The 121,896-nt window shown below is 39.5% G+C and overlaps 5 protein-coding genes across 5 annotated transcripts; 2 read left to right on the forward strand and 3 right to left on the reverse strand.

Moving 5' to 3' along the window:
• Positions 1-63,427: 63,427 nt before the first annotated feature.
• Positions 63,428-66,274, reverse strand: chst3a (carbohydrate (chondroitin 6) sulfotransferase 3a). Its single transcript, XM_073482566.1, has 3 exons — positions 66,180-66,274; positions 64,887-65,438; positions 63,428-64,124 (listed from the first exon to the last, which is right to left on the reverse strand). Exons 1-3 carry the CDS (start codon positions 66,257-66,259, stop codon positions 63,428-63,430), a joined length of 1,329 nt encoding a protein of 442 aa, XP_073338667.1. The 5' UTR covers positions 66,260-66,274.
• A 10,144-nt stretch (positions 66,275-76,418) lies between these two features.
• On the forward strand, positions 76,419-90,237 carry cdhr1a (cadherin-related family member 1a). Its single transcript, XM_073482548.1, has 17 exons — positions 76,419-76,497; positions 77,230-77,325; positions 77,844-77,989; positions 78,121-78,171; positions 78,291-78,380; positions 78,538-78,624; positions 79,242-79,358; positions 80,060-80,203; positions 80,897-80,975; positions 81,067-81,167; positions 81,515-81,718; positions 82,451-82,603; positions 82,718-82,882; positions 84,085-84,152; positions 87,188-87,416; positions 87,515-87,772; positions 89,686-90,237. The coding sequence occupies exons 1-17, from the start codon at positions 76,419-76,421 to the stop codon at positions 90,235-90,237; spliced, it is 2,619 nt and encodes an 872-aa protein (XP_073338649.1).
• A 5,916-nt stretch (positions 90,238-96,153) lies between these two features.
• On the reverse strand, positions 96,154-100,089 carry lrit2 (leucine-rich repeat, immunoglobulin-like and transmembrane domains 2). The gene is made up of 3 exons (XM_073482626.1): positions 99,980-100,089; positions 98,077-98,870; positions 96,154-96,968 (listed from the first exon to the last, which is right to left on the reverse strand). The coding sequence occupies exons 1-3, from the start codon at positions 100,087-100,089 to the stop codon at positions 96,154-96,156; spliced, it is 1,719 nt and encodes a 572-aa protein (XP_073338727.1).
• A 3,091-nt stretch (positions 100,090-103,180) lies between these two features.
• lrit1a (leucine-rich repeat, immunoglobulin-like and transmembrane domains 1a) lies at positions 103,181-107,262 on the reverse strand. Its single transcript, XM_073482318.1, has 4 exons — positions 107,141-107,262; positions 106,177-106,637; positions 104,535-104,840; positions 103,181-104,247 (listed from the first exon to the last, which is right to left on the reverse strand). Exons 1-4 carry the CDS (start codon positions 107,260-107,262, stop codon positions 103,181-103,183), a joined length of 1,956 nt encoding a protein of 651 aa, XP_073338419.1.
• A 5,913-nt stretch (positions 107,263-113,175) lies between these two features.
• On the forward strand, positions 113,176-117,658 carry rgra (retinal G protein coupled receptor a). The gene is made up of 7 exons (XM_073482111.1): positions 113,176-113,570; positions 113,904-114,060; positions 114,452-114,573; positions 115,120-115,273; positions 115,378-115,495; positions 117,045-117,158; positions 117,494-117,658. The coding sequence occupies exons 1-7, from the start codon at positions 113,492-113,494 to the stop codon at positions 117,635-117,637; spliced, it is 888 nt and encodes a 295-aa protein (XP_073338212.1). The 5' UTR covers positions 113,176-113,491; the 3' UTR covers positions 117,638-117,658.
• Positions 117,659-121,896: the final 4,238 nt, after the last annotated feature.

A 121,896-nucleotide genomic window follows, 5' to 3' on the forward strand; every position in this document is an offset into this window, starting at 1 on the left:
GACAATGTAGCCCGTGTTGTTTTATTTTAATGAACAATGCTCTCCCCGCAGACGGATAATGTGATTACCCGTTGCTCCTCCTCGGCAGTTGGGCTTGTCTCAGTTTGCTGAAGTTATCGTGTCCTCCCTGTCACTCCGCTCTGTTTGCATGGCTGTCACATCGGCCACCCTTAATGGAGAAATTAATTACCACTGGTGTCATCTCTCATGACACAGGAGTCAATTTGATCATGTTAACCAAATGAAAGGACCACTTGATATACCCGTCCTTTGTAATCACGCTTTGATGGAGAGGATTAAAATGCATTTAGGCTATTTAACAGTATTCATTAGACACAACTGCCATTATGTGATGTGAACTATTAATTGATTAAGGAGGTCACATTCTCACTCTTTAACCTTGATAAAAGTACTGAGATTGAGATGTCACACACACCAAATAAAGATATGAGAGATGATTTACATTAAGATGTTAATGAACAAAATCTTGAGAAAATTAATAATAAAAAGCTTTGATCTGTGTTGTTTGAGCAGAAACATTACACACTGACCTCAAAGCATGGAAGCAAAGTGTTGTAGAAAGAAGAAACTGAGCAGATTTACTCAAAAACTGTATTTATTTAAGATTTCAATGTATTTTATTTGAGTATATCCATGTTATATCATACTTCTTTGCCACTACACCACTACGCCATTTATTCTAGAAATATAGTAACTAGTTTGTTTATGAATTAATATTTTACAATTAAAAAATCATTTACAGTAAGCTTATGAAAGACAACACATTGTTAAATTTGACCATTTGGCTTGTGACCACTTACGAAACATTGTGTCTGGTTGGAGTCTCTTGTCATGTTTCAGATGTCTGTGCCTTGTTAGCTATGAGAGACATTTCCCCTCTAAATGTTTTCATTTAAATAACAGTTTAATGCCGAAAGCAATCTTGGAACCCATCGGCTATCATCTGACAACAGGGCTTTAGGTGTAGCCACGGATATACGGACAACAGATATCCAGGAGAAGACTTCTCTGTAAGCGTAATTTTTCTGCTGATCTTTATAACAAATATCTGCATATGAATGCAGCTAAAAAAAAAAAGCTAAATTATCGTTAGCGATAATAGCCAGTGGGTTCCAAGAATGCATATCAGCCACTGCTTTTTGCCTATTTTGCACTTCACATGGACTGTTCACCTGCTACTACTCGGCCTACAATTCGTCGTGAAACGATCTATACCCATCACATGACCAAACTCTGGTTGATGACAGTTTAGCTTCGTGTGTGCAGTTATCTCCATATAAATGCAGAACTGTGTTGTACAGTTCTACTTAAGGAAAGGATCTGAGTACTTCTTCCACCACTTTGCAGTGCTAATGTATCTTCTTAACCTACCATTGACTTGCTTAAATGGGAAACCCCTGCCTGCCTCTTGAAAACACACACACACATACACACACACACACTAGACCTGTCAAAGGACTCCTTTGTTCGTTTCATCATTCATTTCTTTTCTACCAAAGTTCACTCCTAAGCCTACCCTGGACTCCCCTTTCTTGAGCCATCTGAATGTTGCTTTGTCACTCACTGCAGATTCCTCATAGAGCTCAGGCGAAGCTTAACTAATCACTCATAAATGTTGCTGAGTGGACGGCCACCGCACACAGCAAAACAAATCTCGCCATGAACACCCTAATTGGCCCCAAGGTCAGAGGCGAGTCAGAGTTTCAAGAGCAAAAATACAACACTGTTATTGAAGAAAAATGTATCTGTTTCTTTTATTTTTTTCTTGCTTCCAAACAAACCCAGAGGCCCATGCGAGCATGTGCATGTACACATAAACCAGCCTGCAGTGCGTGCACGCTTCTTAACACTTCCCACTCTTCACTCTTGAACTCTCCACCACTGTGCGGGTTTGTGAATTGTTAAAGAGTAACAAAGCTGTTTTGTGCCCGGCAGATAAAAGACCTGTGTACCAGCGAGGTCGGCCACTCCATAAATATGTTGGCTCTTCTTATTACAAGCTGTGTCCATGACAAAGGACAAACAGCTGGGGAAAGAAATGCTACATGGCAGGAATGGACAAGGGCCATTTTCAGCCTGGCTGGTCAGACACCAGCCCCTGAGCTGTCCCCGCGAAGGCTGTTTACTTGACCCACAGGAGAGAGAGAGGGGGAAAGTTGACACAGTAAGCCTCTAGCTCTCCGCCCTCCATCTCATACACACAATCTCTCTCTCCCTCTCTCTCTCTCTCTCTCTCTCTGATGACAGAGATTAAGCCTTGGAACAATATCCCCAATGCTGAGGAAGGGTCATCAATTACCCTATGATACTCTTCATTACCTTCCACCTGTTTCATCCACCACCTCCCCTCGATGCGCTGCCTGGCTGTACGATCATGAGGGGAAGTTTAGAACAACATGCAGATGTGTATTTACATACCTCCTTAGCAGTCAAGCTCAAAAAATAATTTCCCTTAACATATTGACTTTATGTATTACAATCACACATACAATTTCCATCTAATTCTATAACATAAGTTCTGTGTAAAGTATATAATTTAATAATTTAAAGTAGTAATGCAGTCTTTCAAATATTATACATAGAAATAAACCGTATGCAATGCATTACTGTTATGTATAATACTTGAAAGATTGTAGTAACTTCATTTAAGCTGACTAACTTATTTAATGTATTCACATAGACTCAACATGATAGAAATACTTTGCATTAAGCGCTATACTTTACGTACAACTTATGTAATAGAATGAGATGGAAATTGTATGCGTGAAATACATAAAGTCAGTGTTTTAGAGAATTATTTTTTTGAGTGCAGCTGTACCACTCCTGAGGTGTACGAGGTTTCATTGTGTGTGTTTAAAGATCTAAATGAGTTCCCACTCTGCAATCACACGTAAATTCACATGCTTCATTTTTTTTTCAGATTGTTTTCAGAATTATCACCTGGAATCATGGCATTGTTACAGCTTTGGGATCAAATGTATTTAAAAAACATAATGTGAAGTTAATGTAATGTAATGAGTTATTTAGGTAAAAAAAAAAGCCACCTTTAGATTTGGACTTGTGCTGGGATGGGTTGCATTCACAAAATCGTTTAATTGCATGAATACAGTTCCCATATTTGTCTGTGTTTGTTTGAGATATGAAAGCAATCACAGTTTACTGTGAAAGAATGATGGAGAGATGACAATCACAGAAACTAAAGGCTGGAAAACATAATTATTTTTGATTAATTGTCATTTTACACTGCCAATCACGTCTTATTCTTTTCCCTAAATGTATTTCATCTTCTGCTGTGAATTCCACGTTCAGGTTTTTCTCTGAATTAGATTATTTCTGATATGTGGATCAGTCAGTGCAAGAATCTGTTTATGTCTGATAAAGAAGATTGGTTTTCAGAAAGAGAACAAATAAATTGGCGGTGTGTGAGGTGCATTCAGAAAATAGCAATTCAAAGCAGCTTTTATCGGAATACTCTTGAAACAGCTATCTTTAGACCCATGAATGAAAATAAACAGTGTAAGGCAAGCACACATTCATACATGAGCATTCTTCTTCGAGCCATCTCAGATAACTCTTTTTTTTTTTTTACAACTATGTTAATTAATGCTGATGCAAATGTCATATTTGGCCAGTTCATTAACCCACTGCTATTCATCTCCCAGACTTTGATTGAGGAAATCTGGAGGATGAGCTTGAGTGAAAGTTATATTTTTTTCTCCTTGGTATCCTTTTAAAGTTCGTACTTATCCTTATGGGATTTTTAATTAAGCCAAACTACCAACAGACGTCCACGACATAAAAACCATCCACCAAAGAGATGCATCTTTGGTTTTAATAGTGTAGTTTCAAGTGGCTACTAATTAAAAATCATGATCATGACGGTGTCTTTTTTGGGCAAAACTATTGATTTCTGCTCAGGCACCTTGACTGATTCCTGTATGAGGGAGGACCCCTGCTGGAGGTGTCATTTGTCAGAGAGTGAGGGGTGTTTTTCCTTCCATTATATATTCATGTAAAGTGCAGGATTTCTTATCTGGGCTGACCCTCTGTGCTTGCTGTGTGTCAGCCTGTGTGTGATGGTGGGGATTTGTTTGTTCAGTTGATTTTGGCTGCTGTGCTTCTCATTTTGTTTCAGATGATGTTCATCAGAGCGGTGCTCTTTTGGGAATTGGGCTTCCGCTTCTCCTCCTCTGAGATAATTAATATTTAAAAGATGTTTGCTAACTTTAAAATTCTTACAAATGTTGATTAACTGTTCAGTTAGTGCTGCTGAATCACTGGAGCTTCATCTCACGATCAAATAAACTTAATTTGTGGAGAAAAGTCTCTTTTTACAAACACATAAAGAGAACTACATGCAATACATAGAGTACACAACATGTTTATTTTGATTAATGCATCAACCTTCAGTTCATAAATTGGTATAATATTTGTATTTTAACGCACACATGGATTATTTAATTACTTTGCATGAACTCTAATGGCTGCTCATACTGTCTCCATCTCTGTTTCAGAAGGCCTCATGTAAAATGAATGTATGAAGGAAACCTAATTCCTAAGGGAGGGAGATTTGTCTAAGTGTATTTAAGAAGCAATGCTTGTAATTTATGAGCTTATATTTTTTTGTAATTAAATACCACCTGAATATTTAACACCACAGTGTGGCTCTGCAGCGAAATGGGCACAATGCCGTTTGGACTATCAAGTAACTATTGTCTCACAAAATGAGATATTAACTGAATTGAAAACCATCCCCTGTCGCATTTGATAATTTATTTGCATAATTAGGTCTTAATTTTAATTCACTATGCAAATATATGCCCCTTTTTAAATTGCATTTAAATGTGAACTGGATCCAATGTCAGGCCTAATGTGAATGTATTTAATTTTATTATCTAGAAAGCATGAGAAATAGTTCAGGGCTAAATAGGAAAAAGAAGCAGCACTGATGATTTAACAACATTTGAAATAAAATACTCAAACATCTCAGACAAAAACAAATGTTTTCTCCTGCAATAATGTTGTTTTCACAGTGTCCCACAAGAACTTTGTGCTGAATTATACAGTATCTGTTTCTATTTGGATGTCCCGTCCTTTCTAGGGAGTGTTATCTCTTGTTTCACTTTTTCAAAAAGGAGTTGTGCTTAGGAGGCATGCATTGCCATCTATTATTCTGTGAATCAAATGGGGGCAGAGACAGGGCAGCTGAGAGAGAGTGAGCCTCCGGTCCAGTCCAATGGTGGCCTTTGTGGACTGAGGGAATACAAACTCCAAGACAGGACAAAGTCAGAGGAAATTGACCTGCTTGATCCTTTCCCTAAGAGGGAGGCGGCACTCGTCCTTTCATCTTTTCCCAAGGGCCCAGATCTTTGGGCTACACTTAACAAACAAAATACTGTCTGGACCCTAACTCAGGGTGGTGGTTGTCTTTGGAGCTGGGAGATGCTGATACCCAGGGTGGCAGTGGGCTGGTAAGGAGGAGGAGGTGGGGTAACCTGAGACAGACAGGCCTCTGGGGCAGGGAAGTAGCCAAAAGGGACAAATTAGCTTTAGACAATAGGGGACCTTTTCCACCAGGGGGATAATTAAACGTTTCTTCATCAAAGCTGAGACAGTTTGCAAGCTGCTCGTTTTGTAATTCTATCATGTTCGCCCCTGAGATATGCTTTCTGTATTTTGTCCACCCCCACCACTCAAACCTCTCTCTCAATACATCGCCACTGCCATAATTTAGATTCTGTTTGATTACTCTGTCGGGGGTGTTAATTATAGAGTTAGCAGTGGTCTAATTGAGCTCAGTGGAAACAGAGGGTCTATTGGACGGGCAACATGTCTGCTCCTTCTTAGCATACTGCACAAAGACCTTTGTTTTTCATTCTTGCTCAATGTGAGAACCATTCAACAACACATTGTGAGTCTTTCACAACTGCTGTAGGGCATCATTTTAAGGTAACAGGTCAGTCTGTCATCAGTGATGAACCAATGAAGATAAAGTAGGGTAAAGGAGCTGCTTTTCCATGAGTTAACTGGAAGATAATATTAAATAAACAGAATAGAATACCAACATTTATACTTAAGAGCACTTTCATTAGATGAAAACGTACTTTTCTGTGTGCATGCTTGTGCTGTGTAATGGGGGTGATGCATAATGTGCATGCCTCTGAATGTGCGTATGGGTAAAAGACATTGTGTGCCGGGTCTTTTTCCTTGGCCACTGAGCTGTGGACCACAGGGTTTGTTGTGTGCCTTGGATCACACGGAGGAAGCTGAATGATGTTGCCCCAGCTCTGTGAAGGAAGGCCATGCTTGGCTGGCTCCAGAACAGCCTTAACAGGATATCACAGAAGAAACTGTGGCTTTTGTCCAGCTCTCCTTTAAAAAAAAGCTGTGTCAAAGGGACTTGGGAGGGTGTTTCTTTTTCAACAGATGCTAGAACAGTGTGTAGTGGCTCTCTGGAAGCCCATATCTACAATGGCGCCTATCTAACCCTGTGACATCATCAAAGAGCGTGCTGTGTGGGGCTGCCGGGCTGCAGTGTAGGATTCGTGCCATTACAACACCAGCAACATGTCTCGTAAGGCACCAGTGAACAACGCTGAGCGCTGAGTGCTTTTACCCCTGCTGGAGCGTTTTCTAACACACTGCTGCAACAAGGTAAACCAGGAGGGTTCACATTTTGATTCCAGAAAGACCGTAGATGTTTTTGTGGCGGTTTTAGCTTAGCATCAACACCTCTGAGTAAAAATAAACTACAATAGTTTGTATTTGAATTGGTGAGCAATTTCTTCTTTGATATAATCTGTTGTGTCGCAGAGAAGAGAGAGATTATCCAAATATTTGTTCACTTCTGTTGTGCAGCTTTTATTTACTCAGCATGCACACACACACACACACACACACACACACACACACACACACACCCCAACATCTGTATCTCAGTACAGTATGCTAACAATATGCCTGTATGCACATAGGGAGCATTACAGAAACAGTCAGAGTGTTTGTCAGGCTACAGCCATGCTGTGAGCAGCCCATCTCTGTGAAAGCCTTAGCCTCGGGGCTATAGACAGACCCCTGGGACCAGCCGGCACTCAAGGGCCTATTTGTTCAACAGAATGTGTTATTCTATCACAGCAAGCCTGTCACAGCAGCAATCATTCAAATACCCATTCATTTCTGGAATTCTGAATCCTGCAGGCCTCCGAGGACCATCAAGAGCCCGTTTATTTGTTTAGTTTTGGAGTGGGCTTGTCTCTTTGATTCATAGACACTGGACTCAATTTCGCTCAGGAAGATATTCCTTTGTTCTTAAGTAAGATTTTTAAGACCTCAACAGGCACAGCAGCTACAGGAGCCTGTTTTTGTGCAAAGAATAGACATAAAAGTGATGTGAATACATTTTCTGCCTTATCTTTAGCTTAGATAGCTAACCCAGGCATTCTCACTGGAGCCACAAAATAGATATGTTTCATCATAATGACATATATTCTAATTAAACCTCTATAAAAAGAGCAAATGCTGGTAGACTGCCTCAGTAATGCTGCTACACAAATGCAGGTATCAAATACAGGTGCTCTTTGGATCTATGAACATATCATGAAACCAGAAATAGAGAGAGGTTCAACTTGTACTTTGCCTTGTGATCACCTGGTGATCTCAGGACATTTCTGGCCATGTTTGTGGTGACCAAAACCAGATGTGTTAAGTCAAACCATGATGTTTTCCTAACCCTAGCCAAGTCGCTTTTGTACCTAAACCTAACCAGAGCATAAGCACAGCGTTGTGATGAGAGAGAAATAGAAAATTGAACTTAACAAACATAAAATTGCAACATTAAGAAATGTAAAGCTTTTACTTACCTGTGGTTTTGCAGAAACGTACTTATCTAACGTTTATTTTGGCGATTGGGTAGTTAAAATTACAATTCTAAAAGTATTTGAGAAAACTGTTGGAACAGGTGGAAAACATTGTGGTTGGTCAAATTAAGAATATGTTTACAGCACATTATGTGATTTTAGGTACATATACATTGTGATAGAGTTCTCCACGCCGTACCCTGCCCAATACATACTGAAATAGGCTTTGACCTTGTGCAACTCTGAATGGGATGAGCAGTATATGCATGAACTGATCACACAAATAATTGTGGAATAACAGATCTTTTCCACGACCCCACTGCATTTACAGTTATGCAAAAAAGACAAAAACAAGCAAATTTTCAGACGAAGTATTGCAAAAGTGAGCTGTTTAGTTAAGTAAGGAACAGGGTTGATCTTTGTTGATCTTTTTTGGTTGCAAAAATCTTCTCGTGCCTCCTGTTAGTTGCTGCAGTCATTTCAAATCCACCTCCATCCCTGCTCATGAATGTTTTTCTAATTGAAAGTGATATCTTAGAGCGAGTCGTTGGTCAGAGCCTGTGAAGAGTGGTGGTACAATAGACCTGTCAGGGTTGATGGATCTCCAACACAGCTGGGATATGGGTCCCCAGACCGAAGCCAATAAGAGCAGAGCTGTCCGTCCACGACTCACACAAACATACATAAAAACACACACAAACGTGCACTAACACACAACCGCACACACACACACACAAGCCTGATCAATAGCATATTCTTCTGGGGCAGAGGAGGTGTGCTGAAATACATAAGTGGGATTATAGAGTGAGGGATATTGGAGAGAAGTGAAGGGGGCTGTGAAGATAGTTTCTCATAATCAGTATTTTGTGTTGGACTGCTGGACTTTTCTTTTTTTTTTTTTTTTTACTTTGAGGATAATCAATGAGAGAGTCCATTTGGGCTCGGCTGGCTGATGATAGCCAGTCATTACAGATTAGCCAGAGTGAGTAATGGGAGCCCCACAGGGCAACGTAATGCAATTCAATAACTGCACTTGTGGGAGGGTGTGTGGTTTGTGGTGATGGTGATTATGTTTTTGGGTCGGGGAGAAACATGCTCACCTGGCCAGAATCCATTCAACAAAATCCCACTTTTAAACAGCAATGTTTCTTTTCATTTTTGATCTGTGAGATAATAGAGAGGATTAAAACGTGCATCGATAATGTTCCTTTTTATTCCATAACTTCATAAACTAATCCCATGACCTGCTGCAGCGAATATTTCACTCTAATCTCTGGCTTACTTTACTGTTGTAGTACTTGAAAAACAAAACAAGGCACCCCTCTGATGCCAATTAATTAGGAGGGTATGAATATTTCAGTGCTCTATGATACAATGGTGGCTGCACCGAGATAGAATTCACAACAGCTCCTAATGGAATATTAATCATGTGGTGACGTTATGTGCTTCTTTTTCTCAGCTTTCAGTGAAGGTGTACATGTGGAAGGGTTCACACACTGGTCATAGGCCCTGGTAGACAGTTAATAGGCTTTTTTCTGTCAGCGGCTGAAACTGAGAACCTTTAGTTAAATTAGAGGTTGCTGTATTTAAGGTTAATTCAGGTTATTCATCCAAAAACACTCATCCATGATTAAAACCTGGATGTGTAAACAGATAGGAAACAGAGCTGTCACGTGTGAATTTTGACTTTACAAATTTGAAAATATAGCTCCTTAACGTGAACCGGTTTAGATGTTGATATTGATGAGTCACAGAGGTAATGGAACATGGTTGACATATCTGCTGTTTAATAAACTGGCAAGGTTTTGAGTTACATTTCCCAAAAAATAACACAATATAGCTCAAATTACCAAAAAAAAAGAAAAAAAAATTAGGCCAACTGATTAAAGCAACATAATGTAGAAATTGGCATTTTGTGTGATTTGCCGCCCCCCACAGTTTCTGAGTCCAACACCATCATAAATACCAATCCCAGGTCTGTAACAATTTATCAGACATAATGCAGGTGCTGACTACAAACTAAACTCATTACGTCATTACAATGTTATGTATTGAAAACTTGGAGTAAACTTGTGTGTAACACTGTGATCCTACCCTCTCACTGAAGTTACATAGTGCAGAAACAAGTGATGGGGGATCAAAATGATTTGAAGCTGTTATTTCAATATAAAAATGTTACATAATGTTGCTTTTAAATTATCATCAGTCAGGTTACTGTCATCACACATTTCCCAAGAATGCTACAAAGCTTAATATATTACTGAACCCCCTACAACAGTTATTTTTGGATGTTATGTTACATCCTGTGATGCTGCAGTAACTTCATGTTTACACAGGTGATTGCTTTTCTTGACTGCTCCTTGAGATGTTTCCTCGCAACCAATCTACACAACACTTAAGTCTTTATTTGTTAGGACATTTCTTTAATTGTAATGGTGCAATCTGAATTTGAAATGATAGCTGTAGTTACTCAGAACATAAGAAGGACTTAACACACAAACTCATTAGATTTAGATAGATATGAATAGCTGAAGCACCACAGTTCTGGTTCTGACAGCTATGAGGAACTGTTTGAAAGTTATTGAGATAGGGAGGGTGAATCTAACCTAGCTTATTTCATCAAACATGCATGGTCCTCCATTAATTAATGTAAAGGAAGTGACCTTTCAGAATCCAATTGTGTATTTTTGCTGATCCCTCACAAAAAGTCTCACACCCTCCCTTTAGCAATGCAATAACATTACATAGACTTTTACCCTTTGATGATTTTTGTAAAGTGCCTAATGTTAAAGCAGTCATTATGAAAATAACATGAGCAACATATGGCCTTAACACGAGCATGATCCCTTTTATTTCTATTTTTTTATTCATTTCACAAAGGAACAATCCTCACCGGTCTTATCAGATTTTTCTGCTGCAAGAGGCAAAAGAGAGTCCCTGTGTTTTAATATGAGAGTCCTTCTGATGACATACCATTCAAGAACAGAAGTGTTCACAATGTTATAATGAAAGTGAGAGTCGTTTCCAGCCATTAAAAATCCATGCTATGACAAGCAGGTCGTAAATGTGCAGTATTTACCTCAGTTTCACAACACTTTAAAAAACAGTCCCTCGCGTAGTACTTAATTTTCTTAATACTGACTAAGATTTGCATGAAGGTGTTCACAGATACCACAGGGGAAATATTTGGGACACAAAAAGCATTTCTGTGCCAACAAAACATTTCAAAGCTGTTGTTTTACATTTATTCATTTAATTATTCTTCATTTTCATGCCAAACCCATAATTATTTTCACATTAACACCTGCTGCATCTCCCGTGTGTTTCTGTGTGTATGTTTGTTCTGTCTGTTTAATCTTCATCATTAGGTGGGTTAGCCTGGGCTGCGCACTGGTGTTTATTACACCAGAAAGTCAGCTTCATATACTATGTGCTGCAAACTGTGCAGCAGCATAAGGACAAACCTGGAGTTATGATATGAAAGAGATGCAGATTTAGTTTTTCTCCTTCCTTCTCTCTGGCAAGGATCACACTGGCAGAGCTCATGTTATTCATGGACAGACTCATTTCCTGCAGCAGCAGCAGCATGGTTCGATAGTGAAGCTGTAAAACAGTTTCAGCTAGCCATAAACACATTTGATGAAAACAAATTAGGAGCGAGAAATATAACTGACGGAAAACATAACAGCCGGCAATGGAATCACATTAGAGGGGACGCTGGCTGCCGCTGCAAATAAATGTACATTTAATAAATGGATAAATACAACACATAAAGCCCTATGTTGCCAAAACTCATTCATCATTTAAATGTCTCCCTCTTTTTCCATTAAATCCCATATTAAAACACCTTGCGAATAAATGTGAGACTTTAACAACTTGACAGTTCACCACCGCAGTAACCTGTTGACACCCAGGTCCTGAAACATCGCTCGAGGGGAACTTAACGCCTTTCAGATGAAATCACTAATGGCAATAATCTTTTGACAACATGAGATGAAAGTCTCTCTGATTTGTTGCTGTGACGCAGTACTATTCTTGTTAATGAATTTTTAATATCCTTAATGACAGGAGAGGAACGATGTAATTAAAAGAGCAAGTTGGGAAAAACGCTGACTCCAACTCTTTATGGGGACCGTTTTAATGTTAGTTTAATTGGAACTAACACATTATCTTAATGAACAGATTGCCTTCAAGGAGACCATTTCCCCTCCCCTATAGCGAGCTCAAACTAGCCACTATGCATATAAAGACATTTCTTTTGCAGGCTATGACACATTGCAGAGAAGTATTTTGAAGAAAAGCTACACTAAACTTTCTTTTCTTTTTCTTCTTCTTCTTTTTTTTATTTCTTTTTTATTTTGGCATAATTTATTTTTGTAAAATTCCAAAAACCACTCTGTCATGAGGCAGGAACGAAAGGTTGGAGGTGGAGCGGTTGAGGGGTTGGGTGCAGGCCCAGTCGCTGCAGAGGCTTTGTGGCATGAAATACATGCATAAAGCCAAACGTGACCAACAAGCGGACAAATTGACCACTCCACAACCTTGACACCGTTGACACCTGGACACCTATCAGCGCTCTGTCTGTCTGTATTTTTTTTTTTTTTTTTTATACAGTGAAGACATGGGGAGGCAGGATTGGTGTGAGGGTGTTTTTACGCCGGGAGCTCTGGGCAGTTGAGTTTAATTTGGGATTTACAAGTGACATTGTGCCCCCATGGCTGTCTTCTTACTGGGGCCAGGTTTATGGAGTGAGACAGTGGGGTCTTTTCCTTGTGATTAGCAGGCCTGCGAGCAGCCATGCACAAAGTATTATAGCCCACAGCATTATGTATCAGAGTTTACAGACCCCCCTCTTCATCTCTGCAGACCCCCTTCATCAACCACACGATCAAACCCCCACCTTCACTCACACCTTCGGAAGGTCAAGCCTCTCAAACAAGTCAATAACTAATGAAGATGTGCAATGTCGCTACTAGACATGAAAAAAATGAAATTTTGGGAGAAAATATAACTGCACAAAAATGGGACACACACACACAAAAAAAAAAAACAGATTAATATTATTAAATGATTTGGGGTTTCCAACTAAGGGGGGAAAGCGGTGTATGAACTGTGAACAGCCACATGACGACCCGGAGGCTTATCTCACGGAGGCTGTTTGGCTTAAGCCATGGCATTAATACACTGATAGCCTACGGAATAGCCAAGCATAAAATGAATGTGAAAGGATGAAGAAACAACAAGAAAAGGGAGGAAGAAAGAGGATGAAAGTGGTTAGGCCTCCAGCTTAACAGACCAGAAATATAGAACTACCAGAAGTATTACAGGGAGGCCCTTATTGATATGAGTGTTATTTCTGAGACATGCTTTTGTCGCCGCTTTACAAACAAAACCCAGAAAGACTAATAGAAATAACTTTTTTGGGGGGGAAAGTTCTCCAGGGGCCACAACATCTAGAAATGTATACATATTAAAAGACAATGAACTTGGACACATTTATCAACAAGACAGAATAATAAGGTGCTCATAGACTGATAATTGAATTTGAACAAACATAAAGATCCGGTAAAAACAGAAGGAAGTGAAGAAAACAAATCCCCCCGTACAGCCTGTGTAACCTAGCCCAGCGCTGAGGCTTTTATCCCTTTATTTTATTGATTAAAAAAATCCCAGAGGCACTAAAACGTACAGTCAATGATTAATGTCCCTCTCAGAAAAAGAAATTATATGGAATAAATTAAACTACTGCAGCAGCAAATTGAAAAATAAGAATGTAAATGAGCTTTGAATACTTAATATCATAGAGAAAAATAGGCAATGAGGCCCAAAAATGATGAGGGATTAGCACAGAAACATGACATTAGCTCTAATGGCAAAGAGTAGATTTTCTCTACTGTCAGAATTTAGCTGTCGCATCTGATTTTCTGCCAGGTAAATGAAAAATGGGAGACAGCGTGTGGCAATCGAAGGCTCTAACCTCGTTCATGAGGTGATAAAATACAGACTCAGAGTTGCATATCAGTAGTCCAAGTCTGAAATAAGAGAACAGAAAAGTAATATTTAGAAGTGCAATTATAGGGGCTAAGTAGCACTTATCCGTTGTATGATTGATTTTACTGTGTTTGAGACAGGCATAGCTTTTGTTTGCAGGAGTACCAGAGAAATAATGACAGACCACATAGACAAAATGGAAGAGATATATAGATATTGACCTGTTGTAGCCTAATGCTTTCTCTCCCAGTGCTGTACGGGAACAAACAAGCTCTCAGACAGTACTTAAAATGCAGTTTTCGGCTGCTATCCTGCCTCCCACATTACTCCTCCGGTTATCCTGCAGGAGAGAGGAAAGGTGTGAACTGCATCAAGCGAGGCTCTCTCAGTTGGAACCTTTAATTATAACTTCACAGTATCAGTTACAGCAACCTTGCGCAGATGCTAAAACCCTCAGAGGCTTGGCTACTCTACCTTACTTAATCTGAGCGGGAGGCAGTGAGACAGTGCTGTACCATCAGCCAATTCAATCAGAAGCCAGGACGGCACCCCATTCTGCATCGGGGGTCCAATCACGGCACCAAACAGTTCAAGTCACATGACCCAGCTACTTAGCATCCTTCATCAACACCTGTTTTCTTTTTTTCTTTTTTTTTTTTGTGCACGCAATATTGTTATTTGCCTCTTCCTCTCTGCCTCTCGCAGCCTCTCTCCTTCCAGAGGATATGGCGGGGTCTGTGCGTGCAGAGCTAAAGACGCTATAAAAATTGCTGAGGTATAAAATCGAAAGTGCTCAAGCTGTCTGCGACTGGAATTGTTGGCTGGCTCAGGCCTGTTGGAGGTGGTGAAGGATCCCCGGCCAAGACCCGCTAATGTTGTAAATCAGAGAAAGTTTGGGCTTGTTTGTTTACATATTACAGGCTTTACAGTGGGCCTACGACAGTACACAAGGAGCTGTGCTTGGCCCAGGCTATTGTATGGGTCATAAAACTAAAGAATATAATGGCTGTGTGCAGCTTGAACCAGCCACTCCTGCACTTGTTCACTGCTAATACTATTTTGTTCAGATGAGGGAAAACTTGTGTTACAAGAGCAAACATTTGGAGAAGAACAACAAGGATATATCTCAGCTTATTGTGTGTGAAAAGATCTTTTACAACCATTTTGTTCAGATGCAAATGGTTGGAATGAAAAACAATGTGCACACTCACAAAGCTGAATATTTCCATCCTCAGATGCATGTATTGTCCTTTTTACTCCACCACATTTACTTGACAACCTTAGTTACTAGTTACTTTGCAGATTGGATTTAATAAAACAAAACATAATTAACAAATTATTATGTGTTATTATAAATTTAGTTGAAATGTTATTGACCCCTGAGCGGAAATTCAAAAGCTATCCAGCTGATTCGGACGATTATACACTAATGAAAACATTATGAAAATGATTTTTTTGGGTGTAGTATTCCAACTTTACTCAAGTAAATTGTTTAAAATACCCAACAGTAATTCTGCCAATACATTAACCCACCAGTACTAATAACACATCTATATATTATAAAAAAATAATACAAAGCTCACAGGGAACGTGTTTTTAACTGTATAATGTGTATCTTTATTTCTTATACTTAAAGTCAAGTTTGTGATAATACTTATTTTCATGAACTTGGGTAAGATGTAGGACCCATAAATACTGCACATTGTTTCATTCATTCATATTGTTTATGTATCAGAGAGAGTGATGGAATTTAACTCAGAATATTTACTCAAGTGCTGTCCTCCAATATAATTTCGAGCTACTTGTACTTAATTTCCATTTTCTGCTATTTCTGCTCCACTACAGGCAACAATTGTACTTTTGACTTCAGTCACAAGTTACTCTCCAGATTGAGGTTAATGATATAAATTATAATCAACAAACAATGATCTTATATTATAGATTAAAATAAGATTATTGATCCCAGGGAGGATATTCACAAGCCACCCAGCAACATATAAAGCAAATTAGCTCCACATTCACTACCTGCAGCATTAAAGTGATGAACAACTTAATGCATCAATAATCATAATCTAATTAATATAATATTTAGTTTTGAAATATGCCATTCTGCATTCTGAGTACTTTTCCTTTTGGTACTTTACATATATTTTGATACTCTTTAACTTTTGTAGTTTAACTTAAGTAAAAATGTAAATGAATGACTTTTACCTGTAACAGAGTATTTCTACATTGTGGTATTACTACTTTTATTTATCAGACTAATAATGTGATAGATAAAGAAAACAAAAATATGAATAGCATTGGGTAAACAAAGGTGTTTCACTGAAACATATAAAGTTTTTATATGATTATTTTTATTTTTTTAATGCCATTTTCCTGGTTGATCTTTATTCTTTAATACTATCAAATATAATTTTAGACAAAATGTTTTTTTTTTTAGTTCTGGCTCCATACAAAGGCTCAAGAATGGTTGCTGAATAATCAAAACCACTCTGGAGTACAGTATATTAAAAAATAAAAAAACTGCATTTTTTTAAAGTCAGATCTCGAAGAACATCTCTCCAAAACCTACAGGGTGAGGGCAAATATAAAAAGTTTTGTGTTTGTGTACATGTGTGTGTATAATCCCTAGTTGGTTCGCTGATATATACTGTAGCACCCTGGTATACAGTACTATTTTAAAAACATCCACTCAGGTGTTACCGTGTCTTTCCAGGTGCACTGTGAGCCAAAACACTTATCCTTAAGAGAGATCAAGCTTGCACGCTATCTTATCAGCACTTACAGTGGCACACGTACAGTAGAAGTACACTCAGTTACTCATGCAGACACTGCTTACAGCAGATCAAACGCAGGTCAGAGACTCCAACATACACTTGCTTATAATCCACACAGGTGCCTCCTCTCTGTACGTATGTGTGTGTGTGTGTGTGACAGAGAAAGAGAGAGAGAGAGAAAGGGGAAAGGGAAGGAGAGAGCTCAAGGATCTCTCGGTGTGTGTCGACAGCAGTGGTCTGGTTGTTTTGTGACAGTCATAGGCCGAGCGCAGGAAATGCACCACGATGCGGCCAGTCACAGTTGAATTTCTTCTGTGATAAGGATAGATTTTTTTTTTCCCTGAGAGGCCTGACAGTCCATCCATACAGTACCATAATGCATCTGCTGAGGTCTGATCAGTAAAGCAAAATACACCAGAAAATGTAGTGTATATCCTCAACGTCCACCTGGAGGAGAACTGTCTCTAATTATGTTTTTTTTTTTTTTTTTCATGTGCGTTTTATATCTTTTATTTCTTCTGGTCGGATTTAAAAGAGGACATGTGTCAAGCCTGACCTCTTACACATGCACTCACAAAGTCATACACACATAGACATATGCACACAAAAGGGGAGGGGAAAAAATGAAGGATGGAGGAAGGTGACAGGTAAACAAATTCAGTGTCATATTCTCCTGCTGTCTTCACTGTGCCACTTGGCATTTTAATGGAAGGGAATCTGATGTAACATATAGTGGTAACTACAACAGCAGCCTCGTACCAGAGGGGAAAACTTAACTCCTCAGACCTATGCATTAAACATATTGTAGAATAGAGTGTAACATTTATCACTGTCATTCCTAGAGAGTTTGTGTAAATTTAAATGCGCTCAAGCGTGCTGATTCCCCCCCCTCCGCAATGTATGCGTACAATGCCACCCCAAAGCCCATTTTCCTGAAATCCTTCTCATTGTTCTGCACGACCATACCACCAAACAGCTATTCATCTTTGGGGAATATGCTGTACAGAAATGTCTTTGTATGTGGGGCCTTTTTCTGTCACTGTGTTTCATATAGCAGAATCTGTCCAGCTATTTTTCATGGTTTAATACAAAAAAACCTTAAATGAAAGAAAATATATCCAACAAGATTGCATATTTATTTCACTGTGAAGCAGATTTGTAGCCTGATTTCAGCAAGATATGTATAAATGATTGCCTAAGAATGGGTTTCTGGCAACGGCACTATTTTAGAGGTTACGTGTAGCATTTCTCCTTTTTATAAAAATAAATTACATTGCTTTAATCTATTACTGCTTTTTGGGCTCCACTCTGACCTACAGAAGAGTATCAACCACAGAAAGACAATTAAATAAGACTTTGTGGATTATTCATGACAAGTACTTTTCCAGGATTGTGAGCCGGAGTAAAATGGAACAATAATGCCTTTAAGTGTGGAATATATCGGGACAGTAGTGCATGGCAATACCAGCTGACACATTAAACATTAAAATAAATTACCTAACCTTTACAACTTGCAGTGCCAATAACAGGAAAAATGACAGATCATGGGTTATTATTCACTGAAAGATCCTATACATAATAATGATGTCATCAATAATGGGCACCATATCATGGCTCCTGCAGCTTTTAAAAAACATTTAAGGGAATTACTTTATTTTAAACCATCAGTCCAAGTCCAGGCCTCAACCATTCAACTGGAAAAAAGGAAGGACAGTCTTTAAAAGACTGCAAGAGAGACCAAAGGAGAGAAACACAGAGCGAGAGAATGAAGGGTGCTGAGAAAGGAAGAAAGAAAGAAAAATGTGCCACATTACATTTCTGTTACCAAACGGCGCCCATGAGTCAATTTGCCAAATAATGCAAGCAGAACTTGACTGAAGAGGCACATCAGTACGATTAACGTGTACTATTGTCAGTGACCAGCAGACAAATAACAGAATTATCCTGGAAGGGTTTACAGTCAGTGGTGGTCCTTCATTTCTGGCTTGTCTGTTCTGCCAGTAGAAGTCATTTTGATTGAAGCAGGACACTAAGCCTGTAAATGTGTACATATACATGTTTTGATGCGTGTTGCCTTCCTTTTCTTTGCACACAAAGACCACATAGCTCAACAGACTTGACCTGAGCCCTGTATAGTACTGGATGCATACTACACACAAATGAAGATAATTTGCACACATTAAATTCTTTGCATAAGAAATAATTTGTTCTCTGGTATCTGTGCTTGTGTGTGGAAGCATGCATCTGTGTGGTGCTGAACGTTTGACTGCACCTTCACAAATCTTTGTTATGTTGTGTTTGTGTGCACATCTGTGATGGTATTCAACATTTTTACATAGACTCTTATGTCTAGTGAACACTTGACTGCAATGGTCTCTACAAGTTTGGATTTAGAATGAACAAATTAAAGCAAGACAGTATTAAGTATCCTTTGAGCGTGTACACAATATTGTATCAGAAAGGATTATGTTTCTGTGGAGTTTATCGGCCCCCCGTAAGTTATTTAAAGCAGCTACAAGGCACTTTCATTTTGTGTTGATATAGGCGGTCCCTGTGGATGAAAGCGGTATGAGCACCACCGCCTCCTTTAATAAAGATCTTGGTCTGGCTAGCATGTGCATTTGTTTTGAAAGTATGTGAACGAAAGGGACCAAAATATGCTCAACAATATTTTTCATTTTGAAGCACAGCTGTTTGTAGGATTCAATGAGGTAATGTACCTATTTGTTGAAATGTAAGATAAATAACTATGATACGACAGTGGAGAAACAAAGTCAACTTTGTTTTAGTGCCATACCAGAACACCAGACTACAGAACAGCTTCTTTCCTCAAGTTGTGAGACCTCTCAATTCATCCTCACCACTCCGCCATAATAATACTTTTACTTTTATAATTTTATGATTCATCAGACAGACAGAATAAGTCAGAATCTGACCTGGTGACAGGCATCAAGAATAACCATAACAATTACAGACAAATAGCCAGTCTTCAATCTTTTTATGTTGGTCATATAGAAGCATCAGTATTAAATTGAGACTGTTTTATATTCAGTGAAAAACTCAATACACAAACAATACCAGCAGTTTTAATTACAATACAATACTAGTATATATAAAGAAAACGATAGGCTTTTGTTAGAATAGGAAAAAGGAAAAATAAAGGTGTAAGCATACAAAATATGACACTTTTTTTTCGTTCTTTATTAACAGCCTGCACACAGTGCTTGTAGAGATACCAACACATCTGTAATAATGTTCATATCGGTGGAGCCTTTGGTTGTAGATCCATTTTTTTTGTAGCTTCGGGACACTATTGAATCTATAACTAATGGACATTGTATTTTACAGTTTACATCTTTTTTGAAAACCTCCATACACATGATACATGATAACTGAATATGACAAAATACTAATAAGAACATGTGTTTAGATAATGTCTTTTAGTTTAGACTACTTTCGTGATAAACACACTTATGTCCTATGTTTGTTTGTTTGCAAATGCTAAATCAGAACCTGCCGCTGCCAGAAAAACAGTTGTTAGCTGTATATGAGTACTGTGATTCAGGGCTCATCAAATCCTTCAGTCTATCCAGATAATGTCACATCTCTTGTGTGAGGCTCACATATTTGTCCCTCTTCACTGTTTAGAGAAACCGTGTCTTGTATTGTATAAATGTGACAAGCCAGACTGTGTTCTTTACTTTCCGATGATGCCTCCTGATTGATGCCTTCTGCTCACACTGATCATACATTATAGAACACATTACAGCATATTGTGCATTTCAGTAAGGGTCATTTTCAGAAAGCCGTTTACTCTGCCTCTGCAGAAAATCTTAAATAAATTTAATTGTCTGCATCCACCATCAGAAATGACTTTATGCGTTTTGCTTCATAATTAAGAGCTTTCACATCCATAAACTTAAATCACTGTGCACAGCTGTTGAGGTGTAATTAAAGCATTAAATATGTGAACGATCAACTCCCACTAAACAAGATGACACCAACACCCCCGGCACAGAACTTAGAGGTGAACTGCAAGCTGGCTGGGCTTTTTTCTAAATCTAGGACCTGGAGTGATTCTCGCTTTCTTCTGTTTTTCAACGCTCAGATGTCATTCCCATAAATCTCACTGGTTCGCCACGGCATTAGTAGCTGAACTGATGCTAACACCATTAGCTGATGATTTAATGATGCTGTAGATGAGGACAGTCATCCTCTTTCTATCATTCTCTCTTTTTTTCATCCCCGCCTGCTGGCTGAGGATACAGGGAATCTGTGTGTTTTTGAGGATGAGGGTGGTGGCGCTCGTATCTCATCCACCTCCATTACGCCAAGGTCACTCCGTTGCTTTTCTTAATGTGATCAGGGAAAGTGTCACTTTTGCAGTTCTGTGGCAGTAAATAAGAACTGGCTCTAATTTGAATGTAGTGTACCAGAGGCCCTTTATGGGTTGTTAATTTAGTGTTTAAATACATTTAACAGTTGAGAGAGAGTACTGATTAGGCCGGCTCTCCGTGTGAAGGCTATTTTTCTCTCCACCATTTCCACTGACTTGCTGTAGCTTATTATTGTTATGATGTGACAGATGAACGCCGTGCTTATTTTGAATTAAGAGGAGCTTCAAAGGCAAAGAGAGCAATAAAATGTGTCATTTTTCTTAAATTATTTCTCCTTTATTTCTCCTTTGTATTCCTGATTTATTTATTTCTGTTTCATATAAAAGGATAGCTGTGACAAAAATGCACAAGTTAACGTTTAAAAAAGACACATATATATACAAAAAAGGTAGGTTTTAAAGTGACTTGTACATGCAGCATAGAAAAATGCTAATTTAACAGAACATTAAAACGAAAAAAAAAAAGGAAATTACTTTTTTAACATAATGAGGAAGCGTTTTAATGAACATATCCGCCAAGCTGCAAAACATTTATGCAGAAGGTATCTGCCAAACATTCTCTGGCGATGTATTTAATATTCACGTGCAGCACCTAAAGCATAAAGATTTTTCATGATTATGTTTAGCCACTCAAAGCACTTGATTAAAGATAGTTAAGGAAAGATTGTGGACTCACAAAACACATTTACTTTTTTAAAGCCACCCTCCAGTCAAAAATGTGATTTTCTACTACTTGATATAGTTGAATGTTTGAGCTCTGCTGTGTAGAATGATGTATGTGCAGAGTTTGACAGTAGAAGGCTGTTTTCACATTCATTGCTATAAATTTTCTCTGCGTTCAGTGAGTGTCTGATTTTAAGAGGCGGGCCTACAAGCATGACTTGTGACATCACAAATAGTTTGGGAGCCATTCCTGGTCCAATATTCTCCAGTGCGCATACACTAAGAATGGACTGTACATTACACATGTCTTGTGTCCAGCAGTTTTGAAATGAAAATTATTGCATATTCGTATTTTCTGGAGATTTTAATAAGGGCGAAGGAATAGGTGCCTTTTGAAGCATTTTAATTTTGTAATTATACTTTTTCCTGCAACAATCACATCAGACAGAAATTTTGATGTATGACTTCATTCATGTGTGAAGGGATCTTTATTTTTAAACACCTTGCTACTGACTATTATTCAGTTTCCCTGAAAACTTCTTCAGAAAAACTAGTGGTATTTAAAGATAGTTTAAAAGTAGGTTTCCATGCACACTCCTTTGTTCAAATTTAGCATGAATGACTCATTTTTACAGATTTAATTTTATATATATATATATACTTTTTTTATCTACATGCCTGGGACCTTGTACATAAAAATGTTCTCATATTTGTGCTCTAATTTAGTTTAAGATAATTTCAGACATTGTGCTTATGTGTGATTCATAAATGCTGCTGAGCATAAAAAAACATGCTTAAGCAGGTTCTAATAATCCTATTTAATCTGTGATCTATATATCTCAAATTAACTTAAATGAACAGCACCTGCCTTGTGATTTGCCCTTATAATACTCACAAAGATGTGGGATTAGACAGGAATAGCCATGGACCAAAAGAGGAGATCAATCTTTTTGGAAGACAAGATCAAACTTCAAATACAATGTACAATCCACAAGGAAACTGACATGTGGCTCCACTGCTGAGCTAAGCCCAAAGGGCAGCCTCTGCTGCACGTTGCTTACTCTGAGCCCAGCAGCTACAACTGATGAAGTCCTTGAGTTTTCATTGTCTTATATTATTTTTCTGTAACTCGCCACTTTAGCCCACTTCCTCCACCAGCTGAGAGCGCGCGGCGGCCATGAAAGCCAATAAGGCCCAACCAGCCACCTCCACACTACAGATTTCTCCTGACACCTAATGCCAGTTATGAAATTGGAGGATAAGTTAATGTGTCACAGTAGCATTGATTTTTCATTTGCTTCTCACTGCCCCCAGTCCCAGAGCCGGCCCGGGCCTTTCCTTCATGCTTCAGGATGGATTACTGTGGTCCCTGTTGAAACAGAGCATCGTGGGGTGACAAGAGAGCCGATGCAGGTGTTCATGAGAGGTGCCACACCTGATTACAGGTGACACCATACCACCGTCATCTGCTGTGCCAGGAGAGCTCCAATATCAAGATCAACTCAGTGTTAATGGAATGTGTTGTGATTTTAAAGCTTTCCTCAATATTGCTTCTGTGTATTTTTTTCTGTAAAAATAAAAAGAGAATATAATTTATTTTCTTTATCTGATCTATAAATTGCAAGAAATTTGAATTCAGTTCTAATGACGTATAGGGGGCAATAAGGAGGCCTCTACAGCAGGGATAAAATGAGTGGTACAAGAAATCTGTGGCTGGTCCCTATGAAAGGAAAAATGCGCTCACGTAACAACAACACGGTGCTCAATGAGCTATGTCCTCAGTTCCATATGAGATTGGTTAATACAAAAGCTTGCTGGTGAAAAACATTGTCCTGCTCCCAGTGACAAAGACAAAGTGCCTGTGTTTGGCGTACGCGAGTCAAAGGGACAGGTGACGACAGGGAGGGAGACCAGGGAGGGAATTTGAATTTCACATCTAGGAGGAGGCAGCATGTCATTAAAAACCCTAATTTCAGTGTCAGGTAGACTTACAGGTGATCCATCATCTTGTCAGAAGAATTTTATTTTATTTTTCAAAGGAGTTTAAAGCAGGCTTTCCAGACTTTTTACTTCAGTTCCAATTAGATTTAAACACAATTAACAGAAAAGTCTTGTCCCGTGTGTATGGTCGAGAGATACCTGCCCACTCAAGCAGATCTGAGGGAAAACAATTTATATTACAACTGAATACCAAACATTCTGAATAAATAATAAAGGAACTAAACTCCCTCTACAGTCCATGTATTATCCAGCACAATGAAACTATATCATAATTAACAGATAATAACTACTTTGAAGTTAATATTCCAGTGTCGCACACATAGCTGCTGCACCGCTCTTCATATACCACCAGCAAACTGCATATCAGCACCCATGAATGCCATTTATTGGTACATTTCTAAATGTTAACGCCTGTCAGCTCCAATCTCTCCAAAGGAGGCGCTCGGGAAATAAAATGCATCGGAGGGGACCTGAGAGGAGGACACACGTTAACCCAGATAGGCTGTGACAAAACACCATTACCTTCTCCTGTTCACACAGCGACGTACAGGACAGCTAGTAGTCCCCTGTCCCTGGGAGGAATCCATCTAAATGAGACACACACACACACACACACACACACACACACACACAGGCACAGGCACACACACACACACTTTGAACAAAGACTTCAAACTTTTTCTGTTTCTATAATGAATGAGAATGACAATAATTCTGCAAATTAAACAAACTGGTACATTGAACTACAGTCAATTTTTCTTATTCTTAAGCTTGTATTGAACTTCTATTTTGCTATACTTTTGGAAGTAAAAGTACAAAAGTATTAGCATCAAAATGTACTTAAAGTACCAAAAGTGAAAAAATACTCCAGACAGTTTCAGTAATGTAAATTATGATTCTAATTATTGATGCATTATTGTGTGCATCACTTTTGTTGGTTAATTTGGGGCTAATTTTAATTCTTTTTATATCAATGGGTAGCTTGTGATTTTTTTCCCCAGGGATCAGTAAAGTCTTGTCTTATCTTAACCTGTACTAATAGATTATCATTTATTTGTTAAATATATTTTAATAAATCTAAAATTGCAAAGTAACTTCAAACTTAAGTTATTAAATAAATGTAATGCTGCAAAAAGTGCAATATTTGCCTCTGAATTGTAGTGAAATAGAAGTATAAAGTAACAGGGATGAAAAAGTGAATCAAAAAAGCCTAAAAATTGAACACAATGAGCAAATGTGTCTCCATTGCATTCTGTGTTGTATGCAGTAATCAATACAACAATGTCAAAATACTCCATTACAAGTAAGTTCTCTATTTAAAATCCTACCCAAGCAAAGAACATTATCACAAAATTCACCCAAAACAGAGAACCGCCCAACTCCAGTTAGGTGAGGTGCATTCTGGTCATTGCAGGTTTTCTAACTTTAAAGCAAAATGGAACAGCCCTTTTTCCTTGTTTTCTCCGGTCACAGACAACCCAGTTTCATGAAAAGAACATCATTCCAGTGACATGTCTTACATTCATACTCACAAAAGTTTCAAAGTGAGAGTACTTATTATTACAGAATTTCCCCTGTGAGTATTATTATCATACATTTAAGAGGTATTGATAAGTTGGCACTGAATGAAGTAGAGCTCATTTGAAATAATTAATTTGCTACTTGATGGTTTAATAATTAATTTGATAAAATAACTGTGTTTTTTCTTTGTAAATTATTAGTGTGAAGAGTAACTAAAGCTGTTAAATAAGTATTAAATTAAACTTAGGATGCAGTTATTTTTCACCATTGAGTTTAATGGTTAATGGTTAATTTTAAAGTTTATCATATGTTTATAAAAGTGAATAGAGCTACTGATTAATACTGTTGAGTAATTCTGCTCTGAAATGCTGGCGGAGATAATGCTGAATAGAGAGATGTAGTCGGTGGAAATACTTAAAGTGAACTATCTCCAACTGCACATAAATTTAAATGCTTTCCACCCCTGTGTAGAATATGAATAAAGAGCTAACTATCTGACTGCTTTCTTTAATAAAAGGAAATGCATTCTGTAAAAGACAGATCCTTTACACCCTCCAGTGTGTAGGTACTGACAGACCTCAGATGGATGTGACACCAGCAGTCCAACCACAGTGTGCTCCTGCTGGATGTCGTAACATGGATATATAACCACTGTCGTCCTTACATCAGGCTGCCTAAATGGACAAAAATGCCAGGGCAGCAAAAAATGGTGAACAAAACCCAGGGCTTCATTAGCAGAACCTTCCCAGAATGCTTTGCGATGACAAATGATTGACTCGGAACAATATCTAAGGCGATCAGGATAAAGTACCAGCCATTTCAAGGCTCAGCAAAATTCAAATTCTAATTAGACCTTGCACCACATTCCAAATAAAAATGGGTCCCTAGGTGGTTTACCCTATCAGGTGTCTCTCCCAGACCACTGAAACAAAACGAATAAAGAAAATGATTAAAGCGATAACAAAGGCATAAAATTCAAATTATAGCAGCATCACATCTGGGATCTGTATGTCACCACACCAGCGTTTCTGCTCTCCCTCTCTTTTTCTCTGACTCTCACTCACACTCACACCCACACACACAGTCACACACACTCACACACATACACACAGCATTCCTTTCTTTCTGCATGAGGGCAATCAAAGAACAGAGAAAGAGAGAGAGAGTGAGTGAGATGGAGAGAGAGAGAGAGAGAGAGAGAGAGAGAGAGTGACAAAGCAGGGAAATTAAAAGGTAGAGAGCGAGAACGCAAATAGGCTCTCAGCTTTAAGGTTATTAATGACTCCTCAAAAATGTGCGACTTTTCCAATCTCTCTGAGAAGCGCTTGAAGGAGCCTGCAGATGAAGCTGACCTTCACAATGTTCTTTGGTCTTTAGTTAAGAAATTCACTCACCATTATGGCATCATTAGGGAAACAAGGATAAAATTACTCCATGGTTAATGACCTATAGGATCCCCACCAAAATTTGTTTCAGATCTAATAAAACTGAGCTTAACACACTCGAATGAATTATGAGGACTGCTACGCGGGGTATTAAAATGTGGGGAAATAGATTTTCTGAAGCTAGGAGGACTGGACTTTTCAAATCAGATAGTAGAATGGAATTTTCTGGGCAATAAATTCTACCATGTCTCAATTTCATTTTTTTTTTTTTTTTTTTTTTACCTCACAGAATTTTCAGGCTATGATGGAATCTGTGAGTGGGATGGCCTCTAAAAATTCATTGCCAATTGCCGTCTCCTCCTCTATCCCCTTAAGGTAGATAGATTGATGGATGAATGGCTAAATGGGCAAATAAGTGGAGGAAAGTATAACCGAACGAAAACTCAATGTATGATGGAAATAAATGATTAGATACACACAGAGACTTAAAACATCCCAGAAGGCACACCAAAGAGGACATGATAAAGAAGTGCCTTTAGAAAGTGTATCTAAATCTGCATTGATGCTGATTATTTATGTGTTTACATTTTCTCCAGCTTGCCGCTAAATTTAGCACACAGAAAGCTCATTAGCATAAGAGGACACACGAAAACTTAATGACGAGGACAATGTAAAGCAGCAGGAGACTGCGCCTCACATGCATCAGAGTGTACACTGATACACCTATGAAACTTAACATGTAATATGATGAAAACTATCATGAGATGTAAAAAAGAAACGAAGCCATTTTAAAAGCAGCATTGGTTTAGCACGGTTTGCTTGCAGCCCCAGAGAAGGGGTTTGTGAGCTAATGGCATTTGCTCTCTTTAAACTTTAATCTTTCCTATTAATTCCCTGCAACTGGAGAATGTGCGAGAGTTAATGTTCCATGAACGTGTTTCTCACTCTGCAATCTCTTCAAGCTAATTACCTTCAGGTGCTAAATGGGGGGAAATTGCAATCCATTTGGAGGGGAGAAATTTCACCTCCCCTTTGCCTATGTAACACTGTGGGTGCAGTTAAAAAGAAAGAAAATCAAACATAAGAAGCCAGGTCTAGAGTACATTTAATCAAAAAATGGACACTCTGTGCAGAGCTCTGATTGGCTCTCACTTTCCAAGGTAGCTCTGGGAGAGTAAATTGCTTCCTGTAGTTTCCCGCCTCACTGCTTATTTTGCAGGTCACCTGGAGGTCAGCAGGTGCAGTAGTGGACAAAACGGCGAACAGATGTTTGATTGACGTGGATCACGCAGATTGGCAATCAAAGTTTTTCGATGTGAACGGAGAGGCTCACCGAATGGCCATTTTGAAGGGTGAGCACCAAGGAGATGGAGAAGAAGGCGAAAATACAAATTAAAAGCAGATTAAGTCAACGTGACAGATTCACGGTTGCTTGTACGGAACATTAAATCTCGGGGAGTGACACGGTATTCATCAATGACAGAATCAAGTTGCGAGTATACGAATGGCTCCCGAGTCAATCGCTAATCAGTAACGCAGGATGGACAGGCTCATTGCAGACAAATAGCTTTGATAAGTTTTACCTTTTAAGGGCCGGCCTGTGGAGGAGGGTTATGTGAAGAGGAAGTGGAGGGAGATAGGGTCAGGGCGAGTGAGCAATGGGGGGTTCTCCTACTCTCCTCAGAGGAGTCTGGAGCGTGGAGGGTCACTTTGTCCCCTGTTTGATCTTTGTCTTCACATGACACGGCAGGAAATTAAAGATGAAAGGAGGTTCTGACTACTGTCTAATAAACACAGAGACAGAATGCCCTCATTTGTTGGCACATATCCGGTCTAAATATGTTCAGATCCGTGGGTGATCCGCACATAGACCTGGATTAACTGAGCCCTTTTGTACACAGACAGTGTCCCCAAAGGAAAAGGCTCACCGCGCTGTGCTCTCTTATCGATACAACTTTATTTATTCTTGAATCCATTAAAAGTTACAAATTAAAAGCCACAATGTGAATATTTATTGTTTTTCTAACTCATTGCCAATGTCTTCTCATGATAATTTACGGCAAATGGTCTTTTCCACCGTCATTAGATACAGTGGCTGTGTTTAATTCATCACTGAGGGGGGAAAAAAAGTCAGATTCAAATACATTTAATTCCAATACTTAAAACAAAAGGGAGGTGGTGTCATACATACAAACACACATTTTTTTTCCTGCGCCATATTTCTTGTGTGTAATAATAAATGAATTAGTAGTGGGGAGTACTACAAACAGTCCATATCTTAGACAAACACTCGTAGTGACGGCGCTGAGCTCCCACTGTGTTGAGGAATCTCCTACCAGCAGCACTCCCTCCCATTTATCTCCGTGGCTGAAAGCAGGAAAAAGAGCGCAGGCTGGGAGGCTGAGAAAACATCAAAAGAAGAGCATCCCATATGAAGTGCAGCTCTGTTTTTCTAGCGCCTTATGAAAAACACCTCCACGCTGGTAACTAAAACCCAAGGAGCAAGATAGCTTACTCGATTGCACTCTGTGTGGCCTTTCGCTCGATCGTTTCATGCAGATCGCTTGAAGGCATAAGTAAACCTTGAACGGCTGCTGATGTTTTCTTCTGTTTTTATTTTTTCTCTTTCATTTTCCCCCCCCTATCTTTCCTAAAATGCCAAGGCTATTTGGTTAAATCATTAGAGGTGTTATGGTCGTAGAATGGCTCAGGCGAGTAGCATCCCTGTGTAGTACTGAAAGGTTATTTTCTTCATGAACACTTGAGGGTCCACTGATCCCTTGTAAGTGTCTGTTGGAAAATGCATTGACATTTTGCGTGAATGGAAAAACCCTCCTCAATAGACTCTCTTTCATTGCTCTTCAGGTTTCAGGTCATTATACCCGCAATAGGGGACCACTCAACCTAGTTTGGTATTACCTCTGAGAAAACCCTTACACTACTTCACTTACTACATTCACAAATTTGGTTTGGAAGTGAGAAGATATAAACCTTTGACCTGAAGAGAGATTTTGAACATGTGAAGGTGTTTGTCTGGTATAAGTGTCATTGATTATTTTTTTATAGCTTCAGATCATGAAGGATAATGTCTGATCATGCATCACTGTAATTTTTTTAGCTCACATGAAGGCGTCGATTACGTTTTGTAACACATTTGACAGTGGCTGTAAGGTAACTTTGTGGAAATGTTGCAAACCTTGAATATCATAAAGCATAAAAAACATTTTCTACAGCCTCAATGATCATAGATGACTTGCTGCTACTTCAGGACAAACTTTGAGGCTAGCCTTAAACAGACATCTGTGTAGAAAAACATGTTTTGTATTCACATGTGAATAAATGGTGTATGTATACATATATCTGAGTACATGTGGGAGAGGACAAAGTAAAAAGAAAAGCATATAAGCAAAGTAAAGTAATGATACCATAATGTTTAAATACATCATTACAAATAAAAGTCCTGCGGTTAAACCTTAACTTAAGAAAAAGTACAGAAAAATTGGTAACAAAGTGAAGTTAAAGAATGACACTTAAAGTATGTTAACACTTTATAATAGCCATCATTAATAAATATAAAGTTAATTCAACTTTAGTTAATAGTTATTTGACTGTTAACAAACAAACTTTATAAACAATCTATTAAGCAATTCTTAAGTAAAACATCAATTAACATCAGTTCAAACTTTACATTGGTCATCCAGATAATGTTTAAAGATGAACTACACAATATTTATTACTTTACAATAAACAGTTGCTTAACAAATGCTTTGTAAAGCATTTTATTGTTTGTTAGTCGTCAAATAAACAGAAAATGCTTCAAATGAGGTCCACCTCAACCAGCTGTAACATTAAAATGCTGGTTACATGTTAATGTGTCGTTATTAATCATGTAATAATATAATATGACAGTACAACATACTTAAAGGTGTCATTCAGTACAATTTTGATCACACTTTCTAATAACCATCATCTACAAAGGGTTAATTTATAGTTAATTTAACTTTAGTTTGTAGTTATCTGACTATTAGCAAACAATTAAATGCCTCATTTCAACTCCTTTAATTACAGCAGTGATAGTTAATCTATAGCATTATACAGTATGATATTTTATAACTCCATCATATGTTTTGTATGTAAAATCTTAAAGCTGAAAAGTAACCAGTCACTATAGGTCAGATACAGTAAATGCAGCGGAGTAAGAACTACACTATTTCTCTCTAAAGTTGGAATCAAAATTGAAAATTGAAAAGTAAAACAGCAACAAGGTGCAACAAAAGGTACCTTTCTTTGTTTCGTTATGTTATATATTTTGTTATTGTGATCTTGAAATGAATTATATTCCTGATATTTTTGGAGAAAAAGAACAATATCACCTCCACAGGGGTATTTTATACTTCAAGGTTATTTCATTACAGTATAGTTTACAGATGTTGTTGTGTTTATGCCATGTATAAGCTTAAAAAAAGGTTAAAGGCAAAGTCTCTCTAATCAAGTAGGATTCAGATATAGTCATGGGCACCAATCTCCACAGACAAGTCCATTCAATGCAAATGCTGCACCTGCCATGAGTTGTGAAAGCTTTTGCAATTCCAGTGAAAACAGGGTTCACATCATTTGGAAAGGTAGACTTGCCATTTCACGCACCAGTATCCCAGCAATCCGTAAAGACCAGGAGACATTCCTCGACAGGATTAGAATTTTACGATCACCAGGAAAACGACTTCACCCCCAAAAAGTCACCCTCTCCCTATCTGCTCTTCCTACTTTGTCCCCCCAAATTTGATGTTAACTGCCTGTATATTCACTCTAATATAATGTTTTTTTCTCTGTATCCTCCAGCATAAATTGTGTTATATTTTCAATTTCAATTTATTTTTGATATGATTAGTCATATCAATAATAATACAATTTATCTTAGAGCAAATCCTTAATAAATAACTGCTAATTAAATAGAATAAACTATAATTCAGCCCACCAGCACAGAAGAGAGCTACAATACTGAGATGGTCAGAGACTGTATGGATAGTAGTTGGCCAGGCTTCCTAGTCCAGTCAGGCTGAGTCGGTTCACACTGATAACGTAGGTAATGGTGTTTCTGGAAGAGTGAGGCCAGATGAAATACACCACACGGACAGATACCACAGGCATACTGGCCCCTTCTGTTGGAAAATTTCATTTTTTCCGGCAGGAAGCCATGAATGCTGAGGTTGAATCCAAATCCGGTTTTCCGCACTTTATCAGCGTGTGGCCCACCAAGTGGTGAGATGGCGGGGGGGGGGAGTGGAGGGCTGAAGGGGGTGGCGGGTGTGTGTGTGGGGGGGTGATCCACTCAGCCGAGACCCTCCACTTTAATCCAATTTACAGCCTCCCCCAGCAAAAGATAATTACAACCCTTAAACCAGCTAGGAGAGGGGTAGAAAGAAAAGGCCTCACTCACCCAAACTGTGCCTCTGGCCCCTGAAGTCTCCACCTAGAGAAAGAGAGGAGGGGAGGGGGCTCTGTTAGCAGGACTCAAGCAAAGGCATTGTGACAAACTAAGAGTGTGTGTAGCTAATGAGGCAAAGTGATTTTTTTTTCCTGCAAATGGATGCCCGCTGGGCACCGGCAGAATGCACCCCAGGACTTCTTTGCTTGCTGATGTTCAGCACAGATGTAGGGGAGGTGTATTTTAGGTTGGTATTTACTCCACGAATCAAAGTATGTTTGTAGAGCTCTGTGGTCATCATTCTGTGTTTTTAACTCTATGTCAAATAATCCTAAAATGGTTATTTGTCAGGAATTTAACACCGTATTTGAGGAATACATTTACTGTGTATTCCTGCAAAAAGGTATTAAAATCATATATTTTCTTTAAAACAAAAATAAAAATATCGGATGTCGTGAAATCAAAGCTTAAGTTTTTGCCATTTCTTTCCCGGAACTGCGTCTTTGTCAGAGGTCTTTGAAGTGCCAACGAAGGAATGGGGTTAACTTTTTTGCAAAAGAATGTGAAGAAATAATAATGAAGGGGCTCACAGGGGAGCGGAAACGCTGGCCAGTCCTAATTAATAGAAGAAGAGACACTCCCAAAGTCTCCCATTCACAAGCTCACAATGGAGTTCTCCACCAAGCAGAACCTGGAATGGAATATAGGAGGAGTGAATGGAGACAGGGTAAGAAAAAAAAGAGAGAGAGAGAGACTCCAGCCCTCTTTCTCTTTGCACCCGTCTCTCTTATTGTATTTCTATTTTATAGCATTAGCCCGAAGCCTGCGGTCCCATAGTCCACGTTCCATTCAGTGGCACTGTGTTCAGAGAATCCCACTGGTCAGTTTTGTAAATATGGGTCCTGGCAGTGGGTTTGAAAGGATGGCACATTTCCAGAACATATCCAATGGTGGCCTCTCTCCCTCGCACCATCTCTCTCCCTTTCAGGTGCATTAACAGTGGCTGGAGTCAAGAGCATTGGTAGGAAGGGGGGGGTGGTGTGTGTGTGTGTGTGTGTGTGTGTGTGTGAGGGGGGGGGGCTTATTTTGCCACAAGTCGAGTCAAGAGGGGAGGGGTTTGTGAGGGGCAACAGGAGAAGTGTGGACCCACCTGCCACTGATTATCCTCCCAGTTAGAGGGTTTAGTCTTGACCCCTGAACTTCAGAGCTGCCCCACACCACTAATCTGTTAATTAACCGAGAAATACCCTGGAAAAACTTTGAACAGCCATTGTGTGTGCGTGTGCATGTGTGCACGTAAGTGTGTAAAGGGAAGAGACAACAAGAGCAACAGAGAGAGAGCGAGAGTGTATGGAGGGAACACACTGTGGCATGTAATTATAGCTGGCACATTCTCCCGCTGCTGCGTTGCTGGATAAGTAGGACACTGCAGCCGCAGTTTTACACGGTCAGCACTCGTCTTTGTGGATACAACCCTCTAACAGAGGAGGCCATCATATCAGCAGCTTCATTACTATCACTACTTTTGACCCGAAATGCACTGAAGACCCCAGAGGAAGGCTTTATGATGGTTTATTCTTTATTTTGTTTGTAGTAGAACCTTGTTTTTCTTTCAGTGTAGTATAGAACCAATCACAATTTTTGTTTACCATAACTTCCATGTAGAAACCCCCACATCACGCATTAGTTCACAAACAATTAAATTATATTTTTTCATCAGGTTATTTCAAAGTGTTTACGTCTCATTCATCTAAAATGCATGCTTTCACATCCCATTTAATGACAACACTAGCGTTAGGTTGGAGATCTGATTTACCTGTTGGGCCACAGACTAAAGAAAATGGCAGCTTGAGTTTGCCCGAAACTAGCAGTTGGTCTGAGATGTCGCTGTCAGGTAGATATCAAAGTACACAGTACATGAAAGCACAGTAGGTTTGACCACCGCGTTTAATGATATATTTTATCTCAACGTTAAAGTTATGGCTAGTGTAACTATGTCAACAAGTCATCCAAAGTACACGACTAAATACAATGTTGGACAAAGACCAGCATTACATATAAGCATTTTCCAATCTGATGCCACCATCAACAGCACATCAGTCTTGATTTTCTGAACTCTCACTGCTATTGTTTGGGTGTGGTTGTGTTTAGGCACAACTTGGTTAGGGTAAGGTAGAGATCATGGTTTGGGTTAAAATAATTTTCTTACTTCATGAAGGTTAGGAGACCTTCATTGTTAAGGTTGGGCACAGGAAATAAACAGCGGTCTCTTGTCCATCATTTTGTTGACTCGTAACATCATTTTTGGCTTTAGAATAACTTCACCTGACTTCCTCCTTTGCTCCCAACACAATTATTACAACCAACTTTTTCACATTTTTTTTCAGAGGGTTAGGGTTACTCAGTCCCAGTCTCGCTATGTAGTATAGTGTATGTTGTATAGTACGTACAGTGTACTTAAGTGCAAACCATTTATTGACACTTTTTCTTACACCGTGAATTAGTAATGGAAAATTGTAAACATTGTACAACATCATTTGACAATACTGTCCTTAATAATTGGTGAGCCAATAATGCAACTTTTAATTCCACTTTATTAACTAGGAGCCATTATGTTGCAACAAACAATAACTATAGACCAGTGGTGCCCAACATGTGGATCAAGATAACCTTAGGGGTCACGAGATAGATCTGAGGGGTCGCTCGATAAAAACTTGCTCTTTGTGAACTTTGATTTTCTAAGTGGTACTTATAAGTGGATATTGATTTGCTTTAAACAGTTACAGTTGACAGGTTGGGAACTTTCATCTGCATTATTCTAAAAAACTTGAGTTGTTCTTTGTGATGTCTTTGTGGGCAGCAAAATGCATGTGCATGACACCATGAATAACATAACTGACTAGCTATAAATTATTTAAAAAAACAAAAAAATTATTTTTTTACATACATAGGCCTGTCATCTTCATAAAAGGCCGGCCTTATTTAAGCTAATTTCTGATACATTGTTCTCCATCATAATGACCCCCTAACACTAACATAATGAACTATATTTTTCTTGGTTGATGAGACACACCTGGTAGTCCTGCTGTAAACAAACAAAAATCTCTGAGGTTGCTCTGACTGGCGAGGCAGCTGATAAGTGGGGCAACAAAGTCAATTAGTTCTGTGTTTATTAGTATGTGACAGGTGCTGGGTCATGCAGATTAACTCACAACCCTTGGAGGGATGGGACAACAATAATGGTGAAACATGTCCGTCCGACCAGAAAGTAAAGGTAGCAAAAGGAGCATAGCAAAGCCTGCTCAATTAATTATGTGGATTAATGAAGTTCTGCTTGATTAAATGTTGATGCCATTAAAAACGCCTATTTTTTCTCCCCAATGTGACATAATGGACCACTCTTACATAAATAATGGAATCCTTCATGGTTACGGAAACCAACACATTATATGTCACAAACCACTCCTCCTCATGAACCCTTAATCGATTAATTAAGGCTATTGCCCTTGATTATCCAATCAGAGGTTTCATTCAGGTTCGACCTCTAACCCTCAACCTTCTCTGACTGGAAGGATATTGATTGAGGGGAATGGTTTATTTTCAGCTACCACAACAACCTTACCTTTACAAAGAGTTGCTGACAAAGTGTCCTTTGATTGACCCCAGAGAGCTGTTGTAGCTATTGTTTTTGTACACTTCAGGTTGAATGACCGGCTCAGACATCAGGCAGCAACCATTTAGACAACTAGTACATTAAATAATTGTCAAAATGAAGTGAGGGATCAATAACACTCGCCGTTCTCTGAAAGCCACTGATGCAAAAAGTGACTGATCCTGTAATTCAGACACAATAATACCCAGTTTATTTTTACTTTCAGGATAACAAATTCATTATTTCCACTATTTTACAGTATGTGTGTGCATTTTGATTGATTTTAACAGAACTGTTTTGTTGCATTGTTTCGTGTTTATGCTACTTTTTTTCTCATAATGGAAGATCTTTCTCCATTTGTGACAAATTAAGCATGTAATGTTTGCAAATACAATTACAACATAACTGATGTTTATACAAATAAAGCAATGCATCAACAAAATGCACCAATCGATGGTTCACGTCATGCTGACCTGAAGCTGCTCACCGGCCACTGGAGCAAAGCGATGCAGGCATAATGAGCTATAGTGTGGTCAAACTGTGGTCGGCCTAGGGATGTCCTCTTCACAGCAACACTTTGACCTGATTAATAATCAGCCCTGGTCGGATCTTTACTGTTCTTTTCAGTGAGTTTCGTCTCACAGGATTGTTCAGAAAAATCTACGTAAGTCAGTGATTTTAAGTGGAAATGGATCAAAATGTGTACACTAAAATAATCAAAATCAAAATTAGAAGCAAATCAAATGTGAAAAAAAACTCCAGCATTTACATTGTACTTAAGCCTGTTTCTATGTGGTCATAAAGTGCTTTTTTATACTTTTCCTTTCCTATCTTTGTCATCACCATGGGGCCCAACTGTAAACAGCATTAAGGCTTTGTTAATGTTTAAACGACCTAAGTCATGACACAAACTCAGCTAGAATTTGCCCTCCAAATTGCGTGTTTATGATTAACCAGAGGTCACGTTTCTCTTTGCTTTTTAAGATTAAATTCAACAGGGTGACTAAAATTTGTGTTCTGTTGCACCCTCCCAATTCATGTGAACAGCTCTGCCCCCTGGCAGAATTCGAAACACCGCCGATGTGTCAACATATCAAATAACCGTTGTGAAATGCCATGGCTGCATTCATTCCTTGTTTTGGTGCTTGCTGAACAAGGCTGCGTGGGATTGCTCTCCCTCACCCTGTGGTCTGTCCTCTAGGGTGCGAGGAATCTGAGTCACTCACTGCACATCAGGCTTTCCCCCCGGGGGCCCTGGCACTGGCAGAGGCAGGTTAACAAACTGTAAAGGCTTCAACTGAGCAGCACACAAACTGTTTTCTCTCCACAAAGGGATTGGCTCCAACAAATGTCATAAGCCTATAATGAGATAGCTGATCTCGGTAGTAAAGAAGAAAAGAAAGGAAAAATGCTTCCCCTCTCCAGTCAGTGGCTATTAGAGTCAGTGAGAATAAAAAGGGGAAGCTTCCCCATTTCCTTAGAAGCCCTCGGAGGCTGGCCAACATGACAATGCTGGTCAATTAATTGGTGAAAAAGTGAAAATCCAATTAATGTGTATCAAGCTGGCAGTTTTGCATGATGATGGCTCATTAGGAGACCAAGCTGAGGGTGGAGGAGTAGATGGGTGGAGGGGCTTAAACCCCACTCATTAAAGCTCTGTCTTTCTCAGTGGGGTTTTAGGGACTGGCTTATTTATGCAACAGGTTCTAAACAAAACCTCAATGTAACGCTCATTTAGTAGATTTGAAACTGATGAATTCCTAAATGGCGTGGGTGGGGACTCTTTGGTTCTCTGGCAAAACTTACTTGCACACATGCTGTATTTATTAACATACTACCATATGGGTGCAAATGAATATATTTTAGGTTTTCACTAAGAAATAAGTGGCTAAAAGACAGACACTGAGTTTTGAATGGATTCTTGTATATTACACTCACAGTTTTTAATACTGTGTTATAAAAAACACAAGCTACAATACGTTCAACTCATGTTTAGACCTAAATACTGGCTGTTAAATCCTTAATGTAGTAAATAATCAAAAAAGAAAAACAAGGACAGCACTCCCATTTGACTATTTAATATTGCCACATGGACGTTTCGGACAAGCCACCCTCCTTCAGTGTGTATCCTAGCAATTTCACAGTCAATATACACAGGTGAGTCAATAAGCACAACAAGTGCATCCCACCGGGGGGAACCACAGCCTTTACACGCTTCCCTGAAATAATATTAAGGACAATATTAAAGGTGCAATATGTAAGAATTTTAGTTTCAAACATTTAAAAATAAACTGAAATGATTAACAAAATGTGAAGAAATCTATGTAGAAATATATAGAGGATGTCTATGTATTGTGTTGCAGACACATCTATTGAAGTTAGCATCCTAACCAGCTAGCCTTTGGCCACTTTGCACCTTAAGGGCTGATAGTCCGATAGTAAACAACACCAATACTCCCCCCGCAGTCCGAGCTCCCAGTCCAGCTAATATGCCAGCTAGCTGCACGGTTAACTGAGCTTACCAGCTAACGGCAGCTACATTAGCCGTTACTGTTGCTCTGGTGATGTGCTGGTTGTTTGCACGATGAATTTAACAGGTGGCCAATTCTTACATATTGCACCTTTAAATCATGAAATGTCATCCAGGGTTCAAAATTTTTCATTTATTTTTTTATTTTGTGGTTTAAACTGAATTAAAAGGCCTGACAAGACGAACTAGCTTCAGCTACACACACATTATTCACGAATTATATTGCATTACTTCCTTTAAATACTGTTTATCAGTATTGTCCCTATTAAATAAACTAATAAATAAATACATATTTCAGCATCCACTTAATGCTAGCCACCTTCACTTCACTTCACACATCTGAATTAGGAGTTCAAATAAGTGTTGCTTGAAGCTGGTGAATATATTTCTGTGCTGGAAAATGCACCAATCATGCGTCAATGTTAGTTGAGAAAATCAACTCAAGCTGAAAAGCTCCACTCTGTCAGCTGGAATACTGAATGGAATAAACAATATAAGTAATGCACATCAAAACACATAATTGTTTCATTATGTTACACTAACACACAAGATATGCTATCAAAACGGTTAAAAAAAGAGGGGTAATGGCCCTATCAGTGCATTACAAAATGAGATGATGGTGCTCTCTCGGCCACTTCTGAACCTCACTACATACTGACAAAAATAACGAATGTGCTCCCATACTGTTGCAGCCAGCCTGTGTTTGTCTAGCCTCTGCCTCTATGTGTAAGATTAATACTCTTGCCACACTCTCATAGAATAATGTCACTTTAATCTTGTTTGGGGCGAAATTCGAAGTGGAGTGTGTCTACTTGTTTCCTGAGATTACTTCATCTTTCTTTCGGCAGCGGTGTGTGACTCTGCCGCCTGCTGTCCCCTGGCATTGGATGTCCCATTACCCTTCACACGCCGCAACTTTCTGCTGTTTGCACAACACTGGCCACAGGACCCAACAGGAGGCCAGTATACTATTGATGTTTTTAGTTTTTCTTTACCAGTGCCGAACACATTCCGGTGGTGTTGAGCCTACTATAGAGGACAATCGCCAGTGGCAGAGCCATTGTGAATGTTTCAGATGCTTTAAGATGTTTCAGTCAACAAAAGATATCACTGTATCAAGTGTTTCTCCTGCCGCACACAGAACTTCATATCTGTTTTTTGTGCCAAACGTCGAGTACCCGGTGTTCTTTTTAGCTTCCATTGTGTTTCATGTATTGTATGAGCCCTGTTTTGGGTGTGATATGTTTTAATATACTCTTTTATGAACATGCAACCAACCATGCAAAAGGTAGACAAAGTATTTTCTGTTTTAGAAACAACAAATTATTTCTTGCGTTCTCCTGTTTTAAAAGCTGCTAGCTTAATTACTTTTAATTTAGGCAAAATCTACACATTATTTAACTGCAATTGTGCAGATATAAATAATACACTTCTGCGACATCTCAAATTGTGCTTAGAATTTTTGTACTCTCCTTCAATAATTTACAATAAGCGTTTCCACACTTGTGCCTTTCCACTGTGTTGACCCCAGCATTTCTGAATGAATGAGCTGCAGTGCGTCAGCTATAAATCTCTAATGAGGCTTGATGTAAACACCACAATACAAACCACATAAATTCCTTGTGCAACATTTGCACGCGCATGTACACTCAAAACACACAAACACAACCTCTGGTCCAATAGCTATGATTCAAAATGTGTTTATTCTTTCTTGTTTATTGTCTTTTTTTCTCTGTGTGTTCTGGTCGCTCTTTAAAACCTGTGAATAATTAATTTGACTAGACTAATGCACTGCAGGTCTAAATTTATCACAATAATTGTATGCTTATTATTCTTGTTAGTGAATGTGAATCACAGTTTATGTCTGCAAATGACCAGTCTGCTATTTCCCTGCCTTCTTTATGTCTAAGGTAGACAAACGCACTTTGTATGGAAAGCTTTGTGCTGTTTGGAGAAGCAGTGTGTTTTTCCCCTCACTTCCTAATAATCTATTCTGTTCAGCCAGCTGCATACATTGACAAATGTTTCCAGCATTAGGTATTTACCCGGTGAAAGGTAATAGATGCAAGGGTTTAAAAATGCCTGCTGCAAGAAACAGCAAGCACACTGGTAAAAAAAAAAAAAAAATCACAATAGGAAACATTTGTCTCTTCTTCGCAACACGGAAACTGTCTATTTGCTAAAGCCAGTTTCTGTATAAAAGATTTTTTTAGATAAGGAAAGCAAGGAGGGACATTTCATATTTCTTTCTTACCTTTTTCGCTATATTTTCCAATTATTCTTCACCATTTATGAGGGGGTAACTCTCCCTGTTTGACCTAAAAGTAAAACTGGACAATTATTTTTTCATACTGTGTCCCATCAGTGGAGAGCACTGCAAACAGTTGGTGAGGAGGCAGTTCAGTTTGTGTGGCTTCACTCTGATCACAAGTTCTCCAAAGATTCACTGAAATTGTGTTTAATACAGGTTAATTCACTGCCACTCTTACCGTCAAACACACCCACATGAAATCTATTGATTCTTCATCTGATCTGTCGATTGTCTTTAGTTAGTTTGTTGTATTTTTTTTTTTTACATCTCTTTCTTTCATGATTTATGTGGGTGCAGCTTGTTCTTGGAGGCTAATGAAAGTTGTGACGGTGCATTAATGAGGCTGCTTATTGCAACTGAACTCCACTTCCTCCATTTACCTCACTCACTTTGTTCTCCCAGTCCACGTTTCCTCTCCCACTCCTGCGTGTACTCTGAATCATGCTGGTAACATTACGCACCCACTCCTTTGACTCTCTTATCTCACTGTTCTCTGAAATACTTTCCCTATTTACTGGCTCTTATTGAAGCCAAATTCTTTAATGTGAAACGATGACGCTGATAGGATTAGCAACATCAGAATATGATGTCAGGCAAGGTGATGAAAGCAACATTTTGTCAGTTTGAGAAACAAAAGATCAGATTTCTGTTATCTTATTATTCACCGGATGTACAGCACGAGCAGTAACAATGTATTTCTGGCTAAGACAAAATGGGATCTGCCTTTGAAGAAACTCCCTATATAAAACAAATACAAAAAGTTCATTTTCATATCTTTATCTTGAATGTATAAATGAAAGTAAAAAATTACTTTTTGTGGCAATACTGCAGATAATGTTTGGATCAAAATTGTGTATTGGTCCTTTCCAAGCCAGAAAAAAAACCCACAGAATTTATAAAATCAAAATCTCAAAAGCAGCTATTTGTATCAATTCTATTATAATATAGTATATAAAAGAAAATAATAATTAAATAAGATAGTCAGAATAAATGTAAATATCTGAAAAGGAATAATGTCTCAGTTTACTCCACATCCACTGCTGGAAAGGGGATTTAAAAGAACAAAACACCATTCCAAACAGGGTTAAGAATCAAAGAATCTGTTGGTGTTGTACGCTCGTACTCAGCCTGCTGGGATTAATGGATAACTCCAGTGAGAGACGCCTCTGTTCTTAGGCAAGACAAAATGACCACAGGCAGCCAAAGAATTTGGCGGTCAGTAACTGTGGCTGTTTCCCATACATATATTATTATAGCAATAGCAGCGGTGGTGATTGAATTTCTGACCTTTTGTTGAAATGGGAAAGAAAGGGGGAGGGGGTGCATTTCAATTTTTGTTGTGTCATTCATGTCTTAAAATAACTACAGGGATGAAAGATCATGGCTTGATTCAATTACAGTGCTGTGTAAAGGCTAAAGATTACTGTATTCAACATGGAACCTCACTTGTACATGTTTGGGATAAATATAGGTGCTGGTTGAAATAGGTTAACACTCTCAGACTTGCTCTTTGAAGCCTGTGTTACAGTACACAGGAACACAGGAACAAAAATTAAACAACCACAATAAAAATCTAACACATGACTCAATCAACAAAATAAAAGCACAGTGTTACAATAGATTTCGGTTAACAGAGCGATAACTCCGGTTTCAGTTTAAGTACATTCTCAAGATGACAAACCTGATACTGGACTCTTCATGCCACACAGTCCATCCAACACTCGAGAAACTAGAAACTTGAAAAGTTTTTGGTGGTACAACCTGGTCGGCTCTGCCAATCAAAAGCAAAGTTTGCATTAAAAACTGCTGACAGCTGTGGGAGAGAGTTCCCACTTTCATCTCGCGCTGTCTGGCCCTCCAGCTAACCTCACCGTCACCCTCTCCCTTCGCAGACCTGCTCTCTTTATTAATCTCTGTCGCATCCCCCAGCCTCGACCCAGAGAACTGCCCCAGCCACGTTTTTCACTTATCACTAAACTTTTGGCTCATTTCATTTTTTCTTCTTCTTCTTTCTTTTTTTTTTTTTTTATCAAAGAACACTTCACTTGATAGCCTTGAACTGAGGACCCTCCACTCCAGCCCACCCAGCAGCTCTGTCTCACCATATCAACCTGTTTGCTGAAAGAAGGAAAACAAGCTCACCGAACGGAGTGTGTGTATGTGTGTGTGACGGAGAGAAAGAGGATTTGCCTTTCCTTTAAAACTTACCTTTTTTTGTTCTTCCTGTAAAACTCAAATCTAAAAAAGGTAAAATATTACAGTCGAGGCATACTTTGATTTTTAGTTGGTGTGTCTGTTGAACTTTGCTCCTTTTGTCCCCGCTGCTGTCTTCTCGGTGGTGGAGACGAGAGGGTCCCACTTGACAGTCATTGCTCAAAGATGACCTGCCTCTGGTAAATGCAGGCCTCTGCTGCCCCTTAGGGGTGGAAGTGAAAAAGAGAATTTAGAGGTCCCTTCACCAATGGAAGGAAGATTTTATTCTATGATAAACATCCATTTTTACAGTTAAATTGCGTTGAATATTCAGTAGTTTTCATTTTGTCACAATGATGGATTGTTTTCGACTTGGAGTGAAAGTTGTTGTGTTGGTCTTGAGTTTTCCTCCCGGCTCACAGCCTGGTGTTTGGTGTGTGCGTGGCAGATCTAATCCCATTAGTGCTGCTGATCCAGGGCCTCAGGATCTGTTGTGTCTCTATCAAACCTGCTTTATGCTTTGTCTGCTGAACCCCAGTCTGTTTGCTTAGCAGCAGATGTAAACAATCTTGTTTAGATACAGCCAAAGCAAAATCTCCTCCAGCTTGTTACATGCCTCTTTTCACAGTTCAGTTTGGATTGTAGTCAACACTGGGCTGAACAACCGGGTTTTTTATGTATATATATGTGACTCCTGAGAAAATATTTAATTGGTATTGTTGCAGTTTTTAGTTTTAGTTGGATTATGCACAGCCAATACTGCCCCCTGGGCATCAGAAAAAGATTTTATCATTCCCCCTTTAACACGTAAAAACAAAGCATTACCATCATTTGATCTGTGCTAATGCTTACCTTCAAATTAAACGTTAATAGCATTGCAATTGTACAATTAATAACCTCCTGTTAATAAAAGAAATCAGGGGTGTAATGAACAAAATTATACAGTTCGAGTTTATAGTACAATAATCACCTTTTTAAAAAATAAATCATAATTAACATGAAAGATATTGTCACACTAACGTCTTTCCTGTTAATTTCATAATTACAAAGTTTGGAAATGTAATCCTAAAACTTTTAATAAAGTACCTGAAAATTTCTCAGCAGTGCAAATGCAGTGCCAATTTACAAATGATTCACAAAATGAGTTACAGTTTGGTGCCAAATTTAAAATGAGATGAATATTTATAAAAGGGGAATTACTGAGGATCATTTAGAGGTGGAACAGGAAATACTCCAGTCGAGACAAGGTGTGAACCTGCGCAGGACCTTGTCAGGTTAAGAGCTTGAGCGGACTTACAACACTTTAGATACTGTTAGCATTTGAGACAGAAACTGACAATAGTGTGATATCATTTATAGCATACTCAATCAATTTGTTTAATACAGCTGACAAACTCTTTGATAGGGGTGGTCTCACTGTGAGAGGTAATGTATGACTAACCTTGACTGGTTGCTGCTATAGTTGCCGTTTGCCGAGCGTACAATAGGTTCTAGAGTTGACTGACCCCATAGTCCTACATGTAGCTTATTTTGGTAACAGCTAACCTAGAGGGCAATGGAGCTGCCTTCCAGATCTGAACTCAAGCTGAGCATTGTCACTGCATTTCTGCACTGTAACTGTCCAGAATGAAAAAAGATAACATGACATCATTCTGGTCTGGATTTATTTAAAATGAATGAATGAAGTCGTGGAGACAGAGTTTGAATAGTTGTTCTCCCTATGAATACGTAAAACTGGTCAGTATCCCTGAAGGCCTAAGGATTGGTGCTGTTCTTTGTTTTGTTTTGTTTTGTTTTGGTTTTTTTTTGTTGTTTTCCTTTTATTACCTTCCTGGAGGTTTTGCTGCATAATATCTATTTTCAAAAAAAGGTGTCTTCTTGGAGGTGTTGTGTATGAAAGGAAAGGAATGAAGGGATGCACTCTAAATGCCCCAGCAGTGGAAGAAGTACTGGGTCTTGTAAAAGTAACAATACCACAGTGTAGAAATACTTTGTAAAAGTCCTGCATTCAATACTGTACTTATGAAAAATACAAAAGTATTAGCATCCAAATATACCTATAGTTAAAAAAGTAAACATACTCATTATGCAGAGTGGCCCATTTCAGAATTATGTATATTAAATTGTTGATTTAAAATTATTGATGTATTAATACGTGCACCACTTCAATGTTGCAGCTGGAAATATATATTTTTATGAAATATATTTTTTACTATATAAACTGCTGGGAAGCTTGTGAATGTCACCCAGGAGATCATCTTATCTTATCAGTAATATTACATCATAATTTATTTGTTGATTATTGTTTGTATTATTCATCTGAATCTGCAAGACAACTTAAAGGTTCACTATGTAGTTTTTGTAAAAGAAATTTGAACTCAGACATATTTATTTTTTCCATGACTGAACAAACAAGCTGTTCTCAGAGGACAATAAGGTCCCAGAACACTGTTTGAAGCTAGAAAGGTGGCAATCAGTCAATGAAGATCTTTCTCGTCTGATTAAAATTTCTCCCCTAAAACTACATAGTGCACCTTTAAGTAATCAAATAAATGTAGTGGAATAAAAAGTACGCTCTTTGCCACTGAAATGTGGTCAAGTAGAAGCTGCAAGTAGCAAAAAATGGAAATAACCAAGTTAAGTACAACCTCGAAAATGTAAAAGTGCAGCACTTGAGTAAAAAAAAGTACTTAGTTACTTTCACTCTCTGCTATCCCCATCCGTTTCCTGGTACTTATAAATCTCGTTGCAGTACCTAGGAGCGTGAGGTCTAGGAGGGTCTGGGAACGGTCCACTTTCCTCTCCTGTCTATGCATGACGACACTTTTTCTATTCAGTCTTATCTGGGATGACCTCAAATGTCTATGCAGCCAAATGAGACAAAGTCCTGAAGTTCTCCTCGTTTGAAGCCGTGGTACAGTTATCTCCTGAGGAAAAGGTGTCCCATCCAATTAGGATGAGGGGTGGGCAACAGGAGGAGTGGGAGTTCAGGTATCCGAAGGAATAATTTATGAGAAAGGTTAAAAGACATTAACCTCCAATTATGTGCTTTGGATACAGCGGTGTGAGTGACATCATGCTTTTAAAAGAAGCCTGAACAAGTTTCTCTTCAGGGTGTTCTATCTTTCACTCTAACAAAGTTGTTTTTATGAATCATTATATTAACAAAGTAAATGTATGACTTCTATGGAAATAACAATAAAATGTATAATCACCACATTATTACGTTAAAGATAATTTATCAAGCACCTTATTTATAGTTTCTTATCTCAGAATCTTAACTTCCCAGCTTGAGTTACAGGACAACATGGCAGTTTTCCTCTCCTCAGGAAGAGATGGGAACCAAATGGAAGGCCAATAGGAAGTGCATGCAGTGTCATTATATCCGAAGGTGTTAAGTTCCTTTTTGTGAGTATTAGTACATGCACTTAACCTTCAATCCCCAGTCATAGCCCCTTTGGGCTTGTTACCAAAGAAATATGTCTCCTCTTTTCTCTCCTCGGTGAGGTTCCCCTGAAACTTGTCAACGAGACAATGTGGAAGGAAGTAAGAGATAAAGTTGCCGGGCTCTCTTTCTGTGCTGTGTTTATTTGCTGTGTCAAGGATTGAGAGATTACACTGTTTCTACGCAGTAAGGGAGGAATCTGGTCAAGCATTTCCTCGGGCTAAAACCATCACTTGAAGAGGCAAAGGAGGATTACTGACACCTGCATTAAGGACGAAAATCCTGACTTGGGCCCATTTGCTGTGAGCTGGGAGTCATCATCAATCATTTGTGTGGAGAGGCTGTAGGAGCTTTATTTTGGGCTGGGGATACTCGAAACCAGGGCTGTACAGTATTAAAAAGCTTTTCTCTTTTTTAAGTGTACACTTGTTGTAGACTCCCATCTGTTATCTCAACAATGAAGTCTTTATGGGACTATAAGCTTTGGCTCTCTCTGGACCTTTGCATACATTTAGCATTAAACATTTTTTTTCGCGAAGGGTTTAAAATCTAAACTTTAATGTAACGATTAATTCACAATAGATACGTTCATAAAGGCAAATTAATCAACTTATTAACTAGCTCCCATTCTCTTTCAAATGTGTTAATAAAGCAGATTTTTCTTCAAATTTATAAACTGGTCTTAAGTTTGCGAACAGATATTTGCTACATGAATGCATTTACAGCACAATATTTTAAATATCATGTACCACATGTTTGCATATATTTGATTGATGTGTAAAAATGACAAATTGAAAAATTGAGAAATTGTTAAATTCCGAAAATACAGCCAGTGTATTGTTGCCCTTACTGTGATCTGACGTGGCTAACTTTTTATAGAAGGGTTTAAGACCCAGTTTCTTGACACTAGTAAGATTTCTTATGTTTCTCCCCTAACATAAAGATATAATATGTAACATGTCTTCATCAAAATGTCTAAAAACGACTCAATCTTTGTTATATATTCAGTTGAGTCGTGTTCTGACATTATCCCAAATGTTTCCAACAATGTTCAAACCAAGAGAAAACTGTAATTATATTCAAGGTAATGGTGCATTTCCTCCAACATTACGCGAATACAACTTTAAAACATTACCTCATCCAGGAGCATTTCTCCCTGAGTCACTTGGACAGATTTTCATCAGCAATGGCCGTTGTTTAACAATTAAGCCAACAACACCCATGATCCCACAGTAATTATAGCTTTTGTTTTGATTGAGAGACCCCTAGTGGCAGAAAATAAATACTGTGAGTTGATTTTTTTTTTTTTAACATAGTGGATATAAATTTATGATGAATCTCAAGGCTCTGCACAAAAAGCCATCAAGTTAACACTACAGAGACCTCATTCAGTGGTATAACCTCCTAACTTTTTAGTATTTTTGCGTGTCTTGGTGATGCTTGTTGAGCGTACATAGCGATCAGTGGTCTGTCTCCCCCACCATTAAAAGAGTCCATTACACTGTGTTCAGATAACAACTAGGACGACCAACAGAAGTGACTGCATGATACAGAACAGATCTTTAGATCGTTAGCGTGACTGATTTAGTAACTCACTACCAAGTAACATCAGAGAGAGCAGCAGCTCCTCTGATTCTAAATCAACCCAGTCATGTACCCATCACACATAAATGCAAACACTTAGTCTCATGACCTCTGGTTGTTATTGTTGTAGTGTTTTAATGTTTTGAAATCTTGTTTCCTGTTTTGCATTCTGTAATGTTTATTTTCTTAAAGAGACATGTCTCCTACCCAGGGACTACAGATACAATTAGCAAATAGCTAACTCTGGGAAAGCTAAGAAGCTGTGCACTGTCCCTGAAGTATGGTCTTTGTATTTCTGTTTTTATCTGTGTGACTTTACTTGATTTAATTGTCACTGAATTGTTGATTTTTGGATGTTTATCACCCTGGGCAGTATACACTGTACCCACACCTGCCATACAGAGCTGGTCAGCCTGTTGGTGTGCATATTCAAATATGGTTATGGTTTTCATTTTTCAAATATTCTGACACGACGATCCAAGTAGGATCGAGACTATTATATTTAATTAATACACGTATTCTTATTAGTTATCACCTGTCCTTTTCATTCAATCTGTAGACACTCACTCACAGCCAGTGTGGATGGTAACACTAACCCTCATGCTGTCAACAGTGTGATTGATCACCAGCAGATAAACATCAGATCGGCAAGAGAACAGGACAGACATTGATCCCCAGAGGAAGAGAGGACTTGTCACACACCAGCATACACAAACCTCGGTGAAACATCTGTCAAAATACCACAACGACAGAGAACTGTACCTCTGTGACTAACATGGGAACCCACAGACAGCTGTCAGCTGGGTTTGGATGCCGGTTGATGGCCAGAGAGTACAGTTCTTTTCTATTGCTCATAACTAAAGAGTGAGAAGTTTAAATAGTACACAAGCTAACCCATGGAAAGTTTACTGAACAGTGAAATTCACCTTAAAAAGTAAAGAATTAGACAAACAGACAATTAGTTATCATTTATTTCCTGCAGGATGGTGAACTCCTCCTGCCCTGAGGCACACCAAACAACACAAGAGGGTGAAATATTCCCTGTCGTTCTCTTTGGCTGCCATAAAGAATCCCCTGTGGCAGTTCTGTCACAAACAGAGCAGAAAACAAAGTAAAAAATGTGTGTGTGTTTTCACAAAAATGTCAATCCCAGCCAGTCACATGGAGCTCTCTCACCTGGCTGCGCCCTGAATATGTTTTTCCTGTCATTAGCTACAGACCTCATGCGATGCCGTACTTAAGAACAGAAGAAAGAGAGGCAAAGAAAATGAATGAGAAGTGAATGGTCAGTCTGACAAAAGGAGGCCAGCCTTGCGTCGACAGGAAGAAAAGCATTAGCGCCCTTTATTCGCATGGCGGCGGATTTCCGTGTGCTACACTGTCAGTGTATTTTCCCCTTAATTAAAACAGTCACAAGTTTCATTGAGCGGTGAATCAAAGGGTGGCTACACCATAAAGCAGACTCAACTCTGTAACCCTGAGTGTGTGTGTGCATGTGTGCTTGTGTGTGTGTGTGTAGAGTTTGGGAATCAAGTACACACAGGGATGTAGGGGATTTAAGCTGTGCCCATTCCCATGGTCAGTCACTCAGAATTGGTCATTACTGTCCTGCCTGGAGATGAAAACACAGCGATTAAGAATTACTTGGAGAAAAACATGACCATTTCTAAAGCCTGTGTCCTCAAAGACAGGAACAAGTTTAGATTCCTTTGTCGGTTTTTATTTGCAGTTTGTAACTTAAATATCATTCGTTAAAAGATAAGTTCACCCAAAGATGAAAATCCAGTCATTGTTTAATCACTCTGATGCCAGTGAAATGCTGGATGAAGTTTAGTGTGCAAAACAAATCTTGAGCTTCACAGCAAAACAGTGTTGCAGCTTTAGTTCAATCGACTTAAGTAGATAGTGACAACTGAAAATAAACATAAAATGCTCCATACAACTAGCCCAAGTCTCTGAAAGCCACAAGATCCAAAATTGATAGGAAAAGATACTATTTACACCCGTTTTAAGCAGCGTTTTTGCGAAGCAAAAAGTGTAAGTGCGCACCCTGTCTGAAGTCAGTGCACAAGTCTGACCACACATCAAGGGTGTAAATTATTATTATTATTTTTTTTTTTTTTATCAATTCAGGATCTAGGGACTTCCAGAGACTTGGATGACACCAGAGCCATTTTCTGGAGTTTTTTTTCTGTTTTTATTCCTGTTGTAAAACAAGTCAGTTGTTTAAGAGAATGCTGCAATTCTGGTTTGCTTTGACACTTCAGAAATGTTTTGTGGACTGCAAAACTTCACCTTACATTCCATCTGAATAGGGACGAAAAGATAATGACTAAAATTTCTTTTTTGGGTGAACCTTTAAAGTCGCCAGTAAATGCTGCAAAGGAAAGTAAGCTTCAATAAATAACATTCTCATTATCCAAACACAGTAACTTCGCCAAACAGGGCATCTACCTCGAGCAGATCCCACTGTATTATTTTACTGAAACAAGTTGTCATGTTAACTAACCCCTCAGTAAACCAAAGAAAGCTTCTCCAATGACAAACCTCCTGGTCTCTCAGCAGTACAACACAGCCAGACAATTAGCGGGCTCAACTGAGAGAAGGGAAAATGCTTGCTCCACTTTGGTCAGTGTATGGGATCCCCTCTCCGCTGCTTTGTCGTACTTGGTCTTTGGATCAGGAGAGCACCCGATCCCTAACGGCCTAATGACCCAACACTTTCCACACCATTTCATTTCCTTGACGGCGGAGGGGCAAACCTGCACCTACGTTCATCCCCTCATCAATTATAAATCATCTAATGTTTGGATAATTAAAAATGCAACATTATTTTCTCACTCCCACCTCGAGACAAGCCCGGTGGGTTTTGTTGGAGCAGGGTGGGATTCCCCTCTCGTGTTCTCTCCAAAGAGAATGGACAGCATGAATTATGCAGGGGGGGGATACATAATGGTAGAAATCGCTAATCATAGCTTATGCCACTTGAGAAGGTTGGACCAGCAGATTGATTGACAGTGGGGTGCAGAGGAGACAACATGGTATAAGGTAACACTGGTGTATATAGAGGCTTTTGTGGGGGCTCGCTGTGGGCTGACCTTGACGGGGTACACCCATCACTCAGGACAGAGAAGAGCATTGGCATTATGGGAGGAAAGCGAGACGTCATGCTTTTGATATTTTCTCTTATTTGATTACAAATGGAGGCTCATAAATAATAATCCTTGATATAACCATTTCCAAAATCATGTCAAGATAAAGCTGCAATAGCTGGATGAAAGCCACCATTTTGGAGGTAGCGTTATAAATTTTAAATGACGGTGGTGGCAGCGGCGATGGGCTTCTATTGTCTGACAAAAGCTGACATTCCCACAGTGAGTTTTAATCCCCATCTCTGGCACTTCAGATAGACCTTTCCTATGGGGTTCAACGTGTGGAAGACATCGAGCTGCACACTGTTACCTTTTGTTTCACGTCAGTCTAACATAACCTGGCTGCCGCTGTGAAGTTCACTGGGAGATTAGGGAGTGAATAGGTGGGCTTAGTATTACTTAGTGGATGGCATAATATCATATGATATCAGTTTCTGCTGAGGATGCTGCTGCTATCAGTTTTGCAATATCAGTTACAGTTCTTAGCAGTCTTTTACATGTTGGATTACAACATTAATTGTCTCCCCACTGTTGACGGAATACAGATTAAAAAGAGATAACTCATGCTAATCCAAAATTTGGTACAAATTAATCATATGTTGACGCAGAAAAGAAACCTGTACTTGATTAAATTACATTTATTGCATTCATGATACAGCAATGAATTTCAGATGTTTTTAATCAATTCAGGATGTGTGTTAAAATAAACTATATGTGCAGTTATTATTACCTATGATAGCATTAAAGGGGATCTGTTGGGCCTTAGCACAGGTATGCACTCTACTGAGTGCCATTCTAGTATTATGGTGTGTTTTTTGTTTTAATTGAAGTTTTATATTGATTTGCACTCTATTTGAACATACTTCTATACTGAATACACATTTCTATCACACCCATACAGTTTAGGATTTTGATGTTTCTGTCTTGATGCTTTTATGGGTTTGTCTAAAGTTTGCCGAGGTTTTGAACCCTGCGCTGCAAAAAGAATGTACATTAAAAATACATGAAATTAACACTGAATTTGAGGAGAAATTGGCCTAATACTAGGGAAAGTATCTGTTCATGTAGCAAGATAATTGTATCTACCAAGGAATCTTGAAGTATGTTGTTCAGTCTAGAAATAAGTAGGGTCTGATAAGTGTTCAAAGGTTTGACATCAGTGGAAAAAGCTGTTTTTTACATCAACTTACTTGAGATCAGACTTGCTACAGCACAGTAATAAGTGAAATACACTGAATATTGCTAATAATTCTTTATTTGTTTTGGATGTATTCTTAACTGAAGCATTCTGAAAGAAATGCAAGCCAAGGAACAAGAAAAAAATCACCAATTTAAGCAGACAATTATTTAATATCAGTGAAGTATGACTGGTATTTAGGTTCACTCTATCTAATACAGCTTGTTTGACCAGTAATTTACTATATTTCCTGTGTAATAGATAATTTAATAAACATATTCATGAGCAATTTAAGACTATATCAATTCAAAGATTCAAAGTTAGAAACTAGTAAATAACTTTTAAAACAAGAAAATAAATCTCATATTTCCAAATGCAAGATTCAAAATTTTGGCAAGCACATTTCTTATTCATGTGTGAGTGTAATTTATAATCCAATTATTGTTGACTATTGTGATTAGTTTTGATTAAGACGAAGAAAGGAGAAAGAGAGGATGTTTTTGCAACACCACAGAACCACAAAGTCACTCAAAATATGTGGAACACAAAAATATTTTCAGCATTTATTAGGTTGCAGCTGAAATATAGAATAAAAGGACAACAACAACATTTCCAGGAGATTTACTCTGAAAATGGAGACCCATACACAATCTGCTGCGTAATGGCACCTGCATATAAAAGCGGTGAGTAAACACAAAAATGGGGCTAGTTGGTAGTGAGCGTTTGTGCCGTTTGTTGTCACTCCACTCTCTGTCACAATGATGGAGTGTCTGTCTGACAGCTGCTGTGATTTCCCTGACCCCCCATTGTATTCAAACAACACAGGCTCCTCACACAGGAAGAGCAGAGGGAACAATGGTACAGGTGAGTCTGCAAGAATTTTCCCTCAAGGGCTGCTGCCCACCTGACAGATAAGAAGTTTGTGTATGTGTGAGCATGTGTGTGTGTCTTCTCAAAAACACCAGATTTTCACATTTATATGGAGCTTTTAATGTTCGTGTATAAACAGTCAGTTTCTCCACTAGAGGGTGTCCACTTCTCGGGTCAGAATCAACTTATAGAGAGGGGAAAACTCATCTTGTAATGTCTCTAAAGTTGTGCTTCTCCTCCTCATAATAAAACATAAGATATTAAACATTAAGATGTCTTTAAACCCTCTTTGTCTTATTTCATCCCATAATTCCTACTTGTCTTTATCTGTAGTGCAGGTGTTACGCTGTACGATGATCCCCATGAGGGATTGCTCTATGCCGTCCAAGATTAGTAAGTAAGGGGACATGTGTGTTAAGTCCAGCCCTGCCTGCCTGTCATTATTTGCGGATTAGTGCTGGCCTGCACCCTCTTTGATGTGGACATCTTTCACACTTCCGTCCCATTGAGCTCTAGAGACGCATTGGAGGGAACAGAGAGACAAACAATGGCTTGAAGAGGAACAGGCATAAGCAGGAGTCATTTTCTGCTTTGTCTCGAGCTGCAAGAAAACTTCCTGTAATGAGGAAGATAAAACGTCACAACAATTACCACTGCACACGTGAGCGATCACCTGAGAGAGGCCCCACACACATGCAAATATCCATATGCCCACATGCATATAAAGCATACATATATGCATTTCTGCATGCCCATATGCACATGCACACACATACTGTACAGAGTCATGTGTTATCTGTACACACACACACACACACAGAGAGAGAGAGAGAGAGAAGCATACAGATAACAAATGTGTAACCCTTGATGATAATGTGGGGTCTACTGCCCTCTGCAGGACACACAGGAAACAAATGCAGCATGTCACAGTGTGGCACAACGGTTTTGTTCTTCAGTACTGCTCTGCATGTCTGTAGATGTTTCCCTGCTCCAACACACCTGATTCAGATGATCAGCTCGTCATCAAGCTCTGCTGAAGCGACCCATTCATTTGAATCAGGTGAAATGAAGTAGGGAAACATCTAAAACATGCAGCAGGGGGCCCCGAGGACCAGGAGTGATGAAAACTAGGGGTGTGAAAACATTATTTGTTCATTTGCTGGTCAATTTTTTTGGGGCTATTTTGCTTTCTGAGCATGTCTTCTTTTAGACTAGTGGAAAGAAAATGTCCAAAATACATTTTAGGTGTTTGCTTTAGTAAAGATTTCTGTTCTGGACATGTATACACATAAGCACATGATTTAGTATAGCCTCATTTGAATATTTGAACATAAAATACCAGAAAAAAAAATGTCTTAATGTAAGTAATCAGCTAGTACATAATACATATCATTAAAGCCAAGTTGTCCTCGTTCTCTGAGCCAGAAATCTCCACATCAGGAGCACATACATACACCAAACTTCTCCTGCTTCGCCTCTTGTCTTTATTTTGAAGGTTTTTACACACATTTTTGGCAGCTGTGGCTCAGGAGGTAGAGCAGTTGTCCACGAATCAGAGGGTCGCTGGTTAAATTCCTGGCCCCTGCAGCCTATATGTTGAAGTGCCTTGAATCCCAACTGCTCCTGGTGGCTCTTCCACTAGTGTGCGAGTGTGCGTATGAATGGTTATTGCTCCTGATGAGCAGGTGGTGCCTTACATGGTAGCCTCTGTCACCAGTGTGTGTGTGTGTGTGTGTGTGTGTGTGTGTGTGTGTGTGTGTGTGTGTGTGTGTGTGTGTGTGTGTGTGAATGGGTGAATGCTGACTTCTGTTATAAAGCACTTTGAGTGGTTGATTAGACTAGAAAAGCCCATTTACCATTTGTTCATATATCAATCATAGCCTGATTTATAGAACATTTTATTCCTAAGAACATGGTGACAGTATTTTCTTATTTATGAAGTAATGAGAAGATATATCCAAAATTCCCTCCATAAAAACCTTTGACTCTAATATGTCAACACAATGAAACAAGACATTTCAACCAATGTTCAATAATGCATTATTTGTATATTTAAACATAAAATTTCAGACCACTTGTAATACAAAACATAATTCTCTTAATGTAAGTAGTCAACTGGGGAAGTTACATGGTGATATTAGTTAAACTGGTTAATGATTTCACCTCTAGTGTCCCCTTTATGTTAAAGTAGACATATTATGCTCATTTTTAGGTTTACTACTAGAATAGATTTACATGTTTTAATGCTCAAAAAGTACATCAGTTTTCTCATTTTGTCGCTCTGTTTTAGCTCCTGTGCCTTTAAGGCCCTCCTCCTGAATAACAAGTCTGCTCTGATTGGTCAGCTCGCACACACCTGAGCCAGCAACACTAACAACAACAGAGCAGCTTTATTAAATACATTTTTATGTGCCAAAGTAGCTACTAGGCAAACATTATGCAAATGTATGACATGTGACATAGTGTGATGTCACAAGGTCACAGAATTCAAGGCGGGACTACTGACGAGGCGTTTCAGGAGCAGTGTTTTCTGTGGGAGAGAAGAGCTTCTGTTGGTGCAGACTTTAACCTTTATTACTTTCAAGACCATTTAAATGCACAAGAACCTAAATGACACCAAAGTAAGGGAAAAAAATGAAAAAGCTTAACAGGTCTCCTTTAACATTAACATAAAATGAACATTATTTATCCTGAACACTGGAGGTAGCCACTGTGTATGTTTTAATACATCAGACAAAGTTTAGGGTTTTAGTTTGAAACCATGATGTTTTAAAGAGCTGATTCATTCTTTGGGTGTTCCACAGGGCAGCCTATCTGTGCATGGCCAGCGTGTGGCTGAGTGGAGCCACCTTACAGAGGCGAACACAAGGCTTCTTTCAGGCAGCAGCTCCAAAAGGCATATGAGGGCGCTCAGTGTTCCACCCCAACCACAGGATTTATTTACCTTGCAGTGAGGGGCAGCCAGTAAGAGGAGATGGAGTGTGCTTAGAGAAAGGTAGGGGTCCAGAGTGTGTGTGTTTGTGTGGGTATATGTTTGCTTGAGGGGTGGAGGGCTGGACTGGAGTGGCACAGTGATTGTGTGACACTGGATAGCTTTAAGATAGAAAGTGGATGTCGTGATCCCAAAAGAAAAACATCACAAAGCAGAGGCACACACCCAAAAACTACACAAAAACATTTCCAATCAAGAAATCTTTGTTTATCTTTCCGAAAGCAGTAATTAGCACCTCTAGGAAGAGGACTGAGGTGGGACAGGGGATGTTTAAGAGAGGAGGAACATGGATGAGAGCCAGAAAAGGACGATAAGGGCGGAGGGAGGTGGGTTTCCTGTTTCCTTAGCTAACTCCCTTCACTTTCCTCACACAGCACAAGTAGAGTCATTCAATCTGCGTGTGCATACAAGGACACTGTGTGCATCTGTTGGTACTGTAGTTAATGGTATGACAGTTTAAACCAGTTTCACCCTTGGAGCAAGTGGTGCCAAATTTTACCTTAAACTTTCAGGCCATGTTACGACACACATACAGCACAAATCAAAATGTTTGGTGTGTTTGTAAAGACCATGAGATACAATCATCAGGAAAAACGAATTGCAGTGTTCATGAGAAATTTAGGATCAGATACGAGCTCATGAGTCACAATAAGCCAAAAATGAATCAGAAATATTGTGGTGTAAACTCCAGATGTCTTTCATTATCATAGCTGCATGTCAACCACAAGGTTACAGTTTTGATGAACAGGAAACAATTCCTTAGATTTGTTGGGGGTTTTTTCCAGACAGATGATGTTTGAAGCCATCACATCTGTCTGTGCGATTGCATTGAGCAGATCACCACATCTATAATTGCCATCTGGTACTGGAGCAGATAAGCATTATGAAGATTCAACTAGAGGAGCTAAGTCAGAGCTGAGGAGTTTAACTTGAAGAGTATGACTCAGTGTTTAAGACAGTGTTTAACGTATATTTCCATATTTTCCAGCTAAGATAATAGAAGAAATACTTTTCTGTCCTTGTCAGTGAAAATTTTAAAGTTATCTTGATTTATTTTAGGTCTCCACACAACCAATAATCAGTGGATTTGAGTAGCCCTGTTGTCTATACTTGGATAGCATTTTTATATATGTTCATGTTTTTATTTTTCCTATGTGAAATTATGTGCTGCTTTACTTTAATGTATTCATCCATGTGTTTCCACTTAACTCTGTGAAATTTACCCGATTACAAAAAATTTACTTTAAATTGACTTTACTTACGATAGACTCCCTAATCAACAGATGCATGTGTGTTATGTGTGTTCTGCTCTTCCTCCTCTGACACCCTCATATGCTTTTTCTTTCAGTAATACACAAACATAAGAAACACAATTCATTATCCAGAATGGGTAAAGTTTATCCATGGTTGGTTAACTGGTTGGTTTATCTTGCCACCAAATGTGGCATAACCTGTGTTCCTCCACATCTGCCCTGCATCAGCCTCATTAGCCCTGCCCTGTTCCCTGCTAATCAGCTCCTTCTCTGCTCTCGTTTCCTCTACTGATTCCCCTGACCTGTTTTTCTTCGCCTCTCTCCACCTGCACCTCATCCCCTCTGTGGTTTAGATTGTATGTCAGTCCAGTCATTAGTTAAATCTTTTTGTGGTTTCACTTTGTTTTCCGTGGCTTCTCGTCTATTCAGTGTTGTATTTCTTTTTAGTGTTTTCCTTGAACTTTCCTTTACTTGTCTTTTGTTTTTTGGATTTTAGGTTTTAGTCTTTGAATTTTAGCTGTCATCACTAAAACTTGCTTTTTTTGTTGTTCAAGCTGCCTTAACACACAGACGAGCTGAGAAAACGTTTGCTAGCTCAAAACATTCACAAAGCCATAAACAGTTTTGAATCCTGTACTGTGTTCATAAGCTTTCTGTGTTCTTCTATATTGGTGCAGTTACCTAGTGCGATGCATGACCTCCATCCTGTGTTGGTATTTGTGAAACTGCTGCGTGTATGTAGTTACTGTGTCTCTCACTTTAATTTGCACTCTGTTCTTGCTTTCAGAAACTGTTGTTGCACCCACACAGTTGCAATCTGCAGAAATGTGTGTCACATCAACCCTTGGTCCAGTGTATGCTCTGCTCTACAACACCGCTAGTGGTTTAAAACAACTCTTTAAGGAAACTTGAGCCAGGGCCAGACCTGGCTTATCCCTAAGACTTTTCCTCTGTTGTGGGATGGTAACATCTGCTATGTTGCTGTGGGAGTATTGAGCATCAGGGAAACAAACTGTGGTAGAGTCAGCTTGACCAACAGCTGTGGACTCTAAAGTGCTTTCCCTCAGCTGGGGCGTGAAACAGACAGAAAGAATGCAGACTTGAATGGGCTCCCTGTTTCGGTCTTTTTTTCTCCGGTTATTCCCACTCAGCCTTTTGGGGATCCCTGGCAACAGCAAGCATGTGGATGTAGAGCTGGACTGAGAGAATGCTACTGAGTACACAATACAGCATTAATCCTAATGTTATCCATGTCCTCCTTAGCTTCTGTGCATCCCAGTGTTTAAAAAAAACACATTGATAAGAAAGCAGAAATATTTGTTGTGGAATCTGTTTTTTGTTTTTTTTTTTGTGTGTTTTTTTTGTATTTTTTTTTTACTGAAAAGTAAATGTAGAGGTCAAGAACCACAAATAAATGATTACACTTGGTTGTGAAAGTCATCACTGTTCAGTTTTAAGATTATAAAAGGCTCCCTGATATGTTCAACTTTAAAGATAAATTATACCATACCATAAACACAGCGACTGTGGTTGCGGCAGAGACACTTTTCTTCTGCAACTCTTCCGCTTCCTCCGCAAGACAGTTGATGAGACTGCTGGAAAACCTTGGATGAATTAGCATTACATAAAGTATTTATTCACACTGTAACATGAGTTTGTTTGACAGTAGCACCGTTTACACACATAACAAGATACTGGCTTCATAGCCTCAAAGCACCATTGAACAACAAAATAATCATTTTAATTATTTCCTCATTTACATCGGTGTGACACATCTCCAGTTCCTTAAAGGTAGACTATGCAGGATTTGCTTAAAAACAAAGTATGGACTAGAAGTGTGTGGCTGTGTCTGTACTCAGAGACCCTGCCCTCTGCTTGTAATGTCTTATTTTCTTCTTGTTTTGCTGAATTTGATTGTTTCAGGGCGTCAGCTGGCCTGAGAACCAGACACATCTGCAAGCTCATGATTCATCTGCTCTGGCAGATCCATCTGGCGAGCCTCCCACCCACACAGATTTCACTAGTTTCCAGGTTTGTGACAGGCCAGTCACAACTGTTTATCTAATATGTTGCAGAGGATCATCAACTGCCCAAATTTGAAAATCACACATCACACGTTTGGATGCTCTCAATTTGAATGAAAGCCACACCTTGCATGTGTCAATCAGCGCTATGTCACAATGTTGATAACGCCCGTGGAAACTGAAAATTAAGGGGGCTATGAGGGGCTCCAGACTAATACACATCTGTGGCTTAGTCTGGTCATGCCAGAGGTGTCAGTTATTCTGGAATCAACTTTGGATTGGTGGCTCACCAACCCAAAGCGTTGTTATTTGATGACCTGGGAATGAGACTCTGTAAGTAGAGAAAGTGTTGCACATTCTGGACCCACAAGCATTGTTCTTTATAATTTGATAACGTTTTCGCCCTCAGGCCTTACTTAAAATACAGCACTGATATGTTATATAGGCCACAGCCTTGTAAAACATGTGAAAGTAATCAGACAACCATCCTCCAAATCCTGCATAGTGTGCCTTTAAGAATAATCTACACTTTGGCCTTTGTTTATCCCTGCAAGAATAATCAAATGTGAAAGAAGAGAAAGGAACGTTTTAATAGTTATCACTGACAGCAGGTTGTTAAAAACAGTCTTTAGGGTTCTCAAGACAACAATCTTAAAAACCCTAAAGTAAGCTTCTTCACAGAGAACAGCAGCTGCTGACAGCTTAAACTTCTCTCAGTTACATGGTGATAAGTTTCACAACATGACAAAGTATCCAAATTTCCAAAGAAATTACTCAAGCCACTCCCGCAGCAAGTTCTCAACTGTCTATATCTGCATGCTGAATTTGTGGCTAAATACAGTACTCTCCACAGAGACATCTGACCTGAATGTGGCCTATTATTTTGAGAGCTCAATTTCTTGAATCCTATAAATGACACAGAAGCACTTAGCAAAATGAACATACTGAGTATGTACAGTGGAGACTTTCCTCAGAGCAGCAGGTTTGTACTCAAGTCAAATCTAAATCATAAAAATCCTAAAGACCTGATCATGACAAGCAAGCAAAATATTATTAAATTGTATTTGAGGGAAAATCAAGCCTTGCATAGCCACACCAATTAAATGTTTAATTATTAGGTTATTATATTGCTTTTAAAATACTTGGTTCCACCTATGCCTAAAAACACTATTAACACAGTTCAAAGATCAGGACATTTTAAAGGTCCTATAATTGAGAAATGTTGATTTAGTCTCATTCCCAGCCCAAAGTGTCAATTTTTGACGAGTTGGGAGTGAGACTGAAAATACATTTTTCTTATCTCTTACAAATATGTTCATTAATAGTCCGCATTCAGAGACCTGAAAGACTTGCAGCTAAACTGCGATTAGCAGATCAAGAGCTGTGACTAAACTTTTCCTCAAGGAACTGAAACTTGAAATGAGACTTGACCTGGACTTGCAAGCAGCTCTGCTACTGATGTTTTTCCCACGATGAAAATGTTTAACCCAAGTTGACAATAGCATGAAGTCTCTATGAAGGTTGAAGCACCAACTTTTTACAGTCAAACACACAGTTTATCTTTATGACGGATGAATAACTGCAAAACTATTGCTCTGAAATGATAATTGTCAACTGCTACACCCATACTTTCAGTCTGGTATTTCACAGTATTCCTTAAATACTTCACTAGTGAGTTAGGGCGAATCAAGGCCTCCCAGCTGTAATGTAGTCATATTTAAACACTGAGCTAGTATAAGCTCACTTCTATATGTACCCCTAATGCATATCCCTTTACTTCAGCAGCACGGCAGTCTCAGCTGTGCCCCCGCCAAGCTGAACACAATGCTGCCATTGAACTGGAGTCACAGTGGATACCTTTATATACCATTTAGACTGACAGTTAATGCAACAGCACCTGGGGTTCACTTAAAGAGACAGTTGCATACGTACATCTTATACGTTAGTCGTCACCAAAACCAACAACAAATTAAAATTTCACGACTAATAGCTTTAAAGAATGAGTATTTCCACAGGTCTTAGCATGACAAATGTATGATCATAAATGCATGTTTGATTCTTTGTCGTAAATGAATGTTTAATGTGCGCTGGTATGGTTGCTCGCTGTCCTTCATACTTTGCATACTTATGTTGGCAGACTCCGACGTCTGGAGGTTCAGATAATAAAAGCCTTGACGAGATTCCAGACACCCTCAGTAACAATGAGCGACATTGACAAAGACTGACACACTCATTGTCTGTTGCACTGAGATCTGTATGATGTACATAAGACAGACTGTATAAAGCTGATTGAGTGCAATGTCCCTTGAAGCTTTTGGTGAAGTGCTGTACCAAGACCTTTTCTGACGACTGATATATCCTAAAGCTGGGGTTGGTAAGATTGTAGAAACCAGCAAAAGCAAGCTACATTTTGACAGTGTCCAACCGCAAAAGCCTCAAAGCCACTCCTCCAACACACATGATCACACACTGCCTGACTATATAGACACTGACTGCCCCGTAGCTCTCCGTAGCGAGCTGGTAGATGTGTATGAATGGCTAGTTTGCTACTTTCCACAAGCTCTCTTAGCTTTATTAGTCTAATAAACACATAAACAACTCTGTTAAATGCCAAAGTCACATAAAGGCAAGCAAAATAGCCATCACAAGCCCAGATATAGCTCAGTCCAAAATGCTACGTAGCTCTGCAGTTAGCTGCTCTTAACTGTAGATGTATCCTACTGAGTTAGCTGCTGAACGACAAGCTCGGGGACTGTCGTAGCTAACTGTATCTAACTACCTCGTGTCTCATCCACGTCAGAAAATATTATCAGAATGAATGAACAACCAATATCACTATTGTTAGTACTCACCGCTGTCAAGCTAGCATGCTAGCACTGGGAAACTTAGCCAGCACATTCTCTGTCATTCTTGTGTAACTAGCTCACTTAGCATTAGCTAGCATTATTTGATTTATTGACCACCGTCAGGATATTTTCTTGTAAATACAACAAAAAATGCTTCTGAAATAACTTGCCAGCCTTAATTTTTAACTCATATATTTTAGTAAGAACAAGAGAGGCTCATCAAGTTTATTCTTTTATTCATAAAAAGTCAAGACTGACATGAAGTAGTAGTTTTTCTACATCACTGCTGATTTCATTTCTTTGAATTGGAATTGATTAAATCAGCTCCTTGCAGAAGAATTTCGTTTGTGTGTTCATGAAAACATTGAAATCATCAACTCTGACTTTCACGTTGAGATTTAAAGGGGCATAGCGACAGGAGCTGAGAAGCCTTTGTAAAACGACACCCAAACTGCTAGTTTGCTTAAGGTCGAGGTGGCAGCGCTGGGAAATACGTTACTACAGTTACAGGTACTGACAACACTTGTATGTTGAAGACACATGTAGGCATCTACAGTAAGATATAATTTTTCTATAGCATTACACAACTCATTTCATATAAGTATTTCATATCCATTTTCATTAACCTCTGCTTTTATGGTATACTGTAGCGATTCCTGAATTACATTACAATAGAATTGCTTTAAATGGCATTTGGTTAAATACATCAAAGATCAGTCTGTATTTTCACTTTCGGGAAGAAGCGAACACAGCACACGAAGACACCACAAAATGCAATCCTACATTCACTTTACCTGAGCTGGATACGTAAAGTCCCATAAAAGCATATCAGGTCTAATCTGAATCTGTTGTCTGTTCTAGTGCAGATCTAACAAAAGAACAAACCAGGTTGAACTAGGCAAAATTAAGCACCGCGTCAATACCGCATGAACAGAAACATCCTCTCTTTCAGACACACAAACACAAACAAAACACACATCACTTTCACTTTCCCTTAAGTTTATCCCTGAAAATCTTAAGATGATCAACTATCAATAAAATCTTACATAATAGTCTCTTACAAGTCAGGCTTGACATTTATGCTTTAAGCTTAGTACATGCCAGGCTTTTCAGTAAACACAGTATGCAAATAAATACTTCTATTTATCAAGTGGCTCTTCATTGGTACAATGAGGCACATCATTGGTGAGTATGAATATTATTGTATGGCCCAGATCTTACTGTCACCAGTAAAACATGTTATGTGTCTTGTGGCACCTTTGCTTACTAGTTTTGGTCTGTGCAATTGTGGCTTCTCCTGGTTCCGATCCATCGTGTGCAGGGTTTTGCAGATTCACAGCTACATTTCTGAACTCTCAATCAATGAAATAGTCTCTCCTCAAGCAAACTGATGGACTTGTTCATCAGTGTCTTTTCATCATCCACGAATTTGTACCCAAACAGCTTCATGGTGGGTCCACACACTCTCTGCACTACCTGAGCCAGTGTGAAGGGAATACTAAATCTCCATTTCTCTGCCTGCTCTGATGAGTTCTTCTGGGTGGAGTAAATCCCACTGGCTTCCTGTGTGGTCTGGGTGTTCCTCAAAATCCACTCTCTAGCTTGGGGACTAAAAGGTATCCCTGTGAACCTGTACATCTCCTCCGCCTTCTGCATGGGGTAGCGGGCAATATCCTCGTAACGCACCAACATGTAGCGTTTCCTCAGCCAGCGAGGTCGGCTCAGTCCCACCTCTGCAGACATCCTAATGTGGTCACAGTTTCCTTTGAGCCTCTTCACCTCCTCATCATCCTCAGGCACCTGGCCATCCTGTGCCCAGGCCTTCCATGTCTGGTACTTGGAAGAGAAAGCCACCATGCGGGATGCTAAGATGGCCCTTGGGTCTCGGACTAGCTGGATCACTCTCACATCAAGACGAGGATCCTCCACTAAAGGCTGCAATGTTTCCAGCTGGCGCACACGGACAGTCTTAATGGCATGGTGTTGCTTGGAAAGGCAGGATTCAGATGCAAGGGTCAAGTTCAGTGGCCCACAGCGACGAGTCTTACAGTGATACCTAAGACAAGAGAGGTATAATTATGGTAAATATCTTTCAAAGAATTGAAAACATTTCTCATTTCTCATTTGGGGCCCCTTGGGTTCCTGAAGTAAATGACTTGCTCTTTTTCTGCAGACAGGAGTCACGGGTATTTATCAGCTACAGCACTAATTGGCAGTGATAGAATCATGACACCCAGGGGGACACGCTACTTTTTGCCCCTTCTCCAGTGCAACGCTATGTCACACATTGAAGAACTGGAGGTTGAGCCATAATAATTTTCCATCCATCTCCATTCAAGCAGCGCTCGGACATCGTTCAGTCAACTTTGAGTTTGAAAAAACAGAAAGGCAAGCTCACCTACAAGCAATGGGAAAGGAGTCAATCACCTAGTTTTAGCTGTTTTACCAACATTTAAAAAACCTGTATATACGCGCTAACTACCAACGTTGTCTCAAGCTCCGGGTTATTATAAGCCGCCATTCTATTGCATTGTACCATTCAGCGTGATTTGACTAGTTTGGTAGTTTTGCTCATCTGGGTTTGGCATGATAATGTTGTGACATCATTTTCAATGCGGCACAAACACACGGGAACAATGGAAGGTATACAGTTAGGAATACTCACCGTACCAAATGGAGGCAAAACAAATGCTGTCAGAAGCAGCAGCCCCTCTCTCTTTGCAACTGCGTCATAGTTAATGTTTAGTTCCATCTTAAATGTTCAACCAACATTGTAAGCTTGATCAGTGAAAGTGAGTATCAAGAGAATTTACAATACCTCTCAAAGACATCTTTGATAACAGGAGTGCAGACAGGTTCTTCACAGAGCGATAAACTAGACTCTCTGCGGAAAAGAGCCGGGGTGACGTGGTCCTGAGGTGGGGGAGAGATGAACTTCTCAAGAGGAGAGAAATCGCACAGGAAGAGTCCCTGGACTACCTCCCGGTAGATTCCTGCCAACACTGTCCCATTGTTTGCCTCTCCGGCCATGGTCAGCATGCGCTCGACGTGCCACAAAGGCTCAAACAGGTAAAACATGTTATCGCCGTGCTGGTTGAAAAATTCCCCCACAAAGGAGGAACCTGTTCGTGTGGTGGCCAAGAGTAATATGTGCTTACGGCCACCGCTCAAGCTGTACGTGCCTAAATCATCTAATTCGTCCTCCTCTTGCTCCTCAGAGAGACTTGAGTAATTCCCCGGTGTACCGGTGAGTTGAGAGAGCAGCATTTTAAGCACCATCAGGGAGCCATTTTGTGTCGTGATGCCATAATCCAGTGGAGTCTGCGGGGTCTGCTGTGGAGTCTGCCTCTGGATCAGCTTATCAGAGACCCTGATGAGACACAGAGACTCACATCAGTTAACAACAGATGAAAGAGTGTCAGTATCTAAGATAGTTTATATTTTGAATTAGCTTACATGGTTTAATAAAGTCCCTGTAAGTTTGACAACAGATCCAGAGGATCACAGCTTTGGTCTTAATTACTGTTTGACATGGTGTAAAACGAGGTTTGCTTTCTTTCTGAGAGTTCAATGAGAAGTTCAATACCACTGTCATGTCTGTGGGTTGTAGTCAAAGCTACAGCCAGCAGTTGGTTAGCATAGCTTAGCATAAATACTGGAAACAGGTGGAAGAACACAGCCTTGTTCTGTCCAAAGAAAATAAAATCCACTGCTCACCTCTAAGAAATAGTCTGGATGGCACAAAACCACAATTTATATTGTTAACATTTTGGTTCTGTATGGATTAACATTCTGGATTCTTCCTCCCATTTCCATTGTTTATGCTAAGCTAACTAAGTCTTGGCAAGACAATGATTAAGTGCATTTACCAAAATCGCATCGCTTAATACGGCCATTAGGAAACACTTCCACTCGATCTCTTTCTTAACATTTGCTTGTGCAATGTAGAAACTGAAACAGAGTGCTGCTTCTGAAATCGTCTGTCTTGTCAATTTAAAAAAGATATTGATGAGTCTTCCCCCCCTAATGTACATTCATTAAAAAGCCAAGACAAAAGCTAAGATGGAAAGTGAGCGTGGATGATACAAAGAGATGAAATGTGTTCTCTTACCTTGATATGATGTTGCTTTCCTTCTCGATGATGACCAGGGCCACGATACAGATGAAGACAATTGCATATTTGGTCTTCATTCTTGAGTCCTGGCTTTGTAGTTGGACATCTAGGGTCGAGCGTTGGTCATAGCTTGTCATGCAGAGGCTAAAGCTTCATTCTGCAATAAGAAAGGTACATTAGTAAAGAAAAAAAAACAGCGTATACAAAATAGATGTTATTCCTGGTTTATAACAACACTAAGAGAACACTAAAACTGCTTAAAGTAAGCTTTGACTTTTTCACATTGTCAGGAGGCACGTTTGCCTTTCTGTTCTTCATTTTTTTCCCTTGTGTGTCACATTTATCATCACAAATGCATCGGAAAAGCAGGGAACCGTAGAAAGTAGCAGATCAGACTTCATCCAGAAGACATTAAACCTGTTTTAAAAAGTTAAAAAAGTTGTTTTTTCCAGAGCTGATGACGGAAGTTGATAAGAAGTGAGACATCTCGTCTTTTCTTATCTCTGTTGGAAGTTGCACATGCGCAGAGGGAAAAAAAAGTTAAGGTGTTCACCCAGGTGTGTGTTTTCATCACAGCCGATCATAGCAGATACCTGTGACTATTGTGGAGCCAAATGACGCACACTAAAGACAAAAGCCAGATGTTTGTGGGTGTTAGTGGGTTTTTTTGTCTAGCGTGAAAGGGGTTTAAGAGGCCTTTAAAAATGTATGTCCAACACTACCATGAAATTACACAACAGAAATGTCTTGTACTGTATTGTGTTTATGACAAAAAGCATCATAAAAACAATGGGAGAGAGACACTTAAGAGTAAATTAAACTCCCATCTTGCCTTTGAGAAACGAAACCTAAGTTTAGTCAGTGTTTATAGATATCAACACAATCTGCAGCTGTGCACCTCACAGTCACATTTGATCTGAAACCTGAGAAATGTTGAGCAGTTTGTGCAACACCCAAGTTTTGGAAACTTGTTTTCCTCAGAACCGAAGAAAAAAGACAGTAGGGCAGGGGTCGTGGGTGCGGGTGAGGAAGAAGATGCATGAGAGAGAGCGAGAGGGGGTTAATGTAAACAGGAGAGACATTCAAAGCCTGAAACACCGTGGAACACTTCCACATGGCACTGAGTCAGAGGACACTCAACGCCCCCTTCTCTTCAGCATCAAACTCTTGCAGAACTAAAAAAGTGAGTTTGTGTTGAAAGTTTCAGCACCTTAGGTTCACAGACTCAAGCCTCGACATGCCAACAGTCACGTGATCAGGGCAAGTCAGACAGTTTGATAGTATCAGAACCAAATCTTGTGTCATTAGCTGTTGTAATATCCTGCCATCCTTTGGGAGTATTGTGTTACCCTGCCATGTTTTAAGGCTATTCAAGCAGTGAGTTAGGAAGACAACCCACATTTATGTAGCAATACAGGCACACAATGTTCCCCTGAAAGACTTTTTGAACAACTCAACCATTTTGACATTGGATTTCATTTGAAATTCTTAATTACAATTTCTTAATTTAGAATAAATTGCCTATGGACGTTTTTTTATGTTACCGAGCAGCCCCCCCCCCCCCCCCCCCCCCCCTCAACGACACAAACACACACACATGCCATTTGGACCTGTCAAGTGAGTGAATAATTTCTACAAAGCATATCATTAAGGGGAAAAAGACACAGTTTCCAAGCCGTTGTGGAGTGATTGTGTGCTCTGTAAGTAAATATCACCCAATTATCTGAGCTTAATATGCCATAGCCGTCAAACTGTCAGGCTGAGGCGCTTGAGCTGAGCACTTTTACATATTCAAGAGTCACTGGAGCGTTTGGCAAATCTGACTATCTGCTCAAGCAGAAACACACATCACTCTGTTTATCATCTCACTACAAATTACATTAATGGCTGCCTTCAAAAGCCTTGAGCAGCATCTCCGTGAGATGCTGAGAGCTAAATTCCCACTGAAAGCTTTGCTGCTCATCCAGGGGTGTAAACAATTAACTCTTATAGGCAAATATTGAAAAGCATTATGATTTGTGTAGGTGCTGTCTGCCATTCCCATGTGATTGATTGATTTCAGTTTGGACATACTAGGTGCCATTTGGAAATAAAGAAAACTACCCCCTCTGTGTGTGTGTGTGTGTGTGTGTGTGTGTGTGTGTGTGTGTGTGTGTGGTTCCCTTTTTATACTCTAGTAGTCATTTAAGGGGGGAGGGGGCTTTCAATTCAGTAGCGTTTCCAACATTCCCTCCACCTCCAGAATGAATACACACTGATGAATACTTCTGCATACTATTAATCTCTGATGCTCTGAGATGATGCTTTCAAATACTCCGAATTAAATCGGGAAAACGGTTATCTGAGCGGCTCGCATCTATAACAGATAGACTTATTGATTACTACACGGCGCACACAGCCTCCATATTTGCACAATCATCTTTTATACCTGCATCACATGAGAAGACACGTATGCATCAATCATCGGCTGACATAGTGGAAACAGTGGTGGACTATCATCAATCATCATGTTTAAGGTTTTACGCGCATGGCAGCGGGATGTTTACAAGCTGCCGGTGGATCCACACGGTTCTTGTTTTTTTACCCCAGCTTTGAGTCATTTCCTGCCAGAATACATGAGATGCGGAGATGTTACGAACCTTTAGCTGGTCTCTCTCTCTGCAATCGAGCAGCAAAAAAACAAAAAGAAGCGTCCCCCGGTCTTGTGAGAAACAGCATCGTCCCCTCGTAGCATCTTGCTGCCGCTGCTGCATTGTCTCGGACAAGGACACACTGCTTCATTGTACCCTCGGACGCGGGCTCGTCTCCTCTGCCAGATGAATGAGAGGCAGCGCGGAGGGACGGACGTCGAGCTCGAACATGAAGGAGAGCACAACGGAAAAGCGAGATTTCTTTTCTTTTTTTTTATTTGATTAAATTGGCTATTAAGTAAAAAATGTAAATAAAAAAAAGAAGAAGAAATGAAAGCTGTGTCACAGAAGTAGTCTCAGCATCATAGAAAAGCGCACCAACTTCCCTGAAAGTGACTTTTTTTCGTTCAAACTTCAGAACTTTGTCTCCAACTTTCCCCCATGTGTCTGAGCACACTGCGGAGCGAGCTGAGTGACTGCAGACACGCATCGCGTCACCGCTCGCTCCTGCGTGGGACATCCTGTGCTGGCGAGGTCACGTGATCCCCAAATAGGCTACCCTGCAATTTAGTATAAGGACCCCCCTTGTTTAAGGAAGTGCCTCCAGAGCCTATAGAGTCCATGCCACTGTGGAGACTCAGCCTTGGTTTAGAGAAAGACAATTGAATTGCATGTTGTGAATGCAGATGGGTGTTGATTTACTGTCATAAAGATAAGATAGTGTTTATTTATCCCATGAAGGGAAAGTAGGCTGAAGCACAAGCAGTCACATAATCTGCTTCGGATAGCCCTAAAACATCTTCATTTCCATTCATTTGCATAAAGACTTCTTTAAAGTGATAGTTTTGTTGGTGAGACACAAACAGAACACAAAGAGTTGATATATTAAGATAATTATGGCACTAATAAGACAACAAACAACACTCTCAGTTTTTTAGTTATTTGTAACTGTCATAGGCCACTTTAAAGGTCCTATTTGTAAGAAAGGTTGAGTTTTGAGTCTCATTCTCATCAAATACTAACGCTTTGGGATTGTAAAACGGGTCGGCCACCATCCCAATGTGTCAGACTTTGACAGGTTGGGAAAAAGACTCAAAAATCAACTTTTCTAAAAAAAAACTGGGACCTTTAATTGATTATCTGTCCGCAGTACAATATAACCAAATGCACAAATTATTCTTGCTTTGGGTGTCACAGTGAGCTTTAACACACTGTCATCCCTGGAAAATCAGACTTTACAGATGGGACTATCAAACTGCTGATGGACTGTAAAGACACTGTATTTCAAACAAGGCTAAGGAAGAACATTTAAAAATTTTATTTAAAATATACCCTGATGACTGTCTTATCACTGATTTTACAGATGGTGTTATATCTTGTACCCTTTGTAGACATAGTAAAGAATCAGTGTCACCTTGACTGTGAAATAACCCCCAAATTCTGGAGGGACCTTGAGTCTCATTTTAACCTTTAACATATTGTTTGTTACTATGTGATAATCAAGAAGACGGCAATCTTGCATATAGAATGATGACATCACATTCAAAATTTTTAATTCACAAAGACATTTTCTAAATGTCTTCCTAGGTTTTCACCTTTGCTTACATTTGATCTATATGTGCTGCCACCTGAATCCTTTGTATATTGTTGTCAATAAGGACAAAAAGAAGAAAAAACCCAACAAAATAGAGGGGACTGCCTTTCTGCACCAGAGAGTCATTTTAAAGACATTTCTACAGGTCTCACTGCTGTGGTTAGAGGAGGTTAACAACTTCTACTGCAGGTCAAGCAGCAGCCATTTTCTGTCATCACCCCATTATATCGTTCATTATCAGAATCTGACAGACAGCTTTGACCTGCTGCACACAAACACAAACACCCGCTATACCAAAAATGTGCACTTTGTTTCTGCATCACTCTTGTGCTGATGTTGAAGAACCTAGACTTTTGAGCTGAAAGCACACATGCAAATAGTGAATGGAATGGACACTACATTAGACATGTGCAGATACTGTACAATCCCCTAAGAGTTGATATAGTTGTCTTGTTGTGGAGAACTTCTGTGAGTAATTAATACAGTGTAAAGATAACAGCTGATCTGCACTGTGCACAAATCTATAATAATAAATACATTGATAAATACTTCCAAACCTACTGCGCTCATGTAAATGCACAGTAAAATCAATGGGAGTACTTTTTATACTTTGATGGTCCACCACCAGTTTTTCACCACTTGGGGGCAGCAGTGTAAAAGAGTGTAGAGTACAGAGCAGCTTATCAAAGAGTCCAGGAGCACAGGCTTAGTTTGAGAATCAGCGGGCAACATGATGAACATCAGTATCATGTCAAAGTCACCTACACAAATATTTGATTCACCATATTTTTTACCAACTGCACTTCTATTGTTCTGTTTGTTGATGTGCATTTGATTGAAATACATTATGGAGCATACAAAGTGAATTTTGTTCATTGAGAGCCTCTACTATAGTACTGAAGAGTCTTGGTTTGCTTTTAACTAAAGGGTTCTATATTAATCTTTTTTTGGGGGGGGTGGTATATCTCAGTTTGTACGTTGTGAACTAGAAAACCAATTCTTCCATTTGATTTCATACGTTTAATACTTTTCTTTATTTGGATGTATTTGTATTACTGTTGCAGGCATGAAGTTATCATTTCCTTATCATGCAGTTCTGATGACAACCTGCTAAGGCCACAAGGTTTTGCTGAAATCATATCAAGACCCATAATGCATGACTGACATGTTGATAAATGATCTGATCACCACGGCAGATTGCTGTTAGTGGTCATCTCAGCCCAGACGACTCCTGCAGAAGTAGTGTGTCATATATTTTAGGGTTTTGCATGATTCATGAGTCCGTGCATTACTATGTTAGCACTCTGTGAGGTTTATGAAATGAAAAGGCTGTTAACCTACAGTATACCCTGCATGGAGAGATTAAAGGAGTGACCTAGTTTTAGAGTGGACCTGGACTAAAAGCAAACCTCTGCCCTTGGCAAACCACACTAGAGATTATTAATAATAATCCAAAATGGTAAAGCTGAATTGGGTATCTTGACAACAGGTGCTCTACAGACAGAGTGATCCCGTATGACACAAGTACTGTCGACTACAAATTGTTCAAAGTTTCCCTTTCTATTTTTGATCCGGTGAATCTCATTTTTCCAAGTGAACACCAGGATTTCTTTTGTAAAGTATTTTTAAAAAACAGGAGGGATTTACTGAGGAAGTATTTTACTCTGAAAACTGTTCTTTATTTGTCAACGAATGCAGATTAAGTATATGACTGATTTAATGATTCTTTTGATGTATATGATGGGTATATTTTTTGTATACTCAGGATTCATGTAATCCAAAATGTTCTTGACGTCTTAGAGATAAACTGTGATTTGGCCCTCTACATGCTCAGCTGACATTTTTATGGACCCTCACGTTTCAGAGACATGAACCGGACCGGAGCCAAACTAATTCTACTTGCAGCTTTCTCTGTCGACATCTCTTCTTGGTGAATGGCCAAAAACGTGCTCGAAACTTCAAGCACATAATGTGATCATTCACAGCAAGCTCCAATGTTGGTGAGGAAAACATTTCTAATATTATAACTCTACATCATTTAAAGATAAAATATATACTTCAAGTATTATTCAGTTCTGATAAATAACTGAGCACATAGGGTACAGAATTGTGTTTTGTTTTTACTTTAAATCACACTATTATTTTATATTTTTATAATGCACTAGCCCATATTTATTGAAGCCCTTTTAATTTTAACTATCCACTTGAGTACCTGTGTAAATATGTGTTATTTGTGTTTTTGTTAGGTGTTATGTGCTGCTTTGTTTATATGTTGTGTAGCAGTGGCAGACGAAGGTTGTGTAATGTTTAATGTATAATTAAGGCAATGGCAGTCAAACTGGCAGTTTTTACTCCATGGCTAAGCAAGTCTGAGATGTCCTCGAAGTGTGTTCCAGATATCTACAGTTTTTACAGCAGGTTCACCAAGTCTGGATTTAATTCTAGGAACAATCGGCAGATGGCTGCCAGCTGACCTGAGAGGTTGAGCTGGTTGATATTGTACCAGACTTTCCTTGATGTGTTTCGACCCAGAGAAAGAAGACCTCTGATCTTTATTTATGATTGTCTCGTGATGTAACAAAGAAGAAAACATATTAGTACCCATCATATTTCATCCTCTGCTGCTCTTGATTCCTTGAATTTTATTTGTTTTCATGTGGATGCTAAACCCTTTAAGGGTGATATCCTTTTAAAGTAGGACCGTGACTGAAGTGGCCCATCTGGTCAAGGCACAGCATGAATTGAGACATTGCGTCTCATTGCATCGTGTCAGTGGCTGATTCATACTGATACAAACATTTCAGGATACACTGAGCCTGTTTAGACAGCAGGTTTGGCCTTGTCTATTGATGACAGTAATCCAAATCAAATGATGCACATGCAAGCTGAAGTGATAAGCATCTCCCTGAAATTTCCCCATGGACAGCCTTAATGGCTCTGTCCCCAACAGGAACAAAGAGGTCAGCGTGTGTCGCTGTGATTGAAGGCACGAGATTAGAAACTAAGAAGATGACTACAGATGAGCAGTGAGCTTTTATCTGTATGAGTTTTTCATACAGTTATCACTGCGTAGACACTTGCACTTTTAAGCTTCAGTGACAGGTTTTCACTGCGATGTATGTCTGAAGGTTTAAACATTTTAACAAAGGTCAGGTTCACTATGACAGATGATGACAGATGATCTGTTTGTGAACTCACGCAACGTTGCACACAACATGTGCACCAGTCAACCGTGCGGCTGCTTGTAGCTACATTATGTGTGCTAATTGTGCTTTACATTTCTGTCTGATGGAGCCTTTGTGACCACAGACAGGCTCTGTGCATTACAAGATGAGGGGAGATTAGAGCACAGTGGGTTAATCTTTAGGCCTGCCATCTGCCAGGACTATGAGAATTAAAGCTGAAGCCACGGCCTTGAACATACAGAAGTGACCTGACAGGTGATGTTTTCTGTGTTGGCATCATGTGAAAGTTGTGCATATTCTACTTGAAAGGGTGTAAATATCAATGATATGTCTTGGAATAAATTGCACATCAGGTTTCCAATCTGAAAGAACTCTCTGCACATGCAGGGAGTTCGCCAGAGGTCACTGAGTTTACTTTGATGTTCCTGAAAATGAACGTTTTAACGTAATTTTCATTCTGTATGAGCGTGTTGCTCGTGTTGCTCTTTTTCACCGCCTGTGACTGTGTTGCAACGCACAGTTGAAAGCAAAGTTCGTGCACCAAGCAGCCACTGAGCCCATTCTAAATACTGTACATTTACCCGTACCACCCAGATTATACAGCAGATTTAATTTCAGTATGAGAATGGACTGTAAAAGGTTTATTGTGTGAGTGTGTGTGTATTGTATGTAAATCCTCTTGCATGCAACATGTTTTAATGGTGTGCAAGTGTTTTGTTTGTGTACGTGACATATTGGTTTTTCAGTAGAAATGGCTAAATATAACATCTGTAATGATTTTATTTTACACTACTTCTATCCCGCATTGATTCTTGGTCCCAAAGATGTAATAAAAGAATGGGTTTCCTTGATTGCGGGTCATACAGAAGAAGATAGTTCAAACAGGGTAAGTATTTTGATTTAATAAGTCTATGTTTAAAGAATAAGTTAAAAGGATTCACTCATTATCTAGTTAACCTCATGCTGATGGAAAGTCAGGTGAAGTTTTGTAGTCCATAAAACATTTTCTTCATACTCCTTACAGCTCATCCACCTTAATCCAGTTGTCTGGAAGCCCAGAGATACCAAATTGATTTGAAAAGATGTTATTTACATCCTTGATGCACGGTTAAGCTTGTGCACCCACTTTAAGCAGGGTGTATGCTAACGCTTTTAGCTACACTGAGGAGTTCTGCTTACAAAAGGGTATACATATTGGATTTTCAAATGAATTTGGAACCTTGGGGATTCCAGAGACTTGGATTTACACGATGATGTATGGAGACATTTTATGAGATTTTTTTCCCAAGTCTCCAGCTACTTTCAGTTGCTTAGGAAGTGTTGTAACCAGAAATGTGTTGTGGACTACAAAACTTCCATCGGCATGGGAGTGAGTAGATTATGACTGAATTTTTATTTTTGGGTCAACTTTTCCTTAGGAAGAAAAAAAAGAGGATCATTGATCATCTTGGTCATTTAAATTCACCCACTGTTTCTTTGGATTAACGAAAAAGATTTTTAGTCGTTAACTAACTCATAAACATTAAGACATATTATCGACGGGGGTCAGTGTGTATAAAAAGATGTTCCCAGTAAAATGGAGGACCACTGAGTTTATATTATACAATGTTTAAAGTTTACCTCCGGGTGACAAATAAGATTATCAAACAAGAGGAGATTAGCCAGCTGCAGTGCCCAAAATACCATTCAAATAGTTAATCAGTGGGGTTTTGAATCAAAGAGACTCTACACACTGTTGACATAGTGAACATGGAAACAAAGAAACAAACATGCAATCAAACAAAACACAAAACTTGTATGTAAAATCCAGTCCACACATTCACTTCATGACCGCCACCATAACATCCACACAGGAGCTGTAATCTCATCAGATCATTCCCTGCCGTCATCAACTGCACATCATCCTCTGTTTCATGGTTATCCTATTAATTGACTAAATAGTGGAGTTTTTCTATTTTCCTAAAACAACAGATGGTTGTGGAGTGCACAGCAGATGGCACTGTATACAATACGGGTAAAACGCTGACCAGTATGATGGTATAGATTCTGCATCATTTTAATCCCTCGACTTCATCCACAACAGAGTCGGTCACAGGACTTTATATAAAATAGTTTAGTGAAAGGGCAGATCACAGACGTTATGCTGAATACAGAATTATCATCCATAAAAGAGCAACACACTGTTTGTTATAGTGTAAACTGTATGTTAAAACAACTGATTTAGCATTTATTAAGATTTTCAATGAAATGACAGCATTTATTGCAAATACAGTAGTTGTATCAGATTATAGAATAGCATTGAGACACTGACAAGTATAAGTTGCAGGAAAAAATTATTAATTGACGATCATAATAATGTCTTTACGGAAAAGAGATACTTTTATATTGCACCTTTCTACAAACTCTCTAGATGTATTATTTTTTAAATATGATTTGTCTACACAAAAATGTTAGCAATATGACCTTAAAGCTTGCTTAAAATCAGACACAAGCATTTTTTCTACAAAGACAAAACCAGAAAATAGCATATTTATTAATTTATTAGTTGTAATAATGAAAGTCTTTCTACAACAAAATCCAAATTATGTAAAAAAAAAAGTGTAATGTATACCCATCCATCATCTGCAAAGTTGCGGTATATCTTTGTTTTGAGCCATCCTCTGTGGATTCTGTTGGACTGAGACGGCCCAGGAGTGACTCTTAAGATGTGTCATTGGATTAGCATGTGAGCACCTGCCTTTTGCCTCCTGCAGTCGCCCACAAACACCTTGAGAGCTGCTTCTCATGTACAGGACTCTCGACGAAGCCGTGTTCATGGTGCGGTTTCATGACTTCATTCTTTAGGATGAAGAATGTAAAGATTTCACATCTGCTGCTCCTTTTGGTGTTCGTTCACGCCTGCTTTGGTAAGTTTCACACTGCTTACAGTGTTGCTGTGATCAGATTATGAATGCTGTTCTGATACATTTGAGAGCCTCTGGGTTGATTGTAAATTTCTTTCAGTTTATAATTGAAGTCTATTCTGTTTTCAAATCATTCTCTTGCCTGATTTGTTGCTCTTAAAGGTGCATGTCAGTTTATACTCTCTATGTGATTATTTTATTGATATTGATTTGTTTGATGTATGGATTTGGTTTCAAAGGTAATGTGACATTAAAAGACAGGTAACCTATGAATTAAAACGGCATTGTTTCAACCACCAGAGATCTCTGGTCTATGTATAGAAAGGTATCTTAAGAGGTTGACGTAACTCACTTGTAATCCCAGTCAAAGTTTCAGAGGGGGCGTACATGCTGCATAGGCAACCTGGTTTCTGTCACTCTTTGATAAACAACAACCATTGTGACCATGAGTGACAATTACAAAATAATGCTAAATACTAAAACATAGTATAACAGTAGCAAAAGATTCTTGCAAACTGGCTCATGTAATCTAATGGACCAAACAGCAACATCTATCTTAAGTTTGCTATTATTAGCAACCATTAGCCGCCATAAAACGACCCGTTATTCAAGACCAATTAAGACTGTTGCATCAAAACTCCTGAGAGTAATTCAACTTTCAGTTTGTAAGAGAATATTTTTGTTGTTTCCTCATCACAAAGCTTTTAATGGTGTTTTCCACATCCCTGTCCTCAGCACAAGCAGATTTTGCACCCTATTTCTACGACAATGGACCCTACAGCCACAATGGGAACCTGGCACTGTTCAGCCTCTCAGAGGACACGGCTGTCGGTGAGATCAACCTCTGACATACAGGACATTTAGTGTGGACGGCTAATAGGCCACTGCACCAACCAATCAACAAAATGGCATGTTTTTGTTGCCAATATATCTGAGAGTCCAGGATGTTAAATAGTCTTTGATAGATGAACAGATGCTGTGTGGCATGTTTGTACTCACACTAACATGCTCATCTGTCTGAGCCACCTGTTGAGGTGAGGGACAGTTTGCTGGCTGTGAATGTGAAGCAGCTGTCCCTCTACACCTTCCATCAGTCAGGGTACTTATTGTGCAGCTGCATACTATGTCAGCGCCTTGTTTGTTCAACAGCAGTTTTGCCCAAACAATCGATAAACTACCCTCATTGATTTGTGGTTAGAGGCGGCACATTTTGCATTCAGAACCAGCTTATCAAATGTTCTCGGTACCAGGAACACACATACACATTTTTTTGTGTAAAATCATCAAAATATGTCTGAACCTGTTAACAGCTGAGGTTAATATAAGTAAATTATGACTTCTTCTTTTAGGTACACAGATCTACAGTCTCAATGGCACAGACCCTGAAGGCCAGGAGGTGAGGTACGGCCTGTCTTTTGATCCAGGCTCCAAAGAATACTTCAGGGTCGACCCCGTTTCCGGGAACATCACACTGGTAGAACAGCTGGACAGAGAGGTAAACTCAACGTAGGCGTCAGAGGGCATTAGGGCAGACAGAAAAAGTTCAATCTGACTTTAAACTTTACCATATAATTTTTTTTTAATCATGTATGTCTTCATATTTACATGTTTTCCATCTCTGCTCAGAAACAAGACTCTATTGATGTCCTTGTCAGCATCACAGATGGGCGAAGCAAGGTCAGCATCTAGCTCAATGTATGATTGTGCCTTTTATTGTCATCCCTTATAATGAATGAAACTAAAACAAACTTGAACATGTTTCATGTGTTTTCTTGTCTTCATCCTCTTCTTTTCAGGTTGTGGAAAGAGTCACAATATTTGTAATGGATGCAAACGATGAAAAACCGGATTTCCAAAACATGCCGGCAATCATTGATGTACTGGAAGTAAGTTAAGCAAAAAGTATATGTCAATCTCTCTACGTTAAAATGAAATATTACTGTAAAATTATCTTATTAACTTATTAATTGATAAGTTAACGTGTGTTGCATCATTTATTTTTAAGCCCTGTATGTTGTAACCTGACTCATTTTCACATTTTAGACAACAGAGTCTGGCAGCAGCATCTACAAAATCGAAGCGGTGGACAGGGACACAGGCTCAGGTGGCTCAGTCACCTACTACCTCCAGGTATCACTGCCCAATCAAATCCAACACAGGTCCAACTTCTGCCATAAATCAATACTGTATGAAAAAATAAGCACAGAGAAAACCTTCCTCAGGGTTTATCAGCATGTAACGTAAATGATGTAGAAAACGAGGTAATATCAGTGAGATTCTCTGGTGCTGTGTATATCTGTGCCTGAATATGCTGCAGTCATTATGAGAATAAGGATTAAATCACAATCACATTTGTGTCAGGTAGTGGAGGCTTAGAGGGCTGCTTTGGCTGCGGGTAGCAGCGACTGTTAGTTTGCACTTTGGACTATTAGGACCAAAGAACAGCTGGCCTGGAGTGACAGTGATGAGTGAGGCACATCTGGACACAGCAGCTTTCACCTGCTTGCGCTGTCCTTGAGCATATAGGCTCTTTACATCCAGATGGACTGTGTACAAGATGTGGCCTAATTCAAGTAACTACTTAGTGTTTTAATGCAGCTATCTGACCCCTTTTTCATGATATCTCACGTGAGTGGTTGTAAATGGAGTTTAGGAGTTTCAGCGACAAGCTTTTTTACTCGTGTGACCTGAAATGTGTCTCTGTGTGTGCTTTTAAAATCCTGCTTCTGTCCTGTTCTCTATTACAGAATCCTCAGCCCGCTCTGTTTGCCATCGACAGACACAGCGGTGTCCTTCGTATCAAATCTGGGGAAATGTTGGACTATGAGAAGACAAAGACACATTTTGTCACTGTCGTTGCAAAGGTAAAGGGTGTATCAAAACTCATGAAAGGCTTCCGTCATGCAATAGTGTACTTTCATTTTTAATATAAAGGTATCTTGTGGAGTTTTCGGTGGTGGTGCGTGAAGATTTGTAATTTGCAATTATTTATATGAAATATGGATGGAGCTGCTGGGTCTGAAATGCCTTTAACCAGCATTCTTTCTAATGACCAGCAGTGGGCGATTCCAGTGGTTGCCAAGAGAACTTTGATCGTAAGCTTATGAGAAAAAGACGCTACTTCTCTCTTGATCTATTACCTCAGTAAACAGTTTCCTAATGAGTTTATGGCCTCATTTGCAAGTTCCAAGTCTTCTACAATTCAGCACGATGTTTATTTTGTAAATGATGGTCCCATTTAGAGTAAAATAGATGATAAAGCTGGGTATGCTCTGGAGCGTCTCTACCACGGTGTGTCCTCGGGTTCTCAGTCAGATCTTAACAGGATATTCTTTAAAAAGTGGGCGACAGCTTGTAGTTCAAAACTGAGATATAAGTCACATGTCATGTCTCCACCAGTTCTTTGCCTTTTAATCAAAATAAAATTACATTTCAACTTTAAAATGTATTAATATAGCTTTGTAAACCAGCATATATAACTATATATAGCAAAATTAGAATAATCTTGTTTGGAGATTATTTTTTTTGAATGTAAATCCAAACTGTACATGACTTTTTGTTTCAGGATGGTGGTGGTAATTTTAATGGCAAGGAGCAGTTCATGTCATCATCGGCTACCCTGACGATCAACGTGATCGACGCACAGGACACTCCGCCATCTTTCATTGGGACGCCATATTTTGGCTACATTTATGAAATCTCAGTGCCGGTGAGTAAGAAAACATCCTTCACTGACATTCTGCTTAACTGTCTGCACACATCTCTAAACCTTTTGCAAAGTTCTTATAATGTACGTCACATGTTCAATTTACAAGGCGAAGCAAGACATGGCAACGTAATATAGTGAATGCAATTTATTTCTACATTCAGAGTATAAAGAGGAACCAACAAAAGAGCCCAAAACCCAAGTCAGCATTATCTCATCACACAGCTTTAATTGCTGGCATTTTACATTAATGCCAATGCTGCCTTCTCACAGCAGGCGGAAGCCACATTATCTCCTCTGTTACAAAATGTCACTGCAGTATCACATCAGAGGAGAGAGATTACAGGTCTGACTTTCATCCAAAGGAAATAATTAGGACACTGACATTTCAATGTATCTTTGAAGACTCAGTGAACATCAGGTGCTGAAGACATTTCCTTTTTTATGTTTTTTTGACCAGTTGTGCATCTGATGACTCATCTTCTGCTTCCTTTTTGTCTATACCATCAGTTTTTGAGTTATGTAATGTTAAGAGTGACATATAAGAGTTGTTTACTGGAGAAATATATAAATACAGTATATTTTACAGCTGTATAGAAGCTCATTCATATATCCAGCTTACTTAACCACAGTTTATTCATTCTTGTTTCACTGTTGATTTAAAAGCAAAACCCTTCTTATGATCTTTTCCCATAGGGATCTGAAATATTCACTGTTTTAGCCAAAGATGGTGATGTGGGAAACCCTAATCCAATCCGTTATTCCTTTGAAGAAGGTAAGCATTTCACTCAACAGAGATTAAAATAAAAAGATTTTTTACATGCTTTTGCATGCTTTGTCAACATGCTCATCTGTTGTCTCGCCAGGTGACAATGGTGTTTTTCACATCAATAAGACAAGCGGTTGTATCACCCTGCTGACTCTCCCCATTTATCTGAAGAGAGAAATCTTTAACATTAAAGTCAAGGTAAGTTGTGGTTCATTCATCAATTCAGTTTGACTGTAAATAACACCAGACTTACATTCTCTTTAGCATCAAACAAGCAGAGCCTGAAAGCCTCTGTAAGCTACTTTCAAATAACTTGGAAGTAGAGAGAAGACCTTTTTATTGTTGTTTTTACTTTTTTGCTTGTATCCATCTGTATGAAAGATTGTACAGTAAATTGCATTTTAAATTTGAATTGTTGCAATAAATTCATTAATTGAATGAACAATGGTGCAAAAAATCTGCACAGAAAACAAGATACAATTTAGATGAGATAACCTAGCAATTACCTGAATTGGACCTGCAAAACTCTTACCCGTTGTGTCCAGGCATCAGAAGTCAGTCCTGAAGGCAGACTCCTGGACTACGGGGTGGCTATGGTGGTGATCCGAGTGGTGGACCTGAACAATAATCCACCTACTTTCTACGGAGAAAAAGGCCCACAGAACATGTTTGAGTTGACCATGTTTGAGCATCCACCGGAGGGAGAGATACTCCGGGGGCTGAAAATCACTGTCAATGACTCCGATCAGGTGTGAGGACCAACATTATCTTCTATATTGACTTTGATTTGTGTGAAACAATCAGATAGTTGCTGATTTCGGTGATGTTTTACTGAACATGTATCGTCTTATCATCACCATTAAAATGTGCCTCAGCTAGGAGAGAGGAACAGCGACTGTTATTATGTCATAACACTCATTACACTGTTATCTAACAAGAAACGTATTTAATCAACGTTCACTGTGCCACAACATTGAGTTCACTCTGCCTCTCTGTCCACGAAATGACTCTAAGCCTGCTATTATCACAGACAATCCTTTTAAAATCATAAAAGAAAATTGAAAGCGAGCCAACACAAATTAAAAGGTACTCCCTAACTATGTCATTTGTCAGCTTATGCAAGTATGTTAGCAGCTTCTTGTATGAGCCTCATCCAAATGATGTTTGCCAAATGTATTCTCTGATAATACTGTTACAACATCAGGGCGAGCTCTCTCTGTGTCCACTGGTATTATATTTCACCAAGAATATTACAGCTGCTACTGATATCCTATTGATTTCTCATACATTACTGTGATAATGAAAACATACAAAGCTTTTATATTGATTGAAAGGACTATATACTGCATGGATTATACTGTATGTTTGTTAGTGACAAATGCAGATTACTATAAATAGGTTCATGCATAGATAACGTAACAACTGTCCTTTTCACTGATGAGACATCCTGAATAATATAATGATGTTTTGTGTTCCTGCAGGGTGCGAATGCTAAATTCAACCTGAGACTGATCGGACCAGGGAGGATGCTGCGGGTCGTCCCTCAGACTGTTCTCAATGAGGCCCAAGTCACAATCTTAGTAGAAGACTCCGCTGCCATGGACTATGAGAAAAACCATTTTCTCACATACAAGGTGCACAGCAGCAGATTGAAATGGGGTTAAAGAGCACACATGCACACATTTCTCAACAAATCGCACCTGCTTCTGTTGCATTGATTTATTTCCAATGTTTCTTCCACACTTTAGCTTCTTGCAGTTGAGATTGACACACCCGAGAGATTCAGCGCCACCGCAGACATTGTCATTCATCTGCTGGACACCAATGACAACGCTCCCAAGTTCTCCTCTGATTATTACATCGCCAGAATTCCAGAAAACTCACCTGGTGGCTCCAATGTGGTTTCAGTCACGGTGAGCAAGCCTTCATCCCATCTAAAAATACATGCCATCACCAGTGTATGTTATGAGCCAAAGACGAATGCTGATTTGAACAAAATGCCCAAGAGGGCCATTAATTCCCTAAATGTAGACTTTTTGGTTGGTTGGTTGGGGGTTGGGATAATATGTGAAAACATGTAGATAAAAGCTAGGCGAGGTAAGCTGCCAGATGGCTATCACTTTCATTTTGTTGTGTAACAGCAAATTCCCAGATTTTTTTTTTTTCCTAATGCTTAGTAGCACATGCAGCTGCAGCACAAAAATATGTGCAGAAACATCACGAACACTTATAAGGACATGATAGATAGATGGGCTTAAGAAAATATTGTAATATTTTTAGGTTCAACACGATATATATGTCCTCAAAAGTACTTTATACATGTTAGGACTGGGTGACAGAATAATAGAATGATAGATAGATAGATAGATAGATAGATAGATAGATAGATAGATAGATAGATAGATAGATAGATAGATAGATAGATAGATAGATGGATAGATGGATGGATGGATGGATGGATGGATGGATGGATGGATGGATGGATGTCCTTCACCCTTGTCAGTTCATATCAGTGCCCTGCAGAGGCTCAAAGCAACAGGGAGGCTCACTAATAAATCCTGCCCTTGCGTGAACACCACAGAGGCTCATTTCCTTGATCCCAGGCAATTTCAATCAGATAAAAGAACAGCCAACAAGTGACCTTGGACTCACGGAGACAGCGAACAGGCATCCCTGCAGCGACAGACAGACAGATTAGCTGACGCCAATGATGATGATGATGATGTTCCTATGACATCAAAAAAAAATCAGTCTTTTTATAGCTGACCTCTGTAACATCATGTTCCAATCCCGCGCAGATTCATTCAGTTTGCTGATCCACGGCGGCAGACAGTTCTCTTTACTCTCATTCAGTTTAATACAAACACATCTAATATCAATATTTGGAGGTTTATCAGAAGTATGAGGTAGAAAGTTAAGAGAGGCCCGGCTTGAACCCAAAATAATGCCAGGAAATGGGGGGATATGCCTTAGCTGACTGAGCCACACATTTGACTAAAATTCCCAAAGAGGAGCTGCAGATTATCCTGACTCCTGTCAAAGTCATGTTGAACTGACCTAATTTATGCAAGTCCTACAAACAAACTCAGAACATAGTTGATCTGTTTGTTTACAGGCTACAGACCCAGACTCAGGACCTTGGGGTGAAGTGAAGTACTCCATCTATGGATCAGGGGCTGACTTGTGAGTATACGAATGTAACTTAAAGTATTATTTTTTTTAGTTTATTCCTTTCCTTCAGTGTTTATAGGTTCTTGTGCATGTAAAAGCTCTTGAAAGTTAAAAAGGTCAAAGTCTGCACCAACAGAAGCTCCTCTCTCCCACAGACAACACTGCTCCTGAAACACCTCGTCAGTAGTCCCACCTTTAAATTCCTCTCATCCTCATAACAATGTAATTCTGTCTAGATATTTAGATGTAATATTTCAACCACAGTGCTAATAAACATCACACATTTAATGACTGACATTTACCTATAAGTGCTTCAGCTGTCGTGCTGTCAAAATAAGAGTAAGAATAAGTAAAAATCTAAATCTGTCTAAGATTTAGATTTTCTGCCCAAGAAGAAGAAATCTATTGTAGATTCCAACCAAACGAGTTGGCAAGGTTCAAGTTTATTGTCATGTAATAAAGTTAATGTCTATGTAATGGAATTTATGCCCTGGTTTTCTCAGCCTCTAAAACTATATGAATGAAGATTAATGAAAGATGATTAAATAAGAAATCAGAAATCCCACAAAGTAATAAATCACTGCGAGTTACATAAGGTGCCCAGTGTTTATTATTCTGTCTGGGTAAGTGTCTTTGAGGCAGCTGGTCTGAGCTCCAATGTCCTGTAAGCGTTTTCCAGGGGGAAGGAGTGAGAGCAGACCATGTGCTGGGAGGCTGGTGTCCTTCAAACCCTGTTTTCAATGTGCCAGACTACCTCTCTGTCCCCTCCCCTGACTCTTTTCACTGGTCTCTGTGTAGTGACAATGTGCGGGGAGGAAATTAGGTGGTGATGTTCCAGCAAATGAAAGTGAAAACACACAAACGCTTATACAACATTATTAGCAGTTAATACCCTGAGTATTTGTCAGCAGTAGAAAAACACGCTTTATGAAGAAAAAAATCTAAGGCGCACTAACCTCAAGGAAATAGTTTAATTAAAAGACAGATGTTGGATCTGAGCCTCAATGTAGCATTTTAATTGTAGACCAACATAAACTGCAAAAAACATCTGCCTGAAAGGTGCGCAGGAATATGACAGCAGACTGTTTTTCATATTTGAACTTGGTTGGTTTTATTGCACCTAAGCACTGTAGTCCCTCAGAGGATTTACTGGTATTTTCTCTGAAGTCGATTTTTATTAGATTTCCAGTAGAAGTCTAACCTCTGAGAAAACAGCTCACTGTTCTCTCTTGTTGATTATAACACAGTGCACCAGCAGATTGCCGTTCACATCACTAGAGACAGAGTCCAAAAGATCACCTACATTTTAGGTAAAATGGGTGAAATCTCAACACTGAGATTGCAATTGTTTGAAATTTTTTTTTGTTTTCTCAATCACATTTTTATCTGAACGCCTTAGAGGACCAAAAGACCTGGATTTGAAAACATTCAGAACAGTAAAGCAAAGGAAACCAAAGACAGATGTATGTCAGTAAGGACATTTTGAGTCTGTTCCCAATAGACCATCTGCTTTGCAGTGTAGGTAGAAACTATATTTGGAGCTTTCAGTGGAGATTTTGCGCTCGGTAGCGATGAATTAAAGGAGATATGTGATGTCATATGACAATCCAGGATTTCCAAAATAAGCAGACGAGAGAGATTTGGAACACTTTATCTTAGTGCAGACTTGTTTGGTTAAACCCATTTGGAAACTGTGTCACCTCAGATTACTCTGAAATTCCTCTTTGAACTTGACATTTGTACTGAAGCAGTACATTTCTTGGTTTTGCATCTACAAAAATCTCATATCTCTGACCTTATAGCTTTGAACAGTATCTTGCAGAATACTTCAGCATACACAGGATCATGCAGTCCTGATCTTTGTCTGCTCGCCCTCTGTCTTTGTTAATCCTCTAATGGGATTGGAGGAGAAAATAGAACGCTCTTTACTTCTGGCTACCTGCACGGTGACAGAGTCACTGTAGAGTCACGGAAACTAAACAAGTCAGTCAGTGAAACAGTCTAATTCCACTCTTGCTCTTTCTGTTTACAGTTCAGTCTGTCATGAGTAAAGTTGATTGGAAGATGACAGTAAAGTGATACTTTAAAAGAACAGTTCAACATTTTGGGAAGAACATGTATTTGCTTTCTTTTTAATTGTTAGATGAGACGATCAGCACTCTCGTGTCTGTGTGTTTGGTAAGGCGCTGGAGCCAAGAAGTGATTAGCCTAGCTTAGCATTGTTTGTTTACAGAATTCTAAAAATATTTTTGTGGTTTAAGGAGGAATTAAGTTCTGTGACTATTTTTAATCAAAAAACACCAGCCCGGTATGTTATCTGTGAAGCGTTTGCACATGCTGCAGGCAACCTCACCCTCTGACAAGACCCTGGGAGGTCATGTTGTTTACGAGCACATAACTTTCTGTGAAACCACAAATTGTTGTTTTTACATTGCTGTTTTATGTACAAGGTAAACAAACAAAAAAGAAACAAGTCAGTGAGTTTAAGATGTAATGGTCGGTGAAGTTTGAAAATAGCCAAGCATCTCTTTCTCTCCATCCAGTTTTTATGCTAAGCTAAGCTAACCCAAATGCCTCCTGTATTCGCCAGAATAAATGTTGGCAATGTATATTACTGCAAACATGGATATGTGCAAACTTAATATTTCTTTATGCTCAGTTTTCTACTGACAAGGCTGTGCTAAAGGTCTGGTTAGGTTTAGGCACAAACACCACTTGGCTAGGGTTAGGAAAAGATCATGTTTCTACTTACACAGTTCTGTCACAACAAACACAGCTGGAAAAGCATCCCAACATCTTGTTAAAAACACCAGGTTTTGAGCTGGAAAATGTCCTGACATCTCATTAAAAAGTTTAAACAAACTAGTGAATGAAAGAGAACATCTAGACGAGTGTGATGTGCGACCCATTCCTCCACAATAGCAGTCTTGAGCAAAATGCTCACATCAGAAAATAGACAACATACATTCACGAGACTGTTTGGGAAAACAAATATCAGTATCGCATTCTCCTGAATTAAATGTCCTAAATCACGTCATCATTTACAGGTTCCTGATCCAGCCTGCATCCGGGATCATCTACACCCAGCCGTGGGCGAGCCTGGATGCAGAGGTGAGATCCAAGTATAACTTCTATGTGAAAGCAGAGGACACAGAGGGGAAGTACAGCCTGGCTGAAGTCTTTGTGACTGTGCTCGACCTGAATGACCATCCACCTGCTTTTAATGACAACTTCCTTGAGACGACCATGGTGATTGGAGCACCAGTGAAAATAGAGGTATTCTATTGTGTTATTTACTGTGTCATGAACAGTAAAACTCAAGATCAACGTCAGTATCATTGCATTTTAAATTAAATCTATCTACGTCCACACAGGCTGTAGACGATGATGCAGAAATACCCAACAATGTCATCGAGTATGCCATCATGAAAGCTGATCCAGACAACAACATCTTTGACATCAATGCTGACACGGGGGAGATCATGCTCAAGTCCTACATCAAGTCCATGGCCATCATTCAGAACATCACCAAGCAGAGAGACTGCACCTGGTCGCTGGTGGTGCAGGCCCGCGACCGAGGCCAACCGTCCTTCAGCACCACGGCAGTCGTCAAGATCGACGTCACTGAAGCTGTAAGTATCAACAGAGTAGATGAGTAGTCAATTAAACCTATACGATACCATATGATGACTTCTACTGTTTTTTCCTGAAGTAATACACTTCAAATACAAAAACAAAAAATGGAATGTTAAATCAGGGTTTATTTGTTAGTGACAAGAATACATTCATCATTTCATGCTAATGCTTCTCAGATGTCACTTTACTTGTAGCTACAGGTTACGAGAACCATATAGAAAAAATTATTGTAGCAGTTCTGCTTCTTTATCCAACAAATCCTGGTGAAATTTATTTGCACCACATAATTTCAATTCATCTGTATTTTAAAAATAGATAGAAATTTATATTTTTTAGTTACAATGTAGTTCTCAGACAAAATAAATCCCCAAAATATAATGTAAAAACATTTTCACGGCACTATAGCAGAGAACATAAAGAACGGATTTGACTGCTCATGCCCTCTATAATCCCAGTAATGAAGATAAGATACAATTATCAACAATTTGTAATGCAAGAGGAGTGGAACTATATTTTTTAGTTAAAATAAAGTGTTAATAGTAAATGTTCTACTTATCTGCATTCCATACTATTACTTTACATCTAGTCTCTATCTCTATTTAGTGCAGCTAAAGTGTAGCTTTTCAGCAAATTAACACATATCACTTGTTTGCTTAAAGGTGCAATATGGAGGAATTGACCGGCTCTTGAATTCTCCAAACAAACAAATAGCAGGCACTGGGCAGCATATCACCGGAACAACCGCTAACTGCTAATTGAAGCTGCAGTTAGCTAGTTAGCTCAGTTAGCTGTGCAGCTAGCGGTCCAGACTGGGGGCTTTGAGAGATATTATGAGAAAGGCCGGGCAGGGGCTAGCTGGTTAGCATGCTAACTTCAGTAGATACCTCTGCAACGCAATACATCGACATCTTTGTCATAACGTCAAAACTCTTATTTCTGCACGGTCTGTTAATAATTTTCGTAATTTTTTTTATGTTTTAAACTAAAACTAACATATTGCACCTTTAAGTAGCAATTACAAATTTGTAATAATAAAACAAATCTCACACGAATGCAATTGTCATGTTTCCAGGTCAAATCCAGATTTGTCTCATACTTCCTGGGCCTAAGGAAACGTCCTGGGGCCGTGTTTGGGATTTGTTTGACCATTGTCACCTTCGCCATTTCACTGACAGTCTTCATTTCAACTCTTATATACTGGAACTCTGTGAAAAAGTCCCGAATACAATCTCAGGGCAAGATCAGAAAGATTAGAGGGAGGCCTGTGCCATAAATGAAGCTTGCCTTGAGATCATCAGCACAGCACAACTGTTGTTTTGACTCTGTGGTAATGAAAATTTCAGACATTCATTTTTTTAAAGGAGTTTGTGGTAGAACAAGGCTGCGTCTGTAAAAGAGTACAGGAGCACAATATAAACTGTCCCTGCAACATTTCCCCATATTTTTTCCCATGTTTTGACTTAGTACTCACATTATAACACCACAACCCTAGAAAACAAATTAGTTCTGTATTTTCATTTTCACATCAATTCATATATTCTCAGATGCTGGATGGTCTCAGCTATGGCTTCCCCAGTCAACCTCTCTGATCTTGTCTTGACAGAACAAAAAAGTAGAACAATGAAAAGTATAATCATCATTTTAGTGGGTTTCATTTGCAAGACATCCACCAGGAAACAGAAACATATTCAGTTTTCATACAAACAGTATTATGGCAGTACATTTGCAGTAATTTTTTTCTGGATTTTAGAGAGTTTTGTTTTTTGCACTTCACATCATTTTTTGGCCAAATCATGAATACATGCAGTAATACAGTACATACACACAACAATTTTTATAAGTTAATCTTTGTGTGACAGACTATGACATCAGTCCCATGGATGTGAACTCTCCCTGTGCTCTTTTACAGACCCAACTCAATGGGGGGCCTTTGGGATCATTTTTGATGCACAATAGAAACAAGCCTTTGCAAATCCTAGGCATGCTTGCTGGTGTGATTGTTTTCATGGTTATAGTCACGGTCATCATCTCCACTGCAACATTCATGCGCAACAAAAAGTCCAACCGGATCCTGCCCAACCGCCGTGTGAGGAGGAGGAAACAGCAACCCTGGAACCTCAAAAACCCCTTCAAGAAACCAGAAAACCCCGGAGAGAAGTTCAGAGTTGAGGAGGAGGAGCGGGAGCCGGAGGTCGTCGTGGAGAACATCAACTATAACAATAATGTCAGCAATGTTGTGAGACAATGGCCCCCACCTCCGCCGCCCTTCGCCCCGTGTCTGCCCCCTCCACCACCACCCTACATCCCAGGGGAGAGGCACTGGGCGGTGCCCACCGTCTCGGCAACGGTGGCAGTAAAACCTAAAAAGAAGCCAGTGGTAACCAGACAGGACACTGTGAACAAAGCGCTGGTCTCAGAGCTCAAGATGAGACTGGAGCAGAAGAGGATGAAACATCACTAGTGCTGGACAGGTAGCACTTTATACTAGGGTGCACATATTAACCATTGACTAGACGCTTATTATCAAGCATAATAGTATTTAGTCATTAGTCATTCATATAGTCAGTCATATAAACCAGTTTTAAAGGCTTATTATGCATGGCTATATTCTACAACTACTAGCCCATTAAATCCACATTATAAAATGAGGTCTTGCTCATAACTAATTCACTAGTAGTTTTACACTTACTAACCAACACAGATTCTTCTAGTGAACTACTTATGAGCAAGACCTCGCTGTAGAATGGAGAACATATCAGTTAGAAAGACTTAAAGGTGTTATTGAGAATATTCAGCCGCTAAATGTGCCATTCCATCTCCCCCTTCCACTGTATTCACCTAACAACAGCACTGTTGTCTAATCATCTGCCCTCAGCTTTGTTGCTAACACTAGCTAACAAACATTAACAGTGGTAATGCTAAGCTAGCTAGCTAACATTACAGTTGCTAACATTAGTTAGCGTTAAGATTCTTACTTGCTATCAACGAGCAGTAATTTGCAGGTTATTGAGGGAATAATCTTAGGTAATGGCCTAGTAGTTGTAGATTTAACGACTAAAAAAGAGGCACTATGCTACTAATAAGCATGTTAATAAGCAACTAGTTAATGGTTAATATGTGTACCCTAATATAAAGTGTTACCACTTGACAAAATATTTTCATCCCAAGGTCCATTTAGTAGCAGTTCTGGAGCTTTCAGGCTGCAGATCCAGTCTGTCCAATTGTCATTGAGGATGTTTTTGCTGTATAAACAAATGGAAATGTTAAAATGTAATTATGAACTTCCACATATCTATTTCAAGATGATGAGCTCCAGAATGAAGCTACGCTAAAAGGACCTCAAGGTGATATTGTTTAGTCGACTGATGTTTCCAAGTACAAGAATGAACTTTGAAATTCTGTGTGTGTGTGTGTGTGTGTGTGTGTGTGTGTGTGTGTGTGTGTGTGTGTGTGTGTGTGTGTTTTCAGAAAGGTTAATTATTCCACATGTATCAATAATGTCATTTTTATGTGATGGTGAAAAAAACTCATGTGTATCCTCGTTCAGATCATGTTTTAAATTCACGACCTTTCATCATTTGTTTCTGGTTGAAGTTTCTGTGTTTGTAACAGATAAGTTCCACCTTTTGAACCATTTGTTGACACACTGGTGGCTTAAAGCTCCTCACCCGAGATCCCTTGTTGGGAATGAAGTTGTTCAGATTCCGACAAGAAGAGAGAGACTGTTTATTTGGAATCCAACCAAGCTCCTTACAAGGGATTTCATGACACTTGGACTGACTAAAGAGATCAGCCAGAGGAGAGGGAACCAAAGTGATCACGTTAGGAAGACCTTTAATCCTTCTGCGCAGGTGTAAAGCACTGTTTAGAGCCTTGTTTTGCAGCAGTCACGAATCACCGTACATTTAATTAAGACTGTTTGTCATTTGTTTACGACTGTATATGTGGTGGTTTAACGTCAAAAAGAACACCTGTCAGGATTTTACTACCAATAAAAGAACGTCATTTGTAATTTCAACAGTGGTGGAAGAAGTATTTTGATCTTTGTGCTCAAGTGCAAAGAAGCAATACCACACAATGAAAGTACAAGTAAAAGTCCTGGATTCAAAATTTTTAGTCAGGTTAAAAGACCATTATGAAAATTACACATAATATTTTTGCTTTTTCACATGTAAAAAACCCCACATCAATGTGCACTGAATATTTTTTCATGTAAACTAAAATTTTAACATGAAGATGTGAAAAAACACAATGTTTGAACTGGACATTTTCACACATTATTTAGCTTTTTCACATATGAATGCAAATTTCCACATGTGAAATTTACATTTTCACATGTGAATGACATACATTCGACATGTAGTAAAATACAGAAGTGTCATCAACAAAATGTTCTTGATGTATCAAAAGTAGACATACTCATTACATAATGTAAAGTGACCCCTGTCAGTGTTATATAATTGTAATAATATGTTCTTATAATTAAGGATGCATTACTCATAGATTCATTTTAACAGTGCATCATCTTTTGTAAATTGATCACAAGTTTCTTTGTTAAACTGCAGCTTTTAACCAGCGATATAAAACTGTACAATTTTTAGATAGTTTAAAATGAAAATTCAGTTCCTGAACATTGTACTTAAATACAGTTTTTGACTAAATGTACCTAGACACTTCCAAATACTGAATCTTAATTTTGGATGTAATTGCAGTTGGATTATTGGCAACAACAAGTAGATAAATTGTGCCTTTTAAAGCGTATTTTTTAACCCTAACCCTTATTCTGCAAATATTCAGGTTACCAGTGTGCCCAGGATTAGAACATACTGAGTCCGGGACACTTAGATCATTAGTGTGCAGCCTTGAAAGCTCTGTAAAACACACAGACAAACAGCCTTGTGTGTCAACAGCTTAACACCTTTTTAATGAGCATGCAAATGTACTCTACTGCCCCCTTCTGGAGACAGTGGAGAGGCTGCTTGAGAGGGACTGACTGACTCAAACTGAAGTTTTTATGGCCTGAGAGGAGATTTTCAAAACAAATCCAAATCAAATCAATTGTATTCATATGGCACAAAATCACAATCACATTGCCTCAGTGGGCTTTGCAATCTGTACAGTGAACAAATGGACAAAGCAGTGCATCCAAACACTGAATAATAGCCATGCAGAACAACATGAATGTGCACAGTTTGGGAGTTAGAATGAGATTCATCAGGGCGGCCTTACACAACAATATTACGTTTGTTGCTGTTTTTTAGTAAAACCTCACCAGATGTTCTGCAAATATGTAATATATTATCCTGATACAAGCCCCTTTGCTCCCCTTAGCTCCAGTATCAATGTGAGCGCTACCAATTATGATGTTACACTGAACCACTCACTGGGTATTTGTGTAGACATCAGGACCAAACATGCACACCATTTCAAAGTTACATAAAACATGAAATTTGCAGATTACACTCTCTAATCCAAGGACCAACTTGTTCATCTTTGTGCAATATTGCATCCTTGGCTAAAAACCAAAACTCCATCTGCCCTGATCTAGTTTGGACGGACAAGATGTGTGTGACTGGCATCGAACTTCCCGCAGCCTCAGCTGGCACATTTTCACATGATGACGCAGAGCGGGGATTATTTTTGTTTTTATTTGACAAAATAAAAACTGCCTCCTAAAGTCAGATTATACATATGCTATTCCACAAATGTGCAAGTGCTGCTGTTTTTTCCAGGTCAGTGCGGTCCCAGAGATTCTTGAGGAAGCCACATTTTGGGTCAAAAATTGTCACGCATAAACACAAAAACTTTTTAGTGTTGCAAGCTGTTAATGCTCTGAAATGAAATGAGGGAATATGAGGAGCAGCCCAAATGATCATGCATTATGCCATGTAAGAGGCAGCTAGGATTACTGGGCTATTTGATAGAGGATTACAGAGTTAAAAGTTGCATTGATGCTTTAGAATGAAAGAAAGCTATGCACAGGGTTCAAAAACCCAGTGATGTGTTTGAAGCAACTGAGGTTCCCAAAAGGTAAATTAGATATTTGCTTTCATGAATAAGAAAACCAATAAAGAAAGCATTATAGTAAATCTTTGAACATCACTGCCCATGAGATCAGCAGCTGGTAGCATACTGTTTAAATGATACACTGCATTATGCAACACAGTGGTTTGTGAGGAGAAAAAATGAGACAAGCGCCAATAGACATGTAATTTATGTGTGGTCTGTGCTGAAATTGAGTGTTTACAGAATCCCCACTGTCTTTTGTCATACACTGTGGATAAGGATTACAACAAAAAGCAGCATCAATCCCGCACCAGCAAATCATATAAACACATCTGAACAAGCGAGAAAGCAGATGTGTCTGCGCTCCAGAAAATGAGAGCTGCCAATCTCCAGCAGTCGTTTAAAACCCTGTTCTTAAGTCAATAGAAGCATCACAGGAGACAGCACATGGAGGTGGAGGAGGGGGGCTCGTGTGATCTGATCATAAAGTGACGGCAGGAGGGGATATTGTAGAGGATGCCAGTGTTTGGGTATTATGTCAAATGAACAATGCCATTGGCCGAGGCATATCCGATGTGCCATCTGTCTGGGCCGGGCAGCACAGATCATGTGTGACGCATGGCTGCTGTGTGTTGTGTTCGCAGAAGCAGCAGACAAGGAACTGTGACGTGCATGTACAGTGAGAAGCAGCAGAGGGGATTAAACATATATCAGGGAAACTTTACAGTTCAGGAAAACAGTTCTTTGTGTCCCCTCTGACAGGGTTTTCCTTGAGCAAACAAAAAGAGGGAAGAGTACAGGTGAACAGCATAAAAATGACAACTTATAGATCTCCAGCTGATTACTTGCATTTGGACTATAAGTTTTTGATATTACAAGTTTTCTGAAATGTTCTGTTTAAATGCACATGAGGCTGTCTAATTAAATGCCCTAATTTGCATACATGTACTGAACAGAAATCTGAACTACAATGAACACATAAATGTGTGTTTTGGATATTCTCTTTCCACTAATCTGAAAGAAGACACACACAAAATACCTCAAAATCTCAAAATTGACCAGTACCTGTAGTGTCCACCAAGGCCCAACAGTCCCCTTTTATACTCACTCATAGATACCAACCACCTAAACACACCTGATTTTGTTATCAAAATCCATGCATCATTCCCTGAGAAATTAACAAAAATGTCTAAAAACATTCTATTTCGCAATGTTTAAGAAATAAAGTTAATGGGGTCTATTTAGTCCATATATCCATCCAAGTTTCTATGAAATCTGATTGGTAGTTTTTGTGTAACCCTGCTGACAAACAAACCGACAAACAGACACGGCTATCGTAACCTCCTTGGTCAGAGGTAATAAATTGTGAGGCCCTCCTTTGACCTCACTTGCAAACATCCAACATCAACTGATATATGGTAAAAGATTCACAGAAAATACACACTTTAACCAACAAAACGATTTTATTAAAATCCAATTTTAGTATATGTTTCACAGTAAAGTACATAAAAGAGACACTTAATTAAGGTTTTTTCACTTTTGATGTGCAAATGTCACAAAACACATGAATGATCTCACACACACACACACACACACACACACACACACATGCACACACAAGAAGACATGAATGCACAATCTCATTTAAAAATGAAAAGCTGAAATTGAAAAAAAACATATTGTTCATTTACCAAAATCTGTTGATACACAGTGTGTCTTCTTACGCTTTTACAGAGCAAAAAATAAAATAACTCATCAAATAACATTAACATGCTGAGTTCTAGTTTAACTTAATGAAGACATTGTCTACTGACACACTGCACAATCACTTTTCATTTCAAATGTTCGCCATTTAGTTGAAGAGATGTTCTTGTTTCACAGCAGTAAGCCCACATGACATTATTCTGATAAATATATAAATACAGACATGAATACAGAAATCAATGTTAGAGTGCTACATAAAGATGATGAAACCATGTACTGCTGAAATTTTTTTTTTTTAAAATGCACTCACAATGAATTTTGAGCAGTCCTCCATTCAAGGCTTCATAAAGCAGCAATTTCATTGACATTTTAAACATTTCATAACAAGACAAACATGTCATATTTCAGACAGACACAAACTGCAGCACGTTCTCTACAGTGGTGCAAATCCTTGAATTACACTCTTGACACAACGGTCACCACTCACATCTTTGCAACAAACTCCTCGGCCTAGAACAGAGGAAGAGATAAGATTAAAACCAAGGCAGACAGTATTGTCATTCTTCTGAATATTGTATTCATATAGCATCATAAAGCAGATCTATTCTTATTCTCTTACTTTAAAGGGTGAGACATTATGTCAGTTTCATGTTTCATTTTAACAAATTTAATATAGTTCAGCTGTGAGCCTGCTGTGCTCAGCCTTCCCCTTAGACAGTCTGTCGGCTGACCTCCTCCTCACCTTCCTGTCTTCGCTTGAATCTTTATTAACCAGGCCCTCGTCGCTGGCGGCCTGCAGGCTGTCGAAGGTGCCTTGCCTCTCCCGCTCCATTGCGCTGCTTTCTCTCCGCCGGTTCTTCCAGGACTCCATGAGGCCCTCCAGGCAGGCAAACTTAGTGTCAGTGGTGCAGGCATACATACCTATGGGCACAGCCAGCACCATGGCTAAAACTATAACCACTATGTGAATCAGCTTTTCCCTCTGTTCCATCTCAGTGATGTCACTTCCTGTTACAAACACAATGCACTGGCCGGGACGTGGTGCCTGGTTCTTTAGAGTCACACAGATGTCATATTTGGTCGCAGGCATCAGGTCAGAGACAGAGTAAGAGCGAATCCCAGGACCGATGTAGATCATTTCCTTCTTACTGTTGTCAGCCTGGCCAAAGTGGATGGTGAACCAGGTTTCAGTCGGGTGCTCCAAGGCGGCGTACCACTCGATGGAGATGCCACGTACTGTCTGTTTGGCGATGCGGATGTCAATGTAGACATTTTCATCACCAGCAGCAGGTGGAGCCGGGACGCCAGGAGGGAGCGATGACTGGGAGCCTCCAGGAGAGAGGACGTCCAGGAGGATGTTGACAGAGGAGTTACCGATGAAGTTGATGGCAGTGCAGGTGTAGATGCCACGGTCAGCTGCGTGGAGGGAGGGGATCACCAGGAGGGATTTGATGGTGTCTCCATCCACTCTTTCCTGAGACTCTGGGAGACAAACACACTATGGTTATTTAAAGGGGCATGCAAGCTTAGACAAGAAAACTCAATATGACAAAACTTATTTAGTCATTTATTTTGTTTTCCCACATTTCACAAAGTTGAACACATTATTACAGGTAAGCCAATGAATTATGGTACTTGTAGAGCCAAAAATAAGATGAGAATTCTGGGCTGCCAGAATTCATGCAGCTGTTGCATTCATCAAGAAGACGCTCCAATGAACCAATTTGACCTCTGACCCTCCGGAAACATAACAAACTGTTAATGTTTAAAACTATAGACTTTATTAATTGCTGTTTGCTTATTAGACAGTGAGAAAGCATTGATTAATTACTTATTAACACTTATAACTGCAGAGTTGAGGGCTTATTGGCAAGTTAGACACTCGTTTAATAAAGATTTACTCATGGTTTGGCTTTAAATGACTCACCAGCAAGGGAGTTTTCCCAAAACCTGGCAACCAAAAAGCTGTTCTTATGAATGGCCTATAACTGAGTTATAAGCATTAATAGATCACTTTTACCTTCAATTATAGCTTATAAAAGGATGCCTTGTTAGATAGTGTGTATTTAGGTCTTCCCCATCATGTTTATGACTACATTTGCTTCTACTTTGGTCACTGCAAAGGACAAATGTGTATAAAAATACTTGGGCAGCAGCTACTCTGCTTTGAAACCTTTTAAATGAAAGGTGCCTGTGGATCATGGATCACTAGTGGGAGAAGCAGCATCTGGTTGGTTTATGCTGGACTGGTGACTGGCAGTCATGAACTGTAGAAAGCACTCCACTCTGGAGGTTAAGTCTAATGACGCAGATGTTTACTTAATTACAGAGTAGGGCAACACGGCGGACATTAGGTAGGCTGCAGCACACTATAATCTCCAACACTCTTAATCAACACTGATGGTGTTGTGCAGATTGAGAGTGATTATATCGAGGGGGGGCCAATATCCAGATTTACCCCTCCTGATCTTGAAGAGAGGTTACAGCCTGCGAGTCTGAGATTAAAATGTGTGTTTAAGTATCTAATTTACCACAAGATATCACTCGAGCTGGGCGCGTGGATGACATGCCCTGCACATCACACTCTTACCATGAAATCCTCTGATTATCTTCAGGCCATATGTCCACCACACCGCCGGGTCGGGCCTGGCCTTGGCGAGGCAGTGCAGGGTGAGGTTGGCGCCCAGCGGCAGGCTGATGTTGGGGTCCGAGGTGGTGACCACGGGCTTCATGCACGCCTTCAGCTCTACTTCGTGGAAGAACTTCCCCGCCCTAAAGTCCGGCCCTGAGCAGGTCAAGTAGGAGTTCATCAGAATAATCGGGGGGCTTAAGGAGCGGATGAACTCCACGAAGCCCTTCAGGCGGCAGTCGCAGAGCCACGCGTTGTCGTGGAGCGCCAGGACGACGTTCGGCCCGAACGCGGTCGGCTCCCGCTCCGCCTCCATGCTCTGCAGTTTTTGGTAGAGGGGCCAGTTTTGGAAGACCTCCTTCGATATGACCGTAAGCCGATTGAAGGATAAGTCTAAGTAAGTCAGACCTGGCAAAAATTTTAACGCATGCTCCGGCAGGACGTCCAGCTGGTTGTGCTTCAGGTCCAGGATCTTGAGGGCCGGCGTGTCCTCGAACGCTGTCCATGGTACTGAACGCAGCTTGTTGCCCTGCAGGCGGAGCTCGGTCAGGTTCCACAAACCCTCCAGACCCTTTGAGTTTATCACTGTGATGTCATTGAAGTTCAGCCACAAGTTCTCCAAGGCGGGTGTTTGAGTGAATGCCCCTCTGGGTATCTCAGTGAAGTGAGATTTCTCTATGCGTATTTTGGTCATATCATCTGGAAGGTTCTCTGGTATGGCCCCAAACGCGCTCTCCTCCATACACACCAGCGACCTGTGAGGGAAGGGAAGATTTAAATGAACATGTGGTCACCTAACTCTTCATCAACACAATTTACAGGACCACAACTGAGAGCTACAGACCTTCATCTAACCTTTAACCTTTTGACCTTTTTGAGCAGTGATGGAGGAAGTGTTTAGATCCTTTACTTAAGTAAAAGTAGCAATACCACAGTGTAGAAATACTCGATTACAAGTCCTGCATTAATCATTTTACTTAATGTTAAGTTAACTTTAGAGTAAAAGTACAAAAGTATTTGCATCCAAATGTACTTAAAGTAACAAGAGTAAATGTACTCAGTATGCAGTATGGCCCATTTCACAATGATATAAATCATAGTACTGCATCATAATTGTTGTAGAACACATTATAATTTATTAGTATGTTGCAGTGATTGAATGTAACTAAGTACTGTACTTAAGTACAGATTTTGTGATACTTCACTCACACTAATTCCATTTTTTGCTACTATATACTTCCACTTCACTACATTTTGGAGGCAACTGTTGTACTTTTTACTCCACTACATAAAAAAACACTAATGATCAGAAAATGCTGAATATCGGATCCTTGATCCTATCTAACCAATTGACCTATAGTATGCAAACATGTATGTAAATATATGTATAATGTACTTTTTACTTGTACTTCCGATACTTTAGTACATTTAAAATCAGATACTTTAAGACTTTTACTCAAGTACTATCTGTATGGGTGACTTTCTCTTTTACCAATGTAATATTTAAACACGATATCTTTACTTTTACTCAAAAGTATTTTATATAGATAATCGGAATCAGTCGGGTAAATAGTAACTTAAGCTGTCAGATAAATGTAGTGGAGTAAAAAAAAATTCTTTCCCTTTAACATTTGGTGAAGTAGAAGTACAAAGAAATACAATAGGAAGTCTCAAGTAAAGTACAAGTACCTCAAAATTGTACAGTAGAGTTACATTCCAGCACTGTTTAAGACAACATAAGCTACAGCCTACGTTTATTTTAACCGTATGTCTTTAGTTTATCAAGTGTCACCCACTGACACAGTTACAAAGGTTAAACCTATCTCCGGCTCGGTGAAGGTTGGTGCATGAAACCAGGTCTCACCTTCCATGACGGTCCTCCACACAGCTGCACCCGCGTAAACATTGAGAGGAAGTTTCATGCGCCTGGATGTTGAACAAAACTATAACTAGCAGGTGACAAATTATGTCCATAGTCCGCGAAAAAATACCTAAAGTTGAGGGCTACATTCGTGCTCAGGACACGCCGAGTGCGGCAGACGACAGAGAAGCCTATTAAACTTAATCCCTGACGCACCGGCGCACAGAACAAGAGGCGTCTAATTCTCTGAAGACACGCATGATTAAGATTAACACTTGATGGTCAGTGACAGGAGCTCTGACCTACTATTTGTTTTCTGATAAGTCAACCTCTATGAAGTTGTACCCAATGTAGCCAATACTAGGTACTTCATTGATCACCTTCATGCCAATGATAAGAGAGGTTTTGGGTTGCCAGTTAGTGAAAAATCCCTCTAATTGGTATTTACCCTTTCTATTTAGTAATGAAAACTTTAAAAGTCATTAATAAATTCTTATGAGTTTCACGCTCTCTATTAAGCCAGATCTGCAGTTATACATGATAATAAGTTACTAAGAAATTCATTTCGGCCAAGATTCATAGGAAACACTTTATAATGAGCATCATTAATACGTGGTAAATTTATAGTTGATTAAACTTTAGTTAATATTAATATCACTGTTAACAAACAATGAAATCCTTTACAAACCATTTATTAAGTAATGTAAAGTATTATAAACATTAGTTGGAACTTTATAATAAACACTTTCTTAATAAATGGTTTATAAAGCATTTAATTGTTTGTTAATAGTGAAATAACTATCAGCTACAGTTTAATTAGTCATAAATGCACTATTTATTATTGATGTTATTATAAAGTGTTAATCATTAACGCTTTGTAAGATAATAAGCGGTCAGTTAGAGGGTTTTATAGATGAATTAAATAGTTTTTAAAAATAGAAATGTCCAGTGTGATGATAAAAACCAACCAGAGGAACATTTCACCCCCTTTCAACCCCAAAGTTGTTTTATTAATGTGACAACTGATCTATAAAGCAATGCTAAATGAAAATAATAAAACCATTTCAGCTGACAGACTCTCTATAAAGGGTAACTTATCACAAATGTGTACCTTTAAAGGTGCACTATGTAGTTTTTGTTAAGAAATTTTAATCACAAGAGAAAGATCTTTATTGACTGATTTTTTGTTTATGCCTAAACAAACTATAAATAAACAAACTCTCTTTGTTTTCATGACTGAATACACTGAATAAACAAACTGATCTTAAAGGACAACACAGTTTTATACTGTTTTACCACCTTTCTAGCTTCAAACAGTGTCCTGGAGACCTTATTTTCCTCTGAGAACAGCCTGTTTATTCAGTAATAGAAAAGATAATTATTTTTGTATTATTACCTTATTATTATTGTAAATATTAAAATTGTGAGTTTGAATTTCTTCTCCAAAACTACATAGTGCCCCTTTAATGTACCTGTGCAAATTTAAAGGGTAAGTAATCAAAATTGAAAATGTGGTCATTATCTACTGACCCAGTCAGGTGAAATTTTTGGAGCTATGCATGAAAACAGCGTTGCAGTATTCTCTTAAACACCTGCAGTATCTGGAGACTTGTTTTAAAACGTAAAAACAACTTAGAAAATCTTGAAATGGCTCAATACAGGCATGAACTAAGTCTCTGATAGCCCAGAGATCCAAAATTGATTCACACCCTTTTCAGCCAAAATCTTCAATGTAGCCATTAAGTTAAAAGCGTTAGTGGGTGCACACGCTCTCCTGTGTGTCGCAGGTGTAAATATTGTCGTTCTATATCAATTTGATAAAAAGACCACCTGTATGGAGCCATTTATTGATTTCTTTCCATTTTAAAACAAGTCCCCATCTACTCCAGTTGTTTGAATGCTGCAACGCTGTTTTGCTGAGAAGCTCCAGAAATGCTTGGTGGACTGAAAACTTCACCTGACTTTCATTTTTGGGTGAACTTATCCTTTAACCTTAGACCCCTGAGACAGACGCTGATATTCAAGAGTCCACTTGAATAAAATAAAGAGTTTTTAAATCCTTGCTGAATAGAAACCCAGTTTGAAATTTCATCAGTATGGTGAAGTGAAAGTAGAGAGATAAGAACACACAGTACTGTCACTTGATATGTATATATAAAAGTTTATTTAACTCTATTGAAATAATATAATTGGAGTGAACAGATCTACATTTAATGGGGTAATGATGCCTCTAGGTGGCACAAAACAGGTACATAGAGATATTTCAGTATGTGTCTCATTGCTGGGAATAGAAATCGTTTAACATTTCATTTTTTGCATCATTCCCACCCTATTTACAAAGTGTCATAGTTCAGTCCTTTCTGTACTTCTCTCCAGCTCCAGCTTTTTCTCCATTCACCAGCGTCGTGAACCATGCCTATGTGTATATCTTCTCTGAGAACATATGACAGATATATACAGAGGCACAGACTTAACTGTATATGTAAGTGTACATCACCCAGCACTGTATATACAAATCATACACATACATATATGATATAAACAATGGAGTATCGACCGCTGAGTTCCCTTTAAGTCAGATCAGGTTGCAGAGGATTCTTCGCTGGGCCATGCAAGTGAGATGAGATTTAAATTACAATGATTGTGGTGCTCTTTCAGCTTTTAACATGTTTTCTCTTACAGGCTTAGTGATAAAAACATTCTTTTAGACATAAAAGCATGAGTGTGTTTGATTGTTGTCTTACTAGTAATGCTTGCACACACGTATGACAGTCTAGTAAGTTTCACTCGATCTGCAAGAAACATGATATATTCTACACATATCTGGAAAAAAACAATTAAAATGTTAAATATTCTCTAAACTGATATTTCCATTATAGTGCAGCGTGCAAAAGTCCTTTGATAGAAGTTGGCTCTCTGTGGTGGTGGAGTTGGTGGCGTGATCCAGCGAGGAGGGACTGGTGGCGGGGAATCCCACGGCGTGGGTGTACGGGAGCGTGTGGGAGGGGGGCTGACGTCAGGATGTTGTTGAGGGCGAGTGAAGGGGTAGTGGTGGGGATACGGATGCGGGTGGAGATGGGGATGGGAGTGGTGATGGGGCTGGTGATGTGAATGGGTATTGGGGCTCGGACTGAGACGTGGATGTGGATGTGGATGAGAGCGAGGGAGGTGGCGTGGAGGAGGAGCCAGAGCTGGAGCATGATGTCAGCAGAAGTACTCGTTAGGCTGTCCCTCTATCTTAGCCGTGGCCTCGGAGTCCAGGCTGGAACGGGCTGACAGCAGCCTGTTGGACTCCTCTGGGTTCAGTCTGTTCAAATACTCGCCCTCAAGCCCTTTGGCCTTCGTGCCAGGCGACAGTGTTTCAAAGGTCACATATGAATCTTGGATGTCCTTGGATTTCTTTCCCCAGTACTTCTGAATGCGTCTCTTCAGCGCCCCGCAGCACACGATGACAGTGAGCGGGACGGCGATGATACAGGCCACTGTGATCACAATCACATTGATCAGCCTCTGTGTGCCAGTCGCACTGGCTGCTTCATCAGTGGAAAATATGACACACTGCTCCTTCTTGGGGATCAGCCCCCTCACACACACACAGGCAATGTACTTGGTCCTGGGCACCAGCCCCTCGATGGTTACGCGGTTCTGCCCCGCACCGACATTGATCTTCCTCATGTCCCTCTCTCCAAACACAGCGTACAGCACACTAAATGCTGTTGTGTTCTTGGCCTTGGGGGCCCTCCAGTTCAGAGAAATTGTATTGTCTGTGTCCCCCACAACCTTTACGGAGCGGACCACCCTGTCTGGGTCCTGCTGCAGCGACGAGGTGTTGGCCGCCAGGTTGCTCAGATTAGTCTTCTCCAGGTCCAGCAGAGCATCTGGGTTGGAGGAGGTGGCAGGCCCCGGGGTGGCTCTGTCAGCCAGGCTGTAACTGGCTAGTCCAGGATCAGGACCAAGACCTGGTGGAAGGCCTGGATCCATGGCAGGCAGGGCTGAAGGGCTGGAGGTTGGAACCACATACCTGGCCACCAGTTTCTCCTGGTAGGCAGCTTTGCCCATCTGGTTGGGCTTCTTGACTTTGGCTTTCTTGTCGTTGCTGGTTTGGTTTCCCTCTGGTTTCGGGGAGTTAGAGACGACGAGAGAAATTACAGCTTCAGCATTCCCGGCATAGTTAGTGGCCTTGCAGATGTATTTCCCTGAATCACGAAAGGACACAGCTGGGACACTGAGGATGGACCAGGTGATTCCCTCCTTTGAGTTTTCCTGCTGGACTATGGAGACAGAGAGGAGAGAATGTGGTCATTACAAAATAAAGGACAAGCTGGCATCTGAGAAATATCCTCTTTTATAAATGTGCAAAGAGATGCCAAGCAGGTGATTATACAGGGTTGCACTGATCATCCTCAGTGTTGCATAACTTACTGTTGTAGCTGCAGCTGTCAGTCAGACTTACAACCTTACTATCTCCTCTGGTAGCTTTCTGTTTAATTAACAGACAAAAGCATCTTATCTCAGACACAACGCAAACACCCAGACATTCACAGATCTGCTGACTCACCTGTTCCATTAAGAAGTCGTCCGTCCGCCCTGCGCCACGACAGGTCAGGGATGGGGACTCCAATGGTCCCACAGCGGAGGAGCACATTGTTCCCAACAGCACTCCGGACTCGTGCCACAGCTGTGTGGATCCGTGGGAGCTGACAGCGTCGCAGCTCTGCGTCGCTGAACAAGACCCCAGAGACACTTTCTGGTGCTGAGCACCGGAGCCTTGTGTCAATGAACGCCACCGAAAGAGTGGGAAACTTCTGGAACTGGACCAGGTCGTAGAGCCGGCAGTCACACACCCAGGGGTTGTCATGGAGACCTGAGAGTGAGGGCACAAGTGAGGCTACAGGAGGAAGATGAGCGTCCAGCTGTGTGCAAAGTGATAGAGCAGCCTGCAGATGGCCGGTGTGGATGTTAGGATGTTAATCCTGTAAGAGGATTAACATTTAATTCATAAACTACATCATGACCATGACTACGGCAATGATGGTGGTGGTGATGATGATGATGATGATGATGATGATGATGATGATGATGATGATGATGATGATGATGATAGTGGTGGTCTTCTGAAGGTCAGGTTTTGCTGTCCTTTCACCCTCCTGTCCTTGACCAAAGCACCGACCTTCAGAGCTGAACCTGGAACATCTGTCCACTGTTCTGAGGATGAGGATGAGGAAGATGAGCGAGAGGAAACCCAACAAATCATCATGTGTATTTCTACTCATATTCTAAACGTGCAGAAGGCTATAAGGTGCAACAACACTCTCCGTGCAGTTTAAAGGCAAAAAAAAAAAAACATTAAAAAATGCCACGTTTTCCACACCGAATTAAACCTTGTCCTTGTCTTAAGTTCTAAAAGATTAATTAGAGTACAATGGAGCCAGGACACATTGTACCGTATGTATATTATTCCAAAATAAGAATTTTGCTATTTTTGAAAGAGGCTACGGTATATAATCTCAATCAAGAGAAAATTTGAGTGCGGAGAATTTCAAAACTTCCAATTTGGTCATTTGTTATGGGCCATAACCTTGACAATTTAATTAATCTTGGTAGCACTTTATTTAACCCCCTATTTAGCATTTATAAGCACTATATGCACATTTAATAATGGTTTATGATACAACTATAATATATAATATAAAAATAAATACATTTTTTTCTCTTTTTTGTATGCAGTATTTGCCAGTGATAGCAACTTCTAAAAACGTATTATTTTGAGTCATATTGATAGATATGAATCCTTTGAATAGATATTTTATATTAATACAACTGTGATTTACTATATTGCCAATAATTATACACCAGCATCCACATATATGTGCCCACAGGAAGAGTTATAGTTACTGACAAAACCATTAATAAACACTTAAGTTAAACCAATGTTTGTTTACAGCATCTAAATGCTAAATATCACAGATTAATGGGGGATTTTTTTATCAACTATCACCGACTATCTACTGTCCTAGTGTGCTTCTTAAAGGCTGTTTTGTCTATTTGCTGCTCAAGAATGTTGCTTTGAGCAAAATGAAATAACACTTTCCTTTACGCAACAGTGTTCTTCAGTTGTTTTAATGAGAGTCACTCATAAATCACGCCCTGAAGGTTTGGGTGAAAGACGGTTGGAGCTCAGGATGCACACTGTCCCTTACCAAGTATCATTTTGGAGCTCTCTGGCCCTTGCACAGGTTTTGGCGCCAACCAAGTGGACAGCACCTCTGCCGGCAGAGTCAGCAGGCTGTTGCTGGACAGATCCAGATAGGTGAGGTTCTTGATGTAAGTGGTGGACTCCGCTGGCAGCGAGGTGAGCTGGTTGTTGTGCAAATCGAGAAGTCTGAGGCTGGGCATATCCATGAGGGATTCCCAGGGAAAGGCGGTGAGGGCATTCCCGTCCAGACGAAGCTCTTCCAGGTTGAACAGTCCCCGGAAACTATCCGGATTCAAGGCGGACAGCGTGTTGAAAGACATCCACAGGAATTCCAGACTGGAGAGGTAGTTGAAGGCTTCGCTTGGTATCCGCTGGATGGCTGTCTTCTCAATCCGCAGCTTGGACGTGTCAACAGGGAAGCCGACAGGCACAAGAGATATCTCGGGATCATTGCAAATGACGCTCCTAAAAGTTAGACATCACAGGTGAATTTGTGTTCAGCACCGAAACTCCCTCACAAACTACGCACCCTTGAACAGTTTGGAAAGTAATATAGTAAATTAAATATAAAATAATTAATTAGATATTAATCACTAAAGTCTATCATGCAAATCATATTTTGAAATCTAAAGGATGCAGAAATATGATGAAAGTGCACAAGAACAAAAAATGCTGTGATAATTCTGCAAAAAAAAAAACTAATTTCCCAATCCATCCAAACTCATATAAAACGCATAGATGGGGGGTTGAAAGTGCCTTTGAGAGATAATCCTGCATTAAATAAAATTGGACCGACATGCACTCCCTGAATTATCTTTCGTACACGTGTTCACCTCCATGCAAACATCTGTCCTCGTATGAGAACAAGACCTGTCCGCCTAAAAAAAATGCGTCTGTGCGCACAAACCAGAACACATTACAGTGTGTTTTTGGTCTAAAATCATTTTTCATTTGGACCTCCTCCTTACCTGGCCTTTGATCCATCACTCAGGTTGTGGTAAAAACAGCTGCACTGCGACGGACAGGAGCTCACTGAGGAGACAAGTTCACCTGTGGCCACGTAGAGCCCCAGGAGCAGGACGAGGAACATTTTGGCCCACTTTTACGCATACGCAGCTTGCCTACATGCGCCCAGTTTGCGCCCACTGAAGTCAAACAGACTTGCTTTTTTCTCTCATTTACAGGAATATCATCCGCATGGCTTTGTCCCACCGCTTCGCTGTCCCATAGTGATCCGACTGCTATGAGTCCCGAGATAAAAAGGATAGACAAGGATTAGTGAAAGGACTGGCGTTCTTTTCATTTGGATGCGTATTGCATCCCGGAATCCGATAGGCTGCGCAGAGACGTCCCTATTTATTATCACAGAAAAACACTTCCGAAATGGTCATAATCCACTGTGATGTTTGGATTTTTCTTTCCCTCAAATGTAGCTTGTTCATTTGAGCCCTGCCGTGACTGTTAATCTGTAAGTGGACAGCACTATGTTTTACCACAAGGTGGCCCCTATATCATAGCCTGTGGCTCCAACCGTGGGGCCTGTGCACTCAACAGATGTTCACTTAACATTTTCTTAATCTGCCATCCTTTTTTTCATTGGAACAACTTTCAATATTACGAACACAAAACAACCAATAACACAAAGGAGATATGGAGACTTTGATTTAAACAAAACAGGAATATTCAAATAAAACTTTTTTCATGTAAAAATAATAGAAAAGAAACCCTGCTGGTGGGTAACAGGGAATTAAATCATATGACTGCAATGTCTCCCATCACAGACAATAAAAATCATCACCAGACCACATAAAAGATGTGCACTTTTCTTCTTACATTCTGATCACCCCTTTGGCACTCCAATACCATTTCACTTATTTCATTTATGTACCTGCATATAAAAGTACACATGTAGACTATTAATCAACAGCAAACAAAGCAGTATTTTCTAAGCCAACAATATGGTGGCCCTGAAGGTCAAAACACAATAACATTCAATAAAATTCAACAACATTTCAGGAAACACAACATTTAACAAAACACAACAATATTTCACAAAACGTAACATTTCAGAAAACACAACAACATTTCAGGAAACACAACATTTAACAAAACACAACAATATTTCACAAAACGTAACATTTCAGAAAACACAACATTTCAGAAACACCACAGCCTTTCAGCAGACACCATGACATTTTAGAAAACACAACACCATTACAAAGACACAAGAACATTTCACAAAACACTACCACATTTCACAAAACTCACCAAAATTTCAGAAAATACAAAAACATTTTGCAAAACACAACATTTTGCAAAGCACCACAGCCTTTCAGAAGACACAACAACATTTTGGAAAACACAACAACATTACAAAAAACACAACAGCATTTCAGGAAACTCATCAACATTTCATAAAACACAACATTTCACAAAACACAACAACATTTTAGAAAACACAACATTTTTTGTAATGTTTTGTTTTCAGAAATTCTGTTGTGTTTTATAAAACGTTATGTTTTGTGAAATGTTGTGTTTTGACATTCAGGGCCACCGTACGACAAAGACTATAGAAACAATTGCATGATAAGTGACTTTGAATGAAACAGTCTTACAATAGCCTTTCTTTTTTTTCCCCTCAGTAATCCATTTGGACATGGTCCCACACTACTACGGGAAATACCTCCAATTGTAAAACTTTTGTTTTGCAATGTAGGTAAATACTACATGTGTTGTTTGGCACTTATTCATTGTGTCCCCCCTCTTATTTCATCACACTGGAAGTTCAGTATTACACTTGGCAGGCACTTTAAAGGGTTCCCACTGAAGAGATGGTGAAACACTTTGATGTGTTTGACCAACTTGGCAGCAAGAACCCACTTTACATCTGACCCACATTTCTCCACGTGCCAAGTCAAGGGTTTTAAAGCACAACAAAAACTTTAACAGAGATTACAGTTTTTTCCAATTGCTAACACACTAAAATGACATGCATAGCACAAATATTTCAACTGACGCACAGAGAGCAAAACCTCCTCTCAAGTCTCTAAAACTTTAAACACATTTTCTGCTTTACACAGATTTTGCAGTTCAAAACGGCACTTTTTAAATGCACTGAACACGGTTCTCTGCATAAGACAACAATCTGTCATAAAGTCACATGTTTGCCATTCAAAACACTGCCATTAAAAATGACAATACATGAGCTAATTGGCCAATATATGTGCCACCTAGACAAACAATTGTAGCGATGGATAAGGTACTCAAGGCGCTTCTTCCCTCGATGTCTGGCAAGGAAAGATATTGCCTGTGATGTGGACGAGGCGTTGTGGCCAGACCCAGCTGTCTGGCAAGATGCTGCCTAGTTATTTTTCTTGCCTCTTTTGTTTTCTATATTTTTTCTGCACATTTTTTCTGCTATTTTATTTTTTAGTTTACTGTTTTGTGAGCATATTTGTGTTCACTCCAATGTAAATATATCTGCTGTGCATTATATGTTGCATTGACTTGTTTGGTGAAAAATAAAAAAATAAATGTTTCAACAGCATGTGGGTGTATCTGCAAATATTTCTGTGCATGTGAACAATCTGAAGAATTCGCTACAATTTGAACTATTTTAGTATTATGGCAAAGCATACTAAAGATGAGAGTGCTTTTCATTATGCCCAACAGTGTGTAGTTGGTAAGACAAAAATCTGGTAATATGAATGAAGTCTGTGCCATTTGGTGCAAAAGTTTGATTTTGATAATGCAATATGTAGTTTTGGTTGCAGTGCTTCATTTTGCAGGATATATGAGGTATTTTACAGTTTGGGTGTGTGGTTTTGTGAATTGTGTTTGCAAAATTGTGTTTTAGCAATTGGAAAAAACTGTAATAAATCCAATAGAATAATACTGTAATCACAGATTAATAGAGACAATAATAGTTGTGTACTGTATTTAGCAATCCTGAATATAGTGTAGTGTCTCTCTCTATATCTGTGTGTGTGCCACATATTGATATATTCAAGTCTTCCTTCTTCCTTCCTAAGGCTCTTTTCAGTTTAGTTTTATTGCAATCTTTAATCTTCGGAATTAAATGCCTTTGAGTCAAAGGTCTAGTATGTGTGGTTTTAGAGCCATGCACGGCTGTGCTGCTGAGACCCTAAACATGTTGAGCAATCATGTTCCCTCGTGTTAAAAACCTTAAACATTCCATATTGCACCACAAGTCGTTAATCTCATTTACTGAGGCCAATAAAGCCGTCCTTTTACATTTGTATAAACCAGAAGACTGGCATTTATTTGAGGTGCAAAGTCATTCTTAGTGTGCAAAAAAACAGATATACTGAAGTAACATGAGAATAAACAGGGTTTTGGATTGTTTGCTGTTTTGTACAATATCATTACTGGACTTTTCAAATTAGATAAACATCCACATATTGCATGTACTTTGTGTCAGCATTTCTCTACACGTTTAAGATATTTTTTTCAATTATTACTTTTATCACAAAGGTCATGTTTTCACCCGTGTTCATTTGTTGTTTGGTTGGTTTTTCAGCAGGACTACACAAAATATACTGTACAGATTTCCACGAAACTTGGATGTAGGATGGGTCTCGGCCAAGAACAGACCCCATTAACTTTTGGCATGGATCGGGACAGATCCAGGAATTTTTAAGGGCGTTTTTCAACATTTTCTTTAATTTATTAGGGCATAATGTATGGATCTGAATAGAGAAACAAATCAGGCGTATTAAAATGGATATCTGTGAGTGAGTACGAAAGGGTAATGTTGGGCCTTGGCTGAGGTATGCGCTCTGCTGAGTGCCATTATAGTTTAATCAGGAATGGGATGAATTTCTAAAACCATTAAAGGGGCAATATGTAAGAATTTTAGTTGAAAACTTTAACAAAAAATATCAAAAGAATGTAAATAAATACCAGTTTAGATGGTAAAATGTCTCTGTGTTGTGTTGCAGAGATATCTCCTGAAGTTAGCATGCTAACCAGTTAGCCCTGGCCCATCTCAGTCCACTCCCCTGGTCCCTGAGCTGTCAGTCCGAACTGCTAGCTGCACAGCTAACTGAGCTAACAAGCTGAGGGCAGCTACAGTTAGTAGTAGTTGGTGGTTACTCTAGTCACATGCTGCCCCCTGTTTGTTTTGGTTATGAATGCCAACTTCTATTTATATTGCACCTGTAAAGCATTTTCAGTTTTTTGTGTGACACATTTTAAGAGCGATTTGGACTGAAAAAACAAGCTCTTGCAAACATTTGACAACTGCATGTAACCTTAAACTCATACTGGGGTCAACCGAGGACACAGGGATTTGTTTTTTTCTTTCTTCAACATCATAAGACAGATGAAAGAAATGCAGCTGACTGTCAGAGTGTTAGCATGTTCCCACATAATCCCACATACAGCCTATAGTTCAGTGGTTATATTTCTTATCATGACCTGACACATAAATAAATACACAAAATTACCCATTTGTGTTTAGAATCTAAAGTGCCCTAAACTAAAATATGTTGCATCTTGACCATTTCCATATGATTTAGCATTCAACCCGTTTTCACATATATTTCCCAAGATCCCTGATCGTATAATCCTGAGACTGAAACAGACTTCAGCCACACAAAGTCATGCCTGTGTCCCTTCTAGCCCCAAGGTATGAAAAGCTGATGTCGCAACTGAAACATGACAAATCCTTCACGGACTGGGGGATGATGACTGGATTTCTAGTCATTTAGACACTACTAAAGTAGCAAAGGATTTTATTATACTCATTTCCTCCCCCCTTCATCAAATTGGAAACTCCTGACTGAATCAAGCTTCCAGTGATCATGTTGTGTCTGCGGCTCCAAAAGCGCAATTGTGTTCTGCCCTCTATCATTTCAGGCAGATGTCACAGTGGGTTTAATCTCTGGAGGTCAGTGTGTCGACCAAAAAGTTTTATTCCGACAACAAAACAAATGCTGACGTGTCCACTAGTCAAAACAGAGTCCTGCTATATGGGACAAAGGATTGGATCCACAGTAGTGTAATCACTGTGTCATTAATAACAGAGTGGACACGGTCACTTTAAAGGCGCACTATGTAACTTTTTGGTGTCAGTTTTGGTTATAAAGTCCTGTATTCTTGAACTGTAAGACTTTTATAATGTTTTTTTATTCTCACCCCTTCATAACTCAGAACACAAACTTGTTCTGCTCTAATGTCTGTAAACAAAAATCTGTGTGGCATATGGCTTTAAAGTACGTCCGAAACTCGGACTGTCTGTTTGTAGGCCTGTAAAGAAAGTTGCATAATGCACCTTTAATTAATTAAAACACATCAACATTAGAAGTGTCCCTATATTGTGATATTCACGATAACCATGACGTTAAGAAATTAAATCTTGATATAGTTTTAATAATACACATATGGTAAGTATGTACCCAGTGAAGGTGTTTGGCCTTTCACATCTTGTGTTTATGAGTTCATCTGGTTGCCTTTGAGTGCAACTGATTTGTTTTTTGTACACTTTTTTATTATCGTGAACTTGTTTAGCCATGATAATCATGTAGTGAAAATCATGTCAGCCAGATATCATAAATATTTTACTTTAGTAATAAATACGATCATGATGATAAACTGTGCATGAGATGCAGGATATTTTTGTGCATGTTTGGGAGGCTGCAAACTTTATATGGTTCATCATCCTTATCTTTTGGCATGCAGATAAGAGCACACACCATGTTTCACTTGTATTCACATGTGTATTTTTAGCTGTGTAGCCTCTGGATGTAACATGAATCAAACACTCATGCACAGCCTGAGGCAAAAAAACATGGAAGTCTAACAATAATGGGGTTATTATTGTTAATTAATGTGGGGAGTCTTTTGATGTTTGTTGGGTTTTGTTTTCCTCTCAGTGTGACTTCTGATTGGCAGGACGCTCTGCAGACACCTGTTGCGTCTCCTTAAAGCGACGCAGAGCCGCATCCAACGCGTCGTCTCGTCGTCTGACATCAGCAGCGGCTGCATCCTCTCACCGGGACGCGGAGACACAAAGGCTTGTTGTGTAACTAATTGAGGGCTTTACTGTTGCGGTGGGCAAATACGCATTAAGGGTTGCGTTTGTGTGGTTATGTTCATTAAGACATTCCTGCACGGATTGGGGCGACAGAGAGCGTGGGGGCTTTACATAATAAAGTGCATGCTTTTCACGTGAAATGCCCCTTTAAAAGCGGGCTCCCTTCGGCCACACTGAGGCACATCGTAAAGGATCTGGACAGAGAGAAGTGAAAGGTCTCTGACAGTTGCACCTTAGTTCAAGCGTCAAAATCGGCTTCAGGATGGTTTCCTCTTACCCTTTACCGGAGGGCTTCTCCGAGTTCGATGTGTTCTCCCTGGGATCTTGTCTGCTGGTGGAGGGTGAGTGTTTTCGTTTTGTGCTGGAATTGGGCCAAACGCTGCGAGGCTGCTGAGGCTGCACCCGCTGCGTAACATTAACCTCTGACAGGACCGGACGCCTCCCGGTCACTGCCGGTGTGATGTTGATGTGAGGCTTTCCCTTCAAAAAACCCACAATCTAACCTTCGCTTGTAGTCTGCAGGGAAATAATTGACGATGTGTGAAAAGAGCGTGTTTATTTTCATCTTGAAATGTGCGGCGTGTGGTGCTGTAAGCATCGCTGTGCGCGCTGACTCCCATTCGCCGCCGCATTCAGCCTCCATTCATGCTTTCCCCTTTCTGTCCCCCCTGAAGGTCTGCTGGGCTTCTTTTTAAACGCGGTGACGATCGCCGCTTTCCTCAAAGTGCGAGAGCTGAGGACTCCCAGCAATTTCCTGGTGTTCAGCTTAGCGTTGGCTGACATGGGCATCTCCATGAACGCCACCATCGCCGCTTTCTCCAGCTTCCTGAGGTGAGTGATGTAACCACCTGCTTTCATAATCAATACCCAGGTCCGCTCACACAATGTAATGAGCGGCTGATAGCAAAATAATGCTGGCTACCTGTTGATAAAGAGGAATAATCGACTGTAAAATCGATACATTGGGGGTCAGTCACAGCTGTAGATGGGGGAGGGGTCAACACGCTGTGAGAGCCTGTGTCTGTGTGTGCAGAGGACTGTCAGGCTGTAATCAGGAAATGAGAGACTCTGCTCATGAGTCCAGGGATTATGTTTACTATTGTCATTTATTTTGGTCTCAAATAAGTGAATTGATGGTTTGCTGATCAGTTTCAGTGTTTTTTAATTCACATCATTGTAGATGAACAGATGAATCATTCATGACAACACCCTCTGTCTCCAGGTACTGGCCTTATGGCTCTGATGGATGCCAGACTCACGGTTTCCAGGGCTTCGTCACAGCTCTCGCCAGCATCCACTTTGTCGCCGCCATCGCCTGGGACAGATACCACCAGTACTGCACCAGTAAGTTCACCTGCTTCTGTCCCTGCTCCCCCCCATGCAGAGCACAGGCTCACACAAACACATGACATCTGCACATAGACTGAAGAGGTTTTTGTTGGTCCCCAGCTGATCTCAAGACCTCCTGCTATTCTGAAAGAGCAGCTGGTCACTGGCATGTGGCCTGTTGTCTTTTAATTTACTGCAGGCTGTTCTAACCTTTATCCTGTTAAAATAGCAAACGCAGTTCTAATGAGCAGATAAGCAAATGGTGTTCAGGCTTGACTGCTTTTCGTTTTATGATACTTCAACACTGAGATATAAAATTGGCCCTCCTGCTATTTTTAGCCATCATCAATCGCAGGACTGAGGGGGAAGAGGAAGTGACTCAACACCTCACCTGCTGTGTCCCCATCATTAACGGCTCATAAGACAGCTGAGCATGATAAAACAAAGTTCTTCGGCAGTAGTGTGACCTTCACCAGACTGAGAGAAAATATGTAGTAAAATCATATTGTTGGAAGTGTTAAAGGAAAGTACTGATGGATGTTTTGACCTCGTTCTTGTCAGGGACAAAGCTGCAGTGGAGCAGCGCCATCACTCTGGCCATGTTCATCTGGCTCTTCACCGCCTTCTGGTCCGCCATGCCCCTCATTGGCTGGGGAGAGTACGACTACGAGCCCCTCAGGACCTGCTGCACTCTGGATTACAGCAAGGGAGACAGGTACTGTATACATACCAACACTCCTCACAGTGTTATCGAGATAAATACAGATGTGTTTGCAGAATAGTATATACTGAGCCTTCTGTCCATTTTTCTCTCCACAGAAACTACGTGTCCTACTTGATCCCCATGGCAGTCTTCAACATGGCCATCCAGGTGTTTGTTGTCATGTCCTCATACCAGTCCATTGCACAGAAATTCAAGAAGACTGGAAACCCCAGGGTGAGTGAAAATAAATAAACTCAACTCAACAGACTAAGAGCTGGCGTTGCAGTAGGCTCTGCTTTGCTTCATTTGCTCCAAACTTAATCACATGCATGATGAGGAGGAATTTAGAAAAGTCTCTGAAATCCAAATCCTTACAAATATGCAACCCCTGTGAAGATTCTTCCTGCTTTGAAGGCACTCATTGATAGGAATCAGAGAAATTCCCCTTTTACTGACATCTATCTCATCTCTTCCGACTGTAAGCACAACCTCCTCACATGGGCCACATTCAGAGCAGCAAAACAATGTGTGAATGGGGAGCACGCAGGCTGTGACATATATAGGTCACTGCCCCAGGGCGATGGCCAGACACTTTGATTGGGAATGCGGTTAAGTAGCGGGTGTGGGGTGAAAAGAACAATGTATCTGTGAAGAGCAAGTTCAGTAGTGGAGTACCTCGGAGGCTGAATCATAAATCAACATAAAGTGTTATGTTGCGTAAGCCCATTACTCACAGTCATCTGAGTTGGCCGGAGACACTTTCATTACAATGACAAAGGCTGCAGAGGAGAGACACCAAGCTCTCCACCAGAACAATGCAATTATGTAATGGCTGTAATGTAACTCATAGTCACAAAGTGCCCAATATGTCGAACACATGACATGTATGCCATGAAAGCATAGAGGGACACGGCTGTCACCTTCATGTAAGAAATGGTGTCCTGTCAAATTCATACTCAAAACAAATAGGAGGCAGCAAATCACCAGAGTAACTGCTAACTGTAGCTGACATTAGCTAGTTAGCTCAGGTAGCCAAGCAGCCAGCGGTTTGGACTGAGAGATTGTGATTGTTATTGTTTACACTGCTAGCACAGGAGCTTTGGACCAGGATGGGCTGGGGCTAGCTGGTTAGCATGCTAACTTCAGTAGATATTTTTGCAACTCAAGACATAGACTCCATGACATCAAAACTGTATCAAAACTACATATTGCCCCTTTAGGTACAGTTCTTGACTTATTTGTACTTGACATAAAAATTTGTATATTGTATGTCAGTTCCAGATATTGGTTGCCTATCTCCTAGAGACTAATAATCAGTATCAGCCCTGTCAAAACCATATTGGTCAGTCCCTTATTACAACATGAAGTTGCAGTAAGCTAATATAGAATATGTATGACACTGTCAGACAGTGTGAAATAAGTAATGTTCCAAATTTAAAGCTACTTAAGAGGCAATAAAGGAGAGAAATGTATGTTATTAAGTCAGATTTGGCTCTGTATGTGTAAACTCTGACTCAGAATAAAAACTCCTTTGACCCTTGGATTTTATCAATCCGCCCCTTTACTCACTAGATGTTTCTGTTTTCTAGCTGAGCATGAACAATCTTAACACAGATACAGTTTTTCTCCCAGACTTGATCCCAGGCGTGTGACTCGTCTGCCCTCGAGTAAAACCGCCTCATGACACAGGTCCCCTTCACTCTCTATGGTTGATCGGTGACTAATCATTCTTGTTCTGATCCGCCCTCTCTCCCCTCTGCTCTGCCTCTCTTTCTCTCTGTAGTTCAACCCCAACACTCCTCTTAAGACCATGCTGTTCTGCTGGGGCCCCTACGGCATCCTGGCTTTCTACGCCGCCGTGGAGAACGCCAATCTGGTCTCACCCAAGCTCAGGATGGTAAGAACAGTCAGGGCATACATACACAGAAAAAAGCCTGCAATATAATTCATACAAATTTATGTTTATATATTGCAATGCAGCTCATATAAGATGCTCCAATTACATGTCAGACACATATAAAGTCCATATGAAGTTTTCTGACTGTGGTAGTATCAATAGAGACACTGTGGCACACAGCAAAGCCTCTGTCTCCTCACAAACAACACACAAGCTGCACAAATTGTCTAATGTTGATCAGTCATCAGAATCATTGGAATTCTGATATAATAATGTAATCAATTAGCTGTAATAAAAGTTAGTTCTATTGAGCACTAACAACCTCGTGTCTGCAGATGGCTCCTATCCTGGCAAAGACCTCTCCCACCTTCAACGTCTTCCTGTATGCTTTGGGAAATGAGAACTACAGAGGCGGCATCTGGCAGTTCCTCACCGGGGAAAAGATTGATGTGCCTCAAATTGAGAACAAGTCCAAATAAACTGAGCATGCAATAATTACACACACTGACTGTCCTGGTTGTTTCTCACAGGTACCTTGATGTTTATGTGTGTGAGTCTACGTGCGTGTGTTGTGTCTTGAACAGTGGTAGCCATTGTCCCCTGAAAAACATCCGTCCTGGTTGTGTTGTCCTTAGTTTATGCGCTAGTATTTTGTCTTTAAATTGGCAAAACAAACCCATTTTGAAGTGACTTGTTCCTTTCAAGCTGCAGAAAAGCGAACAGGAGTTCATTGTTCCACGTAGTAAATCCACTAAAACAACCATCGGACTTGGCTACTTCTGTAACAAACACATGATTTATCTAATTATCTCAGGTCAATCTTTCATGAAGTAGCAGATGACTTTAATTTTGAGTACTAACAGTCCTATGAAAAAAGTAATAAATGATTTAAACCAAATGATCTACATTTTATCAAATATTATTCTTTGAAAGAATGTCAGCTGTTTACCACAACCGTCCATGTAGCATTATATCTTTTAGCTGAAGGGTGATATAAATAACTTGTCCACTGACCAACACCTGTCACCTAAAGGCAGCCATCTGAGCTCTGTCAATCATCCTTTAGTATGTCTTCAGTGCACAGGGTCCCCCTATCAGACAAGCATTTTTTCCTTGAAAGCTTCTATCAAAGATCCTATAGTAAATTAAGTAAAACATAAACGTTCTAACACAGGATTGGTGACCTCTCTGAGACAGTCAGGATGGCGTCTTTCTCTGTTTATCACGCCCTTCAATGATATGTGAAAGTGTGTGCATGCCTCTGATGTCTCGTCATGCTCTGTAAGGTCGAGTGATCTCTGTATCCAGAGTAGAACTGCACTAATCCTCTAAACAAGAGGACCATTCTTCAATACACAGCTCCCACGACAAGTTAGAGATTAGTCGTGGCTGTAGATTAAGTGGACGTGCTTCTCGCCTCCAGATTTGCTTATGAAAGGAGGACCGCTTAAGATGAGGCTTCAAAATTAAACTACCTATGGCTGCTCCTTAATGTTTTTGAAATCCCTTCTATGACTTAGCTATTTAATTATCATAATAATAATAGAAATATGAGTTTTCTTTACATATGATTTTGTTTCCTCACAAACCTTACTCTTACATTTCTTTGACCTGTATTGTCTAACCGCAGTGTGAAACAATACACAATAACATACTGGTTATCATATAATCAATATTCCTGCAGTAGGTTTCAAAAACCAAGTAGTCCACTCTTGTTGTATTGTTTGAATGTAGCATGTGATTAATAAACAGGAAGCAAATAAGGAATGTCATCAACATACAACACACCTGATCAGACGTGGGGTCAGAGTGGACTGTGTTTGTGACAGTGCAATATGTAAGAATTGCCCCCCTCTTGAATTCATGCTCCAGACAAATAAGGAACAGCATATTGTTGACTGTAGCTGCAGTTTGCCAGTTAGCTGTGCAGCTAGCGGTCCGGACTGGGAGCTTGGAGTGATATAACAAGACAGGATGACAGCTGGTGAGCATGCTAACCTCAGCAGAAATCTCTGCAACACAATACATTGGTGTCAAAACTGTTATTTCTTTACTTCCTGTTGATAATTTTAGTACATTTTTCAATGATTTAAACTAAAATTCTTACATATTGCACCTTTAAATCGAATAATGTCATTTCAAGAGCCATTGTTTTAAAAAAGAAAGTGGACCCTTTTTTTAGAATATCAATACCAGTTTATATACTTGAGTTCTATACTTTGTTGCATGCATGTAATTCATGACATAACAATGTGAAACATCAACAGCACAAACCGGCCCATTCAAACCCCAGCTCTCCCCTGTGAATGATTAAATAGCTTAAGTGTGAAGTTCTTTGAAATCTTCTGAGTGTAGTTAGTTGTGAACATCTGGACTCCAGATGTTTGGAGTTCAGATGACATCTATCCTATACTGTCCAATGTAGTCTCTCTATATATTGTACAGTCATTAGTCCCTACGAAATCCTGTAAACTTCATATTGTTGGTCATTTTTAGAAACATTTGATCTGATTTTTTTGTCAGTCCATTTGCTGTTTTTGATTTACAGAAAATGATCCTCCCTCCAACATTTTTTGGGATATTTAATAAATGATGAAAACTGTCTGAACTCTTCTTTGATCTTTTTGTCTCTTTTATTCACAGCCAAACAAACAGCGGGGTCCATCTAAAGCATGTTAATCCCCATTACTAACTAAGACCATTCATCAAGATATCTGAAGCTTATTACTATAAATGTATCGGGGTAATTTCATTCTTATTATAGGGGTGCAGGGTTGCAGAACAAAGTGAAAATATGTAGGTCCTTCATACTACACAAACATAGAACATATGCAGTTATTCATATACATATACAGTACACACAAACGGGTATACATCCAAGAAATAATTATGTTGTGCATATTTTAAACCTCTGGATGTAAACAGCAGCAACAAGATAGTGAAAGTTCGACATTAAGTCCACCTCTCCTCGTCCTGCTGGGGTCCTGCGCTCTGTCGGCTAATGACTCTTACTTGTACCACAGTATTTGTGGTAGTTGTGGTACTGCTAAGATCTGAGTGTTTCCACCACTGGACGTGTGTCTGCGCAATTAAAGCATAGTCGACGTTCAACCAGCAAGTAGAAGATAACACCCAGGGTTACAACCAGTAGAAGCCCCTCAGTTGGTGTTTCTAAGCAGATTAATTGACGACAGCCTGTCAGTGGAGCTGGTTGTTGCATAATTATGCCGTAATGACACATGTGCAGCGGGCAAACCCCAGCTCATGTTGTCATCCGCATCGTTCTCATTTATTCCAGCTAATTCACTCATCTGCAGGAAAAAACTGTGGATTAGATTCTCGGATGTCGTGAAATTCACTTGAAATAAGGATTAGATTTTCTGCATGCATTGCTCCTGAGCAGATTATTTTCTTTATAAACAATATAAATCTTCCACCAGAACCTTCATGACGTGAACATCGAAGTCCCCAGACGCCGGTGGACATATGGAGCTGTCATCTGGGGGGAAGTGTTGCTCTGACCCCACTTCCTAAACTGCGGGCCAACATGATAAAGTGCCAATCAAATTTTTTTTAAACTTTCAAAGAACATTATGCAATGAACAGAAAAATAAACGTACCATCCTAGTAAAATAGTAGCACTCCTTCCTATCTATAATCCTATTTTCTAAGGATTTAGCTCTTTATTTATCACAGTAGGTCTAACACAATACTATACATTTGTGTGCTCTTTATCAAAAAATATAAATGGAATACTTATTCATTTTTGTTTATCAATTTAATAATTCATTGTTTATCCATTTGGTGTTAGTGTACAATCAATGAAGACTATCAAACATGGCTGTAGAATAATTTAGCAACCATTAATGTTTGAGACTTGAAAAACCTGATGCATTAGTAGAAGGAATTACTTTGCTGTCATCATCTATGACGGCAAATACGTATTACCTAATAATAATTATTTCCCGTCATAGATGATGTCCACAGATTAATTATTCAAACAACACTGGCCAGAGATTTACGTCAAATAGCTGCTGGATTATGTTATAGTTTGAATCCAAATGTCTGGCAGGAGACCACAGTTTGCTTTTTTTTTTTTTTTTCATCGGCTTTTCCTCTCTTACAATCAAACATATTCAGGTACTTAGAGTTCGCTGAGGATTACGTCTGGTCAACCAGTGAAGTTTTCAAATGGGCTTTTTGAGAGGATTACTCAGCAACACGAGCACGAGTGCAGCAGAAAAAGAGAATCCGAGAGAGTAAGGACTGCTGCAGAAAGAAAGAAGTTTAATATCCCAGTGAGGGAGAAATAACGAAAAATAATATGAAGGCTGATTATGACTGACGATCAAGCTTGCAGTGAGTAAATACATTTTTAACAGGAGTGTTATAATAGAGTCAGAATTGTGGCAGAAGAACAAAATGAAGATCAGAACAGAGGATGGAAGTTGTAACAACTGAACCAGGAAAAATCCTACATGTTACAAAAATGTCTGTTTGTTTTTTGAAAAGAAATGCTGATGTTAACTGTAACAAAGCACAATGCTAAACACAAGCAAACGCAGTAAGTGCTTGCAATGCTTCAGAAATTGAGTTTTTATCAAACAAACAAGCATCGTTTGAGATTAGAAAAAGGTGTTAATGTCAACAAATGGTGTGTTCTCACCAAGCAGCATCCTAAAAAAATAAAGCCAATGTGCAAGTGTCAAAAACTACAGTTTCTAAAATTGCCACCTGA

This window comes from Pagrus major, chromosome 15 (genome assembly GCF_040436345.1).
Source record: "Pagrus major chromosome 15, Pma_NU_1.0".
Lineage (NCBI taxonomy): Eukaryota > Metazoa > Chordata > Actinopteri > Spariformes > Sparidae > Pagrus > Pagrus major.

Coding starts and splice junctions, on each gene's coding strand:
- lrit1a (XM_073482318.1), bottom strand. CDS start 107,262: ATGTTCCTCGTCCTGCTCCTGGGGCTCTACGTGGCCACAGGTGAACTT. Junction 106,638..107,140: donor AGTGATGGATCAAAGGCCAG/GTAAGGAGGAGG, acceptor TCTAACTTTTAG/GAGCGTCATTTGCAATGATC. Junction 104,841..106,176: donor GAGCTCCAAAATGATACTTG/GTAAGGGACAGT, acceptor CCTCACTCTCAG/GTCTCCATGACAACCCCTGG.
- cdhr1a (XM_073482548.1), top strand. CDS start 76,419: ATGACTTCATTCTTTAGGATGAAGAATGTAAAGATTTCACATCTGCTG. Junction 78,172..78,290: donor TCACAGATGGGCGAAGCAAG/GTCAGCATCTAG, acceptor TCTTCTTTTCAG/GTTGTGGAAAGAGTCACAAT. Junction 82,883..84,084: donor CCAATGTGGTTTCAGTCACG/GTGAGCAAGCCT, acceptor GTTTGTTTACAG/GCTACAGACCCAGACTCAGG.
- chst3a (XM_073482566.1), bottom strand. CDS start 66,259: ATGAAGACCAAATATGCAATTGTCTTCATCTGTATCGTGGCCCTGGTC. Junction 65,439..66,179: donor GAAAGCAACATCATATCAAG/GTAAGAGAACAC, acceptor GTGTCTCATCAG/GGTCTCTGATAAGCTGATCC. Junction 64,125..64,886: donor ATCAAAGATGTCTTTGAGAG/GTATTGTAAATT, acceptor CTCTTGTCTTAG/GTATCACTGTAAGACTCGTC.
- rgra (XM_073482111.1), top strand. CDS start 113,492: ATGGTTTCCTCTTACCCTTTACCGGAGGGCTTCTCCGAGTTCGATGTG. Junction 113,571..113,903: donor ATCTTGTCTGCTGGTGGAGG/GTGAGTGTTTTC, acceptor TCCCCCCTGAAG/GTCTGCTGGGCTTCTTTTTA. Junction 114,574..115,119: donor ATACCACCAGTACTGCACCA/GTAAGTTCACCT, acceptor CGTTCTTGTCAG/GGACAAAGCTGCAGTGGAGC.
- lrit2 (XM_073482626.1), bottom strand. CDS start 100,089: ATGGACATAATTTGTCACCTGCTAGTTATAGTTTTGTTCAACATCCAG. Junction 98,871..99,979: donor GTGGAGGACCGTCATGGAAG/GTGAGACCTGGT, acceptor CTTCCCTCACAG/GTCGCTGGTGTGTATGGAGG. Junction 96,969..98,076: donor GATAATCAGAGGATTTCATG/GTAAGAGTGTGA, acceptor TTTGTCTCCCAG/AGTCTCAGGAAAGAGTGGAT.